Below are 122,620 nucleotides of genomic sequence, written 5' to 3'. Positions count from 1 at the left end.
AAGACTTGTTGCCGTCCTCTCCTCTCCTTTCCTCATAAAGACTTGTTGCCGTCCTCTCCTTTCCTCATAAAGACTTGTTGCCGTCCTCTCCTTTCCTCATAAAGACTTGTTGCCGTCCTCTCCTCTCCTTTCCTCATAAAGACTTGTTGCCGTCCTCTCCTCTCCTTTCCTCATAAAGACTTGTTGCCGTCCTCTCCTCTCCTTTCCTCATAAAGACTTGTTGCCGTCCTCTCCTCTCCTTTCCTCATAAAGACTTGTTGCCATCCTCTCCTCTCCTCATAAAGACTTGTTGCCGTCCTCTCCTTTCCTCATAGACTTGTTGCCATCCTCTCCTCTCCTCATAAAGACTTCTTGCCGTCCTCTCCTTTCCTCATAAAGACTTGTTGCCGTCCTCTCCTCTCCTCATAAATACTTCTTGCCATCCTCTCCTCCCTCATAAAGACTGGTTGCCATCCTCTCATTTCCTCATAAAGACTTGTTGCCATCCTCTCCTCTCCTTTCCTCATAAAGACTTGTTGCCGTCCTCTCCTTTCCTCATAAAGACTTGTTGCCGTCCTCTCCTCTCCTTTCCTCATAAAGACTTGTTGCCATCCTCTCCTCTCCTCATAAAGACTTGTTGCCGTCCTCTCCTCTCCTTTCCTCATAGACTTGTTGCCATCCTCTCCTCTCCTCATAAAGACTTGTTGCCGTCCTCTCCTTTCCTCATAAAGACTTGTTGCCATCCTCTCCTTTCCTCATAAAGACTTGTTGCCGTCCTCTCCTCTCCTCATAAAGACTTGTTGCCGTCCTCTCCTCTCCTCATAGACTTGTTGCCATCCTCTCCTCTCCTCATAGACTTGTTGCCGTCCTCTCCTCTCCTCATAGACTTGTTGCCATCCTCTCCTTTCCTCATAGACTTGTTGCCATCCTCTCCTCTCCTCATAAAGACTTGTTGCCGTCCTCTCCTTTCCTCATAAAGACTTGTTGCCATCCTCTCCTTTCCTCATAAAGACTTGTTGCCATCCTCTCCTCTCCTCATAAAGACTTGTTGCCGTCCTCTCCTTTCCTCATAAAGACTTGTTGCCATCCTCTCCTCTCCTTTCCTCATAAAGACTTGTTGCCGTCCTCTCCTTTCCTCATAAAGACTTGTTGCCATCCTCTCCTTTCCTCATAAAGACTTGTTGCCGTCCTCTCCTCTCCTCATAAAGACTTGTTGCCGTCCTCTCCTCTCCTCATAAAGACTTGTTGCCGTCCTCTCCTCTCCTCATAAAGACTTGTTGCCGTCCTCTCCTCTCCTCATAAAGACTTGTTGCCGTCCTCTCATTTCCTCATAAAGACTTGTTGCCGTCCTCTCATTTCCTCATAAAGACTTGTTGCCGTCCTCTCCTCTCCTCATAAAGACTTGTTGCCGTCCTCTCATTTCCTCATAAAGACTTGTTGCCATCCTCTCCTTTCCTCATAAAGACTTGTTGCCGTCCTCTCCTCTCCTCATAAAGACTTCTTGCCATCCTCTCCTCTCCTCATAAAGACTGGTTGCCGTCCTCTCATTTCCTCATAAAGACTTGTTGCCATCCTCTCCTCTCCTTTCCTCATAAAGACTTGTTGCCGTCCTCTCCTTTCCTCATAAAGACTTGTTGCCGTCCTCTCCTCTCCTTTCCTCATAAAGACTTGTTGCCATCCTCTCTCCTCTCCTCATAAAGACTTGTTGCCGTCCTCTCCTCTCCTTTCCTCATAGACTTGTTGCCATCCTCTCTTGTTGCTCTCCTCATAAAGACTTGTTGCCGTCCTCTCCTTTCCTCATAAAGACTTGTTGCCGTCCTCTCCTCTCCTCATAAAGACTTGTTGCCATCCTCTCCTCTCCTCATAAAGACTTGTTGCCATCCTCCTCTCATTTCCTCATAAAGACTTGTTGCCGTCCTCTCATTTCCTCATAAAGACTTGTTGCCGTCCTCTCCTCTCCTCATAAAGACTTGTTGCCGTCCTCTCCTTTACTCATAAAGACTTGTTGCCATCCTCTCCACTCCTTTCCTCATAAAGACTTGTTGCCGTCCTCTCCTTTCCTCATAAAGACTTGTTGCCGTCCTCTCCTTCCTCATAAAGACTTGTTGCCGTCCTCTCCTTTCCTCATAAAGACTTGTTGCCATCCTCTCCTCCTTTCCTCATAAAGACTTGTTGCCATCCTCTCCTTTCCTCATAAAGACTTGTTGCCGTCCTCTCCTCTCTTGTTGCTTCCTCATAAAGACTTGTTGTTGCCGTCTCTCCTCTCCTCATAAAGACTTGTTGCCATCCTCTCCTCTCATTTCCTCATAAAGACTTGTTGCCGTCCTCTCCTCTCCTTTCCTCATAAAGACTTGTGCCGTCCTCTCCTCTCCTCATAAAGACTTCTTGCCGTCCTCTCCTTTCCTCATAAAGACTTGTTGCCATCCTCTCCTCTCCTCATAAAGACTTCTTGCCGTCCTCTCCTTTCCTCATAAAGACTTGTTGCCATCCTCTCCTCTCCTTTCCTCATAAAGACTTGTTGCCGTCCTCTCATTTCCTCATAAAGACTTGTTGCCATCCTCTCCTTTCCTCATAAAGACTTGTTGCCGTCCTCCTCTCCTTTCCTCATAAAGACTTGTTGCCATCCTCTCTCTCCTCATAAAGACTTGTTGCCGTCCTCTCCTCTCCTCCGTCCTCTCATTTCCTCATAAAGACTTGTTGCCATCCTCTCCTCTCTTTTCCTCATAAAGACTTGTTGCCGTCCTCTCCTCTCCTCCTCATAAAGACTTGTTGCCATCTTCTCTCCTTTCCTCATAAAGACTTGTTGCCATCCTCTCCTTTCCTCCTTGTTGCCATAAAAGACTTGTTGCCGTCCTCTCCTTTCCTCATAAAGACTTGTTGCCATCCTCTCCTCTCCTTTCCTCATAAAGACTTGTTGCCATCCTCTCCTTTCCTCATAAAGACTTGTTGCCATCCTCTCCTCTCCTTTCCTCATAAAGACTTGTTGCCATCCTCTCCTCTTTCCTCATAAAGACTTGTTGCCGTCCTCTCCTTTCCTCATAAAGACTTGTTGCCGTCCTCTCCTCTCCTCATTCCTCAAAGACTTGTTGCCATCCTCTCCTCTCCTTTCCTCATAAAGACTTGTTGCCGTCCTCTCTCTTTCCTCATAAAGACTTGTTGCCGTCCTCTCCTCTCCTTTCCTCATAAAGACTTGTTGCCGTCCTCTCCTTTCCTCATAAAGACTTGTTGCCGTCCTCTCCTCTCCTTTCCTCATAAAGACTTGTTGCCACTTCCTTCATAAAGACTTGTTGCCCTCCTCTCCTTTCCTCATAAAGACTTGTTGCCATCCTCTCCTCCTTTCCTCATAAAGACTTGTTGCCGTCCTCTCCTTTCCTCATAAAGACTTGTTGCCATCCTCTCCTCTCCTCATTCCTTTCCTCAAAGACTTGTTGCCATCCTCTCCTCTCCTTTCCTCATAAAGACTTGTTGCCATCCTCTCCTTCCTCATAAAGACTTGTTGCCGTCCTCTCTCCTCTCCTTTCCTCATAAAGACTTGTTGCCATCCTCTCCTCTCCTTTCCTCATAAAGACTTGTTGCCATCCTCTCCTCTCCTCATAAAGACTTGTTGCCATCCTCTCCTTTCTCCTTTCCTCATAAAGACTTGTTGCCATCCTCTCCTTTCCTCATAAAGACTTGTTGCCATCCTCTCCTCTCCTTTCCTCATAAAGACTTGTTGCCATCCTCTCCTCTCCTCATAAAGACTTGTTGCCATCCTCTCCTTTCCTCATAAAGACTTGTTGCCATCCTCTCCTCCTTCCTCATAAAGACTTGTTGCCATCCTCTCCTCTTCCTCATAAAGACTTGTTGCCATCCTCTCCTCTCATAAAGACTTGTTGCCTCATAAAGACTTGTTGCCATCCTCTCCTCTCCTTTCCTCATAAAGACTTGTTGCCATCCTCTCCTCTCCTTTCCTCATAAAGACTTGTTGCCATCCTCTCCTCTCCTTTCCTCATAAAGACTTGTTGCCATCCTCTCCTCTCTTGTTCCTCATAAAGACTTGTTGCCATCCTCTCCCTCTCCTCATAAAGACTTGTTGCCATCCTCTCCTCTCCTTTCCTCATAAAGACTTGTTGCCGTCCTCTCCTCTCCTTTCCTCATAAAGACTTGTTGCCATCCTCTCCTCTCCTCCTCATAAAGACTTGTTGCCGTCCTCTCCTCCTCATAAAGACTCCTTTCCTCATAAAGACTTGTTGCCATCCTCTCCTCTCCTTTCCTCATAAAGACTTGTTGCCGTCCTCTCCTCTCCTTTCCTCATAAAGACTTGTTGCCATCCTCTCCTCTCCTTTCCTCATAAAGACTTGTTGCCGTCCTCTCCTTTCCTCCTCATAAAGACTTGTTGCCGTCCTCTCCTCTCATAAAGACCTTTCCTCATAAAGACTTGTTGCCGTCCTCTCCTCCTCCTCATAAAGACTTGTTGCCGTCCTCTCCTCATAAAGACTTGTTGCCGTCCTCTCCTCTCCTCATAAAGACTTGTTGCCATCCTCTCCTTTCCTCATAAAGACTTGTTGCCGTCCTCTCCTCTCCTTTCCTCATAAAGACTTGTTGCCGTCCTCTCCTCTCCTCATAAAGACTTGTTCCCGTCCTCTCCTTTCCTCATAAAGACTTGTTGCCATCCTCTCCTCTCCTCATAAAGACTTGTTGCCGTCCTCTCCTTTCCTCATAAAGACTTGTTGCCCTCTCCTCTCCTCCTCTCCTCTCCTTTCCTCATAAAGACTTGTTGCCGTCCTCTCCTCTCCTTTCCTCATAAAGACTTGTTGCCGTCCTCTCTCTTTCCTCATAAAGACTTGTTGCCGTCCTCTCCTCTCCTCATAAAGACTTGTTGCCGTCCTCTCCTCTCCTTTCCTCATAAAGACTTGTTGCCATCCTCTCCTCTCCTTTCCTCATAAAGACTTGTTGCCATCCTCCTCCTCATAAAGACTTGTTGCCGTCCTCTCCTTTCCTCATAAAGACTTGTTGCCATCCTCCTCTCCTTTCCTCATAAAGACTTGTTGCCATCCTCTCCTCTCCTTTCTCATAAAGACTTGTTGCCGTCCTCTCCTCCTTTCCTCATAAAGACTTGTTGCCATCCTCTCCTCTCCTTTCCTCATAAAGACTTGTTGCCATCCTCTCCTCTCCTTTCCTCATAAAGACTTGTTGCCATCCTCTCCTTTCCTCATAAAGACTTGTTGCCATCCTCTCCTCTCCTTTCCTCATAAAGACTTGTTGCCATCCTCTCCTTTCCTTAAAGACTTGTTGCATAAAGACTTGTTGCCATCCTCTCCTCTCCTCATAAAGACTTGTTGCCATCCTCTCCTCTCCTTTCCTCATAAAGACTTGTTGCCATCCTCTCCTTTCCTCATAAAGACTTGTTGCCGTCCTCTCTCCTTTCCTCATAAAGACTTGTTGCCATCCTCTCCTCTCCTTTCCTCATAAAGACTTGTTGCTCTCCTTTCCTCATAAAGACTCCTTTCCTCATAAAGACTTGTTGCCATCCTCTCCTTTCCTCATAAAGACTTGTTGCCATCCTCTCCTCTCCTTTCCTCATAAAGACTTGTTGCCGTCCTCTCCTCTCCTCATAAAGACTTGTTGCCGTCCTCTCCTCTCCTTTCCTCATAAAGACTTGTTGCCATCCTCTCCTTTCCTCATAAAGACTTGTTGCCATCCTCTCCTTTCCTCATAAAGACTTGTTGCCATCCTCTCCTTTCCTCATAAAGACTTGTTGCCATCCTCTCCTCTCCTTTCTTCATAAAGACTTGTTGCCGTCCTCTCCTCTCCTCATAAAGACTTGTTGCCATCCTCTCCTTTCCTCATAAAGACTTGTTGCCATCCTCTCCTCTCTTTCCTCATAAAGACTTGTTGCCATCCTCTCCTCTCCTCATAAAGACTTGTTGCCTCCTCCTTTCCTCATAAAGACTTGTTGCCATCCTCTCCTCTCCTTTCCTCATAAAGACTTGTTGCCATCCTCTCCTCCTCCTCATAAAGACTTGTTGCCATCCTCTCCTCTCTCCTCATAAAGACTTGTTGCCATCCTCTCCTTTCCTCATAAAGACTTGTTGCCATCCTCTCCTCTCCTCATCAAAGACTTGTTGCCGTCCTCTCCTCTTTTCCTCATAAAGACTTGTTGCCATCCTCTCCTCTCCTTTCCTCATAAAGACTTGTTGCCGTCCTCTCCTCTCCTCATAAAGACTTGTTGCCATCCTCTCCTCTCCTTTCCTCATAAAGACTTGTTGCCGTCCTCTCCTCTCCTTTCTTCATAAAGACTTGTTGCCGTCCTCTCCTTTCCTCATAAAGACTTGTTGCCATCCTCTCCTCTCCTTTCCTCATAAAGACTTGTTGCCATCCTCTCCTCTCCTTTCCTCATAAAGACTTGTTGCCGTCCTCTCCTCTCCTTTCCTCATAAAGACTTGTTGCCGTCCTCTCCTCTCCTTTCCTCATAAAGACTTGTTGCCATCCTCTCCTCTCCTTTCCTCATAAAGACTTGTTGCCGTCCTCTCCTTTCCTCATAAAGACTTGTTGCCGTCCTCTCCTCTCCTTTCCTCATAAAGACTTGTTGCCGTCCTCTCCTCTCCTCATAAAGACTTGTTGCCGTCCTCTCCTCTCCTTTCCTCATAAAGACTTGTTGCCGTCCTCTCCTCTCCTTTCCTCATAAAGACTTGTTGCCGTCCTCTCCTCTCCTTTCCTCATAAAGACTTGTTGCCGTCCTCTCCTCTCCTTTCCTCATAAAGACTTGTTGCCATCCTCTCCTCTCCTTTCTTCATAAAGACTTGTTGCCGTCCTCTCCTTTCCTCATAAAGACTTGTTGCCATCCTCTCCTCTCCTTTCCTCATAAAGACTTGTTGCCATCCTCTCCTCTCCTTTCCTCATAAAGACTTGTTGCCGTCCTCTCCTCTCCTTTCCTCATAAAGACTTGTTGCCGTCCTCTCCTCTCCTTTCCTCATAAAGACTTGTTGCCATCCTCTCCTCTCCTTTCCTCATAAAGACTTGTTGCCATCCTCTCCTCTCCTTTCCTCATAAAGACTTGTTGCCATCCTCTCCTCTCCTTTCCTCATAAAGACTTGTTGCCATCCTCTCCTCTCCTTTCCTCATAAAGACTTGTTGCCATCCTCTCCTCTCCTTTCCTCATAAAGACTTGTTGCCGTCCTCTCCTCTCCTTTCCTCATAAAGACTTGCTGCCGTCCTCTCCTCTCCTCATAAAGACTTGTTGCCATCCTCTCCTCTCCTTTCTTCATAAAGACTTGTTGCCGTCCTCTCCTCTCCTTTCCTCATAAAGACTTGTTGCCGTCCTCTCCTCTCCTTTCCTCATAAAGACTTGTTGCCATCCTCTCCCTCTCCTCATAAAGACTTGTTGCCGTCCTCTCCTCTCCTTTCCTCATAAAGACTTGTTGCCGTCCTCTCCTCTCCTTTCCTCATAAAGACTTGTTGCCGTCCTCTCCTCTCCTTTCCTCATAAAGACTTGTTGCCGTCCTCTCCTCTCCTTTCCTCATAAAGACTTGTTGCCGTCCTCTCCTCTCCTTTCTTCATAAAGACTTGTTGCCGTCCTCTCCTCTCCTTTCCTCATAAAGACTTGTTGCCGTCCTCTCCTTTCCTCATAAAGACTTGTTGCCGTCCTCTCCTTTCCTCATAAAGACTTGTTGCCGTCCTCTCCTCTCCTCATAAAGACTTGTTGCCATCCTCTCCTCTCCTTTCCTCATAAAGACTTGTTGCCATCCTCTCCTCTCCTTTCTTCATAAAGACTTGTTGCCGTCCTCTCCTTTCCTCATAAAGACTTGTTGCCATCCTCTCCTCTCCTTTCCTCATAAAGACTTGTTGCCATCCTCTCCTCTCCTTTCCTCATAAAGACTTGTTGCCGTCCTCTCCTTTCCTCATAAAGACTTGTTGCCATCCTCTCCTCTCCTTTCCTCATAAAGACTTGTTGCCATCCTCTCCTCTCCTTTCTTCATAAAGACTTGTTGCCGTCCTCTCCTTTCCTCATAAAGACTTGTTGCCATCCTCTCCTCTCCTTTCCTCATAAAGACTTGTTGCCATCCTCTCCTCTCCTTTCCTCATAAAGACTTGTTGCCGTCCTCTCCTTTCCTCATAAAGACTTGTTGCCATCCTCTCCTCTCCTTTCCTCATAAAGACTTGTTGCCGTCCTCTCCTCTCCTTTCCTCATAAAGACTTGTTGCCATCCTCTCCTCTCCTCATAAAGACTTGTTGCCATCCTCTCCTCTCCTTTCCTCATAAAGACTTGTTGCCATCCTCTCCTCTCCTTTCCTCATAAAGACTTGTTGCCGTCCTCTCCTTTCCTCATAAAGACTTGTTGCCGTCCTCTCCTCTCCTTTCCTCATAAAGACTTGTTGCCGTCCTCTCCTTTCCTCATAAAGACTTGTTGCCGTCCTCTCCTCTCTTCATAAATACTTGTTGCCGTCCTCACTTTTCATTTAAAAGACACGTGGATATATTTGATCTACTCCAAAGTACTCTATTATTGTCTTAGTGAGAGGGGACACATTATCAGTCCCAAATCAACTTCTAACCCCTTCCCCTGGACACATGGATCTGAAAGGATAGCTATAACGTGGTTATAGCTCCACCTAGCCTTCCTGTGGGCTCAGTGAAGAGGTTTTCCACCACATTTTTTCCACCTATTCTATCCTTTGAGATAGATGTATACCCTCATGAAAAAAGTACTACCGAATTACTATTCAAAAACAATTTGTGCAGTGGTGACTATGTAGATTTTTGTAAGAATTGTGTAGTTTATACTACTGAAGATACACAAGAAGAGTTTTGTAGTATTCAGTAGGAAAACAGTTGTTTCCAGTAGTAATCAGGTAAAGACTTTTACTACTTGACGTTTGTCGTAAATAAGTAGTCAAAACACTACAGCTTCACTACACAGGCTTTTCAATAGTAATCAGGTCGTTTTTACTACTTGTTTGTATAGTGAAAAACTACAGCCAGACTACATCTGCTTATCAGTAGTGATCATTACAGTTTTGCAGCTTGTAGCCTCTGTTTTCAATTCAAATCAATTTAAGGGCTTAATTGGCATGGGAAACATATGTTTACATTGCCAAAGAAAGTGAAATAGATAATAAACACAAGTCAAATAAACATTATTTTTTTTACAGTAAACATTATACTCACAAAAGTTCCAAAATAATAAAGATATTTGAAATGTCATGTGTTATCATGCTAGCTAATGTAAACAGAGATTTATTGCAGATTATTGAAAAAAAAATGAATGTACTGTGTAACATGTTATATTACTGTCATCTGATGAAGATTTCAAAAGGTTAGTGAAATGATTTTTCTTGTAATCCTGCGTTTGTTGATTGCATATTTTTTCCTACTTGGCTATGCAAATGAGCTATGTCTGTGGTGGTGGTTTGACATAAATATGTGCTATGTTTTCGCCGTAAAACATTTTAGAAATCTGACTTGCTGGGTAGATAAACAACTTGTTTATCTTTCATTTGAACTATTTTACTTGTTAATGTGTGGAGGTTAAATATTTTTAGGAATATTTTTTCGCATTGTGCGTTATGCTAATGAGCTTGAGCCGTAGTCACGAACCCGGATCCGGTATTGGTGGACTATGAGGTTAATCAGCCACCAATTGTGCAAGTTCTCCCACTTAAAAAGATGAAAGAGGCCTGTCATTTTCATCATAGGTACACTTAAAATATGACAGACAAAATGAGAAAACAAAATCCAGAAAATGTAGGATTTTAAATGAATTTGTTGCAAATTATCGTGGGAAATAAGTATTTGGTCACCTACAAACAAGCAAGATTTCTGGCTCTCACAGACCTTCTTTAAGAGTTCAATTATGACAGAACACTTCAACTATGACAGACAAAATGAGAAAAAAATCCAGAAAATCACATTGTGGGATTTTTAATGAATTTATTTGCAAATTTTGGTGGAAAATAAGTATTTGGTCACCTACAAAAAAGTAATATTTCTGTCTCTCACAGACCTGTAACTTCTTCTTTAAGAGGCTCCTCTGTCCTCCACACGTTACCTGTATTAATGGCACCTGTTGAACTTGTTATCAGTATAAAAGACACCTGTCCATAACCTCAAACAGTCACACTCCAAACTCCACTATGGCCAAGACCAAAGAGCTGTCAAAGGACACCAGAAACAAAATTGTAGACCTGCACCAGGCTGGGAAGACTGAATCTGCAATAGGTAAGCAGCTTGGCTTGAAGAAATCAACTGTGGGAGCAATTATTAGGATATGGAAGACATAAAAGACCACTGATAATCTCCCTCGATCTGGGGCTCCACGCAAGATCTCACCCCGTGGGGTCAAAATGATCACAAGAACATTTACATTTACATTTAAGTCATTTAGCAGACGCTCTTATCCAGAGCGGGTGCATAAACAACCAGTGAACAGCCACTTGCATCTAAATCTTGAACGGTGAGTAAAAATCACAGAACCACACGGGGGACCTAGTGAATGACCTGCAGAGAGCTGGGACCAAAGTAACAAAGCCTACCATCAGTAACACACTACGCCGCCAGGGACTCAAATCCTGCAGTGCCAGACGTGTCCCCCTGCTTAAGCCAGTACATGTCCAGGCCCGTCTGAAGTTTGCTAGAGAGCATTTGGATGATCCAGAAGAAGATTGGGAGAATGTCAGATGGTCAGATGAAACATAAAATATAACTTTTTGGAAAAAAACTCAACTTGTCGTGTTTGGATGATCGTTCCAAGATGGCGTAGCAGTCGAACGTCTTGTCGTGTCGTGTCCCTTGTATATATAGTTTTTTATATTTTTTTAACATATTTTTCTTTGCATATCTTTTAAAACATTTTGTTAAACCTCAACTTCTAAATATTCTCCTGCAACCCGCCTCACCCAATGTAGCTAATTTCTTCTAAAGTACTTATATCTACTTTGGATCCGGAACCTCTCAGCTATCAGTCAGCAAACCATTGCTTGCGGTCTTCAGCTAACCGGTCATCAGCTAACCTTTAGCTCGGAAAGCTCTCGCCAGTTCGAACAACGCGACTCTAACCAGAGCATAACGGACCTATTATTTTTTATCCCCGGATTCCCACCGGATTCCCACCGGATTCCCACCGCAAACGGAACATTTTCACCTGGATTCTTCACAACTAGCTATCTAGCTAACCGCAACCCCGGATGATTACTCCTGGCTAGCGTTTCCACCCACTTAGCTTGAAGCTAGCCCGGCCAGAGCTCCTGTGCTACCACCGAAGCATACTCCTGGGCTACAATATCCGGACCCTCGACCGGTCTATCGATGTCACCGCATGAAGAGGAATAAACAGACTCACCCCATCGCGACGTCCTTGCTTGCTAATTCGGCCTGCTAACTGCTAGCTTGTTTAGCCCCGGTCCGCTAACTGCTAGCTTGTTTAGCCCTGGCCTACTAACTGTTAGCTTGTTAGCACAGGCCTGCTAACCGTCTGAATCGCCGCGTCCCAAACACTCACTGGACCCATATTTACTTTCTCTTTTCGATTTTTAATTTGTTTATACCTTCCGGTAACCTGCCTCACCCAATGTGATACGGAATCGCCATTATTTTTTATTTTTAGAACACATTCAAGAACCTCCAGAAGCTAACCAGCTAACTAGCTACAAGCTATTTAGTCATTGTTAGCCACTGCTAACTGTTTTTTAACCTGGATAACACTCGCCAGTCCAGCTTCCCTGCCCCATCCACCGCTGCCCCCCTGGACACTGATCACTTGGCTACATAGCTGATGCATGCTAGACTGTCCATTAATCACGGTACTCTATTCTGCTTGTTTATGTTTTATCTGTCGGCCCCAGCCGCACTCAGGCTCTGTGTGTAGTTAATCCGACCCTCCCTGCCTAGCCTACGCCATTTTACCTGCTGTTGTTGTGCTAGCTGATTAGCTGACGCTTGGATTGCGTCCTACCTGACAGGTCGCTCCTACCAGGTGGCGTGGCGAGAATCTGTCTCCTCACCACGCGCTCTCACCACTGGTGTCCCCCAGGGCTCTGTTCTAGGCCCTCTCCTATTCTCGCTATACACCAAGTCACTTGGCTCTGTCATAACCTCACATGGTCTCTCCTATCATTGCTATGCAGACGACACACAATTAATCTTCTCCTTTCCCCCTTCTGATGACCAGGTGGCGAATCGCATCTCTGCATGTCTGGCAGACATATCAGTGTGGATGACGGATCACCACCTCAAGCTGAACCTCGGCAAGACGGAGCTGCTCTTCCTCCCGGGAAGGACTGCCCGTTCCATGATCTCGCCATCACGGTTGACAACTCCATTGTGTCCTCCTCCCAGAGCGCTAAGAACCTTGGCGTGATCCTGGACAACACCCTGTCGTTCTCAACTAACATCAAGGCGGTGGCCCGTTCCTGTAGGTTCATGCTCTACAACATCCGCAGAGTACGACCCTGCCTCACACAGGAAGCGGCACAGGTCCTAATCCAGGCACTTGTCATCTCCCGTCTGGATTACTGCAACTCGCTGTTGGCTGGGCTCCCTGCCTGTGCCATTAAACCCCTACAACTCATCCAGAACGCCGCAGCCCGTCTGGTGTTCAACCTTCCCAAGTTCTCCCACGTCACCCCGCTCCTCCGCTCTCTCCACTGGCTTCCAGTTGAAGCTCGCATCCGCTACAAGACCATGGTGCTTGCCTACGGAGCTGTGAGGGGAACGGCACCTCAGTACCTCCAGGCTCTGATCAGGCCCTACACCCAAACAAGGGCACTGCGTTCATCCACCTCTGGCCTGCTCGCCTCCCTACCACTGAGGAAGTACAGTTCCCGCTCAGCCCAGTCAAAACTGTTCGCTGCTCTGGCCCCCCAATGGTGGAACAAACTCCCTCACGACGCCAGGACAGCGGAGTCAATCACCACCTTCCGGAGACACCTGAAACCCCACCTCTTTAAGGAATACCTAGGATAGGATAAAGTAATCCTTCTCACCCCCCCCCCCCGTAAAAGATTTAGATGCACTATTGTAAAGTGGCTGTTCCACTGGATGTCATAAGGTGAATGCACCAATTTGTAAGTCGCTCTGGATAAGAGCGTCTGCTAAATGACTTAAATGTAAATGTAAATGTAAGTACATTCGGAAAATATTCAGACCCCTTCCCCTTTTCCACATTTTGTTGCATTTCCTCCTTATTCAATTTTTTTTTAAACTCAATCTACACACAATAACCCATAATGACAAAGCAAAAACTGTTTTTTCCAAATTTAAAATGTATAAATAACAGAAATACCTTATTCACATAAGTATTCAGACCCTTTGCTATGATACTCGAAATTGAGCTCAAGTGCATCCTGTTTCCATTGATCATCAGGGAGATGTTTCTACAACTTGATTTGAGTCCACTTGTGTTAAATTCAATTGATTGGACATGATTTGAAAAAGGCACACACCTGACTATATAAGAGCAATGTAAGAGCAAAAACCAAGCAATGAGGTCGAAGGAATGTCCTTAGAGCTCCGAGACAGGATTGTTTCAAGACACAGATCTGGGGAAGGGTACCAAAACATTTCTGCAGCATTGAAGGTCCCCAAGAACAAAGTGGCCTCCATCATTCCTAAATGGAAGAAGTTTGGAACCACCAAGACTCTTCTTAGAACTGAGCAATCGGGGGAGAAGGGCCTTGGTCATTGAGGTGACCAAGACCCAATGGTCACTGAATGCCAAGCGTTACATCTGGAAGAAACATGGCACCATCTCTACAGTGAAGCCTGGTGGTGGCAACATCATGCTGTGGAGATGTTTTTTAATGGCAGGGACTGGGAGACTAGTCAGGATCGAGGGAAGATTAACGGAACAAAGTACAGAGAGATCCTTGATGAAAATCAAATCAAATGTATTTATATAGCTCTTCGTACATCAGCTGATATCTCAAAGTGCTGTACAGAAACCCAGCCTAAAACCCAAACAGCAAGCAATGCAGGTGTAGAAGCACGGTGGCTAGGAAAAACTCCCTAGAACGGCCAAAACCTAGGAAGAAACCTAGAGAGGAACCAGGCTATGTGGGGTGGCCAGTCCTCTTCTGGCTGTGCCGGGTGGAGATTATAACAGAACATGGCCAAGATGTTCAAATGTTCATAAATGACCAGCATGGTCGAATAATAATAAGGCAGAACAGTTGAAACTGGAGCAGCAGCACGGCCAGGTGGACTGGGGACAGCAAGGAGTCATGTCAGGTAGTCTTGGGCCATGGTCCTAGGGCTCAGGTCATCCGAGGGAGAGAGAAAAAGAGAGGAGAGAATTAGAGAACGCACTTAGATTCACACAGGACACCGAATAGGACAGGAGAAGTACTCCAGATATAACAAACTGACCCTAGCCCCCCGACACATAAACTACTGCAGCATAAATACTGGAGGCTGAGACAGGAGGGGTCAGGAGACAAAAAAGAAAATCTGCCCCAGAACGCTAAGAACCTCAGACTGGGGCAAAGGTTAACCTTTCAACAAGACAACAACCCTAAGACAACACAGGAGTGGCTTCGGGATAAGTCTCTGAATGTCCTTGAGTGGCCCAGCCAGAGCCCGAACTTGGAACACGATCGAACATCTCTGGAGAGACCTGAAAATAGCTGTGCAGTAACGCTCGCCATCCAACCTGACAGAGCTTGAGAGGATCTGCAGAGAACAATGGGAGAAACTCCAAATACAGGTGTGCCAAGCTTGTAGCGTCATACCCAAGAAGACTTGAAGCTGTAATTGCTTCCAAAGGTGCTTCAACAAAGTACAGAGTAAAGGGTCTGAATCCTTATGTAAATATGTTTCCGTTCTTTAAAAAAAAGAATTGTGCAAACATTTCTAAAAATCTGTTTGCTTTGTCATTATGGGCTATTGTGTAGATTGGACATTTCTATAAAAATACATTTTAGAACAAGGCTGTAACATAACAAATTGTGGAAAAAGTCAAGGGGTCTGAATATTTTCCGAATGCACTGTAAGTCCTGTAGGTCTACGTCAATTAGCATAAGCCTGCCCGAAAAATAAGATTATGCAACAATTCAATTATTCAAAATGAACTTGCCCAAAGTGAAGCAATAAGGCGCAATAAAAATCACACAATACTTACTTTAATACTTACCTATGATCCATGTTAGGCTACTATATAATAAAACGGTAGGCCTGCCTGAACTTTTGGACTGAGAATCACCACGTGCACCTATGAACGGGTGGATTTCAAATGGCAAAAAGGGATCTGGTTGAGGATTTCAGAGAGGTTTTCTGGGCCACATTCCGTTGCCAAAGGTTGTCAAATGTTGCAGACAGAAATGTCACGAATAGCAACGACGTGATTCCTTATTGAACATGTCAGAGGCATGTTTGTTCGACATAGCGTATATCTTTCGGGAACTTTACAAAACGTGTAATCTGGTGGTGGAATGAGGAACAAGACATAGAAGTACAGTATATGATCTTTTACCAAGGATGTAGTTTATACTGCACACTAGGTTACACCAAAGTGGGTCAGTGGACTTTCTATTATTCTTGCTGCTTTACCTCTGCATCAAAGCTGCCTTGTATTGTGGTAATATTCTCAGATGATTGTGTAGTGCACTGGGTAACACTTTACTATAAAAAGGTACCCTTTAATGGGGGGTGTAAAGTCTAAGTCAGTCCAGCTTCCCTGCCCCATCCACCGCTGCCCCCCTGGACACTGATCACTTGGCTACATAGCTGATGCATGCTAGACTGTCCATTAATCACGGTACTCTATTCTGCTTGTTTATGTTTTATCTGTCGGCCCCAGCCGCACTCAGGCTCTGTGTGTAGTTAATCCGACCCTCCCTGACATTAACAAACAACTTTGGTGCTTACGAATGACTGGGTTTACATACGGCTGACCCTTTTCAACAGACTTTTAAAAAAGGGTACCTTAGTATAAAAAAGTGTTACCATGCATGGTTTGGTGGAGAGGGGTGTGCCCAGAGAGGGGTAAGCACGAGAATAAATGACACCATGGTGTTGTCCCAAACCTTTATTGCAGCCCCTCAACAGAACATTTACAGAAACTGTGACAGTCATCCAACCCTGCATACAGGATGCATTTTCACAATCATTTCAAAACCTTCTAGCCTGTATAGCAGGATACTACGCAAACCTCTGACATGTTTTTCTGTCTTGTGTGTGAACTGCAATTTGAGATTGTAGTGATGTTTTCTGTTATTGCTAGTTGTGCAATGGCTTCCCCTTGGAGTTAATCTGTTCTGAGCAGCAGTGCCCACCTTTCACGTATGGCTTTCAAAAAAGTGGAACACTTTCTTAAAAATTCAGAAAAAAAGTTTTGATCCTAGAAAGTGTATTTTTATTTAAAAATCTAGAACAGATCTCGTAAAGTTTTGTATAATGTAAAATTAACACCACGTTAAAAATTCACATCAACTTCAAAAGTGTTAGGGAATAGAAAAATACCCATTAGTGTTATAGAAAAAAGACAAAATATGTACTAAAAACTATATTGCAACCACTTGACTTGTTTTATATGTCAAAACAAACTGTTTCCCCCCCCAGAAAAGATTTGCATTGCAGCATTTCCTACAGTCCATCACATTAAATCAGCATCATATCACCTGGCCCCTTAATACCACAATGCACAGAAAACTGCTACAATGGAAGATTTAAAAAATAAAACACACAAATTTGAATTCACAGAAACATTATGGAGGAGTTTGAACACAGACTAAACACGTAACTCCTTCAAAATAATAAACATGATCTTAACCCTCCAGCAGCAAGTCCAGATCACGAGCTAGCATTGTCCTTGTCGTAAAAACAACAATGACAACCTTAATGACAATAACGTCAATAGTAAATGCTAGCCAAATTCGAGTTGGGTGTGGTTAGGATATTAGTTAACAGGTTACACAGTCACGTTCCATTCTAGACGTACTACAGCATTTCTCTTTGAACAGTTGGTTACAGCTGGTTTTAGGGGCTGCACTGAAATACATGCAGAGGGACAACAACAAGATGTGTTCCTGGTGTCTGCTAAAATCTTCCACAATCCCAGACATTCATACATCTTTGTTCCAAAGGAAGCACTTACCCTCTGGGCTAGAGCCAGTTTAGAGAGAAATGGAACAAAAGTGTATGAACATTGTTGATGCAGACTTTTTTGTTTAAGTGTATGGAATTATGAATTTGGATTAATCAGATTCCCGTTGGACCAGGTGTGTGTGTGTGTGTGGCAGACCTATTGGGAGGACGTGGGACACACACTGCACAGCAGTCAGGAGTGCCTGTTTCACCAGGAGACTGCGTGGGGTTGTGTCAGACCGTTAGCCCAGAGCAGCTACATCCACACTGAGCTAAACCTAAGAGTTACGACCATAAACTCAGACACCCTGCCCTTCCCTCATCTCCCTGTGTTGTTTTTGTATCTGTTTTTCCCCAGAACAAAATAACATACGCCAACATATCTTCCATTTGGAGAGTTTACTTCCAACCTAAATACTGTCCAAAAGTGAAAAAAAAAAGTTTCAATAAAATAAAACTCGCATTGCTGGAAAATAAATGTGTTCCCATAGATCCTAAGAAATACCAAAAGATGTTCATGGTTGTGGCTCGAGGTCTGAGTGAGTCAAAAACACTTTCAGTACTTAAGAAATATCAGAGTGAGAGGTACTAGGAGTTGGAACAAACAAAAACGAAATGAGGAAGAGTCTCAAACACATATTAATGAGAACTACGGCTAATAGGGATTGTTTTTCAAAGCGATATGTCTACAGACACACAGTCGCACGCACACACAAAACATCTACACACATTCTCAACCTTACACACTAAAGCTCACACACTCGCCCAACACGTCACCTGACTTGTCCGAGTTTACCTTCCACGTGTAGTAGACTCACTACATACTGGTAATACAAAACTTAGAGTGAAATTGCCACGAAAGATCAGTGCAGCTTTGCATAATACCTTCACGTTTAACAAAAAACATAAAAAATGTTGAAGTTCTGACCCACGATTCAACAGGGTGAAAGCACACTGCTGAACTCGGTTCAGACATGTGAAGATCTTTCACTAGCAAAGCAACACGTGCCTCTGCTTATTATACACAGGAAGGAGAAACAACCTACAACTCACATGATCTACCTACATCCAGAAGAGAAATTCATTGATACTTTCCAGTACAGGAAATGGGAATTCTTTAAACTAAAAAACGTGGAAACAAAGTAGAACAGCAAAGAAAACAAAAAGGCAAGAGAGAAAAACAACATACTAATCAAACAAGTAATGGAACAGTGAGATTTTACACTAATGGAAGAAAAACTTAATTCTGAGTGTGTGAGGGAAAAAAACGGAGACAGTGGCGAAAGTCGTGGCAACGCTACTCTTTCTCTGGAGGTGGGGAAGCACGGCTGCACGTGCTCAGTGGGCTGGTCCTCGCTCCGTCTTACTGCGCCGAGACCGCAGGCTCTACGTTTCTATGGGAAGAAGATAGTGAGGTCAGTAAAGTGACAGTGACTGAGGACAACAGCAGAATTCAAATCAAAGTCATCATTCAATTTAGTTCATATTTCAATTACAATCTTGTAGAGAAAATATTGAGACAACATAATGTACTAATACAATGTATATGATTACTACATCATTACTACAAAATGACAGCACAATCAATTTGATAAAAACAGAATTGATGCCCTCCATTTCAGTTCTACTCACATCATAAGTAATCTTGCAATAAGTTGTTTAATAGGATCAAAAAATCCCCTTAAACAATATGAAAAATGTCAAATGAGTGGAATTGCCCGAGCCATTTTATAAACTGTTTCATAAACCAGCCTCAAGGGGGAGCTACAGCCTATTGTCTACTCCATGTGTAACTCTGTGTTGTCTGTTCACACTGCTTTGCTTTATCTTGGCCAGGTCGCAGTTGCAAATGAGAACTTGTTCTCAACTAGCCTACCTGGTTAAATAAAGATGAATTAAAAAAAAAAATACACTACAAATGGCTGCACTGGCCTCCATTACACACCACAAGGAAGAGTTAAGGGAAAGCCTAAACGGGATCCTTGGGACATCCCAACTGATGTAAGTAACCCCATTGAAGTTGAAATTTACGAGTTAAGTTTAAGTAAGGGTCAGGGTAAGGATCACGGCTAGCACTAGCTGAGAGTTAAGTCCTTTGAACAAAACCTATCTTGATAGGATAAATCCACTGACCAATTATTGCAGTCAACATTGCTTACACAAAGTCCATATTAAGCTTCAACACAACACAATAAAACCATAACGCCAAATAGTGTGACTAATGGGTCTTCTCTTTGGCAGAACGTGCCATAAGGCCAACACATTATAGACAACACTACCTATTGATCAAGCGTTTCCTACCTGGCATGGGCTTCGAAGTCAGGAAAATCTTAGCGTACAATATACACAGACAGGCTATTTTTTGTCTGCTGTGGAAACAAGCCCAAAGGTCAGACTCACTGGAAAAGCTGGGTTTCTAGGGACATGTTTTCTTAGATAGCATGATACATTACTGTATGATATTGTACTGCTGATTAATATCCAAAGGGAAAACTATCTATTAAACAATGATTATGTACTCAGTATAGTAGGGCTACATCCAGCTAGAAAATGTAGATTCTGTGAAATGTTGATTCTTAGTTAAAGTTTACCTGTTGGTGCATCTTCAATCTGTTCTTCTACCTCGGTATGCTCTTCTGTAGAAACAAAACAAACCACAGCTGGAACTAAAAGACAGCTTTAACAGTCTTGAGTACACTACAGAGCAGTACTACTGGCCATGCTCTCAGAGAACAGGATCAATGGCCACTATGAAAGAACACAGAGAGAAGAGCTGTTCCTAGTTAGGACACTGGACTGAGTTATCTTAGCACCAACCTGTGAACTCCTCAAATGGCTCATCAAATTCATCTACCTCCTCTGCAACAGAAAAGCAACAGTTGCAGTTAGTTGAGGGAGAGACAGAGACAGAAAGAGAGAGACATACAGACACACAGAGAGAGAGAGACGCAGAGACACAGAGAGAAAGAGACACAGAGAGAGAGAAAGAGACACAGAGAGAAAGAGACACAGAGGGAGACACAGAGACACAGAGAGAAAGAGACACAGAGAGAGAGAGAGACGCAGACACACACAGAAAGAGACACAGAGAACGAGACACAGAGAGAGAGAGACACAGAGAGAGAGATGCAGAGACAGAGAGAAAGAGAGAGAGAAAGAGACAGAGAGAAAGAGACACAGAGAAAGAGACACAGAGAGAAAGAGACACAGAGAGAAAGAGAGCACTGAAGAAAGAATGAAAGTCAATTACATTCACGTTTGCAACATCTGGAGGTACAGCTGAAGTTGGAAGTTTACATACACTTAGGTTGGAATCATTAAAACTCGTTTTTCAACCACTCCACAAACTTCTTGTTAACAAACTATAGTTTTGGCAAGTCAGTTAGGACATTACTTTGTGCACGACACAAGTCATTTTTCAAACAATTGTTTACAGACAGATTATTTCACTTATAATTCACTGTATCACAATTCCAGTGGGTCAGAAGTTTACATACACTAAGTTAACTGTGCCTTTAAACAGCTTGGAAAATTCCAGAAAATTATGTCATGGCTTTAGAAGCTTCTGATAGGCTGATTGACATCATTTGAGTCAATTGGAGGTGTACCTGTGGATGTATTTCAAGGCCTACCTTCAAACTCAGTGCCTTTTTGCTTGACATCATGGGAAAATCAAACAAAATCAGCCAAGACATCAGAAAAAAATATTGCAGACCTCCACAAGTCTGGTTCATCCTTGGGAGCAAATCCAAACGTCTGAAGGTACAACGTTCATCTGTACAAACAATACACAAGTATAAACACCATGGGACCACGCAGCCGTCATACCGCTCAGGAAGGAGACGCGTTCTGTCTCCTAGAGATTAACGTACTTTGGTGCAAAAAGTGCAAATCAATCCCAGAACAACAGCAAAGGACCTTGTGAAGATGCTGGAGGAAACAGGTACAAAACGATCTATATCCACAGTAAAACGAGTCCTATATCGACATAACCTGAAAGGCCCCTCAGCAAGGAAGAAGCCACTGCTCCAAAACCGCCATAAAGCCAGACTACGGTTTGCAACCGCACATGGGGACAAAGATCGTACTTTTTGGAGAAATGTCCTCTTTTCTGATGAAACAAAAATAGAACTGTTTGGCCATAATGACCATTGTTATGTTTGGAGGAAAAAGGGGGATTCTTGCAAGCCGAAGAACACCACCAACCGTAAAGCACGGGGGTGGCAGCATCATGTTGTGGGTGTGATTTTCTGCAGGAGGGACTGGTGCACTTCACAAACTAGATGGCTGATATCATGAAGATGGAAAATGATGTGGGTATATTGAAGCAACATCTCAAGATATTAGTCAGGAAGTTAAAGCTTGGTCGCAAATGGGTCTTCCAAATGGACAATGATCCCAAGCATATTTGCAAAGTTGTTTCGAAATGGCTTAAGGGCAACAAAGTCAAGGTATTGGAGTGGCCATCACAAAGCCCTGGCCTCAATCCTGTAGAAAAGTTGTGGGCAGAACTGAAAAAGCATGTGCAAGCAAGGAGGCCTAGAAACCTGACTCAGTTACACCAGCTCTGTCAGGAGGAATGGGCCAAAATTCACCCAACTTATTGTGGGAAGTTTGTGGAAGGCTACCTGAAATGTTTGACCCAAGTTAAACAATTTAAAGGCAATGCTACCAAATACTAATTGAGTGTATGTAAACTTCTGACCCACTGGGAATGTGATGTCAGAAATAAAAGCTGAAATAAATAATTCTCTACTATTATTCTGACATTTCACATTCTTAAAATAAAGTGGTGATCCTAACTGATCTAAGATGGGGAATTTTTACTAAGATTAAATGTCAGGAATTGTGAAAAACTGAGGTGTATGTAAACTTCCGACTTCAACTGTATATGCTTGCATGTGCTCATACGTAGTCACACACACACACACACACACACACACACACACACACACACACACACACACACACACACACACACACACACACACACACACACACACACACACACACACACACACACACACACACACACACACACACACAAACACCTACCTGGAAGCTCTTCCTGAAGAGCTTCCTCCTCTTGAGTTTCTTCTGATTCAGCTTCTACTTCCTGTTCAGACTCTTCTTCTTCTGCTGCTTCTTCTTCTACCTCTTCTTTGGGGCAAAGCAACAATGGATATAAGAAAACACCATTATTTTCCAAAACACTGATTGAATCTATTATTTTCCAAAAGGTGACATAAGCAATGAAAAACGGACAGGAGACGTTGATGCCCTTTTCACTACCCCAAGATGAGATGTGAGAAGGGCCTGTGCATGATCTCTCTACATACATGTAGCTATTCTCAGCAGATAATGTGTCATACACTTCAGAAATGCAGCACCTGGCGTTCAACAGTGCTTGTTCTGAGAGCAGTGTGAAGAAAAATGACTCGTCAGGACTTGAAATTATTTTTGGTTAAATACTTTTTAGACCCAGATTAAGCCTACCTGGAATAAAAGCCTATTGTTCTGTTCTGGATTATCTTTCCTTACCCTCTTCTGCTAGCGCTGCCTCCTCATCCAATGTCACCGCTGCTGCTGGCTCCTTCTCCACAGCTTCCTCGTCAACTGGTGCAGCCTCTTCTTCTGCGGGGTTGGCCTCTTCCTCAACAGCCTGTTCCACGGCAGCGACTTCCCAATCAACTGGGACGGCTTCCTCTTCAACGGGTGCATCCTCTTCCTCCTCAGGTGTGGCCTCTTCATCAACCACCTCCTCAACAGGTTCATCCTCTTCATCCTCAGGTGCAGCTTCCTCCTTGACTGGGGCGGCTTCCTCTACAACCTCTTCCTCAACGGGGGCAGCCTCTTCCTCGAAGGTCTCTTCTACAGTGGCAACTACCTCCTCCACAGGGATAGCCTCTTCTTCAACTGGTACGGCCTCCTCAATAACATCCTCCTCCTCATCCTCTGGCTCATCCTCCAGTACTTCGGGCTCTTCCTCAATTTGAGGCTCATCCTCCTCGATTTGAGGCTCATCCTCCTCGAAGTGAGCAGAATCCTCCTCGAAGTGAGCAGAATCCTCCTCGAAGTGAGCAGAATCCTCCTCGAAGGGAGAAGAATGCTCCTCAAAGGGAGAAGAATCATCCTCCAGAACTTCGGGCTCTTCCTCAAAGATTTCAGGCACATCCACCTCAGGCTCTTCCTCCTCAACAACCTCAGGCTCTGGAGGGAAAAGACAGTGTTAAGCAATTTAGCTGATAACGTGGATTTCCTGACAAAGCCAACTAAAGCAAGTTTGAACATGACACTAAGTTATACGAGTATATGATATTGGCTGACATTTTTTCATTTTAAACTTGACAATTTCAAGCCACAATCCATTCAAACATCTTAGAAAATGTTGTCAGGCTCACACACACACCTGGTGGGAAAGCAGCAGCTTCCTCTGCTTTGGCGGCCTCGATCACTTCTTCAACAATGTGTTCTGGTGTGGATGAATGGGGCAGCGGGGAGAGATAAGGGAGCAGAGGGGAACCGTTAAGACCATCCACCTGGTCCTTAACCTGAACTAAGGCATTATCTGGCATACTTCATAGTCTTCCTCTCGCACAGAACATTTCAAATGTCTTCCTTGAGACACATTTAAGAAACTGCTAAGTTTGTGTGTCAATAAAGAATAAGAAAGACAAAGTGTATGCTCCTTTATTAAAAGCTCAAATAAATCATGAACCTCTAGACCTACAGTACAGAAACTGCTGACTAAAACCATGGTAGGTATAGCTCTGGTACATTAGCTTGTATTATGTCACAACAGGTATAGGTGTCTAATAGTCTAGTAGGTGAAAGCATGTTGTGTACACAGCAGTGCCAGGTATTTGAAAAAAGAAACAGATTATCAGAGCCAATGGATAAATGGTAGACGAGGCCTATGTCCCCTCAACCAATGACAGCCCCTCTGGGGAAACATGTGTAGACTGGACAGGTGACAGACATATGGAATAAATAGAGTCTACATGTTTGTACAATGATTTTACTGATTAACTCTTGACATAGATAGCTACAGCAGCACCATGTGGGTGTCTGGTGGTGGACACAGTCCTACGGAGGCTAAAGGTTTCATAAAGACCATCCCTTAAGAGCGAGTCAGCCTTAAGAGCGCTCGTGAGATTCTTGTTCTAATTTTGTCTAGTCCAGCCCACAGTTCAATAAAAATAGTGAGGAATAACTTGCATTTTTAAGCAATTAGGATACTGCATAATAATATTATAATTATAATAATATAATTGTAACATGAGGAAATGAGGTAGTAGGCTATGTTTGAGTATGGCCACATTCTTAATGTACAGAAGGTATACAACAGTGTGGTAGGGTGTCTGCTAAATGATTCAAATGTGAATGTGTTTGTGGCATCTGTATGGTGTTCAAGGGATTCGCCCACCACCGATGCTAGCAGAGTATTCTCCTTTGGGTGGGATTCATTGAGAGAGCAAAAGCATAAGCTACCTCTTATGAGCTTTACCATCTACTACAATTAAATGCTGCTGTGTGTGTGCACGTGTGTGTGTGCAGACACGCAGGAGTTGTACCTTCTTCCACAGGTGCTGCAGGAGCCTCCTCTGGTGCTCCCTCTCTGCTAATGTCGACAGTAGCCTTCTCTTTCAGTCCTGGGGGTTTTACATGTGATGCAGGGGGATGAGGATGACATGGCAACAACTCATGTTCAGGAGAAGTGCCTTTACGAAGGCCACAACTCCATATCATGTATACTGTATTTGGTTACGTGGCTTAGTAATATTCATGGCTAGTAATAATATAGTAACATTAGGATTGAGATTTAGGAGGTCTTACGTAACTTTTAGAAAACAAACATCATTCAAAAGGACAAAAAAATACATTTAAAGGCTGATTTGGGTTGACTTTTGCGCTTCAACACTGAATTTGTATTGTGTTCCAATATGCTGTGAAAAAGCGAGGTCTATAGTGCTAAGAGAGAGATCAGGATAGGAGAACAAAAGAAGAGTGTTCCAGTAGAACAGGAGAAAGTTCCTTTTCGGCACCTTGTATATACATTTGATGCCCATTTGTGTAACACCAAAGCATCTTATTGAACCGTGTGAGACAAGTGCACTTGAAGACAGGAAACCTTCAAGTATCCAGCAACTTTATTAACACGGAACACACACAGCTGATCCTTTCAAATCTATCATTTGTCCCTGGATAAAAGCACAAGTTTCATCTCCACTAAATGCAAAATAAATGACTGCGTCCTTGTCCAATTCTACTACTGTATTCTAGAGTGCCTCTAAAGAAAGTAATCTTTCTGATGTAAGATTATAGCACCTTGTGGTCCTCTGGGCACCGTTCATTTAACAGTTCATACTTCTATAGAAGACAGCATTGTGATTCTCACAAGCAGGGAGTAGCTAAAACAATATGCACTATACATTGCGGGAATGGGCACCTTGCACACTAGGGGGTTTCCTACTCCCATTCGCAGAGGTTTGTAACTGGAGTGAGACCTCTCACAGGAGGGGTTTTAATCTTGTAACATCCTGTGTCACTGTCATCGGGGGCGGTTGAATGATCACCGACATCAGTGCAGGTGTGAAGAGTCTCGCATCACTTCCTCACCCCCCTATCAGACACCTTGAGCTTTTTAGCAGATGCTTTGGGGGCCTCTTTACTTTTGGCCTCTGCCTTCTGCCCCACTGCCTCTGCCCCTTTCCCTGAATTATTCTCTGGCTTCTTCTCCTTCTTATCTTTCTTGCCCTTCTCTTCTTCCTGCTCTTTGTCTCTCCTAATCTTCTCCAAGGCCTTCTCAAACTCCTCCTTCTCTATCTTCTCCTCCTCCTCCTTCATCCTAGCTGCCACCGCCACCTTGGCCTTCTTTGCCGACTCATCCCTCGTCAGCCCCAGGACCTTCTCTTCCTCCTCCCTGGCCAGGATGTTCCTCACCTCGGCCAGCGCCATCTTGGCAATCTTTTTAGCCTCCACTCGCTCATGGATGATGGCTAGCTGCTGTTTCAGGGCCTCCCTCAGCTTCCAGCCCACATCTTTGGTCAGAGGGTGTTCTGGGATACGAGAATACCATTTAACTGTTTTGAAAAAAGATTCACCGCCAGGCTGCTAGGATCACTCTGCAAGCATTTGTCGGACCGCACTCCAAGCATTTAGTAGGTAGCAAAGCACCCTGGGTATTTGTATTTGCTGACTGGGAGTGTTAGGATAACAGCAAGTGGCATCTTTCTGCACTTTAGAAAGGTGTCGCTAGAATTGACCCTGTCAAAATATAAGGTATATAGGGGCTTGGTCTGACACCTCTTACTACACGGATGGGATTCAGTTAGTCCAACAGTTATATGATGCTGTCCAATATAACACCTAGCACACCACTGACAAGGTGAATTTCAATGATTTCATACCAAATACCCTATTACTACAAAAGCAGTAGTCAAATAGAGCATGCGACTAGAAACCAATTCACGTGTTTATGCCAAGAAGCATAATCGTAATTTTCATCAATTCAATCTTCATTCTACTAGTAAATAGACATTCTAAAGACCACAATGTGTTTATTAGAACGAAAGCAAGACCTTTTTAGCTACTGTACACTGGAACACACACTGTTCCTCATGCAAGACCTTTTTAGCTACTGTACACTGGAACACACACTGTTCCTCATGCAAGACCTTTTTAGCTACTGTACACTGGAACACACACAGTTCCTCATGCAAGACCTTTTTAGCTACTGTACACTGGAACACACACTGTTCCTCATGCAAGACCTTTTTAGCTACTGTACACTGGAACACACACTGTTCCTCATGCAAGACCTTTTTAGCTACTGTACACTGGAACACACACTGTTCCTCATGCAAGACCTTTTTAGCTACTGTACACTGGAACACACACTGTTCCTCATGCAAGACCTTTTTAGCTACTGTACACTGGAACACACACAGTTCCTCATGCAAGACCTTTTTAGCTACTGTACACTGGAACACACACTGTTCCTCATGCAATACCTTTTTAGCTACTGTACACTGGAACACACACAGTTCCTCATGCAAGACCTTTTTAGCTACTGTACACTGGAACACACACTGTTCCTCATGCAATACCTTTTTAGCTACTGTACACTGGAACACACACAGTTCCTCATGCAAGACCTTTTTAGCTACTGTACACTGGAACACACACTGTTCCTCATGCAATACCTTTTTAGCTACTGTACACTGGAACACACACAGTTCCTCATGCAAGACCTTTTTAGCTACTGTACACTGGAACACACACAGTTCCTCATGCAAGACCCTTTTAGCTACTGTACACTGGAACACACACAGTTCCTCATGCAAGACCTTTTTAGCTACTGTACACTGGAACACACACTGTTCCTCATGCAAGACCTTTTTAGCTACTGTACACTGGAACACACACTGTTCCTCATGCAAGACCTTTTTAGCTACTGTACACTGGAACACACACTGTTCCTCATGCAAGACCTTTTTAGCTACTGTACACTGGAACACACACTGTTCCTCATGCAAGACCTTTTTAGCTACTGTACACTGGAACACACACTGTTCCTCATGCAAGACCTGTTTAGCTACTGTACACTGGAACACACACTGTTCCTCATGCAATACCTTTTTGGGCTTCTCTCTTGGCAGCATGTCTTGGCTTTTCATCTGAGGTTTAGGAAAACAACAGGTTCAATACGGTTATAGTCTCAGATGGGTGTATCTGCTTGGTACTCAACCACCAATAGGAACAGCCGAATCGAAAAGCCTACCAATAGTAGGGGAGAGCAACTATTACAACAGAACAAAACCAAGCTCAACCAATAACAGATGGAAGTATTGTACCCCGCTCAGCTTTCACACCATTGGTAGGCTTACACACAGGCAAATATTTATCATCCAGCGGGGCTTTTCTTTCACAATCTAATAGTAAAGCCTTTGACATACAGCTTTTGGCGTATTAAGAGTAATTTGTACCATAGCAGCTGGGGTAGAGTCACAATTTAGGGGCAAATTCAGTATGAATTCAAAAACCAAATGAGCCAGACCTCAATCATAGAGTCTGAGTTATAGGCAAAACACGGAAAGGCTGACACAATTCTACAACTAGGCAACCTACAAAGCAATCTGGACATTGATCCACGATAAAGTACCTTCTGTCACCTTATTTTTCTTGAACTTTGTTTTTGGAGATTCTGTTTCAACTAAGTCGATAGGGAAAAGAAAAAACAATGACTACTGAAAGAAATCATCACTAACTTAGTCATGTTAAGTTTTCAACATTTTAGCAGGATATACAGGTTCTCTAACTAGCAGACCAGCTTTCCATGAATGTGATGCCATGCATTCACACATCTAAAATGTAGACATTTGGCTGAGTCGGCTACTCAGAGCTTCTTGACGTTTTACTCTCAGCAGAGATAATTTGGGTGGGGTACCTCTGTGTCTCGCTCTTTTCCGATCACGTCGAGGTTCATCTGATATTTTTCAAAAGGAACATGGCATTAGTAGCTAACAATCAGATGACCATTAAAAAATGATCTGAATATTTGACAACTCAAAACATGCCCATGCTACACCTCATTGACAACACATGCTAACACACTCACGATTGCATAGTGCTTACCCATATGTCCTATTCTGATGGTTTCATTACATTACTTGTAGGAGTGTGTACAACTCGGAAATGACGACTACGTGAGTGTAACATGACTGTATAAGGAATTTTACACCTAACCAATACATTTGGATTCATATTCATTCAATTTGAGGATCATTGACCATTCTGTCAATGGTGCCAAAGACCAAATAAAACAATAGATGGTAGTCCCCCATTAACCTCACCAGTTGAACCTGTCATGTAGCTATACTGTCGTTGTTTAGTCATTGGACTTGAGCACCAAGTCAATTCTAAATTATCGAAGCCAATATGAAATCTGAATGGGCTCCACCCAAAAGCTTGTTCAGCAGGTTTCTTGCATCTTCAACAGTGCTATTCCTTGTACCTTTTGTTTTTGCTAATACTTACTAGAAGCCTGTGTTTTTTAAAAAACAAAAAAACTTTCAATGTTGTCATAGATTACACATTTATTTTACCATGCAATTACAAATGACTGGAACTCACCTCTCCAGCTGCTGAGTTCCACCTATAGGCTACAATGTTTAGCATTTAAAGACTAAGCTAGCTGGGTGAGTCTCTTTAGCTAGCTGGGTGAGTCTCTTTAGGGTGTGAGTGTGAGTCTCTTTAGGGTGTGAGTGTGAGTCTCTTTAGGGTGTGTGTGTGAGTCAGCACTGATCTGTTTCAGAGATCTGGGGTTGAGGTTCTGACGTTGGGGTTGACATGAGGATAATGCCATATCTTCTGTGTCTCAAATCAGATCAAATGTTCATGGGGTGTGGAATTTGGTAAAAGTCCTTGAACTCATTTTAGCCATTGAGTCAGGCTCCAAATGCATGGAATCCTCAACAGGGAGCACGCTTTCCCAAAACGACCTCATATTTCATAACCCTGTTTTAGGACCTGTTTTAGGACTAGACAATTGGTTTAAGGAACAGCCAAAAGCTAGTTTGTCAGGGGGTTTGCTTTAACAAAATAAATTATTAACACCTGTGTAATGGGTCCTTCATCCAGCCGGTCTCTGAATATCTAACAGTACACGACCATATGTGCAGTCTCTTGGCCAATACATCAAAATGCACTACTTATCCAGACACAAATGCACACTATTTGTATTGTGTTTAACAAATTGATGATGAAGACAAAAATGGAAATACGGGGACAAATAGCTCCCGAAGACGTTTAAAAACCAACAAACATGGAAAATGAATAATAATCCTAGAGACAAAGAAATACCATAATGAGGAAATACACTTCCAACAAGCTTCAATAAACTAACACAGACAAGAGACAAAGAAATACCATAATGAGGAAATACACTTCCAACAAGCTTCAATAAACTAACACAGACAAGAGACAAAGAAATATCATAATGAGGAAATACACTTCCAACAAGCTTCAATAAACTAACACAGACAAGAGACAAAGAAATACCATAATGAGGAAATACACTTCCAACAAGCTTCAATAAACTAACACAGACAAGAGACAAAGAAATATCATAATGAGGAAATACACTTCCAACAAGCTTCATTAAACTAACACAGACAAGAGACAAAGAAATATCATAATGAGGAAATACACTTCCAACAAGCTTCAATAAACTAACACAGACAAGAGACAAAGAAATATCATAATGAGGAAATACACTTCCAACAAGCTTCAATAAACTAACACAGACAAGAGACAAAGAAATATCATAATGAGGAAATACACTTCCAACAAGCTTCAATAAACTAACACAGACAAGAGACAAAGAAATACCATAATGAGGAAATACACTTCCAACAAGCTTCATTAAACTAACACAGACAAGAGACAAAGAAATACCATAATGAGGAAATACACTTCCAACAAGCTTCAATAAACTAACACAGACAAGAGACAAAGAAATACCATAATGAGGAAATACACTTCCAACAAGCTTCAATAAACTAACACAGACAAGAGACAAAGAAATACCATAATGAGGAAATACACTTCCAACAAGCTTCAATAAACTAACACAGACAAGAGACAAAGAAATATCATAATGAGGAAATACACTTCCAACAAGCTTCAATAAACTAACACAGACAAGAGACAAAGAAATATCATAATGAGGGAATACACTTCAACAAGCTTCAATAAACGAACACGGACAAGAGACAAAGAAATATCATAGAGGGAATACACTTCAACAAGCTTCAATAAACTAACACAGACAAGAGACAAAGAAATATCATAATGAGGAAATACACTTCAACAAGCTTCAATAAACTAACACAGACAAGAGACAAAGAAATATCATAGAGGGAATACACTTCAACAAGCTTCAATAAACTAACACAGACAAGAGACAAAGAAATATCATAATGAGGAAATACACTTCAACAAGCTTCAATAAACTAACACAGACAAGAGACAAAGAAATATCATAATGAGGGAATACACTTCAACAAGCTTCAATAAACGAACACGGACAAGAGACAAAGAAATATCATAATGAGGGAATACACTTCAACAAGCTTCAATAAACGAACACGGACAAGAGACAAAGAAATATCATAATGAGGAAATACACTTCAACAAGCTTCAATAAACGAACACAGACAAGAGACAAAGAAATATCATAGAGGGAATACACTTCAACAAGCTTCAATAAACTAACACAGACACAAGAGACAAAGAAATATCATAATGAGGAAATACACTTCAACAAGCTTCAATAAACTAACACAGACAAGAGACAAAGAAATATCATAGAGGGAATACACTTCAACAAGCTTCAATAAACTAACACAGACAAGAGACAAAGAAATATCATAATGAGGGAATACACTTCAACAAGCTTCAATAAACGAACACGGACAAGAGACAAAGAAATATCATAATGAGGGAATACACTTCAACAAGCTTCAATAAACGAACACGGACAAGAGACAAAGAAATATCATAATGAGGAAATACACTTCAACAAGCTTCAATAAACGAACACAGACAAGAGACAAAGAAATATCATAATGAGGGAATACACTTCAACAAGCTTCAATAAACGAACACGGACAAGAGACAAAGAAATACCATAATGAGGGAATACACTGCAACAAGCTTCATAAAACTAACACGGAATGATGAACAACTCAAGTTAAAAAAAATACAAATATAATTCCTAAGTGGATAAATATGTGCTATGGTTAGGACCCTAGTGCATGCAGTACTGTGGTTGGAAAAAGGAGACAATCATCTGTTGTCAAAGTGCAACTGTTCATTGCATAAGTTCGTAGTTTGCTGGGTATTGCAAGCAGTCTTCTCAGTGGAAATGCACATATCCTAGAAAAGCATTATTCAGTCTGGAAAGTGCTCCAAAAATCTTGAAGGCATAGTCTTCGTCCCTCTATAGGAAATCTTCAAAAAGGCTTGAGGGGTTGACTGTGCCATGATAAAACCCTTTAAGAAGTATTCTACTAGGGATTGGTGATTTTAAGGAGGGGTTTTCCACAAACGCTTGCTCCTCAAGCAATGGGAAACAAGTCTAAAGGAGCAACAAGTTGGGACCTCATACCAAGAGGGATATGGCTACTGGTTACTGGTTGTGGAGACCTAAGATCACACAACCCTTTCGCAGAACCTCGTCAGTCTGAGAAGTGCCAGCACTTTCTTCCTCCTCCTCCGCTGTTCCCTCCTCATCCTCAAATGGTTCAAACGGGTTTATGAGGCCATAGAGGAAGGTGAAGAAGCCTTGAAACCAATCAGAGCCCTCCTCCGCTAACATATCCAGGACCTCCTCGAGGGAGTCCGAACTTTCCTGACTGCCATCTTTGGTCAGGCCTACGCAAAGAGGGGAAAACAAGGAAAGAGAGGAAGGAAGGGAGAAAAGGAAAGAGGAGAAAGATGTGGTAGAGCAGGAAAAAAGGAGGAAAGGAGAGGGTGGAAAGATGTGGTAGAGCAGGAAAAAAGGAGGAAAGGAGAGGGTGGAAAGTTTTAAGCGAGGTTAGGCAGCAAGGGAAACTATATGTAGGTCTAAGGTCGCATGAAGCAGAGTTAGAAACTAAAGAGAGGAGAGGATAGCAATAGAAGAGCCTAGAGAGGGGCATGCAGAGGGACTCTACAGAATCTATCACTAGCAGCAGGGGGACAACAGCTGTGCCAGACAGGCAGTGGTCTGGGCGACAAAGCAGAGCAGGAGTCTTTATGGCAGAGAGCGGCAGAGGAGACAATATCAGAACATGGGACCACCTCTGGAGAAAACACTCCTGAAGTAAGTTCTCTCCCTTTTGTTTATAAAGAAAATAGCAACTTTAAGATATGACAAGCGACTTTGAGATGAGAGAACACCACATCTACGTCCTTGTTAAGTTATTCTTAAAGCATGCAGCAGTTTGGCCATGTGCTATTTGTTGTGCATGTCTATTGATAAACGGATGTCGTGTCAGTGGTGTGGGCCTGAAACACAATGGTCAGCATGGAATCCATTTCCAGACACCATTTCACACCATGCACATGCAGACCTCGTGGATTCATTGTTCAGTTCATTTGGTACAATTGACTAAAATAGTCTCGTGGTAGAGATCTGATAAACCAAAGTCAGTCATGCAAAACAAAACCCAAATCAGTTGGTGGGAGGAGCTGCTCATTGGAATGGGCTCATTGTAATGACTGGAATGGAATCAAACACAAACGATATGAAAATCACATTTGACTCTGTTCCATTTCTGCCATTCCAGCCATTACAATGAGCCAATCCTCCTATAGCACAGTCCACCAGCCTCCCCTGATTATCACACAAACACGTCAATAAATAACAATCCAGTAAAATCGATGAACTTGCCTAGTAATACTTTAGCATCCTCCACATCGAAGTCACCATCTCCATCGGCGTCATAGGACGAAAGTTTACCTAGCAAAGAAACAGGAGCCAGTCTTTAGCCACGGGTCAGTGGGGGTTGGGTATGAATGGTGAAATGAGGGGGGATAATACATTATGCCACTGAATGGAAAGCGGGATGGGGAAACAATATAATAACATGTTCATGGCCACTATTCTTACATGATTATTAGTATAATCATTAACATTCATTTCTGCATTTCCAGAAGTTACATTGTTAAATTGCTATTAATTTTCATTAGCAATGTTATCATGAGCAATTATTTAAATGATCATACTAGTGTTTCTGGTAAAATCACATTAGCATTATAGTATCATGTTAGCGTTTCAATATTTATTTACTTTTAATTATGAGGTATAATCACAACATAGCGGGGCTAAGTATGATTTTTATAAATTGTCTAGCTCAGCATTAAAAAAGCAAGGAAAATATTATTTTGCCAGCTTTGCATTACATTTGTTCATTTACATTGCATTGTATCTATGGCAGTGGGAACGTATTTAATTGATATTAATAATTAGAAATACAGTGTGAAGGTAGTCTTTCCTATGATGTTAATTTAAGACTTAAAATGAGTTGTCTTTTCTTCGATAAGAATTGAGTCAAAAGCAAGTGATTAGATGACATGTATGGGAAACAAATGGATTATTTCAATTAGGACAGGAAGGTTAGTGAGTGAAATGGTTGAGGGGGCATGATCATAGGCACAAATATCATACCTTGCAGTGTCTCAGAGAGGGTACTGTGCATGTCCTTTGCCTTGGCTGCATGCAAGATTAAGACCAGACGAAAACATTCACATTGGAGAAATGACATTATTTAAACATGAATCCAAACACGATTAGTGTACAGGCATATTGCGAGCCACACACTGAGCATGTGCACACATGCACCAAAGGTAAAACAACGTCAAGGTTGAAAAGTTTAAAGTTCAATGTTAAAATGCATCAAAGCACTCAGTATCACTTTGGGTTATTACTCAATGACGTTGTGACTGGCGAAGGCTGAAAGTTCTGTCAACAGACTGTGACAGGCTGCTTGCTGTAGCTAGTAGGAAATGTAGCCTTCCTACAGTTAACAGTTGTTTTTCGTGTTAAGGTGTCACTTACCGATGGTGCCTTGGTAGTCGACCAGGTCGAAGTAGACGACGGCCACGGAGGTCCAGACCCCCAGGAGGGCCAACACCATGAACCAGGTGAAGAAGGAGCTTCCACCTGCTCCCTCAGGCTTCTTGCCATTCTTACTGGCTAGCTGTGCTTTGCCCTCTGTAACGATGGGCGAGAGAGAAAAGAGTCAGACCTGAAGCCAATACTGTACAGGATAATGGCTACACACAAATTCACACAAACGCAATTTGTTCCATTTGAGTTGTGAGATGGTCAAAATACAGGCCTAAATGTTATCCCAATCAGAAAGCCTTTGTAGTTAAAAGAAGCTGACAGCTGAGAGAGATACTGCACCATAATACTTTGGATTATATGTTATTTTGTTATTTCATTCATATACAAAAAAAGGAAGTAAATGGGTAAGATTAGAGAAAACCCACTGACTACTTTTTTGCCACTTACAAGAGCAAATGGTATATAAAGTATTGCCTAAAAAGAGCACGAAAACTAAATGAATGTCACAAACCTCAGGAGGATTAAACATAGGCCGAGAGTTTTCAACTAACTGAATTATAATTCAGTGTGTGAATGTTCAAGCAAAAGCCCAATACATCTATGAATGTCCTTAGTGAGGCAACAAGACAAAATCAGTAGAGTAGCTAGTTATTCTGGGTGCATTTGACACTGTACACAGAGCACTATGGGTAAAAATATCAATGTATTCGAAGAGATGGCAATGGAAGAATGAACAGGTGCCGAGTCCCCTACCCTCAAGCTAGGTCAAACCATTCACACATAGGCAGATGCACCATATTCAGATACACAGCACCTGCTCATGTCAATGTCGTGACAGTTATAAAAATATGTCTCGGTAAGTCCCAACAAAATATCCCACTGCCCTCTGTCATAATTAATGCACCTATTAGTCAACTTCACTTTTTTGCAAATCCATCCACACACTACAGTTTCTGATGTTTCATTCTAAAAAGTTAAATAAAGTTGTTCCACATCTGCACCAAAACCAACCCAAAAACTCAATCCTTTTCCACAGAGCGGTGTCCTTTGTTCTTCTCGTCCCTAAGCTGAGCAGAACAAAAGCCAAAGTATTACCCCAAGGTCTGGACCCCTCAGAAAAAACGGTTTCTCAAGATCTGGACCCCTCGGTTTCTCTACCATCACCAAAAACAGATGCCACGGGTCGAATCAACATATATGTATACATCTATATATTCCTTATTCCGGATGAAGTTGTTATGTGGCAGAGTCGCTCCATCTACCTTCGGTCTGTTCGACAACCACCACGGGTTCAAGCACCCGGGTGGGTTCGACTATCGGCTCTTCCATCTGTGCAGACTGCCCTGACCAGTCCGATTGGGAAAAGCCTCCGTGCGTCTCTTATCACCCTTATACTTCCTTCCCCCAAACCTCTGTGCCCTCCTCCTCTTTTTGTTCCTGGCAAACTCAGCCGGAACCTGATATGGGACCTGAACCAGCAAATAGGGCTATTTTTAGAGCTGTCCTCTTGTCCAGCCAGAAGACATTCAGGCACTCATATGGAGAGGCTCTGTTAACGCCATACCAATGGGACATTACCCAGCATCCCTCTTGGCTGTCATTATAGTGCTGCCTCTCGGGCTGGGAATTGCCAGGGACCTCACGATATGATATTATCTTGATACTTAGGTGCGAATATGATTTTTACATTGCGATTCTCACAATTCAATATGTATTGTGTATTGCGATTTGATAATGCGATGTTATTGAGATTTGATGTTCCAAACTTATTGCTCACTATATGCCTGCTGTAGAGAGAAGAGACAGCATGAAAAAAGTAGTTTTGATCAGTCATGGAAATAAAAGTGATGAAAAAAAGTTTGGCTCACTATTTAAAAATGGATGATCAAACTAGCCTTCGCTAATGCTACTTTGCTAAATAATTATGAATAAAATTGATACTGTATAGATTCGCCCCCCTCCCCCATCACCAGCTGCCCCCCACTCCGGTAACAATAGAACAGCATCAGTTAGAGAAGGGGAGATCTTTACTAAGAGAACTGGCTGACACCTAATCACACACACATACTGCCATGTGATTGAGCGGACTGAGGGAGAGGGATTTAAAGGCTACAGGCCACAGGCCATGCAAATCCTGGCTTTCAGTGACTTTGCCTGGTTGTCAGGGGGATACTCGTTAGTCCTACATGGGCGGTTTAAGCAGGCTCAGAGAGTGTGGAGGCATTTCAAAACTGCCGACTACTCTGCCTACTCAGGAAATGAGGGACAACGCCTTTCACAAATGTACCTTACCTGTGACAAATGCACCTTACCTGTGACATAGGACAATCTGCTGAAAAACAGTGTGCAAGTTGGGGGAAGGGGTTGGGTTATTTTTTGTGTTAAATGTTGCTCATCCAGAACATCCCTCGCATGACCACAAATCGTAGCAAGGAACAGCAAGCAAACACATAAATGCACAATGAGCCACACATTGCCAAGCACACATGAAAATCACATTTAAATACTTGGGAGGCCGTACAAACTGTAGAAACAATCAACCACTAGGCAGGCTAATCTGTCCGAACCCTGGTCACTGTCCAAACCTTGGTCAGAAAGTTGTTGGTCATGTTAAAAACAGAATCTTTCGCACTATTTTCATCTGTTTGGTTTAAAGTATTTGCTACTCGATGTAGGCATACAGTTCTGAACACTAAGCCTACACAATATTACAACAGAATGAAAAAAGCCTAAGTAGGCAGACAAACTTTCTAAACAGTTTGCAATCCTCATGAGAACATTGGTACTGACAATCCTGAAAAGGGTGCTGCCCTAATCTAGCAGACCTGGTTCTCATGTCCCCTGAGCCATTTGTGCAGGCGTTTACTACACACCATTCCCTACCAACTCTCTGGAGAGCCTCATAACCAACTCCCCCCGATATTTACATTGTAGTCAGTTAGCAGATGCTCTTATCTAGAGCATTCATCTTAATATAGCTGGGTGGGACGACCACATATATCAGTCATAGTAAGTTCATTTTTCCTCAAAGTAGCTATCAGCAAAGTCAGTGCTCGTAGGAGGGAAAAGTAAAGATTACCAACTGAATGTACTACCTATCACAGACACGTATTAACACACACACACACACATCCTCTGAAGCAAAAATAACATTTACAGTGTGAATGTATTCAACACACAAGCACACCACACGCACCATGTCTTTCGGCTGAATGCTCCATGACCACAACACCCCAGTAGTTCCACTCTAACCTCTTTTCAAATGTTTAGTAAGTTAGTTGGAGGAAACGGACTCCTTCTCCCTGTTCTCGGTCTCTGCTTGTCGTTTGTGAGTACATATTGTTCAGTCTGAGCTTACATAAGGATCCTGTGGAATGTCTGCTTTGACACACTCCCCTTCTTTTCTCTCTTTCAAACATACAAACACACCCTCAAAACACACACCATGACATTTTGGGACAGAAATGGGTGGCTATTGTCAAGGTGACAAGTTAATGTTACTCCCGTCCTCGATCCCCCCCCCACCCCCAGACTCTCCCAAGGCCAGTTTGATCTAATCATGATGTGTTCAGTTTTCCAGAGAATGCCCTCAGGTTATAACCCTAAAACCTGCTTGGTATCCATCCCAAACATAATGCCCCACCCTCATACACCTATACACTGTAATGGTTTGGTTAAAAGGGCCAGTCCCATGTCACCAAGTCCACAGATAGTAGAGTTAAAAGAGACTCCAGACCAGATACAGGGTTACCATATTGCTGAAAACTCCTTCTAAACACATGGAGCCAACACACTAGTTTGCATGTATAACCAAAGTGACCTTTAGTGATACTACTCACATTACCAGTAACGTAACAGCATTGTGATAGCATTATATAGGCTATGTGGGAACATCAGGAAATTAGCCTAACAATGGTGCTTAGTTGAAATCTAAAATGAATAGTGTTGCACGGTATACCCGAAACGTCTGTACTTTTTCGACACTAGAACACAAAAAAACGGTTAAGTACTAGAAATATTAAAAACTTTCAGTACGTCTGTCAAATTTGTCTCGTTGTATACGGAATACAGATTGAGAGGATGGAATCTGCTTCTCATGGGAGCAGTAGTAAGCTAGCCAGGCTACTTGTCTTCTCATGGGGGCAGTAGTAAGCTAGCCAGGCTACTTGTCTTCTCATGGGGGCAGTAGTAAGATAGCCAGGCTACTTGTCTTCTCATGGGCGCAGTAGTAAGATAGCCAGGCTACTTGTCTTCTCATGGGGGCAGTAGTAAGATAGCCAGGCTACTTGTCTTCTCATGGGAGCAGTAGTAAGATAGCCAGGCTACTTGTCTTCTCATGGGGGCAGTAGTAAGATAGCCAGGCTACTTGTCTTCTCATGGGCGCAGTAGTAAGATAGCCAGGCTACTTGTCTTCTCAAGGGCGCAGTAGTAAGATAGCCAGGCTACTTGTCTTCTCAAGGGGGCAGCAGTAAGATAGCCAGGCTACTTGTCTTCTCATGGGGGCAGTAGTAAGATCGCCAGGCTACTTGTCTTCTCAAGGGCGCAGTAGTAAGCTATCCAGGCTTCTTGCGCATGATGCTGACAGCGCGTGCTAGCCACTTTTGAGAAGCAAGCCAAACTTCTGGCTTCAGAAGCTAATTATATAAATACTTTGCTTAGCGAGCAGATGAGGGCCAGCCCACCAAAACAACTAAGCAACATATGTTACAAAGCAGTGCAGTGCAAGGGAGGTTGAGTTCCAAAACATAAAAAAAAAACATTTCACACATGACATTTGCATTGTAACGTTATTCTACTAGCAACTGAATTCAAATTATTTTTGAGTGACATTGTCATGAAAATATCTTTAGTATGAAATTCATGTGAGCATTTTAAATATGATTACAACCCAAAAGTCATGTGAAACGCTTCACATTTGTCTGGGCTTGCTAACGCCTAGGTATAATAAGAACTAGAGACCGTGTCCAAGATGTCAGATCTTTGTTTTAAACGTAATCTACTCACGTTCACATACGCCGATTCATGGACCATCTATATCCGGGTTGCATTCATTTTTAGGTAACTTTTACAAATAACCCAAAAATATATATACTTATTTTATTTATTTAATTAACAAAGTTATGCAACACCCAGTTCCCCTGTGTGAAAAAGTAATTGCCCCCTTACACTCAATAACTGGTTGTTGTTCCACCTTTAGCTGCAATGACTGCAACCAAATGCTTCCTGTAGTTGTTGATCAGTCTCTCAAATCGTTGTGGAGGAATGCAGAACTGCTTTAACTCAAAGACATTTGTGGGATTTCAAGCATGAACTGCTCGTTTCAAGTCCTGTCACAACATTTCAATTGGGATTAGGTCTGGACTTTGAATCGGTCATTCTAAAACTGAATATTTATTGCTTTTTAACCATTTTCATGTAGACTTGATTGTGTGTTTTGGATCATTGTCTTACTGCATGACCCAGCTGCGCTTAAGCTCACAGACGGATGGCGTGACATTCTCCTGTAGAATTCTCTGATACAGAGCAGAATTCATGGTTCCTTCTATTAAGGCAAGTCCTCCAGGTCCTGAGGCTGAAGCATCCCCAAACCATCACCATGCTGGACCCCAAACCATCACACTACCATCACCATGCTTGACCGTTGGTATGAGGTTCTTCCTGTGAAAGGCAGTGTTTGGTTTTTGTCAGACTGGGGCGAAGGTTCACCTTCCAACAGAACAACGACCCTAAGCACACAGCCAAGACAACACAGGAATGGCTTTACGACAAGTCTCAATGTCCTTGAGTGGCCCAGCCAGAGCCCAGATTTGAACCCGATCGAACATCTCTGTAGAGACCTGAAAATAGCTGTGCAGCGGCACTCCCCATCCAACTTGAGAGGATCTGCAGAGAAGAATAGGAGAAACTCCCCAAATACAGGTTTGCCAAGCTTGTAGCGTCATACCCAAGAACACTCGAGGCTGTAATCGCTGCCAAAGGTGCTTCAACAAAGTACTGAGTAAAGGATCGGAATACTTATGTAAATGTGATAGTTCTGTTTTATTTTAAATAAATGCGCAAAAAAAATAACTGTTTTTGCTTTGTCATTTATGGGTATTGTGTGTAGACTGAGTAAAAAAACGATGCATTCCAAAAGTCAAGGGGTCAGAATACGTTCCAAACGCCCTGTGTGTGTGTGTGTGTCTATCTATCTCACGGTGGTACGGGATATTAACTAACAGGTTATAAACAACGCTATTACCACATCACATAGGTTGTAATATGGCTTTTCTTCCTGACCTGGCATCCTCCGTGACTTCATCCACACACCGCTACTGTCGAAATACTAAACTTGGTATCAAGGTCAAAATTCTAGTATCGTGACAACACTAAAAATGAATATTTTTAAAGGCAAATAGCTAAAATCATCTCAAAACCATATTACTGACTCTCCATAAAGACTAGCTTGTCTCTCCTTCAATAGTTGTAGAACCCCAAAATGCATAACCATAGTTCAAACTGAACAAACCATGTCCAGGCTCTGAGATGCAGCAGGCCTACATACTGTATGCAGGACTCTAGCAATAAAATGGGCAGATTAACTCTAATCCAAATATTGATACTTCTGTGTTATCAATTCAATAGCAGTAAAATTAACTCAAGCATCAGTGAGGGCAAAAACAAACAACTTCAGCATTGCTGAAGAGCATGTGCAAAGTTTATACAACATTTTCCAATCCTGACACTCTTGTAAGCTAAAACAAAACATCCCATACAAACAAGCTCACACCACACATGCAAGATTATTCCTCAAGAATAGCATTTAGTTTGGGGTAAATACACTGCAAAGAAAAAACATGTTCACACAGGTCAGGGCAAGCAGTTGTTGCCTTTACCAGTTCTTTGGCCTTCGTCCAATTAAACCAAGCATCTGAGAGAGGAGGAAGCCTGGGATGGGGCAATTTCATTTTTTAGAAATATCAATTTGATAATACATAAAATGTCCATAGAAAACCATTGTAGAATATCATTGACAATCAAACCTCTAAACAAACAGTATGGTGAAAGAACGCACATTCAAAAGAAAACATTTGAAAATATATTTGGTTACATACATTATTAGATTGGTCATAAAGAACAGCATTTGACTTGGCATATACTTTTACCTGCTTATTACATAATCATAAATGCAGAATCGAAAACAGCTTTCACTTTCATGTATCAATAAGTCACATCCCTATAGCTATAGGCAGGCAGTTCATAGTCAGACGTTGGGCAGTGAGTATGAGGCCTGTTCAGGGCGGTGCAACGTAACCAATGTTAACTCATAAAATGTATGACAGATGCTTCTCGGTCGTGTAGAACAGTAAATGATGTCACCTCGACATATTACACTACATTTCTTTCTGCAACTTCCTGATCAACGGTCAACATACATGAAGGAGGAGGCGGCTGTCTTGTGAGATACTCTGATAACTGTACATAATGTTCCAAAGTAAAAAATAAAAACATCATTCTACCTATCACTGGACATACGACGTTTGTTGACCCATCTTCAACTCATTTGCAACCACTAAATTGATATAACGTTTGTAATTCATTTTTTGATTACTTATCATATTTATTTAAAGAGTACAAAACAGTGGACATCAGGCGTTCTGTATCGGATGAATGAAGTCATTGGATTTAGAAATAAATTTCTAGAAGTAGCCTAGCCTATTGTAGGAAGGGCACTGAAACTGATGTTATGAGATTATGCCAACATTTTACTATGTGCAACACATTCTACGACTACGTCATATGCCAACACACATTTCGGGTACACTTTTCTACGGCCACGTGTCACAATGCAACTGGAGTTTTGCAAAGGGGACATACATTTAGCATGACTCGTAGGCTACATGTAAAGCCCGCGCCCCCTTGCAGTCAGGCTGCCCTTAAACCACTAGTTAACGTTTAAAGTATGGGGCTCAGACCACGCCATTGTAACTTATTATCTTGATCACTTATGGGGAACGGCGCCATATCATTCAAACGTCTCCATAGGGGTCATGGTTTGAAACCGCGACCACGATAGAAGCCACGTGTAACCCCTCCCACGTTCTTCCATTATTGACACGTGAACACTTGGAGAAATGACCGAAAACGAAAAAAAGGGGACGATACCCTCGTCTACTGATGTAATTTCTGTTGCAAGTCTACGAGGGATATTTTTAATTGGCCTTGCTGCGTACAATGGCACAATTGGGAATGATAGGACTCAAAGTCCTCATTAGTGCACGCGCCACTCAATTTTAATCAAAAATTGACCTGGTACCCTCTCAAGCTATGCTTCTCTGCAACCTGACGAATTGCAACAATGCTTCAAATCGAACGAATGCCTCGTCCGATATACAATGTAGCAGAGAGGCAAAGCGCCTATCATCTGGATACAAAGACACTTGTGATGTTTACTATAACTCGACAAATGTATAGTTAGTTGGTGGTGAGTCCATAAAAAGGGACACAATTGTTTGGGAACTTTTTGGGTATATTGTGGACGTTGTGCTACATCTTGTCCAGTTATGAGTCTATAGTATTGTAGGCTAACTTGCATTGCCTAAATGAAAAGATAAATCTTGCCGGCCGATTAACTTTCTAAGGCCTTCTGTAACCAAGTGAAGGTTGGTTGCATGCACCACTGCCATTACTGAAATTGAAATTACGAACCTTTCAGTTTCTGTCCTCGTGGGTTTTTCTTCGTGACCATGGCTATTCGAAGTTGCTTGAATTCAAGTGGAAATTCAAAATTAGCGAGCGTCACTGTCAATTTCTTGCAATAAAGGTGGCCCAGTAGAAATCAAATCTCTCTGCCCTCATAAACCGAAGCCCATAGCAACCCCGTCGACTATTGAGTGACTGCGCCCTCAGCCAGTGAGGGTTTTACGAATACAAGATGGGCGGAGAAAGGGAAAATGTCGTCCAATTCGCTTTCAGAGGATGTTGTCTTATTCAATCGTGTGGATACCCGCAGGTTAGAACCACCTCGTCAATGGTCATGTCTAGATGGGATACAGTTTTTCTCGAATTTGACCTCAAAAGGAGGTTTTCGCTAACCCTAACCTTAACTATTTTCCTAACCTTGACCTAATTCTCCGGACCTGATCCGTTAATTATCCTAATCTGCTGCGTAAATTCTCGTAAACCTGATACATAAAGTCAATTTTGACAAAAGTTGTATCCCTTCTAGAGAAAGCCTTCGTTCATGCCCGTTTTTTTCTGTACTGGAACGTGGCAAGATAGAATATAAATCCATCGCGAGACCAGACGGTGTTCTTCACAGTACTATAATAGCTCTTTATTACGTAACCTATGTAATCACGGAGTCATAGTGCAGTTGTAAACCGTTTTTAACAAATATGTCGCTTAAAGCCACGTTGCCTTGTAACGGAATTTGATTAATGGCGCATGTTAGATGTGCATTTGATAGAAAGGCCTACTAAAAGTGAGTTATCACAAACAAGACGAGAGACCGTGTGTTGAGAATGGCCGTGTACGAGAGGATCAAAACCGTAATGTGTCATGGGTAAATTGTGACTGACTGATCTACAAATAATAATGAGTAGTTATTATTGATGCAACGTTTTTTGTAGATCAACCAGTCGGCAGTTGCCTGCACGGTCGGCTGCAATTTCGAACAAGCCCAATTAATTGCATAGCCTAGTAGCTTCCATGAGCTCATTGGTGTTTGCACACTGACATCCAGTGTCAGCACAATGCTGATTCTGCTCTAATTCTTCTGAAACGGATATCTATAATTATCAAAGTCAAGTACTCCCTTCATGCACTGCAAGTATGCGGCAGTATACAAATAATGACTTTCCAGTTGAATATTAAATTATGTGACGTACACTTGTGCTAAACCTGCGCTCACGCCCAGTCATGCAGAAGTCCACATCATCCTTAAATGGGTTCGTGGCAGGCAGAGAATTCTAGACATGCTTTGCCGGAATACAACCGCACAACTGGACAATTGTTGATTGAAGTAGAAAAATGTGTGTGTGTGTATATATATTTACAGTACCAGTCAAAGGTTTGGACACACCTACTCATTCCAGGGTTTGTCTTTATTTTAAATGTTTCCCACATTGTAGAATAATAGTGAAGACATCAAAACCATGAAATAACACAAATGGAATCATGTACTAACCAAGAAAGTGTTGAACAAATCAAAATATATGTTATATTTCAGATTCTTCAAAGTAACCACCTTTTGCTTCGATTGACAGCTTTGCACACTCTTAGCATCCTCTCAACCAGCTTCATGAGGTAGTCACCTGGAATGCATTTCAATTAAATGGTGTGCCTTGTTAAAAGTTATTTAGTGGAATTTCTTTCCTTCTTAATGTGTTTGAGCCAATCAGTTGTGTTGTGACAAGGTAGAGGTGGTATACAGAAGACATTGTAGAGGATAAATTCATTAGAGTTAACTGCACCTCTGATTGCAGCCCAAATAAATGTTTCACAGAGTTCAAGTAACAGACCCATCTCAACATCAAAACTGTTCAGAGGAGACTGGGTGAATCAGGACTTCATGGCCGAATTTATGCAAAGAAACCACTACTACAGGACACCAATAATAAGAAGAGACTTGCTTGGGCCAAGAAATCTGTCCTTTGGTCTGATGAGTCCAAATTTGAGATTTTTGGTTCCAACTGCCGTGTCTTTGTGAGACACAGAGTAGGTGAACGGATGATCTCCGCATGTGTGGTTCCCACAGTGAAGCATTGAGGAGGTGTGATGGTGTGGGGGTGCTTTGCTGGTGACACTGTCTGTGATTTATTTAGAATTCAAGGCACACTTAACCAGCATGGCAACCACAGCATTCTGCAGCGATTCGCCATCCCATCTGGTTTGCGCTTAGTGGGACTGTCATTTGTTTTTCAACAGGACAACGACCCAACACACCTCCAGGCTATGTAAGGGCTATTTGGCCAAGAAGGAGAGTGATGGAGTGCTGAATCAGATGAACTGGCCTCCATCCAATTGAGATGGTTTGGGATGAGTTGGACAGCAGAGTGAGAGAGAATGCCAAGAGTGTGCAAAGCTGTCATCAAGGCAAAGAGTGGTTACTTTGAAGAATCTAAAATATATTTAGATTTGTTTAACACTTGTTTGGTTACTACATTATTCTATATGTGTTATTTCATAGTTTTGATGTCTTCACTATTATTCTAAAATATAGAAAATAATACAAATTAAGAAAAACCCTTGAATGAGTAGGTGTGTCCAAACGTTTGACTGGTACTGTGTATATATAGTAATATCTTATGTATGTGTAATTACTTGCTACATTATATTCAGTTGTGTAAAGTACTTGAAAAAGTGCAGTGAAAAGGTATTTGCCCCTTTTACATTTTTGCATATTTTCTATATTGAATGTTATCAGATGTTGTACCAAAACCTAATATTAGATAAAGGGAACCTTTACAAATAACAAAAACATATAGAGTTGGAGTTGGAAGTTTACATACACTTAGTTTGGGCTCCTTAAAATCTCGTTTTTCAACCATTCCACAAATTTCTTGTTAACAAACTATAGTTTTGGCAAGTCGGTTAGGACATCTACTTGGTGCATGACACAAGTCATTTTTCCAACAATTGTTTACAGACAGATTATTTAACTTATAATTCACTCTATCACAATTCCAGTGGGTCATAAGTTTACATACACTAAGATAACTGTGCCTTAAAACAGCTTGGAAAATTCCAGAAAATGATGTCATGGCTTTAGAAGCTTCTGATAGGCTAATTGACATAATTTGAGTCAATTGGAAGTGTCTCGTCTCCAATAGATGAACGTACTTTGTTGCGAAAAGTGAAAATCAATCCCAGAACAACAGCAAAGGACCTTGTGAAGATGCTGGATGAAACAGGTTCAAAATGATCTATATCCACAGTAAAACGAGTCGAACGGCCGCTCAGCAAGGAAGCAACTGCTCCAAAACCGCCATAAAAAAGCCAGACTACGGTTTGCAACTGCACAACAAAAATAGAACTGTTTGGCCATAATGACTATCGTTATGTTTGGAGGAAAAAGGGGGATCTTTGCAAGCCGAAGAACACCATCCCAACCGTGAATCAACCATTCTAAAACTTAATATTTGTTGCTTTTTAACCATTTTCATGTTGACTTGATTGTGTGTATTGGATCATTGTCTTGCTGCATGACCCAGCTGCGCTTCAGCTCACAGACGGATGGCCTGACATTCTCCTGTAGAATTCTCTGATACAGAGCAGAATTCATGGTTCCTTCTATTAAGGCAAGTCCTCCGGGTCCTGAGGCAGTAAAGCATCCCCAAACCATCACACTGCCACCACCATGCTTGACCGTTGGTATGAAGTTCTTACTGTGAAAGGCAGTGTTTGGTTTTTGTCAGACATAATGGGACCCATCTCATCCAAAAAGTTGATTCAAGTTTGCCAGAAAATAACCTGGAAGCACCTGAATGATCATCAAGACTCCTGGAAGAATTTTCTATGGACGGATGAGTCAAAAGTGTAACTGTTTTGAAGGCGTGGGTCCCATTATGCCTGGCGAACACCAAATACTGCATTTCACAGTAAGAACCTTATACCAACGGTCAAGCATGGTGGTGGTAGTGTGATGGTTTGGGGATGCTTTGCCCCCCATCTATCTTCAGAGCTCGTGCTGTTAGGTGACCTAAACTGGGACATGCTTAACACCCTGGCCATCCTACAATCTAAGCTTGATGCCCTCAATCTCACACAAATTATCATGGAACCTACCAGTTACAACCCCAAATCCGTAAACATGGGCACCCTCATAGATATCATCCTAACCAACCTGCCCTCCAAATAAACCTCTGCTGTGTTCAACCAGGACCTCAGCGATCACTGCCTCATTGCCTGCACCTGAAATGGGTCTGCGGTCAAACGACCACCCCTCATCTCTGTCAAACGCTCCCTAAAAGACTTCAGCGAGCCTGCCCGGGTATCCTGGAAGGATATTGACCTCATTCCATCAGTAAAGGATGCCTTGGTTATTCATTAAATGTGCTTTCCTCACCATCTTCAATAAACATGCCCCATTCAATTTTTTTAAAACCAGGAACAGATATAGCCCTTGGTTCACTCCAGACCTGACTGCCCTTGACCAGCACAAAACATCCTGTGGCGTACTGCATTAGCATCGAATAGCCCCCGGAATATGCAACTTTTCAAGGAAGTTAGGAACCAATCTACACAGGCAGTTAGGAAAGGAAAGGCTAGCTTTATCAAACATAAATTTGCATCCTGTAGCACAAACTCCAAACAGTTCTGGGACACTGTGAAGTCCATGGAGAATAAGAGCACCTCCCCCAAGCTGCCCACTGCTCTGAGGTTAGAAACACTGTCACCCCTGATAAATCCGCGATAATTGAGAATTTGAATAAGCATTTTCTACGGCTGGCCATGCTTTCCATCTGGCTACCTCTACCCCGGTCAACAGCCCTGTACACCCCACAGCAACTTGCCCAAGCCTCCCCCATTTCTCCTTCACTCAAATCCAGATAGCTGATGTTCTGAAAGAGCTGCAAAATCTGGACACCTACAAATCAGCCGGGCTAGACAATCTGGACCCTCTCTTTCTAAAATATTTGTCGTTCAAACCCACTGGCTCCAGGTCATCTATAAGTCTTTGCTAGGTAAAGCCCCTCCTTATCTCAGCTCACTGGTCACCATAGCAGCACCCACCCGTGGCACGCGCTCCAGCAGGTATATTTCACTGGTCATCCCGAAGCCAATTCCTCTTTCGGCCACCTTTCCTTCAAGTTCACTGCTGCCAATGACTGGAACAAATTGCAAAAATCACTGAAGCTGGAGACTCATATCTCCCTCACTAACTTCAAGCACCAGCTATCAGAGCAGCTCACAGATCATTGCACCTGTACATAGCCCATCTGTAAATAGCCCATCCAACTACCTCATCCCTGTACTGTTATTTATTTCGCTCCTTTGCACCCCAATATCTCTACTTGCACACTCATCTTCTGCACATCTATCACTCCAGTGTTTATTTGCTATATTGTAATTATTTTGCCACTATGGCCGATTTATTGCCTTACCTCCCTTATCCTACATCATTTGCACACACTGTATATAGACTTTTTCTATTGTATTATTTATAGTATGTTTGTTTATTCCATGTGTAACTGTGTTGTTGTTTTTGTCACACTGCTTTGCTTTATCTTGGCCAGGTCGCAGTTGTAAATTATAACTTGTTCTCAACTAGCCTACCTGGTTAAATAAAGGTGAAAAGAATATATATATATATATAAAATCGCTGCCAAAGGTGCTTCAGGAAAGTACTGAGTAATGGGTCTGAATACTTCTGTAAATATGGTATTTCAGTTAAATGTTTTTTTAGCAAAACTATATATGTTTTGCTTTGTCATAGGGTATTTTGTGTAGATTGATGAGGGGAAAAACCAATTTAATCAATTAATCAATATGGCTGTAACGTAACAAAATGTGAAGAAAGTCAATGGGTCTGTGAAACATAGTATTTCCATTGACAGGATCCTACTGAAGAGGACTGACCACCCCTCAGAGCCTGGTTCCTCTCCAGGTTTATTCCTTGGTTCCTACCTTTCCATGGAATTTTTCCTAGCCACCGTGCTTCTACATTGCTTGCTGTGTAGAATTGTTTTTAAAAAGAAAAATCCTGGAATGAGTAGATGTACCCAAACTTTTGACTGGTACTGTATGTGAACTTAATAGTATGTGAATCTGTCACATTCGTCTCTTCTAGTCCGTCTGGCTGTCTGGGCCTCAATGCCAAGAACAAGACAGATTTCTCTTTATCCTCCAGAGGATTCAATTGGTAATTTTAATAATAATTTTGTTCTGTAAAATAGTCAATTTAATAAAGATTATATTATCTTGACAGTGGGTTTATTGAGTTGTGTACAGCTCATGGCGTCAGGTCTAATAGTAGGCATACTTAAGAGTAATTTGACAATGAGAATTGATAGTCATAAATATTTTATGGCATAGTGAAGAGAATTCAGGATGTGGAGATACTAACTCATAAGCATTTGGACTTTTCCCCACTAGATGGCAACACTAGACCAGTTAAATATCCAGTAACTACTGTTCTGTGACTGATTATTTTTCTATGCTTTTGAGCCTAGTCATTTTATGAAATGTCATGGAAAACATTGTCTGTGGACACTCAAATTCTTCCCACTGAAAGTTCTCCATACTCATTCACCAGGGAAGTAAGGGAATTCCATAGCAGGAGAAACGGTTGCACTCCCCTCTACAGGGCCATTTCCATAAAGGAACTAGATAAATACATGGTAATAGACTGATGCGTTGCTTTCCCTCCCACTTCTATGCATTTCTTTCGATTAGAGCAGAGGGCATAGACTGAAATTCAGAAAACCTGGAAGTTAAAATGTAAATTGGTAAGAATAAGCAGTGGTGGAAAAAGTACTCAATTGTCATACTTGAGTAAAGATACTTTAACAGAAAATAATTCAAGTAAAAGTCACCCAGTAAAATAGTACTTGAGTAAAAGTCTAAAAGTATTTGGTTTTAAATATACTTAAGTATCAAAAGTAAAAATCATTTCAACTTCTTTATATTAAGCAAACCAGACAGCACCCTTTTCTTGTTTTTTAAATTTACAGATAGCCAGAGGCACACTCCCAACACCCAGACATAATTTACAAACTAAAAATGTGTTTTTAGTGAGTCCGCCATATCACAGGCAGTAGGGATGACCAGAGATGTTCTCCTGATAAGAGTGTGAATTAGACAATTTCCCTGTCCTGCTAAGCATTCAAAATGTAACAAAGTGCTTTTGGGTTTTAGGGGAAATGTATGGAGTAAAAAGTATATTATTTTCTTTAGGAATGTAGTGAAGTAAAAGTTGTAAAACATACAAATGGTAAAGTACAGATACTCCAAAAAACGACTAAGGTATTTTAAAAATATTTACAAATGTCAGGACAATGAGGGTAATATTAATTTGATATTTTAATAAAATATTCACCTTCTATAGCGGTTTAATAAACTTTCAATAGTGCAAGTTATTTAATTACGGTACTATTCCAATAGCTAATAATATTAGGAAAAGTAAACCTTTGCCATGAGGAAGCAAGATGACGGTCTATCAGGAACCAGTGAATGACGCAAAGCTTACAAAAGTTCTTTTAAATTACTGGTATGTTCACATTTCCTCAATGCAATGATATTGGTCATAAAGATGTAGCAAGCAATGTGTTCCAACAAGCCTCAAGTAGAATATCAATAGAGAAACACAGAGGCACTTCATCAAAAATCATTTTGCTCGTCTTGCTCCTAAACTCCAAACAAACGGACACAAATAAAGCACAACTGAACATGATTAAATGAAGCCATCCAAATGTGATGAAATCTCCTCATACATGGACAGAGGGCTTGTTTACTGAGGGCCTAAGGTCAGGAGGGGAGAGAGCCCAGCCAAACTCAACACAGTGGACTGAGAAAGATCCCAGCCAGGCTCAACACAATGTTGTGAGAGAACCTAACTAAGCTCAACACACTGCCCCTCTGGACGGCTTTTAGACCTTTGGACTGTTTCACATGAAGACAGGGAATGGACTAGAGCAGTGGATGCTGCTGAAGGGAGGGCAGCTCATAATGGCTGGAATGGAGTCAATGGAATGGTATCAACCACATGCAAACCACGCGTTTGATGTGTTTGGAACCATTCCATTGACTCCATTCCAGCCACCATGCGCCGTCCTCCCCTCAGCAGCCTTCACTGGACTAGAGCTTCTATAATAATAATCAGAGACGTATTAAGCACTTCTCTCATCTGAGTGAGAGAGATGTTGAAAACATTGTCTTTCTTTAAAAATAAAAAATAAATTAATCTCCAATTTTGCTACAATGTGAACATTTCTGAGGACACATTTCTTTCATAATCGTCTGTGAGAAAAAGACAAAAAAAGCAAAGAACTGAGTTCCTCCGAGTTTGCTTCTACAGACTAGGCAAAGGATATTCAGGGATTTTTGCTATCTTGTATTATCAATCTGGGTTAACTGATCTTTCCAAGAACAGGCTGGCTCAGCTTATACTGATTTGAGTAAAGAACTAAGCACTTAATCTTCATAATGAATTAAAACACCAATCATTGTATAAAAATACACTTCACTACTACAGTGGACATTCACAGAACTGTACAAATAGCTAAAATGTGTATTTCACCTTGTCTTTTGTTTTAACACATTATGGAAGCAATTGGTTGAGTAAAGGGAGATACCTATAGTCAGTCTTACAACTGAACGCATTCAACTGAAATGTGTCTTCTGCATTTAACCCAACCCCTCTGAATCAGAGAGCCTCGGAGGGCTGCCTTAATCAACACTTTTGCACCCGGGGAACAGTGTGTTAACTGCCTTGCTCAGGGGCAGAATGAAATGTTTTACCTTGTCAGCTCTGGGATTCGATCTAGCAACCTTTCGGTTACTGGCCCAACGCTCCCACCCGCTAGGCTACCTGCCGTCCCAATAATATAAATGTTTGCAAAACCCATAAAACAGATGAGATGGAGAAAAGTAGTCTAGGACCAATTCCAATGTGTTATTACTGAAACACAATGTGTTATGATACTATTTTGAGCACTAGCTCCTACCGAGCATCCCTCGTCATCATCCTATCTTTTCATCGACTACTGATAAAAACTTTAAATAAATAAACAGGATGCTCATATAAACTCAAAACTAGCAGACAATCTTGGACCGAGAGCTCAAGTTGTGCACCCCAACCATATTGATTGGACTTCCCTTAAAAAAGAAGGTGAAGGAAGGAATAAGAAATTGGAATTGGACTTCAGAAGGATGCTACGAGTTGTGTGGTTGGTCAGTGAGATGCACTCTGGGATGTGTAGTCTATGGGGAGTCAGGAGCTATAGGCAGACTGGCTGTCAGGTTCTGGGTCAGAGGTGACCTCATCTCCTGCAGGGTAGATGGAAAGCTGGGTGAGGAGTTCCTCAGACTGCAGGATGTGGGAGGTCCACTCCTGACAGACCTCTTCCATGGAGGGGCCGCTGCCCCCGTACTCCTGGGGGAGGATGTCTTCGGAGAAAAAATCCCTCAGAGTCTCTTTGAAGGTGCTGCCATGCATGTGGATCTAGGAGTAAGACAGGAGGGCATTGACATAAATTAGTATCACTGCCGTCATGATCAACATTGTTGTCACTATCATCAGAGACATCATCATGGGTTATAAGAACTTGCTCTAAACAACATTGAAGGTCGCTAACATCATCTCCATCACTCCCGTTAAATGTATGAAAGAGATGTATCCAGGTGAAAACAAGAGTCAGTGCAAGAACGTGAATGACGAAGCATGGCGACTGACCCGCTGTTTGATCTTATCGGGCAGAAATGGGCGGAGCATGGCGAAGACGGGTCTGAAGAATATGGGCTCGTTGATCAGATGGATTCCTCGCACCTTCAGAGGGAACGAGTCCTGAGGGGATCACATTTAAATAGAGGCTTAAAGCTAGACTCAGCTAGATGATGTTGCAACGAGCAGCACTGCAGATATTGAGATGAGCAGGGTGCAACACTTTGCTCTCACACAGTCACACAAAGTATCTGTGCATGTGCACGGGTGTGCTTCCCATTACAACAGAGGAGAAGTTCAACCTCACACTACAACGCTCTTAGTTGTTGCGGATATTGACTAATTACTGTTGTTTACTTTGTGCATCTACATCATCTTACTAATTCTACCTTTAGTACAGTATTATTACAGACTTACAGTATAGCTATATTCTGTAAGAGTAACACATGAGATTTCTGCAACTCTGGATCCAGAACTAACTGTATCCTTAGACCTTTACAATTACTGATCATGTTATTCTAACACGTATCATACAAAGATTATTTCTCAAACCAGCGGACGGGCCGATTAAAACAGTAGTTGAAAATGAGTGTCCTAATGAACATGACCCAGTTCAACAGATAACCTACCGTGAGCACAGAGGAGATCCTTTTGGCCAGGGAGGGGTTGATCTGGAGGGCGTGAGCGAAGCACCATCCCTGCATGTCAAAAATGGCTTTTAGTCCATTCCTCTGAGTCTCCGTCTCCTGGACGATCAGCTCAGATGTGATCAGACTGACACGGAACACCTCGTACACTGTGAAGTCTTTGGGGTTCCACTGGCCTGAGGAGAAAAGCCAACACATCTCAAATGACACCCTATAGATAGCCCTCAAATTCAAACCTTGACCTCGAAACCAGTTCCACTGCTTTATAAAAAAATGTATTCCCCTCTAATCAGGGACTGATTTAGAACTGGGACACCAGGTGGGTGATTCTCCTCTAATCAGAGACTGATTTAGACCTGAGACACCAGGTGGGTACAATTCATTATCAGGTAGAACAGAAAACCAGCAGTGCTCCAGACATCGTATGTTAAGAGTTCAATACCCCTACTATAGAGTAACCTATATTGAAGAGTATTCCATCTCCTTACATTGCCTTTTACACAGCCATGGGCAGATTATTCCTTTTGATTTATGTTCAAAGCACATTTTAGGTGGTTTTATGCAGTGGTACCGCTTGCCTTGCCTGACACCCAGACCACACCCTATGAGACCATGGAGGTGAGAACTAACCAATCCTATAGATGAGCACTCTGCTGCCGCTGAGGTCCCGGTCCCTCAGCACTCCATGGTAGTTATTCTGGAGGAGTCCCAGGACAGAGGACGGCTGCAGGTTGGCACTGATCTCTGGGCACTCTCTCCTCCAACGCTGGTAATTAAAGAGTAGCTATAGATAGAAAGAGAAAGAAAATACATATTTTGGGGATTGCAACAGAGGACGCACAGCCAGCTGTCATCCTGTCAAATCATGTCAGGCTGTGTGGACACTTAAGCGCCAAGCTGGTAAATGTTTTCCAAACCTATGCACTGACTGGCATTTGTAGGCTATGAACAGGATACAGGGCTACAGACATGAACTATGCCACACATTTTGTTGAATGCAGTTAAGACACATACAAACATGAACTTACTAGTGTTTAAACCATGAATTATACAATATAATTCACTCTCCTATGCCTGCATTGCCTATCCTACAGTGAATGTTTAGTTTTGGAGAGGTCCAAAACGTCCAACTATTGCAAAGCAAAATGTATTTTTTGACATGGTTTTTGACATTATTCCTGCATGTGATGCAATCTGGTCGTTTAAAACTTCCTCACATAGCAGACAACCTGTAGCCCAAATAGTTTATTTACCCCGTTAGTCCAGTTGGCATGGACCCAACTTTCCTTCAGTGACAAACAGTCTTTGAGTCCAAGTTCTAAACAAGTGCGATAGGCATCGAAACCCAGCAAGCACATAAACGTTCTGAGAACCATGTTTCTTTGAGCTTAGTCTTATGGTTATTTTGCATACAACCTTCCCACAATTTTCTGGAAATGGTGCAGGATAACCAGCTTGCACATAACGTTCTGAAAACTGTTTCAGTACTTCAGCATGTTTCCTCCAGGATTCTACCTCATGGTTTTATTTAAAGTAATTCTCAAATTGTTTTCTGGGAACATTAAGAAACAACATTCTTCTTTGAGAATTTCAGTACTTCAGCTTAACATTTCCTACAGACTATCATGGTTCTATTTAAAGTCATGTTTTTTAAACACACATGCCACAAAAAAATACATGGTTGCATGATTAATTCCTTGGGAATTAATTTCCATGTGTCCTATCTGTGCTTGGATTTCAAAATAGTTAAACTAGGCAAAACTATCAGTTTTGAGTTATTGAAAAGGTTATCAGAACATTAATTATCTTCAAATAACCTATAATTTCCATTCTCAGAAAGTTCATAAAACCTCCTAGGAAAATGTTCAGGGAACCATTGTAAAACATTCTCAGAACCTCCATGCAATAAAAAAAAAACTATCAACAGGCGAAATTTTAACTTCTGTTCTCAGAACATTTAAAACGTTTTCAGTTTTACCGGTCAAAACACTTACGGCTTCGTAAGTGTTCTGACCAATGGGTTACCAAAAACGTACGCTCCCACAACTTCGAAGGAACCAATGTGCTAGCTGGGCAACATGCGGCATAGCCTAAACAGTTTCAATTTCTCAATACCTTTAATCCACCGAGATACCAACCTTCAGTGACAGCTCAACATTAAAGTCTCTCGCTCGCAGAAACTTTATTAGAAAAGTGTCTGACCAATTCAAGCTTTGCTGCGGTTCGATGATGTCTTTCTGTGCCCTCTGTCTCAGTTCTAATAAATAAGGTTTGACAAAGTTGGAGTCGTCGGGCAAACTATTTAGGTCTCCCTCGTAATCCGTCTCCTCTCCGGACTTCATGTCGGTACTGTATCACATTTCACGCCCATCACATACAAAAGTAAGTTACTCTATTTACACAACGGAGAATGAAGAAACTTCCTTCCGCGCAATCAGAATAGGCTACTGAAATAGTCTCGCTCGTCAACGCGCACGCGGCTCACTTACTCACCTCTGTACAACAAGGCAAATACTTTATGCGACGAAATCAAGGCTGTACAGCCTTTTAATGTTCAGGGGTAAAACTGTTTTCAAGGTCAGGGGTAAAACTATGTTTTCAAGTACTTGTCGACCTAAAGTCCACTGCCATGATACGTGGCAGTAGGGCAAGACAGTGTAAAAACTAGTCCAGCGACTTGAGCAATGTTTGAGCTATTAGACTAAATACATTTTTCATTATGCTACAATTCAAACACTCAAATAAGGCAGGCTAGTGTTGTCTATTTGGTCAAACATTTTAACTAGGCAAGTCAGTTACTAAGAACAAATTATTTAAATTTATACCGGACGAAACTGGGCAAATTGTGCGCCGCACTATGGGACTCCCAATCACGGTCGGTTGTAATACAGCCTGGAATCGAACCTGGGTATCAGTAGTGACGCCTCAAGCACTGAGATGCAGTGCCTTAGACCGCATGCATCACTCCCTAAACGGAATGAAATACTTCCAGTGAAGAATGATCAGGACCAGATTGTAACGTTATAAACTGGCTGTAAAATGTATTTTTTTTCGAGACTAAGTGTATCCATTGTTATAAAGTGTTTCAACCTTCTTCCACGAAAGGGCGGTGTCGTATTGACCACATTTGATAGCGGACGTCTAGGCTTGGGCATATTTTTTGGTGCCAAATCAAAATTGTGGCTTGCCCTTGCCTAAACCTGGTGAACAGTATTCAAATATTACAATATTTAATCGAATTTCTCTTACACCTATTAAAAAGGTTTCAGCCTGCCAAGCATGGGCAAGAAACGTTGTCTATTACTTTGAGTAAGCTACAAGAATACATTTCTTTGACACCTCCCTATGCAAAAGAAACCAAAATATATAGCAAAATGTTCTCACCATTAGGCCAGCCACATTCAAACATTATGGAATAGAATGCCCTCTAAAGGTCATAAAACAGCGCCACCCGCAGGACAAAGAAATAGTGGAAGAGAATGGATAAAGTGGAAATAAGATGGAAATAAACAGCTACAAGTACAGAAATGTTTAGACTTTTTTTTAAACTCAAAAACCATGTAACAGGGACAGGGAGTCAATCCAGGCACCTCAGTTAGCAGAGAATGCCAAATGCATGAGGAGTACTCTAAAAGGTAGTAGTTACAGTAACCAGGGTATGATGACAGTACATAGGGCGAGCATATTAAAAAACTGGAACATAGAAACAATGCTGGCGGGACATATTGGACATGGGCAACAGTTCGTTTCATACAGGGCCCTTCCTTCACTTGGGGGTTTTCCATCTTTATAGCGTTCTAGGCAGAAGGGAAACACGGTAACTTTCTAAAGAGCTTTGTTTTGGTCCAGGCTTTTGGTACAGTAGGTTCCACTCTTCTTCCATAGGAGGATCTATTTGAGTGACAGCTCAATGAGAAGCTACAGGGAGACAGGTCCAGTGCAACTCCACCCTTAGCATTCATAGCTGGAACATACTCCAAGCAAGGTGTTTGGGTGTGTGTACAGGGTATAATTGTAAGCAGGGTGTGTGTAAGCACTTCAGCGAGAGTGTGCATTAATATTTACAAGGCTTTGTATGTGTGTGGGCCCTCCAGCTCACTCTCTCAAGAGTGAGATGTTACTTTAGGAATGTAACAAAAAGATAGATATTCTTTATTTCCCCCACGAGGTTCATTGGTTGACCTAGGTGGTATAGTCTCCAGACCGGTAGAGACCACAATATTTGAAAAGGTAACAACAGGTGACCATCACAATCTTCAAGGGGTGGGGGACCCAAGGTGCACAGGGTGTTGAATTGCTACTACTTCTCATTGGGCCCCAGCTTCTGCGTTTGTTTATTCTGTGTCTAATATGGTTCTTTTTAGCAGCTAAAGTGCATTTCTAGCAAATCATTCAGATGAGGTGACTAGTTAAATAGGAACTATTTGATCTACAACACACTGAGGCCCAATGAAAACCAAGTTTGCCCTGAGGCACTGGGATCCCTCCTCCCTCTGCTGCAAACATCACTTTATACTTATGACTTATTACAGGGATAATGCATGGCGGTTATTGCTAACCAGCTCCATTCAAGTCTAAGAGCCTCCAAAGTTGGCTCCCTTTGAACTGGTCATGACATGGTCGACAAGAAAGCTCAAGCATCACAGGGATATATCTGAAATGGCACCCTATTGCCTATATAGTAACCAAAGTTAAAAATAAGTGCCCTATATTGAGAATAGGATGTAATTTCGGCTGGAGCCACAAATCGAACACCGTGTTGTCTTTATGTGGTTCTTCTTCATCACATTATTTAAGTTTCCCCAGACATTTAAGCTCCATCAGGCTTTCCACAATCACTATTGTGGTTGACCTCTACACTACAAAATGCAGCTTGAACTTCAAGAAGTATGGGCCAAATCCTAACCTGAGATACACCTGGGTTAACTCAAACCTTTGAATATTGTGCATTAATGTCAATGGGAGACGAGTTATCCGGGCATATCAAGTTAGGATATTGCCCTAAATGATTGCTTATATCTTTACAGAGTTAGTAAATCTACTAGGGCACACAATGGGGGTTAAAACCCTCAGGTGGCTTTTGGGAGAGGCAGGAATTCTAGGAAATTGTGTTTACTCAGTAAGAGTAGAACATTTAAAGCTTTTTCCTTCATTAGAACTGAGAATATGCATTCTAATATTAAAGACTCCTTAGGTGAGTCAACACAGACACTTCTCTTTGGGACTAAATGTGAGAACGCACACACATCGTGTTTGTTGGCTGGAATTACGAACAGAATGATACATTCAACAAATGACCCAAAGTGAGAAGTGTTCAAGCTAGGAACTAATAAAAACTATTGAATGGATGGAATGACTTAGATTTCTACTACAGAGGAATATAATGATGTTTTATAATTTAATTCAACTGAAAATATTAATTTCAGTTATCTAGTAAAAAAAGAAAAGACGCTAAAACACACCCAGGAAGTGGACATCAGAATGAACAGGATGGGTGGATCAGAATGGAGATGATTGGTTGGTGAAGAGGCCAATCCCTGCACACCCCCAGACACACGCGACACCGGACTCCTAACTGGCATTGGGTGTGCTGCCCTGAGATCTAATGGAATGGACCGGAACAACACAGGGCCAATAAAGATGGCTAAACTGAAGTTGACAATAGAGATCTGCGTTATGCTGTATGGGGACACAACGCTGCGAAGCAACGCAGATAGAATTCAGATGTCTAGAACAGAAGGTATATATTAAAAAGTGAGTAGGGCTCTGATTTTCTCCTGACCATGTGACCTGACAACTCATGTCACATGACCAAGAAAAAGTGAGGGCTGTTAATAGTGAAATATCTTCTATAGATTCTATTTATATCTGCTGTGCTATGTGACTTACGGAGGCGTTGTGCCGTGGAAGCACAGTCCAGCTCTCAATGGAATGTTGCAGATATTTGGCTAGCTCTGAGAAGAGCAAGCGTTATAACGATAGTAGAAAATCCTGCCATTCTCCCCACAGCTTACTGAGAGACTGCATTAGCTCACACTGGTATCTAAAAAGACAAAACACTAGATTTGGCATGAAAGTAAACATAATGTTATAGTTAACCCAGATTGGATGGTTCTGAAGACAGGGAAGGGGGTGGCTTGTTTTGAGAGAATTGTCTACATCGAAGCCTCCTGAGGGTTTTTGAACATACAAAGTCCTTTTATAGGATGAGATGCCCAAAAAACATTGGTCTCTGATCAGACTTATATTCAGGCCGACCCACTTAACCATTAGAATGAATCCCAATCCCCAACAGGTCCTGGAACAGTTCTTATGGGCAACGTCAGGCAGAGACTCAGAAACACCCATTTTGTTTTAATTTTTTTTTTTAAATCACTCCCAAAATGTTTTAGGCATCTCTCCCCTCACATAAATAACAATTAAATGTACATTCAACAAAATAAAATAAGAACCAAGGTATTCGTGGAAGAACTTATAGCACATGGAAAGAACAGCCACATTAATATAGTCATCTTCAAAATCATGTTCATCAAAAATGGAATGAGGAAGTCAAAGAACCAGACTGGTCAGACACTCCTCTGCAATCACTGTTCAGAGTCCAACGCTCTCAGTCTTTTTTTTATATTCCATCATTTCTGATTAGCCATCTTGAAATCAAAAGTTAGTCCACCCGTTTGTTCTTCCTGATATCTACATCAACATGTACAGTCTTGTTGTTTCGTCTCTTTCCCATGAATCTGAAGAATAACGGGTGACTCAGTCCTAAATGGTCCATGAATGTAACAAAAAGAAAGTTTCTTAAAAGTAGCTGTTCCAAGGTGTGTGTAATATTTTGTTCCTCTACCTACTCCTATATTAATGTCTTTCTTTGTACTCCCTCTGTGTGTGTGTGTGTGTGTGTGTGTGTGTGTGTATTTATGTCAATACATGTAAGGTGCAGATAGGCAGCTCTGTGATGGACTGATTGGAGAAGCTGACGAGGGGGCAGGTCAATCAAACGATCGATCGACTGATTGATGGGGGAGGAAGAGGGTCAGGGGGCGTGCCCCTAGGAGGGGCGTGGTCCTTTAAAGAGGTTCTGAACCCATGCTATGGATGCAATGGGTCTGGCCTGATGTCAGGTGTCCTCATCAGTGTCCTCGATGAGAACTTTGGTGTCTCGGGTCTTGGTCCTGAGAGGGAGAGAGAGAAAGTTTAGTAGAGGGCAACACAGCCATACGTTTTATATAAGGTGTGTATGTTATTACCGTACTGGGAAGCAAGGCGAGGCCGTCTTAGGGACATGCTGTAGCTTTGTGTGGGTGTGTATGCATGCCAATATGTGTGTGTAGCTCTTCTATGACCGTACTGGGAAGCGAGGCGAGGCCGTCTCAGAGACATGCTGTAGGAGCGTTTCCAGTTCTTTTTGCCCAGGCGGTTCCGGACTCCGTCCTCCTGGTCCATCATCTGCTCCAGCAGCGTCTGGTCGTCAGCGTTCAGTGGAGCCACTGAGATGTCCCTCACGGCTCGGAACTCGCCACAGTTATTCAGGTGCTCGTTCTCCAGACGGAAGAAGTTCCAGACAAAACGCCTGCAGTGGAAAGGGGGAGGAAGAGAATAGCAAGTGAAATATTGTTGAGGTGCTTCAATGTTCGTATGGGAAGAGAGAATTATGTATGAAATGTCCTTGAGGTATTTAGTGGCTAAATGTTTGCCTTTTAAAATGTTCAGGAAAGAGCTCTACCTAGAGGTCAACACAATAGTAGTCAGCCCTGAAATGTCCATTTACAAGAAATAAGATATTGGCATAGAAAAAGGGTGTTTGAGAGACAGCGGGTAGGGAGAAATTAAATGAAAGGAAGAGAGAATGCAAAGAAAATATAGAACACAAGAGACAGAGAGAACAACAGAGAGAGGAATGGTATTTGGCCCTAAACAGAGAGTACACAGTAGCAGAAAAGCTGACCACTGTGACTGACCCAAGATTAAGGAAAGCTTTGACAATGTACAGACTCAGTGAGCATGGCCTTGCTATTGAGAGGCCGCCATAGGCAGACCTGGCGCTCAAGAGAAGACGGGCTATGTGCACACTGCCCACAAAATAAGGTGGAAACAGATGCACTTCCTAACCAAATTTTTGACCATATTAGAGACACACATTTCCCTCAGATTACACAGACCCACAAAGAATTCCAAAACAAATCCAATTTTGATAAACTCCCATATCTATTGGGTGAAATACCACACGAAAAGGGCACGAGTGAAGAACAAACGTCATTGTAAATACAACCCATATTTATGTTTATTTACTTGAACTATTTGCACATCATTATAACACTGTACATAGCCATAATGACATTTTAAAATGTCTGCTGTTCATTTTTTATTGTTTATTTCACTTGCTTTGGCAATGTAAACATATTTCCCATGCCAATAAAGCCCTTTGAATTTAATTGAGCGAGGTAGAGAGATGTAGAGCGAGGTAGAGAGATGTAGAGCGAGGTAGAGAGATGTAGAGCGAGGTAGAGAGATGTAGAGCGAGGTAGAGAGATGTAGAGAGATGTAGAGAGATATATAGAGAGATGTAGAGCGAGGTAGAGAGATGTAGAGCGAGGTAGAGAGATGTAGAGCGAGGTAGAGAGATATATAGAGAGATATAGAGCGAGGTAGAGAGATGTAGTCTGTTCTCACCTGAAGACCTCCAGAGGGGCTAGGATGGTGGCCAGGATGTCTGCAGCGGAGGGTATCCCACTGACTGTGCTCAGGAAGAGGGGTATCGTCCAGGCAAAACGTAGCAACACATCCTCCAGTATGGCACAGTAGTAGTAGGCCTGAACACACACATCAAATAATCACATACAAACCTTCTGAAATAATAGACCTGAGCACACACACACAACACACACACACACACATCCTCACACACACACACACACACCTGACACACACACACAAATAATCACATACAAACCTTCTGAAATAATAGACCTGAGCACACACACACACACACACACACACACACAATCACACACAAACCTTCTGAAATAATAGACCTGAGCACACACACATCAAATAATCACATACAAACCTTCTGAAATAATAGACCTGAGCACACACACACCCAATAATCACATACAAACCTTCTGAAATAATAGACCTGAGCACACACACATCAAATAATCACATACAAACCTTCTGAAATAATAGACCTGAGCACACACACATCAAATAATCACATACAAACCTTCTGAAATAATAGACCTGAGCACACACACACCCAATAATCACATACAAACCTTCTGAAATAATAGACCTGAGCACACACACACAAATAATCACATACAAACCTTCTGAAATAATAGACCTGAGCACACACACACCCAATAATCACATACAAACCTTCTGAAATAATAAACCTGAGCGCGCACACACCCAATAATCACATACAAACCTTCTGAAATAATAGGCCTGAAAATCATTTTTATGGTGATTTACTACATTATCAGACACTTCTCTGTTCCTCTTTGAGGCATAATCTCTCCCCAACAATACACACACACACACACACACACACACGTTCAAACGTTTGGGGTCATGTAGAAATGTCCTTGTTTTTGAAATACATTTTTTGTCCATTAAAATACATTATAAAAAAAAGAAGCTTTTCTTTAAAAAACAAGGACATTTCTAAGTGACCCCAAACTTTTTAATATATATATATTGAACAAAAAATATAAACGCAACATGTAAAGTGTTGGTCCCATGTTTCATGAGCTGAAACAAAAGATCCCAGACATTTTCCATTTGCACAAAAAACATATTTCTTATCAATTTATTTGAAAAAGAATTTGGCAGAATGTCCAACCGGCCTCACAACCACAGACCACGTGTACAGCGGTGTGCTGATGTCAACATTGTGAACAGCATAGCTGTTGGGGTTATGATATGGGCAGGAAAAAGCTACGGACAACGAACACAATTGCATTTTATTGGTGTCAATTTGAATGCAGAGATATTGTGACGAGATCCTGAGGCCCATTGTCGTGCCATTCATCTGCTGCCATCACCTCATGTTTCAGCATGATAACGCACGGCCCCATGTCCCACGGATCTGTACACAATTCCTGGAAGCTGAAAATGTTCCCGTTCTTCCTTGACCTGCATACTCACCACATGTCACCCATTGAGCATGTTTGGGATGCTCTGGATTGACGTGTGTGATAGCGTGTTCCAGTTCACGACAATATCCAGCAACTTTGCACAGCCATTGAAGAAGAGTGGAACAATATTCCCCAGACTACAATCAACAGCCTGAGCAACTCTATGCGAAGGAGATGGGTTGTGCTACATGAGTCAAATGGTGGTCAAACCAGATACTGACTGGTTTTCTGATCCACACCCCTACTTTGTTTTTTTAATGTATCTGTGACCAACAGATGCATATCTGTATTCTTAGTCATGTGAAATCCATAGATTGGGGCCTAATTCAATTATTTACTTATATATGAACTGTAACCCAGTAAAATATTTGAAATTGTTGCATGTTGCATTTATATTTTTGTTCATAGATGATTAAATCCATATGCAACATTTTGGTTGGTATAGATTTTTTCCCCAAAGGTGCATACTAACTTTCTGGGGGTAGACGATCTCCTCTCTGAGTAAGGTGTTATCGCCTGCGTTTCGGTCAAACAGGCCCCAGTCCATCTTCAGGTCCCACACCAGGGTGTAACAGGAACTGACTATGGAACAGCCAATCAGCAGGTAGAAGAAGATCTTAGCTTCGTTGTGACTCGCAGCTAGGAGAGAGGAATACTAGTTTGACACCAAAATATTGAAAAAACACAAACTAATTGACAAGGTCAAATTAATAAGTGTGTAAACATAGTTTCATCCTCATTAAACACCAATGGTATTCACTAAGTTGATGGCTTATATTTAGGATAATGTTTTTCAGCTTTGTCATTACATTTTTCTAAAAAGTTTATAATCTTATTCAATTATTTGATATATTTGACATGTGATAAGGTCACACAGAGGGCCAAAGATTATTAAATACACCAGTGATAATCTGAGGTACCCAAAAGAGTCACTAGATATATTGTGCTAGGTTATATCAAATCCTTGAAAGAAACCAAAATTCTGGTACTTTACTGGTAAACTTCTAAAGTTTCTAGTAATATACCCTCCCTTTGTAACTGTACTAATGTCTGAGGAGTACACTATTACAATACAGTATCACGACACTCACAATTCTCTTTGTGAGTGCTGTACAGAGCAGCAAAGGTGACCACGAAGAAAGTGGTAGAGTATTTCCCGGCGTTGACCAGGTGAGGGAAAGCCCGTTTGGAGTCACGGTAACGGCGCAGGCACTGCACGAAGCGGAACCACGCCGGTAGACACTGGATCACGGCCCGCACACCGTACGAGTAGGAGTGACACACGCCTCCACCTATCAGAATGATTATCAATCAACCAATAAAATCCACCAACTAATATATTTAAAATGGAGTTGACTCCAACACTTCTCACCTGCAATCAATAACATAAAGGTGATAAAACATGTGTTGGAACAGGGTTAGGTGGTGGTGTGTATGTTTGTTTGGACTGGATAATGTTTGTTGTGTTTGCATTGTGTGTGTGGACTAGGCTATGTTTGTTTGGACGAACGTCTTGAGGGTATGTTTAGTGTGGGCTAGATCAGGCTGTAGGCTTGTTTTGGCTGAGCTTTGTGTATTTGGATATGGCTGTGTTGAGTTGTGTTGTGTTTAGTTGTGTGTGAGAAAGAGATATATACAGAGAGAGAGAGAGGAGAGAGGGACAAAGGAAGAGAGAAAAATAAAAGCAGCCATCAGAAATAAGAAAAGTCAAAATTGAAGGTCTGAAACTAACAAGCTTATTTTCAATGGAGCTTGGAGTGTGTATTTGTGTCTCAGTGCTTGTATGTTGGCATGTGTATGTGTATATCCATTGCTTACTGTCCTGCAGTAGCCCGTCCTGTTGCTTCCAGTCGAGCTCGAAGCTGTAGAAACAGATGAGGTACTCCAGGTCCATCAGAACCACCCCTAGAGAGTTGAGCTGGTCAGCCAGCCAGAAGTCTGCAAACTCTACCCTGTGGAACGGGGCTGTCACCACACGGAACTGGAGGAGAGGGGGGCAGAGAGAGAGAGAAGAAAGAAACAGAGAGAGAGAGAGAAACCAAGAGAGAGAGAGAGAGAGAGAGAGAGAGAGAAACCGAGAGAAACCGAGAGAGAAACCGAGAGAGAGAGAGGTAGAGAGAGGCAGAGAGAGAAGAAACCGAGAGAGAGAGAGAGAGGTAGAGAGAAAACCGAGAGAGAGAGAAACCGAGAGAGAGAAGAAACCGAGAGAGAGAGAGAAACCGAGAGAGAGAGAGGTAGAGAGAGGCAGAGAGAGAGAAAACCGAGAGAGAGAGAGGTAGAGAGAGGCAGAGAGAGGTAGAGAAACCGAGAGAGAAACCGAGAGAGAGAGAGAGAGAGAGAGGCAGAGAGAGAGAGAAACCGAGAGAGAGAGAGAGGCAGAGAGAGAGAGAGAGAGAGAGAGAGAGGCAGAGAGAGGCAGAGAGAGAGAGAAACCGAGAGAGAGAGAGAGAGGTAGAGAGAGGCAGAGAGAGAGAGAAACCGAGAGAGAGAGAGAGAGAGAGAGGCAGAGAGGTAGAGAGAGGCAGAGAGAGAGAGAAACCGAGAGAGAGAGAGAGAAACCGAGAGAGAGAGAGGTAGAGAGAGGCAGAGAGAGAGAGAAACCGAGAGAGAGAGAGAGAGAGAAACCGAGAGAGGCAGAGAGAGAGAGAGAGAAACCGAGAGAGAGAGAGAGAGAGAGAGAGAGAGAGAGAGAGAGAGAGAGAGAGAGAGAGAGAGAGAGAGAGAGAGAGAGAGAGAGAGAGAGAGAGAGAGAGAGAGAGAGAGAGAGAGAGAGAGAGAGAGAGAGAGAAACCGAGAGAGAGAGAGAGAGAGAGAGAGAGAGAAACCGAGAGAGAGAGAGAGAGAGAGAGAGAGAAACCGAGAGAGAGAGAGAAGAGAGAGAGAGAGAAACCGAGAGAGAGAGAGAAAACCGAGAGAGAGAGAGAAACCGAGAGAGAGAGAGAGAGAGAGAGAAACCGAGAGAGAAACCGAGAGAGAAACCGAGAGAGAAACCGAGAGAGAAACCGAGAGAGAAACCGAGAGAGAAACAGAGAGAGAGAGAGAGGCAGAGAGAGGCAGAGAGAGAGAAACAGAGAGAGAGAGGTAGAGAGAGGCAGAGAGAGAGAGAAACCGAGAGAGAAACCGAGAGAGAGAGAGAGGTAGAGAGAGGCAGAGAGAGAGGTAGAGAAGGCAGAGAGAGAGAGAGGTAGAGAGAGGCAGAGAGAGAGAGGTAGAGAGAGGCAGAGAGAGAGAGAGGAGAGAGAGAGAGAGAGAGAGAGAGAGGAGAGAGAGAGGCAGAGAGAGAGAGAAACCGAGAGAGAGAAAACCGAGAGAGAGAGAGAGAGAGAGAGAAAGAGAGAGAAACCGAGAGAGAGAGAGAAAACCGAGAGAGAGAGAGAAAGAGAGAGAAACCGAGAGAGAGAGAGAAACCGAGAGAGAGAGAGAGAAACCGAGAGAGAGAGAGAAACCGAGAGAGAGAGAGAGGTAGAGAGAGGCAGAGAGAGAGAGAAACCGAGAGAGAGAGAGGTAGAGAGAGGCAGAGAGAGAGAGAAACAGAGAGAGAGAGAGAGGTAGAGAGAGGCAGAGAGAGAGAGAGAGAGGTAGAGAGAGGCAGAGAAACCGGAGAGAGAGGCAGAGAGAGAGAGGTAGAGAGAGGCAGAGAGAGAGAGGTAGAGAGAGGCAGAGAGAGAGAGAAACCGAGAGAGGTAGAGAGAGGCAGAGAGAGAGAGAGAGAGAGAGAGGTAGAGAGGCAGAGAGAGAGAGAAACCGAGAGAGAGAGAAACCAGAGAGAGAGAGAAAGGCAGAGAGAGAGAAACCGAGAGAGAAACCGAGAGAGAGAAACCGAGAGAGAGAAGAAACCGAGAGAGAGAGAGAAACCGAGAGAGAGAGAGAAACCGAGAGAGAGAGAGAAACCGAGAGAGAGAGAAACCGAGAGAGAGAGAGAAACCGAGAGAGAGAAAACCGAGAGAGAAACCGAGAGAGAGAAACCGAGAGAGAGAGAAACCGAGAGAGAAACCGAGAGAGAGAGAGAGAGAGAGAGAGAGAGAAACCGAGAGAGAGAGAGAAACGAGAGAGAGAGAGGAACCGAGAGAGAGAGAGGAACCGAGAGAGAGAGAGGAACCGAGAGAGAGAGAGGAACCGAGAGAGAGAGAGAGAGGTAGAGAGAGGCAGAGAGAAAGACAGGGGAAAAGAGATAACTATATATTACTGTTCAGGACCACTTGTCAACATCAAATGTCAATATTTTTCCCCCATCATGGTGGCAAGCACATTGAGACATGTTCAGCAGCTTTCTGAGCGTCTCACCAGCAGTTTGAGGAGCCAGAAGCGTGACTTGTAGTAGAGGGTCTTGAAGGGGTTGATGAGGAAGAGTAAGAAGAAGCCGTAGAGGACCAGCGGGTTGGCCTGCATGGGCACCAGGATGGATTTGGAGAACAGACAGGAAAGGATGCTCACACACCACAGCACCCCCAGGAAACCAGCAATCTATGTGGAGGAGAGAGGTTAGCTGGTGTTGGAATTTGATTGCATTTTCAATCTATTACTGTGTCATTCCATTGGCAACAATTAATGGCTAATTTCACATCAATAAAGCTAGTTCAAATTTGAGACAAAGAAAGAGAGAGAGATAGGGGTAGAGAGATGCGGGAGAGAGAGCGAGAGATAAGGGGAGAGAGAAAGATAATTCAAGCAAATTACTTGATACTAACGTGAAAAGATAGATTTAGTAACATGACAGTAAATGTGAACACAAACAACCACATAGGTACAACTAATATCCAGAGCTGTATGATTAAAACACAATCAGTATCCAACCACTGTATAGAGCCCCAAACTCCTACCTCAAAGAGGTGCTGGTGGGAGAGGTTGTTGCGTGGGTTGAGCTCGAAGATAAGCACGTGGTTAACCCCTGCCTGGCGCCAGCCGTACGTGTTGATGCCCAACAGGAAGAGGAACTCGATCAGCAGGAAGCCGCCGCGGTAGATCCTCACCAGTGGCCACACGTTGGCATTCTCTATCACAACCGCAGCTAGCGGGCAGGACGGTTAATAACACATTCATAACATATTAATAACACAATAATGGTAACTTTGTCGATAACTGAGCTATCAAACCCTGAACTAGAGGACTAGGGCCTGTATGAAATAATGTGAAAAATCGACATAGAAAATCTCACTATCAAGCCAATCTTTTCACATGGTAAAGCGCTTCACACCACCATGGTTTAAAACTTGTGTTAGAGCTTCAGTAAGACAGAGGGTAGGAGGAGAATAAGGTATACAGGTATACCTGTGATGACGACGGTGACCATGAGGACTAGGAAGACTCCACAGTACAACCCAACCCTAAAGGTGGTCCACGCCGGAGCAGGCTGTGCAGCACCCAGTGGTGGCACTCGTAGCCTCTTCATGGCTCGCTGTCTGTCTCCTCCCTCCAACTCTTGTGTTACCAGGGCCTGCGAGGAGAGAGATTGTGTCACAGCTAAAAGACAAAAACTGAAATGATTATAGTACATTGCTACGAGCTAATACTTCTCATTGATATGAGGGGAAAACAAAATGGCTGTCCAGTACCTCAGTCTCAGAGATGAGCTGGGTGATCTTCTTGCAGGTGTAGAAGGGGGCAACCTCCACATGGGCCACGCGCCAGTCGGCCCCCCGCGACGTCTCCAGGATCTTATCATGCTTCTTCAGGATTTTACGGAAACCTGTGAAGTTCAGATTCTGGGGAGACGAGAGGAGAAACAGTTGAATGGTTATAAGTAGGAGTCTCTCAGATTCTTTTTTCGGATCCCTCAGATATATTTCTTTGCTCGTACAGATATGACAAAACCTGTTGCAATTGATCAGGTGACACAAAACAACAAGGTTAGGCTTAGCGGTAGGGTGTCTAGGGTTGGAGCTGGTTTACTAACGCTGGTAGTTCTGCAGCAGGATGAGGTAGTAACCAGGAACAGTGTATAGGGGGTAATATCTAAGGGTAGTATCCAGGGTTGGAAATTAACACCAGCCAAATGCAAGTAGATCGTCATTGGCGGGTAAGAATGTCTATTTCACCAGCCAAATTGGAAGGTGGTCACAACATTTAGGATTATATTTTTTTTTATCCGAAGCTCATATGTGGAAGTTGGCCAAATTGACAAGGGAGGCTACTAAAACGTGACTTTGTCATGACTTTTTCTTTGGCAAGTTACATTGTTTTGTTCACATGCTAGGTTGTTTTTCAACATTAGAGTTTGCTGCAACTTTCTGCTGCTAGGAAGAAATCACAGTCTGATATTTTTTTCATCACAGATAAGCAAGTGTGAAATTTACCATGGTTACGGCCCTTAAAGGAGGCAGCTGAACATTTGTCTCACCTAATGATTGTGCTCGATTAATAATGAATCACTCCCAAAAACGTTTATCCATTAACTTTTGTAATTAATCTCGTAGATGTACTTGTGTGCTTCTACACTGAACAAAAATATAAACTCAACATGTAAAGTGTTGGTCCCATGTTTCATGAGCTGAAATAAAAAATCCCAGATATGTTTCATAAGCACAAAAAGCTGATTTCTCTCAAATTTTGTGCACAAATTTGTTTACATCCCTGTTGGTGAGCATTTATCCTTTGCCAAGATAATCTATCGACCTGACAAGTGTGGCACATCAAGAAGCTGGTTAAACAGCACGGTCATTACTAGGGTTGCACATTTTGGGGAATATTCAGAGGTGGAAACTTTCCGTGGGAATTAACGGGAATATGGGAAATAACGGGAATATATGGGAATTAATGGAAATATATGCTAATTAATATTAACACCATTTAAATGTAGAATGGTTTTTGCATTGGATATATTTACCATATCATATGGAGACAAACATACATACCTTTATCATAAGTAGACATATTTGCAAATAATTAAATCCTTCCAATAGACATTTTTAAAACAATTTAGTTACGAATTGAACTTTAATTAAATGAGTTGACTCTTCACATGGGATGATTTCACTGAACAACAAAAGAAAGGGAATATTGAATGATCCCCAATGATCCATCGCATCTCCCAAAAATGTTTTCAACATACATCTGTAAAATGATATCCTAAGCTTTAGTTTCTAGACTGTTTTCCTCTCAGGCTTCCATGTCTTCTCCCTGGACCTCCTCAATGTCCACCTTTCATTTTTTTTTTCACCTTTATTTAACCAGGTAGGCCAGTTGAGAACAAGTTCTCATTTACAACTGCAACCTGGCCAAGATAAAGCTAAGCAGTGCGCCACAAACACAGAATTACACATGGAATAAACAAACGAACAGTCAATAACACAATAGAAAAAAATCTGTATACAGTATGTGCAAATGAAGTAAGGAGGTAAGGCAATAAATAGGCCAATAGTGGCGAAGTAATTACAATTTAGCAATTTACACTAGAGTGATCGATGTGCAGATGAGGATGTACAAGTAGAAATACTGGTGTGCAAAAGAGCAGAAAAACAAAAACAAATATGGGGATGATGTAGGTAGTTGGTTGGATGGGCTATTTACTGATGGGCTGTGTACAGCTGCAGCAATCGGTAAGCTGCTCTGACAGCTGACGCTTAAAGTTATTGAGGCAGGTACAAGTCTCCAACTTCAGCGATTTTTGCATTTCATTACAGTCATTGGCAGCAGAGAACTGGAAGGAAAGGTGGCCAAAGAAGTGTTGACTTTGGGGATGAACAGTGAAATATACCTGCTGGAGCACATGCTACGGGTGTGGCTATGGTGACCAGTGAGCTGAGATAAGGCAGGGCTTTACCTAGCAAAGACTTACAGATGACCTGGAGCCAGTGGATTTGGCGACGAATATGTAGCGAGGACCAGCCAACGAGAGCATACAGGACGCAGTGGTGCGTAGTATATGGGACTTTGTGACAAAACAGATGGCACTGTGATAGACTGCATCCAATTTGCTGTCTAGAGTGTTGGAGGCTATTTTGTAAATGACATCGCCGAGGTCAAGGATCGGTAGGATAGTCAGTTTTATGAGGGTGTGTTTGGCAACATGAGTGAAGGAGGCTTTGTTGCGAAATAGGAAGCAGATTCTAGATTTAACTTTGGATTGGAGATGCTTAATTTGAGTCTGGTAGGAGAGTTTACCAGACACCTAGGTATTTTTAGTTGTCCACATATTCTAAGTCAGAACCGTCCAGAGTAGTGATGCTAGTCGGGCGGGTGCGGGCAGCGATCGGTTGAAGAGCATGCATTTCGATTTACTAGCATTTAAGAGCAGTTGGAGGCCACGGAAGGAGTGTTGTATGGCGTTGATGCTCGTTTGGAGGTTTGTTAACACAGTGACCAAAGAGGGGCCAGATGTATACAGAATGGTGTCATGAACATCAGACTCTGAAGCCTCATCTTCACTCTCACTTTCCAACCTTGTTGAGAATGGCTCATTGTCAGGCTCAAAAAGCCTCAAATTTGCCCGGATGGCCACAAATTTTTGAACCCTTAAATTGGTCAGCCTGTTGCGTGCTTTGGTGTGTGTGTTCCCAAACAAGTTCCAGTTGTGCTCTGAGACGGCTGATGATGGTGGGATCTGGAGGATAATGAAGGCAACAGGGGAAAGAGTCTCAAATCCACAAAGTCCCTTCCACCAGGTGGCTGATGAGATATGTTGGCACGACGGCCATATTGCATCTCCATCCCAAAGTCCTTGCTTGGAAGTGTATTTCGCCAGACTGTCAAGAACCTTGCCCTCATCCAGGCCAAGGTGGCGAGACACGGTAATGATGACACCATAGACCTTGTTGATCTCTGCACCAGACAGGATGCTCTTGCCAGCATACTTGGGGTCCAACTCGTACGCTGCGGTGTGTATGGGCTTCAGGCAGAAGTCTTCATGCTTTTTGATGTATTTCAGAACTGCAGTTTCCTCTGCTTGGAGCAACAGTGAAGTGGGCAGGGTAGTATGGATTTCTTCTCTTATATCTGCAAACAGAGTCTGAACATCAGACAGGATGGCATTGTCTCCCTCAATCCGTACAATGGCTACTGCTACAGGTTTCAGGAGTTTCAGGCTGCTTACCACTCTTTCCCAAAATACATCATCCAGGAGGATCCTCTTGATGGGGCTGTTGTCCATCGGCAGACTGTGATATGGCCATTTCTTGGAGAGACTCCTTCCCCTCCAGGAGACAGTCAAACAGGATGATAACACCACCCCAACGGGTGTTGCTGGGCAGCTTCAATGTGGTGCTCTTATTCTTCTCACTTTGCTTGGTGAGGTAGATTGCTGCTATAACTTGATGACCCTTCACATACCTAACCATTTCCTTGGCTTTCTTGTCGAGTGTAACTATTGTTTTCAGTGACATGATGTTCTTGAGGAGCAGATTCAATGCATGAGCAGCACAGCCAATGGGTGGGATGTGAGGGTAGGACTCCTCCACTTTAGACCAAGCAGCCTTCATGTGTGCAGCATGGTCTGTCACCAGTGCAAATCCCTTCTGTGGTCCAAGGTCATTGATGACTGCCTTCAGCTCATCTGCAATGTAGAGATCGGTGTGTCTGTTGTCCCTTGTGTCTGTGCTCTTGTAGAATACTGGTTGAGATGTAGTTAATTATTCCTTGCCCAGGAACATTCGACCACTCATCAGAGATGATTGCAATACAGTCTGCTTTCTCTATGATTTGCTTGACCTTCACTTGAAGGTGAGTATGCTGGTCAAAGAACATTCAGAAATCTCTTCCAATACACATTGCCTGTGAGCAGAGGTGACGCAGTTGCATACACAGCTCAAGCAAGACATTCATCAGCATTTATCTGACTATGTTCCTCCATTGAGTCAAAAAAACTTCTGATTCCAGGAGGACCATGAGCTGTTGCTATCGATAAGATGTATGATTCATCATTTTCACCTCGAATACAAGTAGAGGGACCTTTGTCAGAGGTTGCTTGTTGTGAGCGCTGAGGGAACTTAATGCACTTAGCCAGATGATTCTGCATCATTGTTGCATTCTTCACATATGATTTGGCAGAGTATTATCAAATGTACACAGCTTTTCCTTTTCATTAGCTGCAGTTAAATGTCTCCACACACCAGACAGTGCCCATGGCATTTTCCTGTGAAGATTAGGAAAGAAATTTTGGGGAAAAACTCCCAAATATAATTCCATGTACCGATAAATAGTTAAGCAGTTAGATCAAACAACTCATTTGTAAGATACATGTTTTAAAATTAAACATGTATTGAAACAGGTGAATGAACACTCCTCAGTTAGCAGGCTCAAGCAAGCTAAAACCCACATGGTAGCAAAAACGAACTAGCAGAAATTGTTAACAAGTTAGAAATTATTTTAAAACACCTTGCTGTAGGCTACTATTTACTAGTTAACAAAAAAAAATGTATGTCATATAAAATTTCCACCCCACCCAGTACTGTAATCAAAACTTACAAGAAAGCATATAGTCCTTGGCTCAGACAGTGTAGTAGTGTGGGCTCAATAGCATCTCATTAGTGTGCAAGATCTTGAGAATCAGCTGTAAATGCCATAGAAGAGTGCACTGCACAGGTGATGGAAGAATGCACTGTGCATACAGAGGGTTGCAATTCCATTGAATTGGGGATAGTTTAACCAAAATATGCCACTAGAATTGTTGTAGATGTTCAGTTGTAGAACTGTTTATCTGTTTTTAATATTTGATTTAAAAATATTTATTTTAAACATAATTGGTAAAAAGACGCATGTCACAAAAATGAAATTAAGCAATATACCACATTACTTCTTACTAGTAATAGTTTAGAAATATTAGGAAGGAACAACAAGGAAAAAACTATTGCCTGGTAAAAAATCTACCTACCACCAAAAAGTTCATTTCCCACCCTGGTAGTGTCTAATAACTTGGTAATTCTGCAGCAGGATGAGGCTGAGGTAGTATCTAGTGATAGTGTCTAGGGCACAGGAGGTTGGTGGCACCTTATTTGGGGAGGACAGGCTCATAGTAAAGGCTGGAATGGAATAAATGGAATCGAACTCATAATTTGATACCCTTCCAGTCACTTCATTCCAGTCACTATTATGAGCCTTCCTCCCCTCAGCAGCCTCCTGTGGTCTAGGGGTAGTGTGTAGGGTTTAGGGTACTAACCTGGTAGTTCTGCAGCAGGATGAGGCTGAGGTAGAACTCGGAGAAGGCCAGCTGCAGGTCCTTGATGTTGCGGTGTTTGCAGCGCTCCTGCTGGGACAGGTGGAACACGGCCTTGCGGCGGCGACGGAGGCCCTGCATGCTGCTTTCCCTCTGGGCGTCCAGCGACGACTGCAGCTCATTTTGGAGAGTGGCGAAACGACGCTGGGCCTCGGCTAGCTTTTCTGGAGAGGGGGAGAGAAGAGCCAGAGAGAGGAGGAAGTGTCATGGGAAGGAGAGAGAGAGATGGAGATTGAGTAAGAGAGAGGCAGTCTGATTCGGTCTCTGTTGCCTAACTGTTGGTTTCTGGCAGGGAGATTCACTCCCTAAGGGTTTAAATGTTTGTCTTCTGAACAGATGGGCCTTTAGTGGCCTAGGCCAGTAGTGGACAGTGGAAGAGTGTGTAACTTTTTGCTAATCACGCAATGTGAACGTGCTGTAGTTTTTTTGTACAATCATAGAAACGGCTAGCTAACTAGAGACACACGGTGGTTTGGTTATATGAGGTGCAGGATGACATAAATGAACAACATAAATGACAACAAATTGTTGTACACAATTGTACAGTTACCTGAGTAGAATGTGTTGATTTTGGCCAGCTCCTTCTCGCACGCCTGAAAGAACTTCTCCTCAAACTTGGCATAGTATCTCTTGACTGTGTCCTCGTCTGTGACTGGAAAGAACGAGGTGTTATTCATCTTATCTCTTACAGAAAAGCTGACAAATTTTCAAGGGGTTTGCAAATGTCTTTGAGAGCTTGCGATTTTTGCCACTTGTGATATCCCATTCATTTCACATTTGATGTATTTCAACACAAGCACCCCTGGTTCTAACATCTAGTCAACTAAATCAGCAAGCCCTTGTTTAGTGGGAATCCATCAAACATGTTAAAAACGACTGGATCCCTAAGACTGTGTTGAGAGAGGCAGTCTTAAAAGAAGTGGTTAGTTATTTTGGAGACTCAGCTTTGAGCAAGGCTTCTGTACATACATGACACAGTTATTACTTAACCTCTCTTGGCTTATTCAGCACATTCAGGTGACACAACATTGTGAAGAAAATCTATAATGAACAATGTGTCCAGCCCAGCACCAAAACACTGGATTCAACTAATCAGTCTTGTGGATTAGTTGAATTGGTTGTTTAAAAAGAGTGACGCATGTGAGACCAAACCCGGCACACATTGCAGTTCTCTAGGAACGCTTAAAATAATTGAGAAAGTGCATTGATACACTGCTACCTCACTCCTGTAATACCCCAAAGGGCCACCAGGAGGAGCCACGGCAGAGGGCAGGAGCCCGCAGTTTGGTTCCCGGTAATTCCCAATGTAACAGAAGTAGGTTAACTTACTGTAGGGCTATGGGTAGTCCAGACAGGCACCTCTGACTCAGTGTCTGACGACTATCCGTGAGTCAGAACAGCCAGACTCTGTAGTCAGGAAAAAACTGGGTGGGTGTCTGGGATAATTCAAGGAGTCATTTTCATTACCCCTTACAAGCTCATGTTTTATCTGGAGCATTTGAGTAAGGATAAAACAAAAGGACTGGAGTTGTGGAGAATGCTGACCCATGTATGGTGCATTCGGAAAGTATTCAGACCCCTTGACTTTTTCCACATTTTGCTACGTTACAGCTTTATTCTAAAATTGATAAAATAGATTTTTTAAAACCTAATCAATCTACACACAATACCCCATAATGACAAAGTAAAAACCGACTTTTAGACAATTTGCCAATGTACTAAAAAAATGTGTTGTTGAAATATCACATTTACATAAGTATACACCTTTGCCAGTGATTACAGCCTCGAGTCTTCTTGGGTATGACACTACAAGCTTGCCACACCTGTATTTGGGGAGTTTCTCCCATTCTTCTCTGCAGATCCTCTCAAGCTCTGTCAGGTTGGATGGGGAGTGTCGATGCACAGCTATTTTCAGATCTCTCCAGAGATGTTCGATCAGGTTCAAGTCCAGGCTCTGGCTGGGCCACTCAAGGACATTCAGAGAAGAGTACAGAAGCCACTCCTGCGTTGTCTTGGCTGTGTGCTTAGGGTCATTGTCATGTTTGAAGGTGAACCTTTTCCCCAGTCTGAGGTACTGAGAGCTCTGTAGCAAGTTTTCATCAAGGATATCTTTGTACTTTGCTCCGTTCATCTTTGCCTCGATCCTGACTAGTCTCCCAGTCCCTGCCATTAAAAAACATCTCCACAGCATGATGTTGCCACCACCGTGCTTCACTGTAGAGATGGTGCCAGGTTTCTTCCAGATGTGACGCTTGGCATTCAGACCAAAGAGTTCATTTAAGAATGATGGAGTCTGTGTTCTTGGGGACCTTCAATGCTGCAGAAATGTTTTAGTATCCTTCCCTAGATCTGTGACTCGACACAATCCTGTCTCTGAGCTCTACGGACAATTCCTTCGAACTTATTGTTTGGTTTTTATATAGACAGGTGTGTGTGCCTTTCCAAATCATGTCCAATCAATTTAAGTTACCACAGGTGGACTCCAATCAAGTTATAGAAACATTTCAAAGATGATCATTGGAAACAAGATGCACCTGAGCTCAATTTCAAGTCCCATAGCAAAGGGTCTGAATACTTATGTAAATAAGGTCTGTTTTGAATTTTTTATACATTTGCTAAAAAGAGCCTGGACTTGAACCCGATCGAACATCTCTGGAGACCTGAAAATAGCTGTGCAGCGATGCATGTGTGCCAAGCTTGTAGCGTCATACCCAAGAAGACTTGAGGCTGTAATCACTGCCAAAGTGCTTCAACAAAGTACTGAGTGAAAGGTCTGAATACTTATGTAAATGTTATATTTCAGCTGTATATTTTTTAAATAAATTTGCCTAAATTTCTACAAACCTGTTTTTGCTTTGTCATTATGGGGTATTGTGTAGATTGGTAAAGAAAACAATGAATTTAATCCATTTTGGAATAAGGCTGTAACTTCACCAAATGTGGAAAAAGTCAAGGGGTCTGAATACTTCGGAATACTCCGAATACACTGTATTAAAGGAATATATATTTCATTAGTCCACTGTTAGTCCATACGGTCACACATTTTTGTTGCATGTCAGCAAATCAAATTTTCAAGATATAGGACTTTCAAAAAGCAAATTGTAACTTCCCATATCATGAAAGTGTTCTTCTGATAACTCCAGATGTATTCCGGTATCAGTTTCTAAACTACTGCACGTAATCCCATGTAGGACCAAAGATGCTGAACTGAACTTGAAATGTTATAGGCTAGGAGGATCTGGGCATACTGGCCTCTTTATATGAGTCTATGACTGGGACCAAATCCACAGAATCTCATAATAGGCAAGAGGACAAGGATTCATCATCCTAATAGCCCTGCAATCAGATGAGAAACTCTAGATTCATAACAAAAACTGCCCATCCTGGTTTCCGCAGAATGAGCCAATCATGAATACATTACACATGCGAACACTCGTGTTCAGACATTTGCAGCAAAAGTTAATCACAGGTCTGCAAAGTTTTGGGACCAGAAATGCTATCTGGAGTCACGCAGTGAGCGAGTGAGAAAGAGAGGCCATAGTTAGAGCCTGAAACCACTGGATGAGGAAGAGAGAATGATGGATGGGTGCAGATGAATATTAATAGCCAAAAAATACCACTCAGAACGATCCTTCTGGAACGGTACACCTGAACAGGATGTTAAGTCTGTGTTAGTGCCGTTGGTAAGTCTCCAAATATCCCTTTACTGGCCTTTCAGACTGTTTTGCACAGTGTCTTTCCCTCAGTGAAAAGGTCAGAGAAATGTAATAGGTCTGAATGTAAACATTTTCACAGACTCCATAAAGGATTTTGACAAAGTGTTTTTCCCTGACTGTTCTCCAAGCTTTGGTGAAGTCTTTAGTCCATTGGGCTTGATTGAAATCCGAAGAGAGACAAAACAAGTTCAAAGTAGGAAGAAATAATACTTCACATTGATGGATAATGCCATGATTTTATCATTTTTATTCACATAAATGTATGTGTTATGACTCCAGTTTCAATATACAGTGACACATGCTGATCAAATGTGAGTGGGGACTCTCCAAACGACTTGTTGTGAGTCTGCAGATTAAATACAGCTCATTTTATTAAAATAGATGCTATTTTATAGCAGACAGAGTGATCCTGACACAGGCTGAATCATGGACAAAATTATTACTGTTTTCCTCAAAATGTTCCTTTAGCAACTGGACAAGGGGGCAGATGATATTGTCACAATACCAACAATCTTAATAGGCTATAGGCCGACCCTGCTATACCCACTCAATAAAACACTTATCCGGTGTGATGTTGTTTATCAAGTTGAACTCCGGATTTGATCAAGGTTGTCAACTGCCCCAGGGAATGGCAACAGCACTAGTAATGCATCCCAGCTGTTAGTGTAGTACTGGTTTGACTGAGTCAACCCCTATATAAAACTCAAACTGGTTTAGGTAACTCTATATAGCCGTATAGAACTGGGTCACTGGGGCCGACTGGGCCCTGAGGAGAGCTGACCAGATTAGAGAGATACCCTGTAACCAATCTATGCACAGCTGGATGACACACTGACAAATCACAGAGGGGAAACAATGGTCTATTTTTTGATGTTTCAGTTTCCAGATGTTTCCAGCGAAAGATTAGCCTCATGACAATTTCAGTATTTCAACATTTGCCTATCAGGCTAGAGTTGAAGAAAGCAATTCTGCGCCATTTCTATGCACACAGAATGGTTTATAAAAACATTAAAACAGTTTCGACAGAGTGGGCAGACTATGATGATGGTGCCAGTGAAGTCAGACTTGTGAGAATGCTGGTAAGGTAAGTGACATCATGGCGTCCGTGTGAAAATTAACGGGTGAAACAGACCTCACAGGTCCGCAAACATCAGCCGTTTCGGAGGACCATCATTAACTTTTCAATTACATTCAATTTGGCCTAAAATGGCCCTGTGATTATCATCAGTCTGCCATGGCAAATAACAGGTATGGACCAACCATTGAGGAAGTCGACTAAACCATTATAACGTTTCTGCAACTACCTCCCCCGAAAAAGCAACGTTTTAAATATTTTCTATCCTCTTGTGGCTTTGAGTCAGTGACTCTTATCGCACACGCACACACGCAGAGCTACGTTATGGCACAAAAACAGAGATAATCAACACACCCCTACACATACATATTTATAAACCACAGCCATTCAATTCAGTAATTAACCACACATGGGTAGGCCACATCCTCGCTCCCGTTCTCGCTGACTCTGAGAGACACACACATACAGAGACCACACCAATCAATAGAAAAAGTGCATGACTTCAGATATGAAGTTATTGCTTAAGCCACAGAGATCCTATTAAATTACTAGAGGGGCTATGTCATAAACTCTCAAAACTCACAGAATGGGGTGAAAATGGCAGACTTATTGGTATTGAATTAGAGGTCGACCCATTAAAATCGGAATGGCCGATTAATTAGGGCCGATTTAAAGTTTTTGGACACCGATGGCCAATTACATTGACTACCTGTTATGCGAGTGTAGCAAGGAGCCAAGGTAAGGTGCTAGCTAGCATTAAACGTATCTTATAAAAAACAATCACTCTTAACATAATCACTAGTTAAACTAGTAATATCATCAACCATGTGTAGTTATCTAGCTTGTCCTGCGTTGCATGTAATCGATGCGGTGCCTGTGAAATGTATTATTGAATCATAGCCTACTTTGCCAAACGGGTGATTTAACAAGCGCATTCGCGGAAAAAAGCACAGTCGATACACCAATGTGTACCTAACCATAAAGACAGCCAACGTCGCCAAACGGGGGATGATTTAACAAAAGCGCATTTGTGACAAAAGCACAATCGTTGCACGAATGTACCTAACCATAAACGTCAATGACTTTCTTAAAATCAATACACAGAAGTATATATTTTTAAACCTGCATATTTAGATAAAAGAAATCCAGGTTAGCAGGCAATATTGAACTAGGGAAATTGTGTCACTTCTCTTGCGTTCATTGCACGCAGAGTCAGAGTACATGCAACAGTTTGGGCTGCCTGGCTCGCTTCTAACTAATTTGCCAGAATTTTACGTAATTATGACATAACATTGAAGGTTGTGAAATGTAACAGGAATATTTAGACTTATAGATGCCACCCGTTAGATTAAATACGGATCGGTTCCGTATTTCACTTAAAGAATAAATATTTTGTTTTCGAAATGGTAGTTTCCGGATTTGACCATATTAACATGAATCTCCAAAATTCCCAGGTAAGAAGTTTTAGGTTGTAGTTATTATAGGACTATTTCTCTCTATACCATTTGTATTTCATATACCTTTGACCAGTGGATGTTCTTATAGGCACTATAGTATTGCCAGTGTAACAGTACAGCTTCTGTCCCTCTCCTCACCCCAACCTGGGCTCGAACCAGGGACACATCGACAACAGCCACCCACGAAGAATCATTACCCATCTCTCCACAAAAGCTGCGGCCCTTACAGAGCATGGGGAACAACTACTTCAAGGTCTCCGAGCGAGTGACGTCACCGATTGAAACGCTATAAACAAGAGCACCTCCTCCCAGTTGCCCACTGCACTGAGGCTAGGGAACACTGTCACCACCAACAAATCCATGATTATCGAAAACTTCAACAAGCATTTCTCAACGGCTGGCCATGCCTTCCGCCTGGCTACTCCAACCTCGGCCAACAGCTCCGGCCCCCCCGCAGCTCCTCGCCCAAGCCTCTCCAGGTTCTCCTTTACCCAAATCCAGATAACAGATGTTCTGAAAGAGCTGCAAAACCTGGACCCGTATAAATCAGCTGGGCTTGACAATCTGGACCCTCTATTTCTGAAACTATCCGCCGCCATTGTCGCGACCCCTATTACCAGCCTGTTCAACCTCTCTTTCATATCGTCTGAGATCCCCCAAGGATTGGAAAGCTGCTGCAGTCATCCCCCTCTTCAAAGGGGGAGACACCCTGGACCCAAACTGTTACAGACCTATATCCATTCTGCCCTGCCTATCTAAGGTCTTCGAAAGCCAAGTCAACAAACAGGTCACTGACCATCTCGAATCCCACCGTACCTTCTCCGCTATGCAATCTGGTTTCCGAGCCGGTCACGGGTGCACCTCAGCCACACTCAAGGTACTAAACGACATAACCGCCATCGATAAAAGACAGTACTGTGCAGCCGTCTTCATCGACCTTGCCAAGGCTTTCGACTCTGTCAATCACCAGATTCTTATCGGCAGACTCAGACTCGGTTTTTCGGATGACTGCCTTGCCTGGTTCACCAATTACTTTGCAGACAGAGTTCAGTGTGTCAAATCGGAGGGCATGCTGTCCGGTCCTCTTGCAGTCTCTGTGGGGGTGCCACAGGGTTCAATTCTCGGGTCGACTCTTTTCTCTGTATATATCAATGATGTTGGTCTTGCTGCGGGCGATTCCCTGATCCACCTCTACGCAGACGACACCATTCTATATACTTTCGGCCCGTCATTGGACACTGTGCTATCTAACCTCCAAACGAGCTACAATGCCATACAACACTCCTTCCGTAGCACGCGCTCCAGCAGGTGTATCTCACTGATCATCACTAAAGCCAACACCTCATTCGGCCGCCTTTCGTTCCAGTACTCTGCTGCCTGTGACTGGAACGAATTGCAAAAATCGCTGAAGTTGGAGACTTATCTCCATCACCAACTTCAAACATCAGCTATCTGAGCAGCTAACCGATCGCTGCAGCTGTACATAATCTATTGGTAAATAGCCCACCCATTTTCACCTACCTCATCCCCACAGTTTTTATTTATTTACTTTTCTGCTCTTTTGCACACCAATATCTCTACCTGTACATGATAATCTGATCATTTATCACTCCAGTGTTAATCTGCAATATTGTAATTATTCGCCTACCTCCTCATGCCTTTTGCACACATTGTATATAGACTCCCCTTTTTTTCTACTGTGTTATTGACTTGTTAATTGTTTACTCCATGTGTAACTCTGTGTTGTCTGTTCACACTGCTATGCTTTATCTTGGCCAGGTCACAGTTGCAAATGAGAACTTGTTCTCAACTAGCCTACCTGGTTAAATAAAGGTGAAATAAAAAAATTAAATTATAAAAAATTAGCGCGCACCCTGCTAACTAGCTAGCCATTTCACATCGGTTACACCAGCCTAATCTCGGGAGTTGATAGGCTTGAAGTCATAAACAGCTCAATGCTTGAAGCACAGCGAAGAGCTGTTGGCTGTTTGAATGAATGCTTACGAGCCTGCTGCTGCCTACCACCGCTTAGTCAGACTGCTCTATCAAATCATAGACTTAATTATAACATAATAACACAAAGAAATACGAGCCTTATGTTAAAAGGAACCATATGTTATGTTAAAAGGAACCAACAGCTTTCATATGTTCTCATGTTCTGAGCAAGGAACTTAAACATTAGCTTTTTTACATGGCACATATTGCACTTTTACTTCTCCAAAACTTTGTTTTTGCATTATTTAAACCAAATGGAACATGTTTCATCATTTATTTGAGGCTAAATTGACTTTATTGATATGTTATATTAAGTTAAAATAAAAGTGTTCATTCAGTATTGTTGTAATTGTCATTTATTACAATTAAAATCGGACGATTAATCGGTATCGGCATATGCTGGTCCTCCAATATTAAATCATCAACATGTATTGATCACATTTGTATTAATGCTGCAGATATTTGCTTTAAAGCAGTATCCAAAGTTCCAAAGGCTGGGACTAATACACTGCAGAAATGTATTAGTAGAATAATAGTAGAGAGAATTATTTATTTCAGCTTTTATTCTTTCATCACATTCCCAGTGGATCAGACGTTTACATACACTCAATTAGTATTTGGTAGCATTGCCTTTATATTGTTTAACTTGGGTCAAACGTTTTGGGAAGCCTTCAACAAGCTTCCCACAATAAATTGGGTGCATTTTGACCCATTCCTCCTGACAGAACTGGTGTAACTGAGTCAGGTTTGTAGGCCTCATTCCTCACACACGCTTTTTCAGTTCTGCCCACACATTTTCTATGGGATTGAGGTCAGGGCTTGTGATGGCTACTCCAATACCTTGACTTTGTTGTCCTTAAGCCATTTTGCCACAACCTTGGAAGTATGCTTGGGGTCATTGTCCATTTGGAAGACCCATTTGAGACCAAGCTTTAACGTCCTGACTGATGTCTTGAGATGTTGCTTCAATATATCTACATAATTTTCCATTCTCATGATGCCATCTATTTTGTGAAGTGCACCAGTCTCTCCTGCAGCAAAGCACCCCCACAACATGATACTGCCACCCCCGTGCTTTACGGTTGGAATGGTGTTCTTCGGCCATTATGGCCAAACAGTTCCATTTTTGTTTCATCATACCTGAGGACATTTCTCCAAAAAGTACCATCTTTGTCCCCATGTGCAGTTGCAAACCATATGCTGGCTTTTTTAATGGCGGTTTTGGAGCAGTGGCTTCTTCTTTGCTGAGCCGCCTTTCAGGTTAATTCGATATAGGATTCGTTTTACTGTGGATATAGATACTTTTGTACCCGTTGGATGGGAGCGCGATGGGACAAGGATATCCCTGCCGGCCAAACCCTCCTCTAAACTGGACGACGCTGAGCCAATTGTGCGCCGCCCCATGGATCTCCCAGTCGTGGCCGATTGCGACAGAACCTGGACTCGAACCCAGAATCTCTAGTGGCACTGCGATGCGGTGCCTTAGACCACTGCGCCACTCGGGAGGCAATGCCTACACTGCGTTGTAGGCACATGCCTCGAATAAATCTGAGCTGAAACATCAGGCTATTCCGTTAAAACAATTCTAATATTAATTGGCACATTTCAAACTGTCCTTTTGTGAGGGGCAGCAGGGAACTAGTACTGTACGATGGCATGTCGTAGGGTCGATAAACCAGAATTGGAGGATCCTCCATTTAAATCTCCGGTTTGGTAACATTTTGATAATGGGCAGAGAGTTGTGGAGAAAACATTAACAGTATGTCGCCACTCAACGAGAATAGCATACGCAGCTGCCAACACCTAAAATATGTGGACACATTTACGCCGACATCACCCCAGTATACAGGAGCAAGATGGAAACACAAATAAACAAACACACCATCGTTTACCTTCTACAGTCAAGCAGCCCGTGGCAGCTGTTTCTGACTGGCCAAAGAAATTACAAGAGCGATAGGTAGGCTATTTTGTTTATCTTTCTTTACAGTCTTTGGTTTATAGCCGTGGATATGCACCCTTTTTCGGTAGTTGAGAATAGGGAGTTTCAGACCCCCCTGAAAGTGCTTGAGCCATGTTACGAACTTCCCAATTGCACTCATTTTAGCAAACATGTAGTACACACTTTATATAAGCAAACCAAAGCTAAAGTTTTCAAAGAATTGGCCAAAATTCTTGCTTGAGAAATTACACTTTGTTAAGAAGCTTTTTTGTTTCTGTTTGACCATTTTAATTGAAAACAGTCACATAATTGTTACCCAGAAATTATTTGAAATTGAGATAAAAAAACAGCTGCATCGGACCTTTAACAGTGAAAGCCCATCACATTACCCCTGAGTGGGAGATGTAGAGCTACAGACATGCCTGCGTTATGAGAGTCACAAGTACGCATCTGGCACTGAAGGAGGCAGCGGCACGGTGCGTTCCTAACCAAATAGGAAGTGGGAATTTACCACGACTCTGAAAAATCCACTTGAACAGCCCTCAAACTGGTAATTACTAGTGGGAAACTTGTCTATCATCCTGAGCATCCACTTCTCCCACATGGTGTCCTCTGACATCACCTACTTAGCAAATGGCCTCTATAACAACATTTTTGGCAGTTAAATACAACAACAAAACATTACTTATAAAAATAAATCTATTAACACTATAAATGTCTTTACAAGCATGATAGCTGTATTTTAATGTTAAGATTGACAGCTTTATGGCCATTAGCCAATCGGCATTTCTTAACTGGTATTTATGACTACACAACTGGTAATTTCCCACCTCATCAGAGCAGAAACTTGAGAGGCACAACATAACAATCTGGTCAAAACAGACAAGTACGGAACATTGTGAATGGCATTTTAATTTTGGCTCTGTACCAAAACCGAACCGTGACCCAAAAACCGCAATAGGCACCGAACAGTGGGTTTGGTGAACCATTAAAACCTTAAATTATTTTTTAAATGAAATGTATCTATGGTGTATTAAAGCAATTTAAACAAGGATAATTGTAGGTAGGCCTACTGAACAAAGAGCTAAGGCTATTAACAAAAACTTGGTTGGGAGTACGTGTTTCACTGTGTGCTGACTGCAGCGTTCTCTTGGTTATATAACACTGGTTGGTTACAACGTTGTTATATTAAAACACACTGGGAGCACAACAGTGTCCGGAGATTGTTTTACTGATACACTGATGAGTTGACTTCTAACATTGGCAACACTCCAGGCCTAGTGTCCAATGTCCAGCCATAGCAACAGCACACACAGACCCAAAGGTAGGCTAGATATGTTAATTGCCAATCCTATCAATGATAGTGCTGGTTGAACTATGACCTCAAGATGACCACAGGAATCTGTGTTTGTTGTTGCTCAGAAGAAATGGCCTCCGAGGCATGGACTTTTCTACAAAGTATACTAAAACTAAATGTACTAGTGACCCTCATTGAGTTTAAAACTCTGGTACAAAACTCTGTTCAGGAGTAGAGTAAATGTTTCCTGAATGCTGGATTGTTTTGTTGTGCTGATTGAATTAATAAAATGTTGTATTGATTGCTGCTGCCATCTTAGCCAGGTCTCCCTTGCAAAAAAGACTGTCTCAATGGGATTTGTATGATTAAATAAAAAAATAAACCCAGAGGGATATTATTAGAGCCCGACCGATAAATCGGTAGACCGATATTAAAATGTCATTATTAAAAAAAGGTAATGATTGCCTGAAGAGAGCGCTCTAACGAGCTGCTCATTTAACATCATTCAGCTTGTAAATCACCACGTGAGAGTCAGAGTGAGCATGGTGGTTTTTGACATTGAGTAGCTTGCCAGGGACAGCGTATTTGGATAAGTAAATCAAAAGTACACTTCATCCTTCAATCAAAAGTCCTCATCACATGCTCATTTGGTTAATGTTCACTGGCTAACCAGCAATGTATTTAGCCTAGCTAGCTAGCAAGCAATCTGTGCTATTTATGCATGAACACAGGACTGACGACATAGTCAACACTGACTCATCCTTCACACAAAAATAACACTGTTACTGTCTGGGCTTATTGTGTCAGTGGGATTTTTTTAGTTAGTTGGAGCAGATCTAGAATTCAGTCCGTCTGCTTAATTCACGATGAGAGAAGATTGTTAGCTAGCCAGCTAGTTCAATTAGTCATGTGTGACTAAAACCAGTGCGGCAAGCATCTTCCTGCATTAATGTTTCAGTCATCAGCACAAGCCATTTGCAATTTAAATATATAGCAGACACGTTTTGTACTGAATAACAGTGTAAGAAATTTTTTTCGGAATGAATGCGTGGACCCCAGGAAGAGTAGATGCTGCTTTTGCAGCAGCTAATTGAGATCCTAATAAAATGAAAAAAAAATAATAATAAATAACAGCTAGAATGTGCTTGTCATAATACACAGTACATTACGCAACAACAAGCCACAGACAGAAAAGAAGAGCTAGGAATCCCATTGGGCAATGAATGTAGGAACATATAACGCCTCACACAGCAGACAGTCGGCCAGGCCAATTGCATTCAGGTTCATCCAACGCCTTCTCAAAGTCAGGGTATGCGTCGAGAAACCTGCCTATTTTCCTCTAAAGTATGTAATGTCACAATTTCAAAGCTAAATGATATTACAGATAACAAGTTAAATGTTTGTAATGTTGTACTTCTTGTTGGTGAAATTCATGCTAATGTTGAGTTTTTGAGCTAGTGCCCAATTGACCCCTGCACTCCTTGAAGGAGAGCCCTTCTTGTCCCGGGAATCGCCCAGAATGCACAGCAGTCCATTGACGAAGCATGGAAAACATACACAACCTGCCGTTGATACAATTCCAATGGAGTTTCCCCATTTCCTTAAAAGAATAGTGAATCTACTCAATGCTAAAGTGGTGACATTATGAACTGCATGTTACATGATTTCACTGCATAGTTTGTGATCTTGTGAACAGTGCAGATTCAGATTTAATATCAGATTAACGTTGAGACAAAGCTTAATTCATTCAGCCCTTCTTGTTTATTAGTGACTTATATGCTTCCGCACAAACACTTCTGCCTTCTTATCCACAGCCATAGACAGACACATCTTTAAGTTGTAACTAAGAAGGTAAACTGAACAAGTGTTATACTGATTTTGTATTTATAGAGGATATACAGTGCCTTCGGAAAGTATTCAGCCCCTTGACTTTTTCAACTTTGTTACGTTGCAGCCTTATTCTAAAATGGCTTTTTAAAATTTTATCCACACACAATATCCCATAATAACAAAGCAAAAACAGGTAGATTTTTTTTGCAAATGTATTAAAAATAAAAACAGAAATACCTTATTTTCAAGTATCCAGGCCCTTTGCTATGAGACTCGAAATTGAGCTCAGGTGCATCCTGTTTCCATCGATCATCCTTGAGATGTTTCTACAACTTGATTGGAGACCACCTGTGGTAAAGTCAGTTGATTTGACATGATTTGGAAAGGCACACCTGTCAAAGGTCCCACAGTTGACAGTGCATGTCAGAGCAAAAACCAAGCCCCGAGGTCGAAGGAATTGTCCGTAGAGTTCTGAGACAGGATTATGTCGAGGCACAGATCTTGGGAAGGGTACCAAATAATATCTGCAGCATTGAAGATCCCCAAGAATACAGTAGTCTCCATAATTCTTAAATGGAAGAAGTTTGGAACCGCCAAGACTCTTTCTAGAGCTGGTCGCCCGGACAAACTGAGCAATCGGGGGAGGTGACCAAGAACCTGATGGTCACTCTGACAGAGCTCTAGAGTTCCTCTGTGGAAATGGGAGAACCTTTCAGAAGGACAACCATCTCTGCAGCACTCCACCAATCAGGTCTTTATGGTAGAGTGGCCAGACGGAAGCCACTCCTCAGTGAAAGGCACATAACAGCCTGCTTGGAGTTTGCCAAAAGGCACCTGAAGACTCTCAGACCATGGGAAACCCGATTCACAAGACTTTCTGGTCTGATGAAACCAAGATTGAACTCTTTGGTCTAAATGCCAAGCGTCACATCTGGAGGAAACCTGGCGCCATCCCTACGGTGAAGCATGGTGGTGGCAGCATCATGCTGTGGGGATGTTTTTCAGCAGCAGGGACTGGGAGTCTCGTCAGGATCGAGGGAAAGATGAATGGAGCAAAGTAGAGAGATTTCCTTGATGAAAACCTGCTCCAGAGCTCTCAAGACCTCAGACTGGGGTGAAGGTTCACCTTCCAACAGGACAACGACCCTAAGCACACAGACAAAACAACACAGGAGTGGCTTCGGGACAAGTCTCTGAATATCCTTGAGTGGCCCAGCCACAGCCTGGACTTGAACCCAATCAAACATATCTGGAGACCCGAAAATAACTGTGCAATAACACTCCCCATCCAACCTGAGAGCTTGAGAGGATCTGCAGAGAAGAATGGGAGAAACTCCCAAATACAGGTGTGCCAAGCTTGTAGCATCAAGGCTGTAATCATTGTCAAAGGTGCTTCAACAAAGTACTGATCAAAGGGTCTGAATACATATGTAAATGTGATATTTCAGTTTTATATTTCATTTTTTTAAACCTGTTTTTGATTTGTCATTGTAGGGTATTGTGTGTAGATTAATGAATGGGGGAAAAAACAAAAAATAAAAGTAATGTAACAAAATGTGGAAAAAGTCAAAGGGTCTGAATACTTTCCGAATGCACTGTATAGTTGCTTTTTGGTGGTTATCATGTAAACCAATTTAAGAACAAATGTTCTTAAATAATGTAAATTTTTATATTTAGTTACGAAATCATAATTTAGAGTATCTGTTAATCCTTTGGAGCACAATTTGTGAAAAAAAAAGGTCTGTTTTTCATTCCACCTGTATCGGCAGATATATCGTTAACTTTCGCATCCCTAAAATCAGTATCGGAATCAAAAATCCCATATCAGTCAGGCTCATGTCTATCTATCTATCGCACACACACATAATATTTGAACCGTTTCAAATACTTTTGAGCATTTGCTTTCGCCTGCCTGTTGTGCCAGGTATTGTGCTAACATATTTGAAATGTTTTAAAATTGTATTTGAACCCAGGTTTGATACAGAGATATACACAGGTTTAGTAAACCCATTCTCTTTTGAGAGAAGCTACCCTGTACAATCCTCCACCTACATGTCTGCTTGAGATCCTTCCAACTTTGCCTAGCCTAACGCCTATGTCTAACTTCAGGCTCATCTGAGGGTTGCTACCCTAATGAGCATAGTTACACTATACAATCCTCCACCTATATGTCTATACTGCGGTTCCCACCAGTGGTTCAGAGTAGCCTCTGTTGCTAGTCAAACGTAACAAGTTGGATTCAGTCTCCAAGCACACAATGCCATGCAGAAACACCACAGGGAACTCTTAAAAGGGACATGAGGTGTTTCACTGAGAATCCCGCTGTAGAAACAGATCAGCCTTCCAATGAAACTGAAAGCGGCTATGACTTAGCCAGCGACACTAGAAAAAGGCATGAGCAATGCATTGTCATTCTCCTCGCTGTTAGACCAATGGCCAGAAGCTCCATTTAGAGGGAGGGGTATTTGATAAGATGTGATTATTGTGCACGTCGTTTTCTCTCCCAAGCTCAACACTCTTTTCCTCCTCTCGTTCTTTCTCAGTTTTTTTCACTTGCTCATCTCTCCTAGAGGATTGACTTTGTTCTTGCATTGATTTCTGCAGAATTAGTTTGATACTGAAAGGCTAAGGGTTAGCTACAGTGGGGCAAAAAAGTATTTAGTCAGCCACCAATTGTGCAAGTTCTCCCACTTAAAAATATGAGAGGCCTGTAATTTTCTTCATAGGTACACTTCAACTATGACAGACAAAATGAGAAGGGAAAAAAAATCCTACAATGTGATTCTGTTTTTTTTGTGTTTTTTGTGTTTGAATTTGACCCCTTTTTCTCCCCAATTTCGTGGTATCCAATTGTTGTAGTAGCTACTATCTTGTCTCATCGCTACAACTCCCGTACGGGCTCAGGAGAGACGAAGGTTGAAAGTCATGCGTCCTCCGATACACAACCCAACCAAGACGCACTGCTTCTTAACACAGTGCGCATCCAACCCGGAAGCCAGCCGCACCAATGCGCCGGAGGAAGCACTGTGCACCTGGCCACCTTGGCTAGCGCACACTGCGCCCAGCCCGCCACAGGAGTCGCTGGTGCGCGATGAGACAAGGACACCCCTACCGACCAAGCCCTCCCTAACCCGGGCGGCCCCACGGACCTCCCGGTCGCGGCCGATTACGACAGAGACTGGGCGCGAACCCAGGGACTCTGATGGCACAGCTGGCGCTGCAGTACAGCGCCCTTAACCACTGCGCCAACCAGGAGGCCTCATTGTAGGATTTTTAATGAATTTATTTGCAAATTATGGTGGAAAATAAGTATTTGGTCACCTACAAACAAGCAAGATTTCTGGCTCTCACAGACCTGTAACTTCTTCTTTAAGAGGCTCCTCTGTCCTCCACTCGTTACCTGTAGTAATGGCCCCTGTTTGAACTTGTTATCAGTATAAAAGACACCTGTCCACAACCTCAAACAGTCACACTCCAAACTCCACTATGGCCAAGACCAAAGAGCTGTCCAAGGACACCAGAAACAAAATTGTAGACCTGCACCAGGCTGGGAAGACTGAATCTGCAATAGGTAAGCAGCTTGTTTTGAAGAAATCAACTGTGGGAGCAATTATTAGGAAATGGAAGACATACAAGACCACTGATAATCTCCCTCGATCTGGGGCTCCACGCAAGATCTCACCCCGTGGGGTCAAAATGATCACAAGAACGGTGAGCAAAAATTCCAGAACCACACGGGGGTTCACACCTATTGAATGACCTGCAGAGAGCTGGGACCAAAGTAACAAAGCCTACCATCAGTAACACACTACGCAGCCAGGGACTCAAATCCTGCAGTGCCAGACGTGTCCCCCTGCTTAAGCCAGTACATGTCCAGGCCCGTCTGAAGTTTGTTAGAGAGCATTTGGATGATCCAGAAGAAGTTTGGGAGAATGTTATATGGTCAGATGAAACCAAAATATAATGAAACTCGTGTTTGGAGGACAAAGAATGCTGAGTTGCATCCAAAGAACACCATACCTACTGTGAAGCATGGGGGTGGAAACATCATGCATTGGGGCTGTTTTTCTGCAAAGGGACCAGGACGACTGATCCGTGTAAAGGAAAGAATGAATGGGGCCATGTATCGTGAGATTTTGAGTGAAACCCACCTTCCATCAGCAAGGGCATTGAAGATGAAACGTGGCTGGGTCTTTCAGCATGACAATGATCCCAAACACACCGCCCGGGCAATGAAGGAGTGGCTTCGTAAGAAGCATTTCAAGGTCCTGGAGTGGCCTAGCCAGTCTCCAGATCTCAACCCCATAGAAAATCTTTGGAGGGAGTTGAAAGTCTGTGTTGCCCAGCAACAGCCTCAAAACATCACTGCTCTAGAGGTGATCTGCATGGAGGAATGGGCCAAAATACCAGCAACAGTGTGTGAAAACCTTGTGAAGACTTACAGAAAACGTTTGACCTCTGTCATTGCCAACAAAGAGTATATAACAAAGTATTGAGATAAACTTTTGTTATTGACCAAATACTTATTTTCCACCATAATTTGCAAATAAATTCATAAAGAAAGCCTACAATGTGATTTTCTGGATTTTTTTCCCCCTTCTCATTTTGTCTGTTATAGTTGAAGTGTACCCATGATGAAAATTACAGGCCTCTCTCATCTTTTTAAGTGGGAGAACTTGCACAATTGGTGGCTGACTAAATACTTTTTTGCCCCACTGTAATAGTAGAATTGGCGAGATGTGGGGGGTGGGGTGACAGGCCCTAATAGTGTGCAGAATGCACGTACGTACACACACACACACACACACACACACACATCTTATTTTACCTTCGATAGAGGGAGCCTGGTCCTGGGCAGAATACAGCATATCCTTGAAAGCCTGCAGAGCAAAGAGAGAAAAACAAGAGAAAGGGGTCAAAATAAAGTCACTGACCTAACTAATGGGATGACACATTTATAAAATGAACTGCAGACATTGTGTTGTGTTCGACGCAACATCACTTGTGTTTCGACACTTGGACTCCTTCAATAATGCAGCAATACACCAAGTATTCACACACATGTAAGCCAACAGCTCAACGTGGTAGAGCAGCACATGATGTAGTATAGTGTATGAGTCAGCAGCTGCCACTGCTTAAAAGGGATATACTTCCAGTATTTGCTCTAATCTAGCGCTAATGTTAGCTAGGCCTGGGTTTAAGGTTAAGGGTTGGGTAACATGCTAGCTAAGTATTAAGTAGTTGCAAAGTTACTAATTAGCTAAAATGCTAAAGTTCTCCATGATGTGATTCGAACATTCAACATTTGGGTTGCTGGACCTTTATACGCTAGGGATGGGAACTGCCAGAGACCTCAGGATATAATATTATCACGATACTTAGGTGCTGATACGACATGTATTGCAATTCTCACGATTCTATATGTATTGCGAAGCGATACTGTGATTTCATAGCGATTCGATGTTCCAAACATATATTCGTCACCATGCCTGCTGCTGAGAGACAAGAGGGAAAAAAGTTGTTTTGATCAGTCATGGAAATAAAAGTGGTAAAAACATGTTGGCCTACCACATAAAAGCAGATGGAGAACAAGTTATAGAAGGACAATTACTAGAGTTTCAGCGCAGGTACAGACAGCTAGCACAAACAGAATATTCCAATATGGTCAAAAATAATATTAATATACAGTATATTGTCAAAAATAGTATCCTGATATGTTAACTATTGATTTCACCCATTAGTACTATACATGGCTTCTTGCATTTCTTAATAGGCAAGCTAAAAAGCCAGGCCAAATCAGTGAGTTCAGCCCCTCTTTAACATGGGCACCCAGATTATTGTACCACTGACTAGCTAAAACAGCCAGGGAATTTCTGCCCAGGAGCAAGCAGGCAAGCAGGCGGCCAGGCAGACGTTTCATAGTAAACCCTTTCCAACCTATAAGGGAAGCTACACTGTACAATACTCTTTCAGCATGTTGGTATACAGACAGACAGAAGGCCAGACAGGACAGCCAGCCAGCCAGAGGAAGCAGCAGAAAGTTGAGGGATAAAACAGGTCATGATATTCGGGGGTGTGTGTAAATATAACAATAGAGAAGAAGGGTGAAAAGGGGCAAGTGTTCCGTCCTGGCTGTCCTTGAGAGAATGCCAAGAGTGTGCAGAGCTGCCATCATGGCAAAGGGTGGCTACTTTAAAGAATACTAAATATATTTTGATTTGTTTAACACCTTTTTGGTTACTACATGATGACAAATTACCATGCATTCAGCTCAAATGTATTAGTTTAGGAAATCTGTTGCCAAGTATTCCCACAATGTGATCATCTAAATGTAATCAAGGAATGACATTTTTTTCATTTTCAAATACAACTCATTGGGATTAGTTGTGGTTAATTTGCACTGCACAAATTATAATAATTATTTTCCAGCCCCCCGACCATCCAGCCTCTGCTGAATTTAGTTGACTACCCCTGCTATACAGTCGCTCTCTGTGCCCCAGAGTAGAGAACAAGAAGTCACTTATTATTGGGGGAAAGCAAGCGAGTCTGAGGACAATGAAAGTCCTCTGTGCCAATAGAGCTGCATGGTCAAGGTCACTCATGCTCTGATGAATGAGTGGATTCAGTAGATTTACAAACAAGAGCAACGAATGAAGAGAAATTAACAAATGATTGGGAAAGAAGTCTAGTGTCCTGGAAGATAACACATTGGTAATAGGGATGCATTATATATATATATATATATATATATATATATATATATATATATATATATATATCGGTGAGAATATCATAATCGGACAATATTAGACAAAAATGACGACATTGACAACGCCGATGTCGAAAACCGATGTCAAAGCTGAAGTGTATATGTGACAGGTTAAAGGAAATATTCTTAGCCTGTTATACATTAAAAAGTACAGTGCCTTGCAAAAGTATTCGGCCCCCTTGCACCTTGCGACCTTTTGCCACATTTCAGGCTTCAAACATAAAGATATAAAACTGTATATTTTTGTGAAGATTCAACAACAAGTGGGACACAATCATGAAGTGGAGCGACATTTATTGGATATTTCAAACTGTTTTAACAAATCAAAAACTGAAAAATTGGGCGTGCAAAATTATTCAGCCCCTTTACTTTCAGTGCAGCAAACTCTCTCCAGAAGTTCAGTGAGGATCTCTGAATGATCCAATGTTGACCTAAATGACTAATGATGATGATAAATACAATCCACCTGTGTGTAATCAAGTCTCCGTATAAATGCACCTGCACTGTGATCGTCTCAGAGGTCCGTTAAAAGCGCAGAGAGCATCATGAAGAACAAGGAACTGTACTGTACTGATACTGTTGTGAAGAAGTTTAAAGCCGGATTTGGATACGAAAAGATTTCCCAAGCTTTAAACATCCCAAGGAGCACTGTGCAAGTGATAATATTGAAATGGAAGGAGTATCAGACCACTGCAAATCTACCAAGAACTGGCCGTCCTTCTAAACTTTCAGCTCATACAAGGAGAAGACTGATCAGAGATGCAGCCAAGAGGCCCATGATCACTCTGGATGAACTGCAGAGATCTACAGCTGAGGTGGGAGACTCTATCCATAGGACAACAATCAGTCGTATATTGCACAAATCTGGCCTTTATGGAAGAGTGGCAAGAAGAAAGCCATTTCTTAAAGATATCCATAAAAAGTGTTGTTTAAAGTTTGCCACAAGCCACCTGGGAGACACACCAAACATATGGAAGAAGGTGCTCTGGTCAGATGAAACCAAAATTGAACTTTTTGGCAACAATGCAAAACGTTATGTTTGGCGTAAAAGCAACACCCTGAACACACCATTCCCACTGTCAAACATGGTGGTGGCAGCATCATGGTTTGGGCCTGCTTTTCTTCAGCAGGGACAGGGAAGATGGTTAAAATTGATGGGAAGATGGATGGAGCCAAATACAGGACCATTCTGGAAGAAAACCTGATGGAGTCTGCAAAAGACCTGAGACTGGGACGGAGATTTGTCTTCCAACAAGACAATGATCCAAAACATAAAGCAAAATCTACAATGGAATGGTTCAAAAATAAACATATCCAGGTGTTAGAATGGCCAAGTCAAAGTCCAGACCTGAATCCAATCGAGAATCTGTGGAAAGAACTGAAAACTGCTGTTCACAAATGCTCTCCATCCAACCTCACTGAGCTCGAGCTGTTTTGCAAGGAGTAATGGGAAAAAATGTCAGTCTCTCGATGTGCAAAACTGATAGAGACATACCCCAAGCGACTTACAGCTGTAATCGCAGCAAAAGGTGGCGCTACGAAGTATTAACTTAAGGGGGCTGAATAATTTTGCACGCCCAATTTTTCAGTTTTTGATTTGTTAAAAAAGTTTGAAATATCCAATAAATATTGTTCCACTTCATGATTGTGTCCCACTTGTTGTTGATTCTTCACAAAAATATACAGTTTTATATCTTTATGTTTGAAGCCTGAAATGTGGCAAAAGGTCGCAAAGTTCAAGGGGGCCGAATACTTTCGCAAGGCACTGTATGTCGATTGTGAATGAACATGTGCGTTGTTAATAAGATATTTTGCTGTGTTATTTGTAGAATGGGTTTTCTGTTGTTTTGTAATGTGTTACTTTTGTGAAATGTTTGAACTAAAAGTTGAATTGAGAATAAAACACCGCATCACTCTCGTGATTATTTCTCCCCTGTTTTCAGGGGCGTAACATATACCTATATAACATAGGTCGGTGACGTAATGACGCCACGAAAAATACAGCGCTACATGTGCAACACAGCATTCCTAACCTGGCCCACAATATCTGCTGTGTGGATCTATTTTGACGTTTCAAAGGAAGATAACAGAAAGGCCATATGCAACGTTTGTACTGCTATTATTTCCCGAGGGGAGAAAGTGAAATCTTTCAATACCACAAACCTAATTACTCATTTGAACGTGCATCACCCCCAGACGTTCAGCGACTATGTCTATGGTGTAGCGTAGCTGGCTTGTTAGCTAAGGTCTTCTGTGAGGCGCTGGTTGCGTTCCAGCCCATCTTTACACAGTTGGACTGTGCATATCATAACACTGCTATATCATTAATGTGGTTCTTGAGATGTTAAAACACTACTCCAGGCATTGTGAGAATTTGCACAGTGCGACGGGCTGGAACGTGACCAGTATCTTACTCTTCCCTGGAGCTGAGCCAGTCAAGCATTACATTTACATTTACATCATTTAAGTCATTTAGCAGACGCTCTTATCCAGAGCGACTTACAAATTGGTGCATTCACCTTATGACATCCAGTGGAACAGCCACTTTACAATAGTGCATCTAAATCTTTTAGGGGGGTTAAAAGGATTACTTATCCTATCCTAGGTATTCCTTAATGAGGTGGGGTTTCAGGTGTCTCCGGAAGGTGGTGATTGACTCCGCTGTCCTGGCGTCGTGAGGGAGTTTGTTCCACCATTGGGGGGCCAGAGCAGCGAACAGTTTTGACTGGGCGGAGCGGGAACTGTACTTCCTCAGTGGTAGGGAGGCGAGCAGGCCAGAGGTGGATGAACGCAGTGCCCTTGTTTGGGTGTAGGGCCTGATCAGAGCCTGGAGGTACTGAGGTGCCGTTCCCCTCACAGCTCCGTAGGCAAGCACCATGGTCTTGTAGCGGATGCGAGCTTCAACTGGAAGCCAGTGGAGAGAGCGGAGGAGCGGGGTGACGTGAGAGAACTTGGGAAGGTTGAACACCAGACGGGCTGCGGCGTTCTGGATGAGTTGTAGGGGTTTAATGGCACAGGCAGGGAGCCCAGCCAACAGCGAGTTGCAGTAATCCAGACGGGAGATGACAAGTGCCTGGATTAGGACCTGCGCCGCTTCCTGTGTGAGGCAGGGTCGTACTCTGCGGATGTTGTAGAGCATGAACCTACAGGAACGGGCCACCGCCTTGATGTTAGTTGAGAACGACAGAGTGTTGTCCAGGATCACGCCAAGGTTCTTAGCGCTCTGGGAGGAGGACACAATGGAGTTGTCAACCGTGATGGCGAGATCATGGAACGGGCAGTCCTTCCCCGGGAGGAAGAGCAGCTCCGTCTTGCCGAGGTTCAGCTTGAGGTGGTGATCCGTCATCCACACTGATATGTCTGCCAGACATGCAGAGATGCGATTCGCCACCTGGTCATCAGAAGGGGGAAAGGAGAAGATTAATTGTGTGTCGTCTGCATAGCAATGATAGGAGAGACCATGTGAGGTTATGACAGAGCCAAGTGACTTGGTGTATAGCGAGAATAGGAGAGGGCCTAGAACAGAGCCCTGGGGGACACCAGTGGTGAGAGCGCGTGGTGAGGAGACAGATTCTCGCCACGCCACCTGGTAGGAGCGACCTGTCAGGTAGGACGCAATCCAAGCGTGGGCCGCGCCGGAGATGCCCAACTCGGAGAGGGTGGAGAGGAGGATCTGATGGTTCACAGTATCGAAGGCAGCCGATAGGTCTAGAAGGATGAGAGCAGAGGAGAGAGAGTTAGCTTTAGCAGTGCAGAGCGCCTCCGTGATACAGAGAAGAGCAGTCTCAGTTGAATGACTAGTCTTGAAACCTGACTGATTTGGATCAAGAAGGTCATTCTGAGAGAGATAGCGGGAGAGCTGGCCAAGGACGGCGGCACGTTCAAGAGTTTTGGAGAGAAAAGAAAGAAGGGATACTGGTCTGTAGTTGTTGACATCGGAGGGATCGAGTGTAGGTTTTTTCAGAAGGGTGCAACTCTCGCTCTCTTGAAGACGGAAGGGACGTAGCCAGCGGTCAGGGATGAGTTGATGAGCGAGGTGAGGTAAGGGAGAAGGTCTCCGGAAATGGTCTGGAGAAGAGAGGAGGGGATAGGGTCAAGCGGGCAGGTTGTTGGGCGGCCGGCCGTCACAAGACGCAAGATTTCATCTGGAGAGAGAGGGAGAAAGAGGTCAGAGCACAGGGTAGGGCAGTGTGAGCAGAACCAGCGGTGTCGTTTGACTTAGCAAACGAGGATCGGATGTCGTCGACCTTCTTTTCAAAATGGTTGACGAAGTCATCTGCAGAGAGGGAGGGGGGATTCAGGAGGGAGGAGAAGGTGGCAAAGAGCTTCCTAGGGTTAGAGGCAGATGCTTGGAATTTAGAGTGGTAGAAAGTGGCTTTAGCAGCAGAGACAGAGGAGGAAAATGTAGAGAGGAGGGAGTGAAAGGATGCCAGGTCCGCAGGGAGGCGAGTTTTCCTCCATTTCCGCTCGGCTGCCCGGAGCCCTGTTCTGTGAGCTCGCAATGAGTCGTCGAGCCACGGAGCGGGAGGGGAGGACCGAGCCGGCCTGGAGGATAGGGGACATAGAGAGTCAAAGGATGCAGAAAGGGAGGAGAGGAGGGTTGAGGAGGCAGAATCAGGAGATAGGTTGGAGAAGGTTTGAGCAGAGGGAAGAGATGATAGGATGGAAGAGGAGAGAGTAGCGGTGGGGAGAGAGCGAAGGTTGGGACGGCGCGATACCATCCGAGTAGGGGCAGTGTGGGAAGTGTTGGATGAGAGCGAGAGGGAAAAGGATACAAGGTAGTGGTCGGAGACTTGGAGGGGAGTTGCAAAGAGGTTAGTGGAAGAACAGCATCTAGTAAAGATGAGGTCGAGCGTATTGCCTGCCTTGTGAGTAGGGGGAAGGTGAGAGGGTGAGGTCAAAAGAGGAGAGGAGTGGAAAGAAGGAGGCAGAGAGGAATGAGTCAAAGGTAGACGTGGGGAGGTTAAAGTCGCCCAGAACTGTGAGAGGTGAGCCGTCCTCAGGAAAGGAGCTTATCAAGGCATCAAGCTCATTGATGAACTCTCAGAGGGAACCTGGAGGGCGATAAATGATAAGGATGTTAAGCTTGAAAGGGCTGGTAACTGTGACAGCATGGAATTCAAAGGAGGCGATAGACAGATGGGTAAGGGGAGAAAGAGAGAATGACCACTTGGGAGAGATGAGGATCCCGGTGCCACCACCCCGCTGACCAGAAGCTCTCGGGGTGTGCGAGAACACGTGGGCGGACGAGGAGAGAGCAGTAGGAGTAGCAGTGTTATCTGTGGTGATCCATGTTTCCGTCAGTGCCAAGAAGTCGAGGGACTGGAGGGAGGCATAGGCTGAGATGAACTCTGCCTTGTTGGCCGCAGATCGGCAGTTCCAGAGGCTACCGGAGACCTGGAACTCCACGTGGGTCGTGCGCGCTGGGACCACCAGATTAGGGTGGCCGCGGCCACGCGGTGTGGAGCGTTTATATGGTCTGTGCAGAGAGGAGAGAACAGGGATAGACAGACACATAGTTGACAGGCTACAGAAGAGGCTACGCTAATGCAAGGAGATTGGAATGACAAGTGGACTACACGTCTCGAATGTTCAGAAAGTTAAGCTTACGTAGCAAGAATCTTATTGACTAAAATTATTAAAATGATACAGTACTGCTGAAGTAGGCTAGCTGGCAGTGGCTGTGTTGTTGACACTACACTAATCAAGTCGTTCCGTTGAGTGTAATAGTTTCTACAGTGCAGCTATTCGGGGGCTAGCTGGCTAGCTAGCAGTGTTGATTACGTTACGTTGCGCTAAAAGAACGAGAATAGCTGGCTAGCTAACCTAGAAAATCGCTCTAGACTACACAATTATCTTTGATACAAAGACGGCTATGTAGCTAGCTATGTAGCTAGCTACGATCAAGCAAATCAAACCGTTGTGCTGTAATGAAATGAAATGAAAATGTGATACTACCTGTGGAGCGAAGCGGAATGCGACCGAGCCAGCCAGTAAGAGAAGACACTGATATGATCGTGGGACTGTCACTGTGAGAGCAAGCTAATATAAAATGGGACAATCCTCTGTTTAAATGCTCCAGTAGTTTAATTAGAAAAGTTTTTTATTTGTTTGTTTTTAACCACAGAGAAGGCCTGACGAAGACCCTTTGCGGTCAAATCTTTGCTAGTAAGTAAAACCACGGGAGAATTTAGCCCTTAGGTTAAACCGTGAGCAGGTGTTTTATTTTTTATATCTTTTATTTAAAATCAACCCTTTTTTGCACTACTTTCAAACTAGCAGAAGTGTTTCCCTAGCCTAGCTCTGTTTTAAATGGTGAATGTGAGGAACAGATAGTGTTTTTACGGAGCAGAAAACCATTTGTGGCAGAGATCGTAGGAATGATAACAGCAACAGAGACAGGAATGGCATGGTGTGCTTACAAAGATCACCAACTGTCATGCAATACTCAGCACAGAGCCTACACAGCAGGGCGCAGTGCTACTAGTGTAGCCAAAGCCTTGTTTCCCCACACTACCCACTGTGTATGTTTGTGTGTGTATGGTGTTTGTACTTGACAGAAAGGGCAACTTCCCATGCTTGAGCCTGTGTGAGTGTACACTAAGTTCATCAGCGGGTTCTAAAGCGTAAGTTTCCTAAACAAAGCAGACCACTACAGGCAAGCGATTATCCCTTCAGCCCCCCTCCCTCCTCTACCGCTGTACTCCTGTTGGCCCTTCACAGGTCTGTGGTATCTTGCTCAGGGTGTTACACATTTAGGGCCGTAATACAGGCCAAACTACAACACAAGGCCAGACAAAATCAAGGCAGTGTGGACTGTGGAGATATGGTGTCTGTTAGGCTACACTAGTAGCCTACGAGACAGAGTCTGGTTAGAATGAACGTTGAGTGACTTCTCTGACCACAACTGGCTACACATTCTCTGCCTCCAATCTCACTGCAGTTAACTGCCAAATAGGCTAATAAACTAAAAGAAATATATATATATAAGTATTTGAGTGTCATGTCACACGTATAATAGGATTAAATATATGACGCACAAGCCTAGATGAAGGAGTAGGTGGTTATTAGGCTATTAACTACTGGTGAGTTAGCCACTGCACGTCTCCAATCTGAGCTCAGAAAACAGTAAGCCATAATCAGGGTCATATTCATCAGGCACCGAACTGAAAAAAACTTACTGAAACAGGAAGGGACTACCAGAATGTATCCAATAAGAAACACTTTACAGAAGCAAACTGTTTTGCCATAATGAATATGACCCAGAAAAATCGGCTCCACAAGAGTAAAAGATACAAAAACAACCGAGGTCACTTAGACAGGCAGTGGTAATTATTCTCAACAAGAACCGTAACCACAGACACACAGACATGAATAAAGGCAGACATGAACATGGTACACAAACACACATGTACATGCACCACATGAATTCAGACAAGAATAAACAGTACAATGACAGACATAAAATGTCTGCTGCCTGCAAATGAATACAATAAGCCTCAGCCTGTTTCCCCGATGAATCTAATTTAGGCAGTACAGTGCTCTGCTCATACAGAATGTTGAGTGCAGAGTCCAGCTATCCTCTTGACCTGAGAGAGAGAGAGCAGTGACCAAATACAACACCTTTACAAGGAATTAGAATATATTCTCAGAGCGGCACGTGCATGCATTCACACACATGCATATATGTGTATGGGCGGACACATTCAAACACATACAGATAAACGCACACACACCTAGGCAGAATCTCACAAACAAGTTGTCATGAACAGGCTTAGGTCGATGTTCTCACAAACATTTTGAAAACCACTACATGAAGAGACTACACTTCCGAAAAACACTACACGAAGAGACTACACTTCTGAAAAACACTACACGAGTGATACTTCGTCCCAATGTCTTGTGTAATTCTAGCCAACTGGCAGGAGTCTGGAAAGACAAATTGTGTAATCATTGTGTGGAGAACTGACCCCGCAAGAGCCACAGAGCCATCATTCAATCTCTGTTCTAGCCCTGACCATCTCTAATCAGTAGGCTAATCCAACGGAAAAAACCTCAGCAGCACTGATGTGAAATGATTCAATTATGTGTACTGCAGTCAGAGGGAGTACTGATGTGGGGGAGTAGGAAAGGGGTGCTGCCGTTTTAGAGTACTGATGTGGGGGAGTAGGAAAGGGGCGCTGCCGTTTTAGAGTACTGATGTGGGGGAGTAGGAAAGGGGCGCTGCCGTTTTAGAGTACTGATGTGGGGGAGTAGGAAAGGGGCGCTGCCGTTTTAGAGTACTGATGTGGGGGAGTAGGATAGGGGCGCTGCCGTTTTAGAGTACTGATGTGGGGGAGTAGGAAAGGGGCGCTGCCGTTTTAAAGTACTGATGTGGGGGAGTAGGAAAGGGGCGCTGCCGTTTTAGAGTACTGATGTGGGGGAGTAGGATAGGGGCGCTGCCGTTTTAGAGTACTGATGTGGGGGAGTAGGAAAGGGGCGCTGCCGTTTTATAGTACTGATGTGGGGGAGTAGGAAAGGGGCGCTGCCGTTTTAGAGTACTGATGTGGGGGAGTAGGATAGGGCGCTGCCGTTTTAGAGTACTGATGTGGGGGAGTAGGAAAGGGGCGCTGCCGTTTTAGAGTACTGATGTGGGGGAGTAGGATAGGGGCGCTGCCGTTTTAGAGTGCTGATGTGGGGGAGTAGGAAAGGGGCGGTGCCGTTTTAGAGTGCTGATGTGGGGGGAGTAGGAAAGGGGCGGTGCCGTTTTAGAGTGCTGATGTGGGGGGAGTAGGAAAGGGGCGGTGCTGTTTTAGAGTGCTGATGTGGGGGGAGTAGGAAAGGGGCGGTGCCGTTTTAGAGTGCTGATGTGGGGGGAGTAGGAAAGGGGCGGTGCCGTTTTAGAGTGCTGATGTGGGGGGAGTAGGAAAGGGGCGGTGCTGTTTTAGAGTGCTGATGTGGGGGAGTAGGAAAGGGGCGGTGCCGTTTTAGAGTGCTGATGTGGGGGGAGTAGGAAAGGGGCACTGCTGTTTTACAGTGCTGATATGGTGGACACAACTAGACCATATTTCACACACGTGCATGATCATAATTCAAAAAGACAATGTTTATCATTGAGGAATGCAAGCTCAATAACAATTATTTTGGATCTATATGCCATAAATGTATTTGGCATGCTTACTTCATAACAAAGAAATGCTCTAGGGACCACTGGTCTGGACCCATTTTGCGCACATATTTTCCAGCAGACTGGAAGAGAGCAAGCTGACCCTTTCCAGAGCTTTTTAATTAAAAGTTAGTGTCCTTGAATTTGACTTTGTTGGTGTTGATACATGAGAGGATGGTTGCCAGCAAATATTTTCAAGGTAGCCATTTGTCCTGCGGTCTGAATTGGACCCAGCCCAGGGACTGTCAGTAAACATGACAGTGCTGGTGCAAGCAGCAGCAATGCGTAGAACTGAGGACTGCAGCAGTGATCACCTCCAAATGCAGGTGTTCATTGCAGAGCTATGTTGCTGCAATCCACACCAGTTCCATAGATTGCAGGTATATTCAATCATCTCCATCAAACAGGGGCAATGGGTTTTGTAGTTGATCCGTGCTGAAGAATGTTAGGGGATCAGTGTAATAGTGTGCACTGTATTACAGGTACTGTTTCGTTATAACGCTACTAAACAAGCTAGCTATTTGGTTGGAATTGTAGAATTGAATTGCAAGAGAGTTTTCTATCTAGGTAATGTTGGCAAAATAAGGTAGAGAATAAGAATTATGAACCATACATCTAATGTAACGTCTAGTATGGCTCGCTGAGTTACATTAGATCAAGCAATAATTGTAAAATACGGTAAATAGCTCAAACGCTTGACATTCAATGTCTAAAAAAACTGTTAATTCACTGTCACACACTGCAAACCCCATTAGATGCACCCCCCAGCAATATTAGCAGACTGTCGGCTAACCGCTAACATTAGGAGTTCATGCTATGTTATTTGTTATACTCGCTAGCTGCTTTCTAGCTGCTTTCCAGATAAACTGACATGACTTATTAATGATTACTAGCTGTGTGTGTTATAAAAACGGAGCTCTATCAAGAGTATCCCTCTCTTGGCAGTTAGCTAGCTAACGCGAGCTAGCCGTTTACCTCATACTGGATGTATTGTTTTCTCCATTCAGGGGTGATGTGCGCCGAAAGGTGCTCCGTGAATTTCATCCTTCCTCAGTGGTTCCCCTCTGGGGTTTCGACGTTGAAATACTTGTTGTCAGATGACTTTCTTTGCGATGGAGGATATCATACAGCTAGTCAGCCAGCTAAAATACAACCAGCGAGTCCGGTTTGATAGAGAATCACCACTTAGCAATGTTTGTCATCCAGATTATGACTGTGCTGCTCCGTCGAAGATCCCCTTTTCTCCGTCTCACATTATGGTCGGAGAACGTGAGTGACAGCCACGAAACATTACTTCAAGAAAATGCTCCTCTCCGCCTTTATCTTAACTAGCTACGTTGTCACTATAATAACATGTTTTTTCGCCTTTGATTATTACTTGGACTACATTGTTTCTGAGGTAACAGCCCCTACCTAGCCTCTTGTGCTGTGAGGTCGTTGAGTCGCCATCGTTGGGCAGAAAGTGACGTGGTTGTGGCGTCACTCTTCATAGAAAACACAACAGCAAGTGGATTTTAAATTCTCACCGCCCCCTTCATTTGGAAAACGGCAAGAGCATGTGCCTTCCCCACAATTTCTACTCTAAACCACTGGTTTCACAAACTAAAGTCCAAACCCTTGCCAGACGGTTAGACCTATCATACATTTGCGTTGTGGACATCAGTGTCTCCTAGAGCTCTGGCACCAAGGTCTGGCACCAAGCTGAACAGAGCTTAGACTATTCATTGGTTTTGCAACCAACATAAAAAAGGCACAAATCGTTATGTGATGTAGTCACTAGATGGCCATGTTAAAATAAGGACCAATGTAGTGATTGAGGGGAAAGAGTCAGAGTAGGACTTGAACCAAAAATCCTGCACAGGGCAAATGCACTACCACCTGTGCTAATAAGGCACAGAGAAGGCTATGCTCAGTACTTGATTTGGGCAGGAGCTCACAAGAGCCGAGGAGGCCTAAAGGCACCTCAGATGTTCTACTATTTGAGCTACTGAAAAAAAATAAGATTTAATGTGTCGCTCAGTTAAGTATAGAGTCAAGTCATCATGGAATTTTGTTAAATATATATATTTTTAAATGTAACCTTTATTTATCTAGGCAAGTCAGTTAAGAACAACCTCTGCCAAAAGAGGTTGCTCAGGCAGGTTTAACTTCAAATAAATAGATGTGCCTCCTCTTTCTAAAAATGTAATTTAACTGTATACAAGAATATTCATATGTATACATTTTTGTGTATTTTTGTTGTCTTTTGATGTCTTTCCAATATATAACTCTTATTTATTTATTTTATTATAATTTGTTTAATGTTTAATTTATATATACCCTTTTACATTTTTATATGTGTACAGTACCAGTCAAAAGTTTGGACACACCTACTCATTCAAAGGGTTTTCTTTATTTTTTACTATTTTCTACTTTGTAGAATAATAGTGAAGACATCACAACTATGAAATAACACATATGGAATCATGTAGTAACCAAAAAAGTGTTAAACAAATCTAAATATATTCTATATTTGAGATTCTTCAAAGTAGTCACCCATTGCCTTGATGACAGCTTTGCTCACTCTTAGCATTCTCTCAACCAGCTTCATGAGGTAGTCACCTGGAATGTATTTCAATTAACAGGTGTGCCTTGTTAAAAGTTCATTTGTGGAATTTCTTTCCTTCTTAATGCGTTTGAGCCAATCAGTTGTGTTGTGACAAGGTAGGGGTGGTATACAAAAGATGGTCTTTTACCAAATAGGGCTAAGTCCATATTATGACAAGAACAGCTAAAATAAGCAAAGAGAAACGACATGCCATCATTACTTTAAGATTTGAGGCTCAGTCAATCCAAAAGATTTCAAGATTCTCCAAGTGCAATCGCAAAAACCATCAAGCACTATGATGAAACTCGCTCTCATGAGGACCGCCACAGGGAAGGAAAACCCAGAGTTACCTCTGCTGCAGAGGATAAGTTCATTCGAGTTACCAGCCTCAGAAATTGCAGCCCAAATAAATGCTTCACAGAGTTCAAGTAACAGACACATCTCAACATCAACTGTTCAGAGGAGAATGTGTGAATCAGGCTTTCATGGTCAAAATACTGCAAAGGAACCAATACTAAAGAACACCAATATTAAGAAGAGACTTTCTTGGGCCAAGAAACACAAGCAATGGAAGACTATTGGAAATCTGTCCTTTGGTCTGATGAGTCCAAATTTGAGATTTTTAGTTTGAACCACCATGTCTTTGTGAGATGCAGAGTAGGTGAATGGATGATCTCCGCATGTATAGATCCCACCGTGAAGAATGGAGGAGGTGTGATGGTGTGGGGGTGCTTTGCTGGTGACACTGTCTGTGATTTATTTAGAATTCAAGGCACGCTTAACCAGCATGGCTACCACAGCATTCTGCAGCAATACACTATCCCATCTGGTTTGTGCTTAGTGGGACTATCATTTGTTTTTCAACAGGACAACGATCCAACAAACCTTCAGGCTATGTAAGGGCTATTTGACCAAGAAGGAGAGTGATGGCGTGCTGAATCAGATGACCTGGCCTCCACCCAATTGAGATGGTTTGTGATGAGTTGGACCGCAGAGTGAAAGAAAAGCAGCCAACAAGTGCTCAGCATATGTGGGAACTGTTTCAACACTGTTGGAAAAACATTCCAGGTGAAGCTGGTTGAGAGAATTCCAAGAGTGTGCAAAGCTGTCAACAAGGCAAAGGGTGCCTATTTTGAAGAATCTCAAATAAAATATATATTTAGATTTGTTTAACACTTTTTTGGTTACTACATGATTCCATATGTGTTATTTCATAGTTGTGATGTCTTCACTATTATTCTACAATGTAGAAAATAGTAAAAATAAAGAAAACCCTTTAATGAGTAGGTGTGTCCAAACTTTTGACTGGTACTGTACACATATAAAAAAATAAAAAATAATGTCATTGTCTATAAGTGTTCTGTACTTTGTCATGTGTTTGTAAGTTTTATGTGGACCCCAGGAAGAGTAGCTGCTGTATGTGCAGGTGCTAATATAGATCCTAATGAACTAAACTCCTCTTCTTCTTTCAGAAAATTAACCAAAGAATTTGTAGAGCTCCTGCACCTAAATATAAACAGTACTGGGCCGGCACCCACAATGAAGCTATTTCAGTCCAAGTCAAGCACTGGCTATGCATACATACAGGGAGGCTACACTATTCCCACTCTCTCAAGACACGGCCGGCACACAACCCCAATGAGAGACCAACAAAATGAGAGACCACAGGGATGATCTCGGTGCTGCCAGTAACATAGCGATTGAGGGGAAGAGCTAGAGTAGGACCTCAACCAATAACTTTGCATATACAGGGCAAAAGAGCTCTAGACCTCCTCTTGGCAGAGGTGGTAGTGCACTCAAATAGAGGGAGGTGACACCATAAAATATATCAAATATGTACAGATTTAAAGAGCAAGTACATGAACTAATTTATCTTCATTTTGGGTTTAGGGTTAGGTCACCATTATATGATGAACTACTCTATCATGAGCATCGTACATCAGGATACATGTGTTACTGTAAGGTGGTAACCTAATGTGAAAGGGTACTAACCATAGTTTCAGTCTCTGTTCCCAGGGGACCGTAATTATTGGGGAACAATTAAATGGTATAAAATCACTCCTCAGACATGTTCAGGTCAAAGCATTTTGTACCTGAAGGTCATGTGTAGTATGTGCAGTGTTGTTGCTGTGTAAGCTTATTTCTGTGAGAGGAACTACTGTGAATAATTTTTGGGGTGTGGACACGGATTTGTTTTTATATTTTGGCTTAAAGAAACACACTCCATGCTACACTTGAATGTCTTAAACTAGATAGAAAGTATGTATAAATCAGCGGAGGCTGGTGTGAGGAGCTATAGGAGGATGGGCTCATTGTAATGGCTGGAATGGCATAATTAGAACGGAGTCAAATGTGATTTCCATATCTTTTGTGTGTTTGATACTGTTCCATTTATTCCATTCCAGTTTTTACAACAAGCCCGTCCTCCTATAGCTCCTCTTACCAACCTCCACTGGTAGAAATGATAATGGACCTATGTATTTAAGTAACAAGGCCCGAGGGGGTGTGGTATATGGCCAATATACCATGGCTACGGGCTATTCTTATTCACGACACAACTCGTGCCTGGATACAGAGCTTAGCCATGGTATATTGGCAATATACCACAAACCCCAGAGGTGACTTATTGCTATTATAAACTGGTTACCAACGTAGAGCAGTAAAAATAAATGTTTTGTCATACCCGTGGTATACGGTCTGATATACCACAGCCTTCAGCCAATCAGCATTCAGGGCTCGTACCACCCAGTTTATCATTTCAAATAACTGCCATTTTTCTGGCCTGCAAATCGATTTTGAGAAACAAGTCATTCATAAAATATTCTTTGCAGCCCTCTGTTGAAAGTGCAGTTAATTTTCTTGTGTTTTATATGTATTTCCACACTATGAGATAGGAATAATACTGTAAAATTGTGAAAATGATGATAATTCCCTTTTAGTGTAAGAGCTGTTTGAAAAGACCACCTGAATTTTCAGCCTGTTTTGGTGGGATAGGGTTTTGGCCTCCCTGGTGCCATCGCCAGGTGATAAATTAGTTAATAGAAAAATAAGAAAGAGTGTTCCAAACCTCTTTGCCAATAACAGCTAGTTTTCAGTTTTCACCACTCAAACCACTCCCAGACAAATCTAGCAAAATTCTTGCTTGAGAAATTGCTCTTTGCTAAGAAGCTATTTTTGTTTCTTTTTTACTATTTTAATTGAAACAATCACAGCAAGGTACTTAATTGTTACCCATAAATGATTTGACATTGAGATGAAAACAGCTGCATTGGACCTTTATTAACCCCTGGGTGTGGGCCAGTGTCCTGAGAAGGTTTGTTTACATCTTACACTAACACTGGGTCAGGCCTGTTTTCTGTCTTCCAGCACATACAAAATCTAAATTCAACCCCAGGTCATACTCCATGCTACATTGTTTCATTGACTGAGTTGCAGTAATCTCCAGTCTTTACTGTTTTAGCCTGAACAACATGAATTAGACTGTAACTCTTATTTGTCAACCCATTTAGATACTTCTTTGGCATGACAATGAACACAGAGAGGGCTTGGTTAAAGCACACAGACGAAACCAGCAGGCTTTTTGAGAGGCTCTTTAATCTGTCATATTTACCATTGAAATATCCAAATAACTCTTTATATAAGTGACCTGAACACAAAACAGGAACGTAAGTTTTTCTTGTGACAACAGCGCCCTCAAGTGTGAATATCAGATAAAGGCCTAGAGCATAATTTCCAAACGGTGCCCATAGGTACAGGCAGCTACCATCATGGTGAATTGGTTATATAGTTTATTACAACAAGGTCTGGTGTTTGAATGAAAGTGAATAATGGGATGAAATAACGTATCATTGAAGTATATGGCACTGGTTGTATCATGTATTGAAAGTAGATTTTAATTGGGAAATGATGCCTGTCTCCCTGGGCTCAGCTCTGGCTGCAAGCAAAGAAGATTAATACATGTCTAAATGACGAGAAAAAGACAAGTTCGGTGCGGGCAGCGTCATTCTCTGTAATTCTCTTAAATCATACTTTTTTGGTAAATGGTTAGATTTCCTTGTAAGGATTCAAAGTGCTGTTATCAATAGGACATCTAGTACTGACTCCCTAAGAGGTTGGTTTGCACGCTAACCCTATATGAAAGAGTGACAAGATCTCACGAAGCTACAGTGCCTTCAGAAAGTATTCACACCCCTTGACTTTTTTTAAATGGTTTGAATTGGGATTTTGTGTCACTGGCCGAAACTCAAAACCCCATAATGTCAATGTGACAATACAGAGGCGGATGCAAGATGCAAGCAACGATGGTTTAATGAATACAGTTACAACAGCAACAGGACAGACAGACTGTACTCAGACGGAATCCGACCCAGGGACTAGGGCGCATCTTCCAATGATAGCGTGCTGAGAAATCCAGGGGAGTGTGTCCGGATGGGTAGGAAGGAGCACAGCATATAATCCACACAAGGGCGGCGAGAGAAGAGCACAGACACACGACACAACCTCAGGGAAGTAACAACGATCTGACAACAAGAAACACTGGTTACAGAACATATAAAGGGAAGATAAGTGGTTCCAGCTGGCGCAGACAATCAGGCCGAGATTGGGAACCACGCCCACACAAACGAGAGAGAGAGAGAGAGAGAGAGAGAAAGAGAGGCAGTGGATTCATGAACCGTGACAATACCCCCCCCCCCTAGGAACGCCTCTTGGCGTTCCTAGGTGAATTTACCTGTCGATTGAAATCATCGATAAGGGAGTGATCCAGAATGTCCCTAGCAGGTACCCAACTTCTCTCCTCCGGGCCGTAACCCTCCCAGTCCACCAGGTACTGGAATCCGCGTCCCCTCCTTCTAGAGTCCAAAATACAATTGACAGAAAAGGTGGGTTCCCCATCAACAAGTCGTGGCGGCGGGGGAACCGGGACCGGCGGGTTAATGCGTGCCTGAAACACAGGTTTTATTTTAGACACATGAAAGGTAGGATGAATTCTCCTATACGCCGGAGGAAGCTTGAGCCGGACCGCCACCGGACTAATGATCCTGGTGACTTTGAACGGGCCGATAAATTTGGGGGCAATTTTTTTCGAAACGGATCGGAGTGGACTGTTCTTAGTAGAAAGCCACACTCTTTGGCCAACAACGTATACCGGAGGCTTCGACCGGTGGCGATCGGCCTTCGCCTTGGTGCGCGCCCCCACCCGGAGAAGAGTCTCACAGGCTCTGCTCCATGCGTGACGGCACCTCTGGATGAAAGCGTGAGCGGAAGGAACAGTGACCTCGGACTCCGTACTGGGAAAGATAGGTGGCTGGTAACCTAAACTACACTCAAACGGAGAGAGACCCGTAGCTGCCACTGGCAACGAATTGTGAGCGTACTCAACCATAGAGAGTTGTTGACTCCAGGAAGAGGGATTCTTAGAAACCAAACATCGCAACACTCTCTCCAAATCTTGGTTGGCCCTCTCCGTTTGACCGTTGCTCTGGGGATGAAACCCTGAAGACAGGCTGACACTCGCTCCCAGTAACCTACAAAACTCTTGCCAAAACTTGGACACAAATTGGGGCCCCCTGTCAGAAACTACGTCCATCGGCAGGCCATGTAAGCGAAAGACGTGATCCACGACAGCTACCGCTGTCTCCTTGGCAGATGGTAATTTAGGCAAGGGAATAAAATGAGCCGCCTTCGAGAACCGGTCCACCACGGTCAACACCACCGTCTTGCCCTGGGAGGGCGGGAGGCTGGTAACAAAATCTAGCGCGATGTGGGACCAGGGTCTCGAAGGGACCGACAGCGGTTGGAGTAACCCATCTGGGGGTTGATTAGAAGTCTTCCCAGTGGCACAAACCGAGTAAGCCAAGACAAAACTGTGAATGTCACGAGCCATCAGTGGCCACCAAAAGCGTTGCTTAACCAAAAAGCTAGTGCGGCTGACTCCTGGATGACACGCCACGTTGGAGCAATGCCCCCACCGAATAACATCGGACCGACACCCCTCCGGCACAAACAACCGATTAGGCGGGCAACCGGGCGGAGGCGTTACCCCTTCTAAGGCCGTTTTGACCCTCGATTCAACCTCCCATGTGAGTGTGGATACCACTAGGGTCCCGGGTAGGATGCACTCGGGAGTGGATGGGCGTTCGGAATGGTCAAAAATGCGAGAAAGGGAATCGGGTTTGACATTCTTGGAACCCGGGCGATACGAGAGAGAGAAGTCAAAACGTCCGAAAAAGAGTGCCCACCGCGCCTGTCTGGAGTTGAGTCGCTTGGCGGTTCTGATATATTCCAAATTCTTGTGATCGGTCCAAACTATAAAAGGTACCCCCGAACCCTCTAACCAATGGCGCCACTCCTCCAGTGCTAACTTCACTGCCAACAACTCTCTGTTGCCAATGTCGTAGTTGCGTTCCGCAGGTGATAACCGATGGGAAAGGAACGCACAAGGGTGCATCTTGTCGTCAGAAGAGGAACGTTGGGAAAGTACCGCACCTACCCCCACCTCTGAAGCGTCCACCTCTACTACGAACTGACGCGAGGGATCGGGAGCTATGAGGATGGGAGCCGAAACAAAGCGGCTCTTGAGTTTGGCGAATGCAGCCTCGGCTGTATCGGACCACCTGAACGGCACTCTGGGGAGGTTAAGGCGGTAAGAGGAGCGACTATCTGACTAAAGTTGCGAACGAAACGCCGGTAGAAATTGGCGAATCCCAGAAACCTCTGTAGGGCCTTACGGGAATCTGGGCTTGGCCAATCCACCACAGCCTTAACCTTGTCAGGATCCATGCGAATACCTTCAGTCGAGACGATGTAACCTAGGAATGGAACGGATTGTGCATGAAAAATGCATTTCTCCGTCTTGACAAAAAGTCCATTCTCCAACAACCTCTGAAGCACTCGTCTGACGTGCTGAACGTGTTCCTGGAGAGAAGAAGAAAAAAATCAGTATGTCATCCAGGTAAACATATATGAACTGATCAATCATATCTCTCAGCACGTCATTGACGAGTGCCTGGAAAACCGCTGGGGAGTTGGATAGCCCAAAAGGCATGACCAAATATTCGAAGTGCCCTCTGGGGGGTGTTAAACGCGGTCTTCCATTCGCCCCCCTTATGCGAACCAAATGATATGCATTACGTAAATCCAACTTAGTGAACACGGATGCTCCCTGTAACCTTTCAAAGGCTGAGGACATCAACGGTAAGGGATAGGTATTCTTCACTGTGATGTTATTCAACCCACGGTAATCAACGCAAGGACGCAGAGATCCGTCCTTCTTTCCCACAAAGAAGAACCCCGCCCCGCTGGAGAAGAGGAAGGACGAATGAATCCAGATGCCAGAGAATCAGAGATGTATCTCTCCATAGCCTCCCTCTCAGGAACAGAGAGTGAATATAACTTGCCTTTAGGCGGAGACTCACCTGGCAATAATTCTATTGCACAGTCATAGGGACGATGCGGAGGAAGAGAAGCAGCACGGGACTTACTGAACACCTCCTTCAGGTCGAGGTATTCAACGGGCACGTTAGACAAATCCACTGCCTCCTCTAGAAACACAGAATCAGACACAGACGAAAAGGCAGACACTAAACAGGACTCAAGACACTTGTTACTCCACATGGATATAGAATTATGACCCCAGTCAACTCTGGGGTTGTGTTGGGTGAGCCAAGGGTGGCCGAGAACTAATGGTGCAAGGGGTGAGTCCATGAGTAGAAATGATAGTGTCTCAGTGTGATTGCCAGAAGTGATGAGTGTGATAGGTTCAGTGGTGTGAGAAATGTTGGGGAGTTCTTGACCATTGAGAGCGTTGACGGATATCTTGTGCGTGAGTGAGGTGATAGGAATCTGGAGTTTGTGAGCGAGCTTGAAGTCCATGAAATTACCCTCTGCTCCTGAGTCCAGTAAGGCTTGGGTGTCGTGCGTGTGGGTGGCCCATCTTAGTCTTACCGGGAGGAGAGTAGATGATGAGGTCTTCTCTGTGGTGACACCACCCGATAGTAGCCTCATGTTTACTACCGGGCCTGATCTTTTACCGGGCAGGAGTGGATAAAGTGGCCCGCTCTACCACAGTAGAGACAGAGTCCTGGGATCTCCGCCTCTCCCTCTCTTCCCGGGAGAGGCGAGCTCTCCCCAGCTGCATGGGTTCGTGAGCGGAGGCTGAACTGGCCGTGTTCCCGCCGCTGGCATGCCCGCCCTCCGTGTCGTTATACGGTCTGTTAGGGCATGCTCGGCGGCCAATACGACTCAGACGAGCGTCGACCCTCAAGGCTAGTTCCACTAGTCCATTTAAACTCCTGGGAAGGTCCAGAACATAAATCTCCTTCTGGATCCGGTCCTCCAGCCCATGCAGGAACATGTCCCACTGCGCCTCCTCGTTCCACTGACACTCTGCGGCCAGAGTGCGGAATTGGATGGAGTATTCCGATACTGAACGGTCTCCTTGGCGAAGGTCAGCGAGTAGTCTGGCCGCCTCCCTACCCGCCACGGCCCGATCGAAGACCCTTCTCATCTCCTCGGAGAGTGTCTGGAAAGAGGTGCAGCATGGGTCCTGGTTCGCCCACACCGCCGTTCCCCAAAGAGCCGCTTTGCCTGATAGCAGTGTGAGTATGAATGCTACCTTAGACTGTTCACGGTTGAAGGTCCGTGGCTGCAACGAGAAATGCATGGAACATCTCGTAAGAAAGGCTCTGCAATAGTCAGGATCACCTGAATAACCCTCTGGTGTCGGTAGCCGTGGCTCTAGCTGGGAATCCGGCTCTGGCGGGGCGGGTTGAACTGCCGGTGTAGGTGGCGCAGCGGAACCCCTCAGATGTTGTAATTGTTGGATCAGCTGGGATACCTGCGTCGCAAGGGCTTGTACTGCCCGATCTGTGCTGGAGATGTTCTCCTCTTGTTGATCCATTCTCGTGATACTGCGGGAAATGAATTCGGTCAGACTCGTTGAACTCGCTGCATCCATGGTATGGTCAGATCGTTCTGTGACAATACAGAGGCGGATGCAAGATGCAAGCAACGATGGTTTAATGAATACAGTTACAACAGCAGAACATATAAAGGGAAGATAAGTGGTTCCAGCTGGCGCAGACAATCAGGCCGAGATTGGGAACCACGCCCACACAAACGAGAGAGAGAGAGAGAGAGAGAGAAAGAGAGGCAGTGGATTCATGAACCGTGACAGTCAAAGTGGAATTAGGTTTTTAGAAATTTTTACAAGGTGAAATATCTTGAGTCAATAAGAATTCAACCTGTTTGTTATGGAAAGCATAAATACGTTCAGGAATAAACATTTGCTTAACTAGTCACAAAATATGGTGCATAGACTGTGTGAAATAATAGTGTTTAACATGATTTTTGAATGACTGCCTCATCTCTGTACCCCACACATACAAGTATCTGTAAAGTCCCTCAGTCAAGCATTGAATTTCAAACACATATTCCACCACAAAGACCATGGGGGTTTTCCAATGCCTTGCAAAGAAAGGCACCTATTGATAGATGGGTAAAAATAAAATAAAAAGCAGACACTGAATATCCCTTTGAGCATGGTGAAGTTATTAATTACACTTTGGATGGTGTATCAATACACCCAGTTGCCGGAGAGTAAGGAAACCGATCAGGGATTTCACCATGAGGACAATGGTGACTTCAAAGGAAACAGAATGGAAAACAGGCCAAATCCCAGAGGAAAACCTGGTTCAGTCTGCTTTCCAACAGACACTGGGAGACAAATGTATCTTTCAGCAGGACAATAACCTAAAACACAAGACTAAATATACACTGGAGTTGCTTACCAAGATGACATTGAATATTCCTGACTTGAAAATTACTTTCTAGCTATGATCAACAACTAACTTGACAGAGCTTGAAGAATTCCAAAATTTATAATATGCAAATATTTGTACAATCCAGGTGTGCATAGCTCTTAGGGAATCCAGAGAGACTCTCATCTGTAATCACTGCCAAAGGTGATTCTAACATGCATATTGACTCAGCGTATATATCCTGTTGGCCATGAAAATGAGTGAATATGCTGCAGAAGTTAGCTCCACTCCTGTTGTGTATAACTGGTACTGTTATATAACTGTTTAGCAATGGTGCTGCATGTAATAATGTGGGTGCTTACTAATCCTATTTCACACATGTATTATACTCATGTTGAATTGAAATGTGTTTTTCTGCAGTTGGGTCATGGTTTCCCATTATCAACAGCAACTCTGGAGCAATTAGAGTTAAGTGCCTTGCGCAAGGGCACATCAACAGATTTTTCACCTTGACATCTCGGGATTCAAACTGCCAACCTTTTGTTTACTGGCCCAATGCTCTAACCGCTAGGCTACCTGCCTGCCTGCCTTCAATGTGTGTGTGTGTGTGTGTGTGTGTGTGCGTGTGTGTGAGCGTGTGTGTGTGAGCATGGGCGTGCGCATGTGCGTGTGCGTGCACATGTGCGTGCGTGCATGTGTGTCTGTGAATACAGTGCCTTTGGAAAGTATTCAGACCCCTGTTACTTTTTAAAACATTTTGATAGCTTATAGCCTTATTCTAAAATGTATTACATTGTTGTTGTTTTCTCATCAATCTACACACAATAATAACAAAGAAAGCAAAAACAGGACTTTAGAAATTGTTGCTAATATATAAAAAATACAAAACTGAAATATCACATTTAAATAAGTATTCAGACCCTTTACTCAGTACTTTGTTGAAGCACCTTTGGCAGCAAATTACAGCCTTGAGTCTTCTTGGGCATGAAGCTACAAGCTCGGCACACTTGTATTTGGGGAGTTTCTTCCATTCTTCTCTGTAGATCCTCTCAAGCTCTGTCAGGTTGGATGGGGAACATTGCTGCACAGCTATTTTCGGGTCTCTCCAGAGATGTTCCATCAGGTTCAAGTCCGGGATCTGACTGGGCCACTCAAAAACATTCAGAGACATGTCCCGAAGCCACTCCTGTGCTGTCTTGGCTGTGTGGTTAAGGTCATTATCCTGTTGTAAGGTGAGAACCTTCGCCCCAATAATATATAATATAATAATATATGCCATTTAGCAGACGCTTTTATCCAAAGCGACTTACAGTCATGTGTGCATACATTCTACGTATGGGTGGTCCCGGGAATCGAACCCACTACCCTGGCGATACAAGCGCCATGCTCTACCAACTGAGCTACAGAAGGACCACCCAATCTGAGGTCCTGAGCACTCTGGAGCCGGTTTTCATCAAGGATCTCTCTGTACTTTGCTCCGTTCATCTTTGCCTCGATTCTGACTAGTCTCCCAGTCCCTGCCGCTGAAAAACATCCCCACAGCATGATGCTGCCACCCCAATGCTTCACTGTAACGATGGTGTCAGGTTTCCTCCAGAAGTGACGCTTGGCATTCAGGCCAAAGAGTTCAGTCTTGGTTTCATCAGAACAGAGAATCTTTTTTCTCTTACTGAGGAGTGGCTTCTGTCTGGCCACTCTACCATAAAGGCCCGATTGATGGAGTACTGCAGAGATGGTTGTCCTTCTGGATGGTTCCCCCATCTCCACAGACAAACTCTAGAGCTCTGTCAAAGTGACCATCAGGTTCTTGGTCCCCTCCCCGACGAAGGCCCTTCTCCCCCGATTGCTCAGTTTGGCGGGCAGCCAGCTCTAGGAAGAGTATTGGTGGTTCCAAACTTCTTCTATTTGAGAATGATGGAGGCCACTGTGTTCTTTGGGACCTTCAATGCTGCAGAAATGTTTTGGTACCCTTCCCAAGACGTGTGCCTAGACATAATCTTGTCTCTGAGCTCTATGGACAATTATTTCGAACTCATGGTTTTGTTTTTGCTCTTACATGCACTGTCATTTGTGGGACCTTATACAGACAGGTGTGTGACTTTCCAAATCATGTCCAATCAATTTAATTTACCATAGGTGGACTCCAATCAAGTTGTAGAAACATCTCAAGGATGATCAATGGAAACAGGATGCACCTGAGCTCAATTTCGAGTCTCATAGCAAAGGGTCTGAAGCAAATGTCTCATAGCAAAGGGTCTGAATACTTATGTATTTTTTTTTACATTACCAAAAATGTCAAAAAATCTCTTTTCCCTTTGTCATTATGGGGTATTGTGTGTAGATTAAAAATATATATTTTAGAATAAGCCTGTAATGTAACAAAATGTGGAAAAAGTCAAGGGGTCTGAATACTTTCCAAAGGCACTGTATATTTGTGTGTGAGAGAGAGAGAGAGCGAGAGAGAGATCTTAAATACACAACTTTTTTTCAATAAATATTTATTAGGCATGAGGTTAAACAACTGTGATTCTCAAAAAACAGTGGGCCTAACACGCCATGCACAAGGTAGGACAGCATTTGAGATTACTCTTGCCTTTCAATTACAAAAGAGTTGAGTTTGTTTTGTTTTGATGTAAACATCCACCCAGAGTCGCTCTAAGCAGCCAAAGGGAGACTTGCTAACACCATGATGACGACACTATGGCCGCTCATTCCGCTGCTGGTCAAATTCAGCACCACGCGTCGTGGACAGCTCCTCTGTTCCACACTAAATAACGTTGGCGTGAAATCACAAATCGTACGTCTCTCTGCAACGACAACGAACCAGAGTGAAATCTCCATGGGCAATTATATGTATTAATGATTATTAATGTCAAATGATATTAATTTGGCTACAGATGCAATGCTATAAAATACAACAACAACAAAACAACATCGCGCAAAATAATGGATTATCCGCGTCCATTTGGTGCTGTATGGGCTCGGCTCTTGGCATTCACCGCGTGCCTTAATTGAATGACTTTAAATCAAGGTCCGCCGTGAACACGAGGAGCCGGAGTCTAAATCATGGACAGAGAGAAAAAGGCGTCGTCGGTCTCGATAGGCAAGCCTATCCATAATATTCCATATAACCTATTTTCCATATAAGGTGTTACAGCCAATTAGGGCGATCAAACGGTCAAGAAGAATTCCATTGTCTATTCCTGAAACCTCCGTCTCCAATTCGAATTAGGATAATGTTTGCTCCTGAAAAATAGTTAATTCAGCCTAGACTATCCATAAGGAAAGGACCAATACGCATACGAGATAATCCACGGCAGCCATTATGGGAGAATCAAATTGGTCAGGGAAGGCCTTGCATTTTAGTCCTTGCTCTGATTTTGGAGGTTGTACAACAATGAAAACGCCTAACGGTGAAAAGCGGCAGCACATTTGATGTCCTTGCGCACCTGTAATGCAACATAAGCAACATTGTTAACCACCATAATATGATGATTACAATAACCCCATAAAAAGACCAAGTAAAGGCCGTTATTCCTCAATCATTCATTCAGAGATGGGAAGGGGGATCATCTAGGCCAAATAACAACAACAACAACCACCATAGCCTACAACACCACTAATCCGATATCGAATGCAAATATTTCACAATTCTGCAACGCCCTAATACACAGAAAAACCCAAAGAAAAGAAATACACCAATTACCTACAGGAGTACAAATGTAACCCGTGTTTTGTTGAAGGGTAACAATGCTAGGCTGTATAAAATAATGTACAAATGCTGTCAAATACCGACCGTGCACATGTTGTCTATTCTGGAAAGAGTCATAACATCATTTTATTCAAACGCAACCCACAAAAATAAAACTGCCTCGGTTTTTAACTGCATATAGGCTATTCTTGTCCATGTCGCATTCTTTCCTCAGGAATGATCCCCAGTCACATAGCTCTTATCACGTCTGAGTTCCTTTTCAGAATTCAAGGAATTCTGATTCCATTGCGGAATTTAAAAAATGTAAATCTGATCTAATAGGCTCCGTCCTCGTTCAGCATTCTTCTTCGGTGATTTGTTTTACTATATTATGTTCGACCAGACGATAGAATAAGGTGGCAATTTCAGCATCCTTTCAGCGCGAGAGGATTACGCGCAGGGCCGGTGACGTCACTATGCAGCCAGACGCTCCAAAATCCCTCTCGTCCTCATCCTGTGCCCTTGAGACTGGTGCACTTGCAATTTTACCAGCCTTTTCTCAAATAGCTATTTGCAAATACGTACATCTATATTTAGTTGCACAAGTCAGCAATATTTTCATATGCAGAGTGTGAACATTTGTGTCTATGCTTGGCTTGCACATAACTGCGCATGATGACACATGAAAAAACACCACGAATCAATTACGTAGGCCTAATTCCACTAGGCCTACTCTCGACAAATATCCATCCAGCACACACTTTGGGGCCGTTTGCATTAGTCCTATCAAAAATTGTACAAACCCTTAACGGGATATATAGGAGCCATTCAAATAAACTGTGTGCATAATTCAGTGACGGATGTACAGATCTGAGTTTGCCACTAGAGAGCAGTATAACCGCACAAAGCACGTTGATACAAAGTTCACAGAAATCCAGCCACACTAAGAAGGAAGGTTAGATTTGTATTGATTAGGATGGACTGATTAGCTCGGTTTTTGTAATTGCCTTTGGCCAGCCATGGATGTGCTCGTGTCCACTATAAACACATGATTTGATTCTCTTCAGATTCTGCAAGTCATGCCATAATGAACCTGTCACAATATTCTGTACATTGTGAACTTGATGTTCAACAGAATATATGGCCATATAACATAGTGAAACAGACTTGCTATGGACAGAGAGAGACATGCCCCTGATATTCTGCTTATCCTCTTCCTTGCACTTTCAGTTACTAGTTCCCTATGATGGAACCACATCATCTGTTCGGTGTTAAGCCTGCATCAAACCATGTGCCTCTTTGTCGACAGCAGGCTACACCACATCCAAGTCTAGCTGGACAGTATAGAGAGATTGAATGGGTGGTCTTCTAATTAAACCGCTGCAGCCTGGTCTCATAGACTAGATGTAACATAGTAAATGTTAAAACAGGACACTCATATAAGTATGATATGTTGTTACCTTTGGTATGGTTAAATAAGACAGAAGCTTACTTAAAGCTGCAATATGTAACTTTTTAGGTGACCACATTCACATACAAATTAGTGTTATAGATCTGTCATTCTCATTGAAAGCAAGTTTAAGAAGCGCTATACAGTGCATTCGAAAGGTATTCAGACCCGTTGACTTTTTCCACATTATGCTGTTATGTTACAGCCTTACTCTGATCTGTAGGCAGCCCCCAATATATATATTTTTTAAATAAATATGATTACTGTTATTATTTTGAAACTGCAACATTTTCTCTCAGCCTCATTGCAAAATGTGTACTGCTGGCAGTGACAGGTTTGAATCTGGACTGTGGTGAACTGTCCTATTTCATAACCTTCGCTAACAACTCCTGCATCAGCTAGAGATAAGGAAACTTTTGCTCTCTGAAAAGCAAACATGGAATTCAACGGTAAGACTAGGGGCCTCATTTATCAACAGAGAGCTACATTTCTCAGTAAATTCTGTCGTGCTTGGAGATTGTAGGATTTGCTTGCACAACTAATTATTGGGATTTATCAAACTCTCACATGCAACATGTACATGCTTTCATTGATAAAGCAGAGCCATACTATATTCTGCGCTTGTGAACGAGCGTTACAACCCTGCCTGAAAAATGTCCTCCATTCACCTTTTATGGTAAAACAAAGCCCTCTTTTGCTGGATGATTCGGAGATGTTGAAACTGGGACATGGTAGTTTCTAAAAGAAAGCGTAATGGCAAATTTGATCACATGTATGAGGTGTGGGCAGAATGTTTTACTCTTTTTCAGTGACTTTTTCAAAAAATGCATACCACCTATAACGAGTGCCAAGCACTGGCAGCACATTCTGCACGTTCGATTGTCTTTTTGAACAATTTAAAAGTAAATGCTACAGCACACTTCTATGGAAAATATTGTTACGAGATGTCGTCAAGCCAATAGAT

General features: G+C 42.9%; 4 protein-coding genes across 15 annotated transcripts; all 4 read right to left on the bottom strand.

Moving 5' to 3' along the window:
- Window positions 1-15,961: 15,961 nt before the first annotated feature.
- Window positions 15,962-25,017, bottom strand: LOC127905999 (proline-, glutamic acid- and leucine-rich protein 1-like). Of its 3 annotated transcripts, none has more exons than XM_052463556.1 (7): window positions 24,609-25,017; window positions 23,444-23,506; window positions 22,576-23,244; window positions 22,090-22,194; window positions 19,852-19,893; window positions 19,626-19,670; window positions 15,962-18,428 (listed from the first exon to the last, which is right to left on the bottom strand). In XM_052463556.1, the coding sequence occupies exons 1-7, from the start codon at window positions 24,781-24,783 to the stop codon at window positions 18,421-18,423; spliced, it is 1,107 nt and encodes a 368-aa protein (XP_052319516.1). In that variant the 5' UTR covers window positions 24,784-25,017; the 3' UTR covers window positions 15,962-18,420. The 3 variants fall into 3 exon arrangements, with proteins under 3 accessions (XP_052319516.1, XP_052319515.1, XP_052319514.1); XM_052463555.1 differs by lacking the exon at window positions 15,962-18,428 and adding an exon at window positions 18,453-19,403 and having other exon boundaries at window positions 22,090-22,191; XM_052463554.1 differs by lacking the exon at window positions 15,962-18,428 and adding an exon at window positions 18,456-19,403.
- A 149-nt stretch (window positions 25,018-25,166) lies between these two features.
- LOC118394581 (aspartyl/asparaginyl beta-hydroxylase-like) lies at window positions 25,167-43,886 on the bottom strand. Of its 10 annotated transcripts, none has more exons than XR_008065165.1 (8): window positions 35,914-36,076; window positions 34,640-34,795; window positions 34,250-34,294; window positions 33,473-33,541; window positions 28,484-28,522; window positions 28,199-28,249; window positions 27,384-27,713; window positions 25,167-27,287 (listed from the first exon to the last, which is right to left on the bottom strand). XR_008065165.1 is itself a non-coding variant. In XM_052463559.1 (5 exons), exons 1-5 carry the CDS (start codon window positions 43,377-43,379, stop codon window positions 32,228-32,230), a joined length of 555 nt encoding a protein of 184 aa, XP_052319519.1. In that variant the 5' UTR covers window positions 43,380-43,886; the 3' UTR covers window positions 29,811-32,227. The 10 variants fall into 10 exon arrangements, 4 of the variants coding, with proteins under 4 accessions (XP_052319519.1, XP_052319520.1, XP_052319518.1 ...); XR_008065166.1 differs by having other exon boundaries at window positions 25,167-27,239; window positions 27,576-27,713; XR_008065167.1 differs by having other exon boundaries at window positions 25,167-27,143; window positions 27,576-27,713.
- Window positions 43,887-50,638: 6,752 nt separating this feature from the next.
- On the bottom strand, window positions 50,639-56,356 carry ttpa (tocopherol (alpha) transfer protein). Its single transcript, XM_035787885.2, has 5 exons — window positions 55,801-56,356; window positions 54,293-54,446; window positions 53,645-53,838; window positions 53,028-53,138; window positions 50,639-52,796 (listed from the first exon to the last, which is right to left on the bottom strand). Exons 1-5 carry the CDS (start codon window positions 56,002-56,004, stop codon window positions 52,566-52,568), a joined length of 894 nt encoding a protein of 297 aa, XP_035643778.1. The 5' UTR covers window positions 56,005-56,356; the 3' UTR covers window positions 50,639-52,565.
- Window positions 56,357-57,190: 834 nt separating this feature from the next.
- On the bottom strand, window positions 57,191-105,667 carry LOC118394579 (xenotropic and polytropic retrovirus receptor 1 homolog). Its single transcript, XM_035787884.2, has 14 exons — window positions 105,146-105,667; window positions 93,085-93,136; window positions 75,498-75,599; window positions 74,891-75,111; window positions 69,354-69,503; window positions 69,070-69,235; window positions 68,622-68,809; window positions 68,086-68,265; window positions 65,620-65,782; window positions 64,893-65,093; window positions 64,274-64,440; window positions 62,333-62,472; window positions 61,011-61,232; window positions 57,191-60,834 (listed from the first exon to the last, which is right to left on the bottom strand). Exons 1-14 carry the CDS (start codon window positions 105,212-105,214, stop codon window positions 60,780-60,782), a joined length of 2,076 nt encoding a protein of 691 aa, XP_035643777.1. The 5' UTR covers window positions 105,215-105,667; the 3' UTR covers window positions 57,191-60,779.
- Window positions 105,668-122,620: the final 16,953 nt, after the last annotated feature.

The sequence above is a fragment of the Oncorhynchus keta genome, chromosome 15 (assembly GCF_023373465.1).
Source record: "Oncorhynchus keta strain PuntledgeMale-10-30-2019 chromosome 15, Oket_V2, whole genome shotgun sequence".
In the NCBI taxonomy this organism is placed as follows: domain Eukaryota; kingdom Metazoa; phylum Chordata; class Actinopteri; order Salmoniformes; family Salmonidae; genus Oncorhynchus; species Oncorhynchus keta.
The sequence above is the reverse complement of the archived record's forward strand: the minus strand, read 5'-3'. Positions and strand labels throughout refer to the sequence as shown.

Excerpts from the sequence above, each read along its gene's own strand:
- LOC127905999 (XM_052463554.1), bottom strand. The coding sequence starts at position 24,783 with ATGATATGGAGTTGTGGCCTTCGTAAAGGCACTTCTCCTGAACATGAG. Across the intron at positions 19,894-22,089 it reads TCTTCAGGAAGAGCTTCCAG|AGGAGGTAGATGAATTTGAT; the intron begins GTAGGTGTTTGT and ends TTTCTGTTGCAG. Across the intron at positions 19,671-19,851 it reads GCCATTTGAGGAGTTCACAG|AAGAGCATACCGAGGTAGAA; the intron begins GTTGGTGCTAAG and ends TTGTTTCTACAG.
- LOC118394581 (XM_052463558.1), bottom strand. The coding sequence starts at position 35,980 with ATGGAAGAGCCGATAGTCGAACCCACCCGGGTGCTTGAACCCGTGGTG. Across the intron at positions 34,295-34,639 it reads CGACTACCAAGGCACCATCG|CCAAGGCAAAGGACATGCAC; the intron begins GTAAGTGACACC and ends TCTTGCATGCAG. Across the intron at positions 33,542-34,249 it reads CCTCTCTGAGACACTGCAAG|GTAAACTTTCGTCCTATGAC; the intron begins GTATGATATTTG and ends TTTCTTTGCTAG.
- ttpa (XM_035787885.2), bottom strand. The coding sequence starts at position 56,004 with ATGAAGTCCGGAGAGGAGACGGATTACGAGGGAGACCTAAATAGTTTG. Across the intron at positions 54,447-55,800 it reads ATGTTGAGCTGTCACTGAAG|CTACTCTTTAATTACCAGCG; the intron begins GTTGGTATCTCG and ends TTCTATCTATAG. Across the intron at positions 52,797-53,027 it reads CCGATAAGATCAAACAGCGG|ATCCACATGCATGGCAGCAC; the intron begins GTCAGTCGCCAT and ends TCTTACTCCTAG.
- LOC118394579 (XM_035787884.2), bottom strand. The coding sequence starts at position 105,214 with ATGAAATTCACGGAGCACCTTTCGGCGCACATCACCCCTGAATGGAGA. Across the intron at positions 69,504-74,890 it reads TCCTGCTGCAGAACTACCAG|AATCTGAACTTCACAGGTTT; the intron begins GTTAGTACCCTA and ends TCGTCTCCCCAG. Across the intron at positions 69,236-69,353 it reads AGCTCATCTCTGAGACTGAG|GCCCTGGTAACACAAGAGTT; the intron begins GTACTGGACAGC and ends CTCTCCTCGCAG.